A 144179-nucleotide genomic window follows, 5' to 3' on the forward strand; every position below is an offset into this window, starting at 1 on the left:
GCATTAGGCATCTGCTCAGGATTTTTAAACAATTCCCATGATTTACGAAGCAGACTCCATCTGCAGATTAAGAAGTGTTTAAAGCATTTTCATTCACTCTCACATGCCCATGGCAGAGCAGCACGTATTCCAAACCCTAGCAATACTCGGGAAAGCATTGGAAGATATTCACAAAGTTAGGCACCTATGTCAGACCTATTGCAATTCTCATCTCCCTCCACCCAGATCTGTTTCAACCAGTGAGACAGACTTTCTTGCAGTTTAACATGAGTCAGATGCATCTAAGCCCAGGGTGCCTTTCTTTATCCTCTGCCCATTGTTCTCCATTGACACACCAAACTCATCACTATAGTGTCTAAGTACATGAAATATTTTTCAAACTTGCTGCTGTCCAGCATTACTTTGGTGAGGGGTGGAGAGGATAAATCAAACAGAAAGCCCTTTGTAAGCCTTCTTTGGCTTCTCTTGCCATGCACCATAGGGCCACTACTCTGCAGTGAGATCAACCATCATAATTTTCACTGCTATGGGGTCAAACCATTGGTACCCTGACCCAACAGACCAATTTGCATCCCGCGATCCGTGCAAAGTACCAATTTAACATGGTCCCGTGCCCTTTGTCAGTACACAGTCATTGCAGCTCAGAGGTCCAGTCAGTAATGTACCATCATGCCATGACACTGTGCTGCTTATCTGAAGGGGACCCATGCTCTCCTTCCTGTGGGGCAATACATACAGAGCACCTGGGCCTCGAGCCAGAAGCCCATTACCCCATAGGCCAACCATGGGGCAAATCCAACTCATGGACCAAATCCAATCTCTGTCCATCCAGCAAGTTTTCCCCTCAGAAGTCAGGATAGGCTGCTCACACAGCAAATGCAAGAGCACTTTCCCCAAACCATTCTCAGCAACCTCCAGGGAGTGAGCAGAGACGGTGTCCCTTCAGCAGCAAAGCAGCTCCCTGCAGTGGATCTGATGGACACGCTACAGGGTAAGTAATTAAACTACTTCCTCTAGCTGAGGGGAGGCTGGTGGCATATTGCTGTCAGGGGAGAGCACAACAGTGATCCTCTCAGTCTCTGCTGCTGAGATGACTTTGACTCCAAGTTGGGAAATAACATTTCTGCAACAACCAAACAAAAATGCATTGATGTCCCTGCAGATGGGCTGGTCTGTGAATGCCTCCCACTGATTCCCTGGGCTACTCAGGAGCTCTACAGCCTTCTTTTTAATGCTTCCTCTTTTCAAGGTAAAATTAGTATTTCTTCACTCTGTGGTTCTTTAGCCCACTTTGTTACTGGCAATGCCAGTACACACTGAAATAAAGACAGAGCTTGGGCCCAGCATTATCCTTTCAAGTGGTCCACAGGTCTTGGGCCATGGATCCTCAGACAAGTTATGAAAATGAGCCAAAACCAGAGTGAGAAACCAGTATAACTCCCTTGGGAGTGGAGAAAAAGTACATATGAAAAAGAACACTCTACTGACTGCAGAACTGGGCAATATGGGGATACTGCAGACACTCCTAGTGACTTCACTGGAGCTATATTAAATATCCACAGCTAAAAATCTACTTTCTGCCTAAAGCCCCATTTTCAGTTACAGACTGTAACAAGGGGCTTGAGGTCCGTGGTATAAAAGGGTATATTATCTCTTCCTCTAAGCAATATGTTGCTTTTCAATTTCCTCAAGTGTCCCCTTACTTGGCGGTAACAACCCATGCCCTCCTCTTCTTTTCTCCGGTTGTACCTAGCTGTAGCTTCACTGACTTCCAAAGGCAAACAGGGATGGACAAATGCAGCCACTCACAAGAACAAGAAGGAAAATGTTTTCCTAGTCTCCCCGACAACAGGCATATCAAAAAGACAAATCTCTCTGAGTGTTTCTCCATATGCTCTCCATCTCCATGTGTCCTGCAAGTCCGTGTTCACCACAGTCTGTGTGATATATACCTGCAGCAGGAGAAGAGGTCCTACCTTCTCGATAAAAACAAATGGCAAGCTTGTATACACAGAGGCTTGAGTCTCTGCTGCCAGGACACTGGTCAGCCCCAGGGAAACACAAGAATTCCCTATCCTGGCTTTCTGCATGCCAAAAATCCCACAATTTTCAACAAAGGAAGATCAAGGGTGTTAACCCCAATGCCCCAGCTAACTTAACCCAAACCTTGTTCACGGTACCCACATTTGGAGAAAGAGGCCTCTCTTCCTTGACTCTAAATGGCCACCCAGCATAAGTATCTCCCCATAATAATTCATGAACAGGCTTCAAATGGTGCAGGCTTGGAAGTGGAGATTGGCTCAGACATGATTATCCTTTTCACCAGCCTAAGTTAGAAGTGCAGACAATAGACACACAGAGCAATAGATGCACTCTGACCTTGATGTTTCAGACCACCAGGCTGTTAAACAAGAGGCAGGACCCCTGTGGTCATGGGAATCTCCAGCATGTGTTTAAAACTGTAACACTATATTTATTGGTGAACTTTGCCTAAGCTATCTTTAACATTTTTCAGGTGCATGAAAAACCATCTCAAGCCAAGCCAACCATTACCCTTTCTTGTTGACATTTCTGCCATTCAAACAGGTCTGTATAGTTCTTTAGTATAATGGATTTACAGAGCGCACTTGTGAATTTGCATTCTACTTGCAAAATTTTATCCACTCTGTATACATTCAGACATACACACAAGCATAAGGTGAGGAAGAGAAAGAGATAACTCTTCATAACAGCTTTTAAATGACCAGTTAACGGCAGCTACTGCCTGCAATTTTTCACGAAGCCCCCTGCTCCTTTAGTTTGGTTGATAAATAAAAACTTGCTAATGAGCCTTCTCATACTATAAACAGGGAAATCTATGCCCTATTGAAGACAACAGTTTTTGGCCCAGAGCTCCACTTCCTAGGTGTTCTGCTTAAAAACAGCAAAGTGGTTTCTGATGGCTGGGAGCAACTGAATTGTTGAGTCACGAGCTACAGAGAATTCATTTAGGTAGCCAGCTTTGCCAGGCTTAGTTCACTCTCTGTACAGTTCCTCCTCTACACATCAGAACAGGACTCAAAGTGGATATCAAACAAATTTGTTTTGAAGGGCCAGTCTTCCACGAAGATGGAAGTCCTGATGTCTGACTTCTATATGAGCTAGCAGATTTGTGCAAAGAAGCGAGAACATCCATTAAAATCACCTAATTGACCAATTTGCCAAGTTATTTGTCTTTAAAATGAGACATTTAACATGTCCTGCTATAGGCTGATGAATTTTAGTAGTGGAGAATAAACACAGTCCTAAAAAATAAAATCCATATCCAGATAATGCAGCTGGTAGTTAATGATTACAATATGTGACACTTCAAATATACCAAGTCGATGACATTTAGCTGATTTGTCTTCCCTATTTTTTGCTAAGCAGGTTAGCAAAAGAAGAAAAACGGTTGATCTACTAACAAGTCTAACACAACCTTGAAATAAATTACATTCAAAAGCTAGAAGCCTGACTCAGTTTAATAGTTAAATCATTTATTCCTAGGCTAAAAAAAAAAATAAAAAATTTTTAAAAAATCCTGCCCTGAAGTCATGATCAGCATGATCCTCTATTTGAAGTCTTGCAAAATGTTCAAGGAACAGCCCTTGTGATTTGGCCAAAAGGAAACAACACACTCAGCGGCTCTATGCAGGCCACAGAAAATGGAGACTCCCAGTATGAGAATATTAAATTATTATGGCTTTTGCAACAGGGGGCACAATTGTTAGTGGCCCCCTTCCTCTGATGGCCAAGCTATGTTCCTCCCTGCAGTGAGCATTCATTGTCATACCTAATATTTGCATGCTTTGATAATAACAAGATTGTCAAGATAATAGCAGGGAAGTTTCAGTAGAAACTCAAATTTCAAAAGCCAGCTGTGCATGGCCCCAGTCGCTTTTTCTAAGAAGATGCCTTCAAAAAGTAAAATTAAGCCTTGCTCATGAGAAAAAAAGAAATTATTCCCCTTCCCAAAAAGAAGAAGAAGAAAGGAAAGAAGGGGTATTGGACAAAAGAAGGATGAAAACCACTTCCTGGAGAAATTATTTTTACATGAGTTTAAACTTCTTTTTGTTCCCAAAAGCATTTTGGTCAGTGCAAGCAAATAATACTGCAATCAGAAAAGCAAGTCTTAAATCAGAGAATAATTACCTTTGTGAGCTTTATTGATTGCACTGATCTAGCTGAAAGAGTTTGGGGGCTTTTCTCTCTCATCCACCTTTTTGCATGACATAACCATTCAACAGCTCAAATGAGGTGGGACATAATGTGATTTTTGGAAAGAATGGTACTATTGTTGAAGTCCACAAAATCTGTATTTCTTAGGGTTTTGGCAAACTTGCTCCTTTGTCCACACAAAATAATGGCTTAAAAAAGAAAGGAAAAAGAAAAAAGTCCGCTCCCCCTCCCCTTTTGCCCTTTATCCCTATTTCAGACTATGTCATCCTGAGTTATCAAGGCTGAGGGACTTTTAAACACTCGTGAAAAGACCCTGCAAGGGTAAATGTCGTGGGCTGAGCCCTCATCAGACAAGAAGCCAAACATCTTTCCTGTACTTCAGGAGGGCTACCAACCAACCTACAGCAGCTGAAGGACTGTGCTGTGGCTAGCATTAGGCAGTCTTCATGCATCTTTTTAGTGCTTTTTCCTCACTTTGGCCTTGTTTTACACTTTAAATAGCTTTCTTTTTAAAGTCATCTGAATTAAAGTATTTTTCCCAGTGCCATACACTCCTCTCCAGTTCAGTTGAGACATAGAAATTAGATATTTGCTTCTGGGTTCAGCAACTTTATTTCTGTGAATAGATTGCACTGAGATGCACTGGTCTGTAGTAATGTCAGCCCCAAAGCCCTTTTCACCCAACAGAGGGAGAGAGAGGATCAGAGTCAAAAACAGCCTTCCACTAGGATACCAAGCGATGAAAAACCATCTCAAGCCAAGCCAGTCACCACCCTCTCTTTTTGACATTTCTGCCATTCAAGCAGGTCTGCGTAGTTCTTGAGCATGACTAAATTCACAGAGCACACTTCACACAGTCCGAAATGCAGGTGACTGAATCCCACGATATTTTAGGTCATTTGTACTGAGCAGGGAGCACTCATGATGAGATCTGTATTCTGACTGTTTGTAGGGAAGAGAAGATCAACTTCAACTCTTGGGTCTGCCAGCAGAGATTCATTCACTGAGTCCTCTCAGATTTTTTTCCTACTGTATAGCGGAACACAGACTACCACACAAGTGTCCATAGCCTGCTCCATTCTTTGCACATGTTTCAACCTTCAAATAGCTGATGGGCTGACTTTCCTGGGAGGTTTTGGACACCACATGGCTTTATAACTTTCTGGCCCTTGTAGGCTGCCAGATTCAAAAGCAGCTAGAATGTATGCACAGACACCTACCTTTTTTTCACATTAAATGGGGATGTGTCTTTTCCCTGGCTTGTGCCCTGTAGAGTTATTTATACAGCAAGAGTGAAATGAGCATAAATTACCAACACGTGAAATGCCTTCACGGACTCATGTTTGCAGTGCACTGCCATCTGAGCAGGAATAATCACAGAAGATGCAGCACACAACAACAGTTAAAGCACACAGGATTGCCTAGGCAGAGCTGGAGCCTCAGGTAAGACCCACTGGAAAGACATTTCCTCCAAGGTAACAGTTCCCCGCAGCAGCCAGGAAGCTGCTGAGGGAGTGGCAATCTGTAGAAGACATCAACAACAATGAGCAGAGGTATTAGCTAACTTGATACTCCTAAGATAAATAAATGCTAAAATAAGAATGGCAAGTCATACCCTCACTTCTGCCAGTACTGCCTTCTTCAGAGAGGTTTGAAGAGCAGATCACAGTGCTAATAATTCATCATTTCCTCCCACTGATCAATCCGGACAATGGTATCCCAGCACCATCTTCCCTGTTAGAAGACAACAAAACGACAACAAAAACATTTTTTAAGTGCTTTCCAGTACACCCTATAATTCTAGCAGGGTAGAGGCAGACATATCTAAGCAAACTGTCTCAGTAACACAGCCTCGCTACTCCAAAAAGCGCTAATCCCAGGCAATTGGTTAGCTGCACACTCATCTGCTTCTGCCTTTGTCACTTCCATGTTTTGGCCTGCAAGCGAATTTTGGTGTGCCATACATAAAACCATTTCTTTGTTTCATCTTGTGCTAAATTACCCATTTGCAGCAAAAGAAATCAGAAGAATGTCCAAAGAATACATATTTGCAATAGCAATTGCCCCACTGCAGCAATAACCTCTTTCGCTAAGTCAAACTGAGGTACAGCTCCAAAGCGCTTGGATTAAGGAGTTTACAGAAGGCAAATGTATTGCATATATTTATAAACATACATGCATACACATACAAACAAACATATATACATGCTGTGAAAGAAAATAAATGTTCCAGAGTAGTAAGCTTACTTGCAATGGGCAATTAAGCATCTAACAGCACACACCGATTAAAGGGAGATCTCTGTGGCCTGAAAACGTTATTATATCTGTATTATACCTTCTCCCATTGTTTGGATTCTCTAGAGGTCCATCAGTGTAAAAGACAGCAGAAAAGCAGGTCTCTCTAATTAAAGTTCATATTTAAAACAGTGAAACTTGTCAAAATTTAACTTGTTATATTTTGCATAAACAGGACTACTTGATTTGCTGGTTTCCTTGCAGGTGAGAAAGCACTCAGCACATACTCATTATCACGGTACCAGCTCTTGGGGAAAAAAATTAATAAACAAAAAAAGAATCAGAAGCATCTTCAGTGTCAGATGGGATCCCTGCCCTCCCGTAGGAGGCAAATGGAAAACCGGCATCAACAACCAGTACTGGAGGCAGCACTCTCAGCTGAAGTCAAGAGAGTAGAAACAGCTTGAACTCCCTGACAACTTTATTTCTCTCCCTCTCTCGCTGGGCCTGTGCTCCTGCCCTTTAGCTTTGAATTCCTGATGTGCCACTCGCTTGCCCTTTAGGAGTTAACAAGTTGACATCATCGCGCCTTTCAGAAGAAAATCTGTCAGGAGAGCAGGAAGAAGAAATCAAAGGGGTAGAAAGCAAGAAACAAGCCCCAATTTTTAGTCCAAAGCACAGGACTTATAGAGCATATAGGATCTGATGGCTTTCCTGGCTCTTTTTCCCCCTTGGACAAGCAAGGGAGCACGCGTTTTGCTGGGAGCTGCTCAGTCTGAAAGGCCAATGTTACAACTCCTGCCCGCAACACAAGTTTATCCTCAAGCTAGCTGATCTGTTCCTTTGAGAGGGGCAGTATGGGACAGAGAAGGAGAGGGGGAAGGGGGGGAAGCTTTTCTTTACACTTGTGCTGTTCTGAATGTGGACCATCTGTGCCCCCAGCTGGAGTGCTGGAGATGGTCTGGCACTTGAACCACACCATATTTACAGATCTAAACACAAATGGCTACTGCCTGATTGTTTCATGATTCATTAGTCAGACAAGCTCTCCTCTCCCGCCAGCACAGCTGTTACAGAGTAAACCTTTGTCACTTAATAGGCCTGATTATTACTTTCCATCAAAGGTATTGATCTGTGTCATCTCTACTTAAGGGAAAAGGGGAGAAGCGAAAAGGGGACCAAAATGTGTCGGGAAAACAAGAAAGGGGGGGGTGGAAAAATTAAAAAACAATGACATTTGTACGGTGACTAGAGGCACCGGTCAATACGTTTAATCTCTCCTGGATGTACTGTATTCATGTATTCATTTACCACAGTGACTAGGTTACTCATGGAGATGAAACGTCTCACATGATGTGGCATTCCTTGCACTGCACCAGACTGCTGCAGTCACACAATATGGCCATGCATATAATTGGTCGGCCAAATACACAATGTGAATTGACAAATAGTATTCAAAAAAATAGAAATCAATTAAGTCATGCAGCAGAAGGTAAAAATACAGGTTCATTTCTAAAAGGCATGAGATTAGATGAAGAGATGGATAGTGAGACTTCAGAGAATGAACCCAGGGTTAAGCCCTTGTCCACCCAAGTCAGCGGTGTTACCCCAGCTTACACCAGTGGAGGAGCTGGCCCTTTTTGTTTAGCAAATGAGCTCAGGATAGGATGTGGTCTGTTACATAATTGTGATGCAGAGAGTATTTACCACAGCTTGAGAGCTTCTCGTTGCTCCAGTAGCCGCCTGACAAGCTGCCATTGCAGCAATTGCAGTGTTATTGCAAATTCACTCACTCCATTGGCGGGGTGATGTTTGCAACATCCAGATTGAGAGTTTCATTGCCTCTCTGACTCACAACATAGTTATTAGTAGCATTATTGCTTCCCTGCTTTATCTGAGGTGGTACCTGGTACCCACTGTTCCAGTGACCAGGTGGACAGTTCAGAGCCACAGATATGGCTCTGGTGGCAGGCTTGGCTGTGGCAGTGAGGAGCAAGCTCTCGAGGAAAGATGGTGTCACTCTTTCCATTTTCCTTACGTTTAAGGCCTCATGTCTGCTGAAGTCAAATCCCAAAGCCCTTGTCCAGTCCTCTTTGAGACTAAACAGCAGTGAAGATCTGGGAACTATGGGAGAGAAAAGGAGCCACAGCAGAGACCGCTTGGCTTGCACCTGTAGCAGCACAACAGTGTCACTACTCAGGCTACTGGAATCAAAGAAGAATGAAAGCTGTAAGTGCATCTTCAGGGCCAAATAGGACATATAAAAATAGCATGAATGTGCTAAATGCTGTGTTCAGTTCTCTCCCAGTTGGGGAACTGTTTGGGGAGCAGCCCCAAAATCACTGCTGCTCAGCTATTCCAGAACATGTTCTTTCTGGGTGAAATCCACTCCCCTTGTTCCAAGACTCAATAGCTTTAGGACAGGGCAAGGATTCATCTTTTTAGCCCTTTTGGGCCACAGAAGTCCAGAACCCAAACTCGTTCCTACACAGTATAGTAAGTCCTTGGTTTTATCAGCATGCACACCTGCAATGTATTCCAAGTAGAGAGCAAGGTCTAACACCAAACAAGCTATTACTGGATGGGATGTAGTTTCCATGTGAGAACAGAAAAAAACCCAAATGCATAGGCCACTGGTAAATACTCAGCAAATGGGATCTTCTTGTTTTCCTCATGCAGCTTGTTTGTGTGCAGTCCTTCAAGGACTGCCTTAATTTTCCCCACCTTGCAACAAACTCGTTTTCCCCCCACCAATACCTCTCAAGAGCAGTCTATAAATACAATGAACTTTTCCTCAAACCAAGACTTGTGGAATTAACTCAGTAAGATGTTACAGAGGGAATACCAGACATTTAAGGTAAAGCACTGTTGAGAGAATGAAGGAGAAAGAGTGGGAACCTACATCATCAGTGTGGAAGACCTGCTCAAAGCACTTGGTTTTCACCTGAGGTTAGCCTGCCTCCACAGCTATACCTGCCACGTCCAGCCAAAGTTTGTAGAGCACAAAGACAGATGCCAGCCCAGTGTGTCAGTGGACAGGGAAGAGATTGACACTCTCGTGAGAGAAGCATGCAGGCCTGTGTGCAGCTATGACATGGAATATTCTTTTACAGTCCAGCTTCCACCCGAAGCTCTGAAACAGACCAAAATACACATGCTTTTCTGACTAAATCTGCACCCCTAAGGAAAGCTGTCCCCTCCACCCTAGTATTTCCCCACTCAGATCCGATTTCTGCTCCCTCACTCCCACATCCCAAGGCATATGCATTTTCACCGGATGGAAAGAAAAATCAGAAGACTGCAGCACATGACACCAAGCAAGAGTTGTGGCACACACAATCCATGGGGAAGTGTTGCTTGGCAATACTGCGTGTGCTCAGCTTCCCGCCAAGGGACCGGCATTGTCTCTGTGCCAGGAAATCAGCCATTCAGCTAACAGGCAAAGCAGCGGCCACAGAAGACGGAGAAGCAGAAGGGAGCCGTCAAACCCAAGAGACATGCTTGCTCTCTTCTCCTCATGCACTACAACAAATAGCAGGGGGGTAGGGGTGGGTGCGGGGCGCGAGGAACCGGACAGATGCTGTAAATTTTAGCTCAACCCATTTATCTTTCTAATGCTTCAAGGAAGAAAACTGCTTAATCAGTAGTTAGAGAAACCAAAATCAACTGAGACGATATATTAGAGCTTAGGTTTGAGCAAAAACCCTCCCATTTATGAGCTATCTTGGAATGGAAAAGGGTGACATTTTGTCACTGAATCAATTAGAAGTAGGCTGAGTAAAACAGTCAGGAACAGGCTAATCTTGCAGTAGGCAGGTCTTTGCCATTATCGATGCTTAATTTTCTTCCCTTGGGGACAATGTTTGATTCTGGTAGTTGGTGACAAGACTAAAGCAAGAAGCCAGCAAGAGAGAGGAAAGACATGCAAAAAAAAGAAGAAAAAAAAAAAAAAGAAGAAAAAAATCCACTCAAGTAGCTCTTGAATAAAACCTTAGCTTTTCAATTTGCCAAGAGTACAGTTTTATTATCAGACCATAGAAATGGATTATCCTTGGGATGGAAATGCTGCTCATCAGCTCCACTATGCTTTTTAACAAGGTGCTGCTAAGACTTGCCAGACATTTTTTCTTTCTACTCTCACTGATGCAAATCAGGAGTAACCGCACATAAGCCGAACATAACACATGCTATCAGTTTAGCCCAGTACGACCCCAGATAGATAGCATTAACCAGCAACATCTCTTCAACTTCACAGAGAAATTCAGATAGAAACCTTTTTCCTGTAATACATAACAGAACCTAGCCCAACACCATTATGTATCTTTCTTCCTAAATCAACAGGCACTAATGGCCCAGATGGATTTCCCACCTATTTTCAACACCAAGTTCCTCCCTTCCCCTGTTGTTTAAAATAAACCCCTCTGACATCCTTGACAGGCACAGGAGTCCTAAGGCACTGATGACACAAACTACCTATATGCCAAAAGTACCGGTCTGACTTTTCTGAGAGAAAGACACTCAATTGCACTATTTTTCTCTCACTTGTGCCTCTGTTGCTGTGCTCAAAGCAAAGCTGAATTAATTCACACCTACATAAAGCAGCGGTTTAACGCCGTCAGATTCAATGGTGTCAAGTGACAGAGCTCGGCTGAATCCAAAGGACCGGCTTTGCCCAGGTATTTCCTGGAGGGAAGACCTTCCCTTTAGGAAACAGTACAATGCTTGCAGCATCACTGAACACCTACGAGCCATCATCTGCAGTTTTGGAAGGACTTAGTGGACATCCCAAGAGAGCTTTCCAGAGGGCTGCTTTACTAACTAGAGAGTTCTTCTGAGCAGCTGTGGTGAAAGGCAGGGGCAGACACAGGCTGTCTCTCACACAGGTAGGGAAGGCAGCTGCCTGGGGCAGCAAAAGTGTCTCATGACACTGGGTTGCACAGTGGCTGCAGCCTGAAGAAAGGGGCCAACCGTTCTCAACTTGCCTCAGGCCACAGATGCCCTCATGCCAGATCTGAACTGGACTGATTGCCATAAAATTGTTTGTGGCTAGTGATGAGAGGGTAAAGCAGGAGCAAAACGTTCTTATTTCACCTTCCGATCTTGGCTGTGGCAAAAGGATGGCGAGGCTGAAGCAACATCTGGCCAAGTCCATCCCCAGATTTTCCATATAAATATATATGTTGCAGCTGGTATAAATTGCAGCAGACCTGTGTCAGGTTCCTTCTGCGAGCCTTGTGAAGTACTGCGCCTTGCAACTGAACTGTATCATCAGCTGAAGACATCTTCCCTGGTAGGGGAGGCAGGGAAAGGAAAAAAGAAAAAAAGAAAAAGCTTCAGGTCAAACGATTGATTACGGTTTTGAATTACAGGGGGCTATTGATTTTTCATTAAACACCATGTACTGCTGTAAAGCGGAAAAAAAGTAATTCATTGATCAGAGCTGTGGGCCATGTTCACTTATTGGCTTCCTGCCACATCCCATTATTCCCAGTTCTAAATGTATATTGAAGTCAGTTCATTCTAATCATTGCCTCCTGTCATCAGAAATGTCTCTCAGTAACTATTAGTTTAATCACCCCTTTCTTACAATGGTAATGAGTGATAATATCCAGCATTATGGCAGATTCATGAATATTATTCATTGTATTACAGCATTGCATTTCACAATGCTACAGTTAAGGGTCTGTCAGCATTTCCATTACAAAGCCCTCAGGCCTGGGACTTTATAAATCACTCCTAAAAATTTGCTACTGGCAGAAATACAGAGTGGAGGGTGTCTCAGTTCTGAAGAGAATATTATTGGAACTGCTCTCTGCAAAATCTTTCTGGCCACAGTTTAGATGCATTGAGTGAGTGCTGGAAAGGGGAGAAAAAAGGGGGAGAAAGAAGAGGAACTTTGCCAGCTCAAGCTGCTTTTTCCAATTGATTAAAATGCCATCATTTCGAAAACAGGATGATTTTGCTGTTACATTGGACAGCAATTCAGGAGACAGGCATTCTCTTCCTAAAGCTGACACACGCAGACAGCACTACCATACTATCCTGCCGATAGTGACACTTCAAATTTAAGAATGTCTTATGTGAAACCTTTTGACTTCCACAGTATGCTTTTCTCTGTACTGGTTGATGGTTTCTATGTTTGATAACCTGCATTTTGAGAAAGCGGCTTGCTGTAGGGCCAAGTGTTGAAATTCTCAGATTTTATGTAGCAACTGCTTAGGTAAAACCTCGGCCTGGGGACAATGGCAGGTACAGATTTAGAAAAATGTTTGTATCCAAGTCCAGAATGCAGCCTGTAGGTTTAGAGGGAAACCAGTCAGATTTGGAGTTTACACCCACACCTATTGGAAACTTTTGTTTCCAGTGACAAGCCATAAAGTTGTCACTGGAACTATATGCCCTAAAACTGACAGCAGGCTCTGACCCATTATTTTTAAAACTTTCAGCTGATTAAGATTTGCTGAGGTGAACAGTGCTTTTACATTATCATCAAGCAAGAGGAGGAAAAGCAGATATTGCAGGATCCAAAACTGTGCTATGATGATAGAAGCAAACAAATAAAGCAAACAAAATTGACTCCCAACTGCTTCCACAGTACAGAACCACGGCTAAAACATATAATGGTGACCATAAAGACTATTTTTATAAAAACACCCAGATCATCTTTTTTAAATGCTACCTTCTGCACTCAAAAAAAAAAAAAAAAAAAAAAGCTGTATATTAAATGGTCGTGCATTCTTAGGCTACTTGAGGACTTTTTATACTTGTCAACTTCATCCTAGTTTTCCAGAAGCCAAAAGTGTCTCTGATACTCAAGAGCATATACTTTAACTTTCTACTGGCTGTTTGAAATCAATTCTCTGGAAGGAGAGAGTAAACTTACCATGTTCTGTGGGGAGCTCAAAACAGGCAACAGAACAAACCACATACATGAACATGCGTACAGAGTAATAAATATAAGACATATTAAGTTACTTCAGTATGTGAAAGCATTTAGAAAAGAAAGATCCATTACATGAGAAAATACAGAAAGAAAACAGATGAGTACCAAACCATAATTTAGCCTTACACTAATTAGGTAGAATTAATATCAGATAGACCCTCTCCCAGCATCCATACACTGATGGTGGTGTCAATTATGAATTTTATCTGGCACTGTGTAGGTATGCTCCAAGCCATTGAGTCCAGTCTCAAACTCATACAGTGCTGGAAGAATTTACAGGCAGCTCATCTCAACTCCCTGCACAAGAGTGTGCTGTTAGACACAGGCCAAATTTTGCCTTTATTGCTAAAACTGTAGCTGCTTGCTTTCATTGTTTAGTCCAGAAGTGCAAGTGCTACCCTTCCCATCAGCATTTCATCACCACCATGTCCATCATCAACATTCCCTGTTGGTGTGAACAACAGTCACAACAAGTGGTATCCACTGCTGCACCTACCCCAGGTAAGGGTTTCTCAGGGACGGACTCAGAAGGGGCAGGCCAGGCAGAGTGAAAAGGACTGAAGAGTGCCACGTGGCCCTCTCAAGAAGAAAGGGGTCCCTGTGAATGAAAACATTTTGCATGAGACACCCAAGGGAGATCTCTTTTTCAGCAGGGGTCTTTGGGCAAGTTCCAGCTACAGGCAGAAAAACAATAATTCATTTACTTACCCGTGTTTTCTTGCATGAAGTGTCTTTTGCAATGTGTTCCAATACATTGCCTCTCCCTGAAGCCAATCTCCTGCTGAAGCTCTTCACAGTTTGTTGCGAAGGAGAAGATGAAGCCTGCTAATTTCTGCTTTGGAGTTCGGAGCCTGTACTTGAGAGGTCAAGTGGGGCTCAGAGTGACCATCTGGACAGAAAAGAAACACCAAATCCCAGACATAAACTTGCTTTTGTATAATGGGGCTCTGCAGAGATAGAAAGAAGGGTCCCATACACAATGCAGCCACAGAGGTGGTGGCCAATGTAAATAAACTCTAGTGAGGAAAAGAGCCAATGTGTGGGTTATAATGTGTGGAAATAAGGTAGAGGATGAATGCGGGGCTGGCAGTAGTCAGCCTAAAGGCATCAGAGGAAGCACACGGGGAGCTCTCAATTCTCAAAGGGTGCTGCAAGGATAAATAACTCTTTTCCTTACCAGACACATGCACAAAAGAGCAGCTTATCCATGTCAGGTAGTTATATGGCTCCTATTATCAAGTAAGCACTTTGCAATCTTTGCTGTGTTTATTGTCACAACACACTGATGAGGGAGGAAAACACAATTCTTGCAGACGGGAGCAGGTTTGCCTGAGTACATTTTGAGCATGGCAGGGAAAACAGCATCGGTGAAGCCAAAGAGAGTAGGACCCAGACTGTCAAAGACACTTCTGCCTCTATATCCCACCAAAAAGCACTTGGAAATCAACATGCAAATACGTCTGAGGATTTTGACCTAAGTGACTAACCCAAGCTCACACAAGAAGTCTGCAGCAGAGCGGGAGACTTACCTCCAATGTTCTCAGGGAAACCTTACTTTCATTCCTACTAATACAAATACACTCACCATGGACAGAAGCACCCTGCATTTGTATGACACACACCTAGCCTTACAAAAAGTTAGAGAGATAGATCAAAGCTGTTATCTTGGCTGCCTGAGCATTCCTCATCTCCCAGAAAACCCCATGCCTGCAGAAGCCAGGTCATTTAAAATGGATTGGTTGATGCTATTAAATCTACACCCTAGGAATGAAGCCCTTACTGGCAAGACCTGTTTTTTCCTCTAATGTCCTTACCTTGTGCCAAATAAACGGTGTTGATGTCACATCATTTGCAAAGGACAGAAATCCTCTGCAGAGCTGCAACAAACAGCCCTTCTCCCATGCCAGTATGTAGCACACATCTTGGGGTAATAAAGCCTTCATTTCATGCTTCAGCACACCTGATCTAAGGCTCGGATTCAGCAATGTATTCAATGACAGCTCGGATTCAACAACAGCTCCCACCTAGCTTCACTATGAATGCCCCCCTATGTTATTCACATTTTTAACTTTTAACCCAGTTTCCCAGGGGAAAAAGAAAACAAAAAACATTCAGACTCTGTACCTTCCACTTCTCCAATAACTTTTGCACATACTGGTCTACAGTAACCAAATCTGAAAGAGCACTGACACACTTTAAGACAGTTAAGCTCCTGCAAGTGTCACGAAAGTAGGTGGCTGGTTGGAGACAACAAACATTTTACTTCAACAGCAATTTATACCACACCTTCAGAGCTGACCCCTTCTCTGACTCTCTCAAGCTAGCTGTTTCTTGCCAAGTGTCTCGTCATCAGTTCATGCGATTGGTCTATTGTAGTTCAAGAGGATGCAGAGCACCATGAAATATGTGTGTGCTTGTCAAAAGCATAGCCTAAATACTTACAGTGTTGTAAATATAAAGTAAACAGCTGCTGTACCTTACAGTTCAAGGTAAGACAGAATAGCTGGCATAAATTGTACCAGCGTGCTATCAACATAAAACAACAGGGCACAATATATTACTGCGAGCCCCAAGCACTTCACATCTGTCTTGACGCCATCGTAAGTTTGACACCCATCAGTTCAAAAGATAAAATACAGCTTGCAAAGAGAATCGTTTTGGCCCTGCATCAGAGAGCTCATCCCTACAATGGGGCAGGAAGACAGTACTCTCTGTTCAGGCAGCATTAAAGGATTCAGGCAATGAAGCACGAGGCAAATATGCTGATCTGTTCTACAAGAAAATACCTGTCAAGATAAGTCTCAGTTCAGCTGGGTGCTTATGCTGGCGTATAACCTCAAGCACCAATTTGAAGAGAGCTGCTTGCAATCTTCAAGTTATGCACATACTTAAGCTGTATCCATATACTAGGGCATGCTAAAACAGGACTTACCAGACTCTACTTTGCCATAGCATTTCAAACAGACTAAATGATATTCCTTGTCTGAGCCAGCCTGGGACCCAGTCTTCACCACAAATTTCACCTTGCCCATTACCAACTCCACTGATTTAAAAACATCACCTCCCCCCCCACTCCTGATGGGAAGGCTGCTTACTTCTGAACAACAGAAGGCTTGATTAGATTATCCATTATTTTTAAACCATCAAATACATGCAATCATCAAATAGGGTACAATACTGAAGGCTCATGTGACAATCGGACACTGAAAATGAGTGATACAAGCCATAGTCAATATCCGCTCTCCCGACCAAAGCCTTTTCTGATCTTAGCACTGCTTGGAAGGGAAGATAAAAATAAGTCACTCCTTATATAAAGTTCTGAATTTTTATGTGGTTTTGACCTGACAGAAACCCTTGGCTTTCAGCTATTCCTCACTTTAAAACCCCAAAACTTTTTGTCTGTCCTGCTGTGACAAAATCCTTCTTCTCAGGTTTAACTCAAGGTACCTGTGTGATTCTGTAGAGGTCACTGCTGGCATCTGCACACAGAGCAAGAGATGATCCTGGAAAAACAGGATGGGAGTCAAACACACATTCATCTTCCCTTGCAACATGTACCTGGGCAGAGCACTTGCTTGTGTCTGGGAGCCAGGAAGGACTTTGGGATCCCTGGGTTCGGAAGGACCCCACAGGACTGCATGTCTTCTTCAAGTTAAAGCTTCAGGGCCTTGTGGAATATCAATCTAGACTGGTTCACAGAATTCAGGTTGTACGTTAGCAGAGCACATCATCACAGGCCCAGTCTCAAGCACGTAAGCCATCACACTAAAATCTGGCACGCGTCTAAGCAGCTGGCTGAATCATGACCTGAGATAACAAGAACTGGAGAACAAGTTGTGACTGCGGCCACAACTTCTCCACGTTCATTCCACAATGGCACCATCTATTCTGGACACCATTAGGAGGGTTATTGATTTTCACAGATAATGCCAGTTGCCTTACTCAGATTCAAACCTTCAGACACAGACTTAGCCCTAGGGAACAAATAGAGTAGACGCAGAGCAGAGCCAGGCACAGCAGGCATTTGTGACTGTTAGTGAGCACTGAATATTGCCAATCATTATAAAACACAGGAAAATAGCAAGCGAGGCTTTAGCCAGTTTAGATAATCCTGCAGGGAATACTACCAATAGAAACTAATACATATGCAAGCAATAGCAAGCTGCCTGGGAAACTGAGCATTTTGCCTTTGGTGTCAGATAAAACGTAACAGTTAAATTGCCTTTGGTCCAGCATTAAGTGTATTATTTAACATACATAATTCCCCAAAAGATTGTTCCTGAATATCTACACAGATCTTATCCTCTCTTGTTCAGAGTTTTAGCACAGGAGGGCAACATTATGCTTGTCATCTGAATTAAGAGCGACTGGTTTTGCTTGCCTGGAAACAGTCCAGATTTCTCCCTAAGTACCTGGGAGCAGAATTTGCCCATGTGGAGACATCTCCAGCCTGGATGGTGATGGCAGCCACTTGTGATCTCTTAGGAATACTCAGAGTTTCTCTATTTAACCATCCTGTGTTGTACTGTTGTACCTGCATTGTCCTAGACCTGCTCGCTCACCCGCTCTTGCTGTTGGTGTAAGTCAATTTGTCTCTTTCCGCAATCCTTTCCTCCTCTCCTAGGAGGGCTGTATCGCTCTCCACTGTGCGATCCTGCTGCATATGTTTGTAAAACACTGATGTCCCAGAGAAAGGGAAAGGGTGAGGGCCCACAGGCAACATAATAGCATTGCTATGCCAAGAACAAAGCATCCCAAATGGGGGTGGTCGGCAGTACAAGTGGCTATCAGAAAGTCAGTGCAAAATTCAAGAGGCTGAGTACTTTCAATTACAATTCAAATGTGCCATTTAGTTCATCATGTTTATTTAGGCATTAAAAGCTATTTTCCAAGCACATGTCTGTCACATTTAGACACAATGGGCTAGCCTGTAATTAGGAAGTATATGACCTCACTGGCTTTAATTGGGAGAAGCCTGCATCCAATCCGTTTACCAGATGATAGAAGGCAACTGGCATTAGAAGGGAAGTTCGGTGTCAGCTGGTAGAATGTGCACACTACCTGCTATAATGGCCCCCAATTCATCATCACCCCCTCTACCATTAGGACTTTGTCAATGGTTTGCTCATCAATTTGTTTGTGTACCAACACAAGAGATCAGGAGACAGATACTGCATCATAGAGAATTATCACAGACCAGGGGAAAAAAAAAAAAAAAGGAAAAAGAACCAGGAATGGCAATTTCTGCTTTGGCAAGTGAGCAGGGCAGGCACAGGGCCAAAGTCAGGTTTAGCCTAAGGGGCTATAACTCTGCTAACTTTACACCTGCTTATGTTATGCCAGAATTTGGCCCATACTACCCACCAGGGTATGCTGTAGCTTAATGCACAAGAAAAAAAAAAAAAAAAGACCGAAAGACCCCAGCAAAAGGCAATAATAAGGAAAAGTCCATTTGTTATAGGAAAATGCAGTGAAGAACTCCAAATTCTGCGATATGTATCCTGCTGCACAGAAAGTAAAATTTTGGCCTAGTTAAGAGCCTACAGACACATTTCTCTACCTCCACTGCACTGCTCCTGACTGCTGGACAAGCCACATAACTGTGACCCATTCCAGGCACAGATTCTCAGAGACAAATACAGGCTCAGAGACAAACACAGACCATCACCCTCCAAAGGGATCTATGCTCAGGCCCAAGAAGTCCTGTCAACTGATTTTTTCAAAACAGGGAGGAGAGACGGGAAAAGCTATTTTGTGTACAAACTACACATAAAATTATTGTTGCTTTTTTTTTTTTTTTAATTTACTGTGATAGCAACAGAACCTGAAGCTCTGCTTCACTAAGACCTGGACAAGCTCAAGAGACAGGGACAAAGAATGTGCAAAACAAGCATTAGAGAGAAGAGAGGCTCATGTTCACTTCATCACCAAGAATCTCTGTATGTTAAAATCACATGCTCTATGTTCTGGGGCTGGCTTGTCAGCTCCATTTGCTGGTAGAAGGATACAAGGATTTCCACACCTTAAAAACAGGTCCCAGGTCAGTCACTGCATTTATTTCTGTTGGCTATACTGCTTCAGCTCATGAAAAAATAATCTCCACTCCCTTCACCATAAGCAGCCTCTCCCTTCAGCTAACAATATCATATCACCAGGAAAGAAGCAGAAAAAGTGAAAATTCTGAATTTTCATGCCTCAGGAATTTCCAATATTTAAAAAAAAAATTAAAAATATATATATATAAATAGTCAGATAGACAGATAAATAGACAGACAGATAGATGATGGCTTTTTACCTTGATTTGGGATAAACAGCTAAGATCTCAGAACATTTTCCAGAACAAAATACTTGATTCATTTTCCAGAACAAAATACTTGATTCCATTTTTTATCAAAGTAACATGTTGTAAACCATGGAATAAACGCACAAACCAAACATATTTCAGTTGCTCCCCACAGAAGTTGCCATGAGTCAGATAGAGACTCCTTCCATTGTTAAGAATGTGACTTTATGCCAGCCCTAACAGGACCACGTACACATCTAAACAACCTTAAAAACCCAGAACAGCTCTGCTGTGTGAGCTGGGACGTTCCTCCACAAAAGCGACCTGGGGGAAGCAGAAGAGATAAGAATGGGAGATAGAGCCAGCTACAATAAAACTCGCATTGATGCTCCTCTGCATGAAGTGAATTGTATAAATGTCTGATAGTCATATATGGGTTTTTTCAGCCTCAGACATTAAGCATTGAAGCCCTGTGAAGACGTAAATGACGTGATAGAAGTTCTATGGCATTCCCAGTCCAGCTCCTATTTCTGTTGAGCATCCTCCAAGGGGCTAGGACATTTTAAACTGTACACCAGCCAAAACATTCTCACTTGTAAAACCAGCCAAAGATCAAGTATGTTCTCCTTTCTTTTACACAGCTTTCTGGTACAGCCTCAGTAATTCCACCTTTCACTCTTTTCATGGGTTCAGACCCTCTATCCCAGCCAGACTTTCGTTTTGAAGAAATTGTCATAATTCCACTGACCATACCTGCACAGGATTTACTTCACAGAAGGAATACTTCTGAGATGCTGATCAAATGTTATCAGGCCAGGGGAAACATTAAATGCCTAATGTAGTTATTCCGATACTTCAATCTCTTGCTCTGCATAGTTTGGGTAGCCCTTCAGCTCAATTGCAAGACCCAGCCTTCAACAGAGATTTTTCAAGGGAGGGCAGAATATTTACAAAGATATTTTTGCTTCTGCTCAATTAGGCATAAAGGCTGACATATATGAACCATTAGCACTGTTTCTTAAAAAAAAATAATTGCCATAAGTGATATGCATCTGCTACTGATCACTAAGTGATCCACTAGAAGCTACTTGTGGTGAACTCAAGCACAATGACATAATAGATTCACAGAGATATGGGATAATCATGCTTTGCCATTACTTGGGAGTACAGTGTCCAAATGGGTGAGCTAGTAGAAAGAAATCGCTAGATCCTGATAGGAACATCCTGTAAAAGGACAACTGCATTTCCAGCAGATTTCCACCTTTTTTTTAATCTCTGTCAAACCTGCTAACTGCTTTACTGAGGCAACAGAGAACGTAAGCAAAATGAGACAAATATTCAGGCACAAGGAAATGCACCAGGTAGGTAGAAATAAAGGACAAAGCCACCCAGTTCTGCCATGTAACTAGTCTGACTTCTGTTCTTCGCACAATTAATGAGCTCTAACACCGAGAAACTAGCCTCCTAAGAGACAGCCAAAGCATGCACTAGCTGTAGCAAGGCCTCTTGCTTCCTTTCATTCACAGTTCACTCCTTCATGCCTATGCTAAAACAACCTACTTCTCCCCGTGGTTTCTGTTGATTTCTGTCAGCTCTTGGCCTGCTCTGGCATCCCAGCTCATCAGGTACATCCCATGCTCCTGTCCCAGTCACCCATGGGGTCTGTCTGAAAGACCTGACAAAGAGGGAGAGCCAAACTGGTTGCTACAGTGTGGCTGATTTGTATTCAGAGCACAACTGGGGGACAGACCCCAGCCTCCAGCCACAGCTTTAGGATATAAAGCTGGGCCAATGCAGGAGAGAGAAGCTGCCTGCTTATTGTTTCCAGAAGACATAAAACATGATTCCCAATGTATGCTCCCACTAAAGAGGAGCAGGGGCGGGGGGGGGGGGGGGGGGAGGGAATTAATAGCCATTGAGCATATCGTGTACTAGATTAATGGGTTAAATAAGTAACCAAAAAAAAAAAAGCATGCAGAGCAAACAGTGGAGGCTTATTACATTAGTTGCATAAGAAAAAGGGAGCAGGCGATGGGCCTTGAGGGCCCCCAGAGCAATTAAGCCTCCTCGCTGTTTTCGGATAGGCAGGGCTGGCCACGGCTGTGACTTGTGTGCAAGCCCGCGGACATGGCAAGCTCCTCTCCGGAAGCGGCTTGCTGCTGCTGCTGCCGCTGCTCTGACTCCGAGGCATCGCACGCGAAAGCTGTCAGCACAAGAGCCAGTTGTTTGAAAGCAGGAGCTGGTGCTGGTGGAGGGGGCGGGTATGGCAGTGGCTGGGCCACGTAGTGCACAAACAGGTGCCCACAGGCTGGGGGAACCCCCAAGAGAGTGAGGGGGGGATGTCAGTTGCGGGAAACAGAGTGCCTGGCATTGCACATGGCTAAAGAGTAGAAGAGAACACCATTTCTTTAAACTCATCTTGCATTCAGCCAGCTGCATATAAATTTCCCTCTATCTCATCAAGCTCTCACTGTTTGGCCTCCTCTGACTGATATTGGCTCATCATACTTAATCTAGGGTGAAATTTCCTCGTCTGAGCTAAATTACTCGCAGCCATCAAGGGAAACGATATTTATTTTTCGTGGGGCTAATGACCTGTCCCCCGGACCCACCCACTGATGGTTATTTACTAGGGCCCAGATGCTTGGGCTCAAAATGAGTGCTAATGTCAGCGGGGGCCATTTCTCATTCAGGTCTCTGATTGAATTGGAGCGATCCCATTGACATTGACTCTGTGACTTTTAAGGCCATTACCCTCAGCAAGAGATGAACCTCTCATCATTGCTCCAACACTGACAGCTGATTAGCGACAAATTACAAGTGGGAAGAACCTAAGACTTTCTTGGGTGAGGGAGGGGCAGGGGGAGGAAGAAGAGGAGGGATTCGGAGGAGGTAAGGAGAAAGCACAGAGTCGGGGAAGGTGGAGTGAGTAGAACAGAAGAAGGAAAGAGTGGGAGGGGAAAGCAATACCCTGAAGCTGATGTAGCCTGTTGGCATTGGTACTGCTCTACAGGCTTTCACCAAACACAGAACAGGGCCCAAAGCCAAAGGTTGGAGGGAGCGGTGAAGACACATACCAATGGCAGGGAGCTTGAATCAGAGCAGGGCTGGAAGGAAGAACCTCCACTTCGAGTCAGTGGGTGAAGAACGGACAGCAGGGCCAAACCACAGCTGGGCGGTCAAAGTGCCATCCGGGGCGGCCAGGCAGACAGCTTGGCAGCTGTGTGCTGGCTCTCTCAGGAATCGCTCGTCCTGAGAAGACAGAAAAATCTCCAGGAAAGCAAAAAGCTGCTGCTGTGAACTGGCAGGTGTTGAGTACAGCTCTGCCACCAGCTCTCACTGTGCACCCTCCGTCAGTCCCCTCACCTCACTGCCTCTGTTTCCCTACTAGGAGGCTGGGTGATCAGGAGTGACACTGATGCAGACAGCATCTCCTCATGGCCATCAGTCACCACTGGCTGACACACAGAACACTTGCTAAGCTGAGCCAAAAGCTGCCTGACAACCCTGCTACACATTTCAGTCACAACCCTTGCGTTTTCAGTGTTCTTAGTTAATAGACAAGTAACAAACATAACCAAAGGCACTGTCATCATGACATTTCACCAAGCACAGCGGTACCCGAGTTTCTCTTTTCACCACTACTATATTACTTAAGGATAAAGCTTTGAATGACTCTGAGGCACAATCAGTTTTGTTTCTGACCACAGAAATGTAGCCACTTGTGCTGTCAAACATGGGAGCCAGACAGTAACATGCACCAGCTTTCTGGACCAGCTCCTGCAAGAGACTGAAGAGTGGGTGTTATTTTAAAGCTGCCACAGAAAAATTTCATACCTTAAAGAAAATGCTACCTGCTGTGGATACAGTTCTTCTTATCTGGATGATTTGTGAGGTGGACTATGCTCCCTGAAGTAAAAGGGAATATTTTTAGTGACACAATTAATATAAATAGAGCCATCCTGAAAGGCATTACAAGGAGGCTTGTTGCTCTGCAGTCCTGCATAAGCAAGCTCAGAGACTCTTTACAGCTCACAAAACACCAGGCCCATTTAAAAGAAAAAGTGGCATGAAATACAAATGGAGAAAATGCTTGCAAGGCTGAACTGCTGCGGTCACAACCGCCCTCCTCTGAAATAAAAACTGGCTTTGGATACTTGGGCAAACAAATGCAGTATGCCTAAGTACAGTCTCGGCATGCCATGTAGGCACCTGAGCTGTGATTTCTGTTAGTCAGGACCTAAAAATCCAAATGGAACTTCAACAGCACTCATGGGTGATTGAATCTCAACCCCCTCTGAAGAAAAGTTGTTCTGAGGAAACCCGAGCCTGTGGCCAAACCTCCTCTTGCTGCTTCTTTACAGCTGCATTTGACAAGTGTCTGCCCACTATTTCTGAGGAAAACCAGCAAAAGCAGCTCCACTTCTCTCCCCTCTCCCACCCTTCCACCTTCCTCTCCACATCATTTCTTTTATGATCTCAGGAGTTCACTAGGAAAGATATCACATATTCAGACACCCTAAAAGCCTCTCGGGGACTTGGCAACAATGAATGTATTGGACTAGCTGTACAACTCACTGTGTTTTATGGCCTGCTTAGAAAAACTGTGATCTCATTTATGCTGATGTAAGTCTAGAGCTAATCCATTCAAGTAGATTTAGACACCCCACTACAGAGCTGATGAGTCTGCTATGAGGTCTGGCTATAGTTTTCAAGCTGACACCTACTTTGATGCAGCAACTAACTTAACAACCTTAGACAGCGCTCTTGTCATGTTACAAGCCTTGTCCCACCTTCTCTCCTGCCCATTTAACACTCGATGGGTTCCACAGGACTCAATGCAGGTTGTCTTTTTTCACCTGAGCATAAGCCGTTATATGCATACCAGCATGAAAGACGTACTAAGGGATGAATGTCCATCCTCTTGCCAGTCCAGGTCTGATCCTCATGGGAAGTTCCCTGGAGCACTGCCCAGGTTTTAAAAGATCCTGGTAGCAGAATTTCCACCTGAGAGACCGCTCCATGAGCTCATCACCCTTACTGAGGTTCTCCTCATATAGGGAGCTTGTACTCTAGCAGCTAACTTTCTATTACTCAATTCCTATCTACCCATACTAGCCCATCAGTGTGCAGGAAAGCGACCTGCCCCTTCAGCACTGTCAAACCTGTTTTGAGAGAAAGCACTGCCAAACCACCACCTCCCAGCACTGCACACCTGTGTAAGGTTCTTCCCTCTCCTGGAGCAGGACAGCATGTACCTGGAACACTCACTAGAAATAAAAATTTTCTGCGGAAAACAGACTGGGTTTAATGAGCTGTTTCTGAAGTGAAAGCAAAAAAAGATTAACTGGTATCCAATAGGTCAGAATATTCAACTGATCTGGGGTTACATCTTCCATCTTCAGACAGTCTCTCTCCAAGAATGGGACAGAAACAGTATCTTTTCTCCTCAGAATTAATTTCACCAACGAATGCAGGGTTGGGGAGGCTTTGTCATCTTTTAGAACAGAAAAGAAATCCTAGTAATTGAAGCAAATCTAGCTGTCACTTGGCCAAGCAAAACACAATCCATTCACTAACTGCAGCATCACAACACTTGGTAATCAAACTATATCTCAGAGCATACAAATATTGTAAAAGATCTTGCATCATCCCTTAAAAAACCAAACACAAATAATAAGGAAAAGAAGAGATTTCTTGCAACACGTTCTGAAAAAGCAAAATTAAGCTTGCTAGTCTTAGGAGGCTTGAGCTAAGCTGACAGGTAAGAGCAGCTCCGATTTCCGGCTGCTGAGCAGCAGCGGGAAAGAAAAGCTGAGAGTGCTGGAGTGCCTGTGCAAGCTGCACAGTTGCTGGGGTGGGCCTGTAAGACCACACATCCAAACAGGCTAATGTTCCCCTCACCAGCCTGATTGGTCAATTTCGATGACATATTTTGGGCATCTCTGCTTACTCAGTGACTGCAACTTGTACACCGTCCACAAATCCCCATCTGCATCTACAGATGGCCCACTTTTTTTTTTTTCTTCCTTTCTCCATTGTGTTTAACAGCTCTTCGAGGTTGCAGAAAAGAGAGGCAGAGATGCGTGTTTGCTGTATTCTGCTACAGAAGCCAGGTAGACATTAAATTCAACAACAGTAAGGAAAACCCAAATTCCAAATCTGCAATACTGTCCACTCTGTGCTGTCAAAAACCTGTTTCTCCAGTTCAAGCTTGCACACAAAGCACAACCTAACAGCAGCATTTAAACACTGCCGTACATCTGTTGTAGGACAAACCAAAAAAAAATCCTGCAGAGTTTTTAACTCTATGATCTTTATTTTAACTTTACTGTTTAATATACTTTATCCCAGACTTTGTAAAATATTTTCTTTCTCTGCACCTTATGAGGAATGGTAAGATTTACCCAAACCTGGGAATACTTTACAAAGCCTGGAAGATCTGGTGAAATGCCACAAGGAAATCGAGCTCCAGTTTTATCTGTGCTGCAAAATTTCTACCTGTCTTTTCACATTTCCCCATTCCTAACTCTCTGTTTTCTTCTTCACTATTAAATAGTGACACACAGAAGATGGAAAAGACCTGTTTCACCACTCATGCAGTTTCATTTTGCTTAAGCTCTAGTGAAAATGGACCAAAAGCAGGGGAAACAAGTTAAATAGAGAAGATAAAAGAAACCTTTTCTGCATACATATATACTCACACATCAACTGCTTCTTACAAACTGCTGCTTCTGAAAGGAGGAGTTAATTTACCTGTATGTTAGCATTTAATGCTGGTCTGTTAGTGCTGTCAACCACACTATTCTCAAGACCAAGGGCTTTTACCTAGAAATTTATTTGCTGCTATTTTTCATTGTTATTATTACAGTTAACTGCAAAGAAAACAAATGATTCAGAGCCTAACCATGCTCCAGTTCTGTGAAGAAATAGACATTTTAACAGAGGCAAAGGAAAGTCTTGTCCTCCCTCAATTTTCAGTGGGGCTCCTGTATTAGCTTTACACAGGGGGGAGCCTGTGTAAAGCCAAGCATGTGAGCAGGCATACAGAGGACCATGACCTCTGAACTTGTTAGGATTTTTCTACAATGCCTGGGACTGCAGCACCTAAATGCTTCAGCATCAGGGAAGTAGCACCAGGCAGGACACAAATAATTTTTTTTTCTTTACAAACTAATTCCACATCCTGTGTCTCTGCTCAGAGGCACCGAGCCCTGTGAAGAGTCACGCTTCAGGAGAGAAGTACCCCCTGCAGTCCTGACCCCACCTAGCCATCGCGGGGACACCTTTTGTAAGACCACATGAGTGATGCACACTACCCCATCACTTTTCAGCTTAGCAGGTAAGGCTATGCCACGTATTTTGTTTCCCAGCAGTTTCAGCAATGCATTTTCCAGGACCAGCCCTGCCTTGCTATACGCTTACTCCTCTTTCACTCCGGAGCAGGCTGAATTTGCAATGATCTCCATGCATACTTCTTATTGCAGGGTGCCACCATCACTACTGAGCTACATTTTTCAAGTGGCTTTCATGTACTGCATTACTTTAAACTACAAATATATCTTTTCCTTCATCTTTTGTGTGTGTGTGTGTGTATACTGGGAAGCCCTGCAGTTGTAGATGCCTACCTTGAGCACCCTTAGTGAGATTTAATTTACATTAGTCCAACTCTGAAAACACATTTCATGTGATATTTTGCCAGCTGGGCCCAAAACTATTAGTACATTTTTAAAATGCAGACCATTTTGTTTTTAATCACACACTTCTATTTTGAGTTGGGTGCACTGTAATCCATGGAGTTCTGTAATTTTCCACTTCATTTATTTTGGATTTAATGAGCTAGTAATAATGTATATTTCCAGCTGAAATGGCTGTCTGAAATGTGGAGCAGAAAGTCACAAAAGTGAAGAACTTGGGGAGGGAACATTGCTGCCTGAAGTTTTATGGAAATAAAATTAAGCAACATTAAGACATGGAAGATTCAAAAGAAATCTGCCAGATATCAGAGTGAAAGCCGTGCTTAAGTGTTTAAGTACTAATTGCTATGCTAGGCTGGACCATTGAAGAAGTCTTGATGTACCTCAGTACAGCATCAATTACAGCTATGATTTCTAATAGCAGAGGGGAAATCCCCTCTTCATTAAAGCCTTTGGCCCAACTCCCATTGAAATCAGCCCAGGAAGACTCGGATGACGAGTCTCCAAAGTTAGGCTCCTATCTTTCACTGGGGCAGCTAGGCAAGGGGGTTGGTTTTTGAAAGCTCTGAGCAACCAGCAGCTCTGATAAACACTTGAAAATTAGGCCACTTAATTAGACGTAAAAATATGGGGTACCATTTTATACCTTAAAGTGTACTTTTTCATGGCTTGAAGATACAAACTGCTTTTCCTCTGCTCTAGGAAAGCAGCTATTTGATTGTAAGCAAAAACAACCAGAAGTTTCACATGTTAAATGCATGTTTATGTCTAGTGTGTGTTCTTCTGCTCCCTCTGGGCATGTACAATTGACAGTATCATGTCATTATACCACTGAAATCCTTTTTGGCTTGCCAAAGATGGCAAGGATTAGATAGCTACAAAGTAGCTTTGCTTCATGTGAAAATACATGGGGTTTTCATCTTGTTTAATTTTAAAATAACCAAAGTTGCAACTTCTTGTATAGCACCTTCTTAAATACTATAATAGGTACAAAATCAACTCAGCGCTCTATTCTTCATCAGTCCCACTGAGTGCCAGAAAAGAGGGAGTATTTACAGCAGCTATGTTAGACAACCACGTTCACTGATAGCACACACAAGCCAAATTTTGTTTTTCAGCATGGCTACTCCAGCAAGGATCTACCCTGGTCGGTTCTGTGTCATGTAGATCTCAAGAGGAAACTTGGCAAAAACCCCAGTCTCTCTCTTTAATAGTGAAACTGCTTTTAAAGATGATGTTTAAAATATTAGTTTAAATGCTACATTCACAGTCCTGCTCTGCAAACTGTAAACAAAAGCTGATTAGCCAAAGACATTTTCTCCTGTAATTAGATTCACTCCTCAGTTTAAAAAAAAAAAAAAAAAAAATCAAACCAAAAAAAAACTTCATAATGAAAAAAAGTCATGTCATGTATTTTCACTGCTCTACACAGAGTGCTATGAATAATGTGGCTGTGCTAATTGGTACCCATTAGGGTACTGAATCAGAATTCCAATGCCCCAAACAGACTGCCTTTTCCTGATAATTATAATGCTAGGAAGCGACCCTCCAACAATTTTGAGGCTAATCACAGAGAATCCTGTATATAGTGTAAGGTTGCATTATTCAAAAAGGTAATGAAATTCCAGGAAACATCAGATGCAGCAGGTACATGAAGATAATTTTGTTTTTATAACCAATTTCAGTCAGATAAATACTAGAATCCTTTCCAATTTTCCCCCCATGAAACTAAAGTGTCACTGAGATTTACAGCCCCCTCAAGTTCTCTTTTCAGAGGAACATTCATTTACATAAACAGATAATCCCAGATAAAAATTTCCATTAGACAAAGGTGAAATGGATCAATTTTCTCTGCCAAGACAAATCTTAAATCTTGAACAGATAGGGTCATTATTACACCAGGCCCATTTCAGAAATAATGTATTAAAAAAAAAAATCAGCCGATAGCAGCCATTTCCAGCTTTCCAATTATCTTTAAGAAAAGCTTATTCTGTGGACAATAAAGCACATTACTGCACAATATGATACAGTCCATAAAGATCACAATGTTTTATGAAAGGTTAAAGAAAGCTCAGCACATTTAGGGGAATGTCATAACCCACAAAGTCTTTCAAGACTTAACTGAATCCATGCGCAGGCTGTGCAAATATTGTGCTACGGTTTGCAGTGCTCCCCTCCTGGTATCTAAACAGTGCACTAAGAAGCATATGCCACCCTGGTTTCACCCTGGAAATCGGGTATTCGCATGCCATAAAACGGAAGGTAAAGGAGGCGCTTGCACAGCTCTTCTTCCTCCAGGGAGGAAGTGAACTCACCCATCCCTACTTTATATGCTAGGGAGGAAGAGACAGTTGCTTATGAATACTTACCGAACCACAGGGTCCCTCTGCCCTTGTCTTCAAGATCGAATGGCTCTCCTCAACCCACAGGGATGTCTGACCACACAAAGAAACATGCGAGGAGGTCACTGTCCCTCTTGCCCAGCACATTGCCCCTTCCCTCTCCACCTCCACCCCGAAGCCAGTTTCGGCATTAACGCAGCAGAAGCAAAAGCCCAGCCTCTCCTCCCCATCACTGCCTGCTCGCTCCCCACCACTGGCATCCCGTGCTCCCCACCAGCCACTCTAGCCCGAGCCCTCTGCAACGCCAGAGCAGAGCAACCAGCTCTTCAGCTCTTCCCCTGGCACAAAGCTCCAGAGGGGGAACAGAGCGAGGCCCAGCAGCCGGGGCAGGAATACCCTCCTGTGGCAGAGAGGCCACACAAGTTTGTCAGGCCCCTGGGAATGGACTTTATGAGGGGTGACAGCAGCAAGGAGAAAGTGCTAGAAATCACTGCCCAATAGACACAGCCATCAAAGCAAAACCAAGCAGCAACTTCCCTGACTCATTTTTTCATCTAAAAGGAATCAGATTTATTTGCCATTTAACTAACTGTTCCTTACAGACATTGCCTGAGGAACAAGGAGAGGAATGATATGGGACTGAGTGAAACCTGGCTAGAAATAAGATCCCATCATAAAAGATAACCTGTATGAAGGCTTTATGCTGGTCAGTGGCAAATCCAATCCTATAGAGTGCTAACCCTTCTCATGACTTAAGGTGATAAGGCTGCATGAATCCCTGGGAGAGCTCTAAAGACCACAGTGCTATAGTTCTGTGGATGTGCCGCCACTAGCTCTGAAATACAAGAAACGGGAATTACCTGAAAAACAACGTGAAACCAACAGGCGCATCCAAACACATTTTTCCAAAGTCTTCCCCTGTACCACAGTGTAAGGCAAAGTTAACTTCATTCCTTTATTAAGGGCAGCATAAGAACATTGGGTGAACTGAAGAGTCTTCTCCTGAGTGGGGACCCAATTCAGTGACTTGTTCTCTCCCATCTTTTAATGGGGTTGTCTTCATGCTCTTGTGGTTAGTCTCTTGGACTGAAAGCCCAGTGACACAGAGGCTGCTGTTTGCTATTCGCCCTCACAGCAGCTAGCACTCAGGATGCCTGGTTTCTTTTCTGTCTGGTCATCACCACAGTAGAAAATGCCAAAACTAGGGAGTAACAGCAACTCATTCACCTTTGGAAGGGAGGCCACCACCCATCTAAATACAGTAAAGATGTGAATCTGCACAAGAAAATGTCAAACTTCTCTTCAATGCTCTTCTGGTTTAGCTTCTTTCAGAATTTTTTTGAGACATTGACCTAAAGGTCAGTTTCTTCACATGAGCATGATCATGTCAAGCAACTGCTATAACAGAGACTGGTCATGGTGTTCCCTCTGGGACCCCATTCCCCAAAGCTGTTATTCAGTGCTTGTTTATTTGAACCCCTCAGATAGAAAGTGACGTGTTGTGAGAAGTTGCCCCATTCATCAGGGGAAATATGGAGCAGTATGAGTCTTCAGAACAGCTAACTTGTTCTGTAAAAACTGATAAAGAGCAAACATTTGTACTTGTGAAAATAAGATCTCTTTACTCAGTCTAGGTATGTACAGAGACATACAATGTCTGGGTGTAAAACAGAGACATACCAAATCTGAAAAGAAAAATCTAACTGTCTGGAATACGTAAAACAAATCACTGTGTGACCAGTAATGAAAAGTTTCTTCCTGCATTGCCAGAAATGCAAGTACCTTTTACTGACACCAGAAGAAAAACCTGACATTATGCAACTACACTATTATACTGTACAATATAGCTATATATACAATATAGCTATATATCCAGTTCATTAGTTAGCGGACAGCACTGATGTTGAACGAAACTATGAACGCTATAAAAGATTAACACTGCTGTGAAATTAATTCTGGCCAGATTTTTCAAACAACACTTGTGCTTCTCTTCCTGTCCTATAGAAACCACTGCACAGAACTCATTGCAGAGGAGGGACTTGGGTTGCCCAAAGAGGGCTCACTGGATCATCTTCAACTCGAGATTTGGTCCCACGTGCTTCTAAATAAAACAAGATAACTGTTGTAACACTGCCAAAAAAACTCAAGCATGCTTTTCCTATGAAACAATATAACTGTGGTAGACCAAGCTGCAGTCTGATCTGCCTCATTGTGCAACATTTCAGCTGAATTTTGATTGGTTGAAGATGTAGAAATCACATGAAAAGAAAAATAATTTTGATTTTCAAAAGTGTCAGGCAACGTGATTAAAGCTGTCAGGTGCAAATATCAGCATGGCTGGAATAAACAGATACTTGCAGTTCACTAGAAGACAGTACATGCCTGTCTTCATAATTTTAGAAAACTGCTTTCATTTTGAGCCAAGAAAATCTTCCAAGCAGAGCCATACTTCCTTTAACTGTTATCAGAAACTTTTTAAATGTGTGGAAATACTTACTATTGCAATCGCTGGCGTATCAGTCATAACATCTAATGATGTGGAGATTGTTGCCTTATAAAATTCACAGCTGGGTAGCTACATGGCTCAAGGCTAAAACCTATTTTAAAATCCAGTGTTTTAGGAGGCAGGATGTTTATTAAAACATTTTTCCCATTAAAAATATATGACATATCATCGGTCATTCCATGTGATGCAGTGCCAGCCCTTTTTTAGGCAGTCCACTTGGGATGACTGCTAAAAACTTGGCAAGCCTGTTTGATAAGTCCACATCCTAATAATTTACTAGTCCATCCAAAAAAAAAAAAAAAAAAAAAAATCAACCAAAAAAAAACCCCCAAGAGAAACAAGAGAGAAGGAAAAACAAAAGCATTCCAGCAGCCTGAAAGAAACTCACCAGTGCCCCTCACGCAGCATCCCCAGAAACTTGCTCTCACATACAGCCACAGTTGGTCTTTTCACTCTGACAGTCAGAGATTGACGTTCAAAAAGGAGATAATTGCTTGATCTCCTTGTGTCAGAAGTTACATTAAAATAATAATGAGGCTGCAGGGGGGGGGTTGGGGGGGGGGTTGGGGGGGTAATTTTTTTTTTTTGGAAATGTGGTGGAGAGAGAAATGCTAATAAATATTCTTTCAGCAATTCCACAGGTATTTGGCATCTGCTTCCATGAGCTGATGCATGTCTTAACTTGGAGAACACAACAATGAATGCTATGAGGCTAAACAAAAAAAAAATCAAAATCCCTGTCTCTTCTACCATTCACCCATCTGCATTGACAGCCTTTGGTATTTCACAGGAAGAATTCCAGTTTTCATGGGTGAAGCTCTGTCTTTCAAACAAGTACTCCCACTGAAGTCCGCAGGATTACCAAGGGAATAACTGACCACTAAGGTGAGCGACCGACTTTACCATCTGATCCTACCCTAGAAACAGCTAGTATGTCTGCAACCATTTGAGAAAATTATCTGAAAAACTCTGACATAAAGTTAAGATGGCTTGGATACAGAGAAATGGATACGCAGTCTGAGCCATCTATTCTCCCAGGTTATTTGCTGCTCCTGCTGCAACTCCCTCTCACTCTGGAATGAGCTGAGAAACACCGCAGCCATTCACAGCTGCGTGCAGGCAATGTTTCAGTCGGGCTTTTCCCTCATGCAGCAGCACGGCCAACAAGGCCAGGCAGAAACTAAGAGGTCTCACTCCCAGGACCACTGACACGGCTTCTGGATACCAAAGGGCAGCTCAGGGGTGTGAGAATGAGTGCAGACTGGACTACCTGAATACAAGCAGGATGGCGGGTCCCCAGATCAGAGGTGGCAGCCGTTTTGTGTTTGGTCTTTGCCCTGTCATGCCTAGCCAGACTACTCACTGTTGGTAGAGTTATCCGCTCCTCCTACTTGATACGCACAAGCAGAGAACAGACAGAACTAACTCAACAGCTGTTAAAATGGCTTTCCTACTGCAGCAGAGGTTTCCTCTGGGAAGTCCAACACAAATATGTCCAGGCGACCCAAGAAAGCACAGCCCATCCAGTAGGTCTTTGGTTTTAAAAGACCCCAGCTGAACCTCTGTTTTGGACGAACTCTTCAGGAAAAAGAACACATTTTATACTCGAAAAAAAAGGTCACCATTGCTAACAACCAGGAAAATAACCCTGACCTCATTGCGCATCCCCTTGTATGACAAAGCATGGATACTGTTATTTGTACTTATACTGTACAAATGTTCCCAAAATGTCAGCCTTTCCTAATGATACTAAAGTGATTGAAAATTAAAGTGCAGTTCTGGGCAGGGAAGCGACTCTATTAAAAAGAGAGAGACAGAGAGAGAGACACTGGCCATTGCCCATAGCTGTTCCTAGCTGTCTTCCAAGTTCTATATATTAACTAAGCTTATGTACAAAAGCCATTTTTTTAACTACTGTCAGCACTGCAGAGTCAATACAGCAGCAATAGAGCAAGCTGTTCTGCCTCATGCCTCATCAACATTTCTCACACTCTGTATCAAAGCATGAACATTAGCAAATTCAGCTGCCCTTCAAACTTCCAGTGCCAGTCAGGAGAAAAAGCATCTGTGGCTGTTCAACTCCTTGCAAGGCTGCCGAAAAAATTCCTGGCTTGCCAGAAATACCCATAATAGCCAAGCCGATTGTTCTCTATGACAAGTGGCTGTAGTACAAGCAAGAGAGCTGTTGAGCTCTGCTCACTTCCTATCACGCCGCAATATCCATGCTGCACTCCAATTACCACTCAAAATCCCTCCCTGGCAGCACAGATCAGCGGGTTAGCTGTAAGCTTTCATAACTCCCTCACATCATTCAGCATGTCTACGAGAATCAGAAGATGTTAGAAGGGGAAGAGGCACACTTCAAATGTTTGTAAGATCACTTCCTAGTGACACAGCAGAAGCTGACAAAATAGTAGCTCTAGTGGTATGTAAAAAGCTTTCAATCCACCAGTCACTCGGAAGGCAGGAATACTGTCAGAAGGCATCCATCAGTTTTGCAGACTGTAGGAAAACATGAAACAGAATAAAGATGGGCTTTGGGCAAGAGTAACAGAACTCTAACTCCTTATGGTTTAATGTGGACAGCATGAATAGGGAGTTAAACCACCATCTCATTTTAGCCCAGTGCGGCATCGCAAGAAGAGACTGCATTATCTTTATTCCAAGGTTATGGAAAAAGGAGCAGAAGCATAACAGAATTCTCAGGGTTGGTCAAATTCAAGAGCTCTGCAGCTGCTTTTGGGATACGCTGATGAGTCTTGTATGTCCCACAAGATACGGTATGAAGCATGGTTTGTGAACCAAAGGACATGGCAAGGAAGATGCAACTGGAGAACAACAGAGAAAAATTCTAACAAATGCTTCTAAGATTGTGAAACGATCTTGTATGGACCTTGCTTAATGTTTGATAACTAAAAAAAATTAATGAATACATTAGCTTAAATATGTGGAATTAACTGATAAAACAGTCAAATAAATAAAAAAGGGATGATTAGGCAGGAAAGAAGGCTACCAACCCTGTTCCGTCTCTTCTCCACAGAGGATTTTTAGTCCAAGTAATTGCTGAAAAGGATTCTAGAGCTCCCAGTCTCACATTGAGATGGGACTGAGGCATCTACCAGCATAAAAAGTAGACAAATAAAAGACATTACAAAATAATATATTAAAAACAGTTGCAGGATTTTGCTAGTTATACTGTACTTCATTCTTCACTGACTTCCCAGTGCTTCCTAATACACTGTCTCCGGCACACATCTTTGCACTTAAAGGTCTCAATGAGGCTAGACAGACAAGGATGAGAGAGGGAAGGTGAACTGTATGTCTTCAGAAGATCATGGGATTCTAATTTTAGTAATCAAGATAACTGAGGAAAACCTAAAATCTCCTAAGACAAACTAACTTGCAAGGGGAAAAACCCAATCCTCGCAGATAGGCAACAATATCCACAGTGCAGTCAGCAAAACGAGACAATGGTTTCCTCCCCATTTCCCAGATCTTTCCATCCCAAAGCATTTTTGGAGGCAAGGCAAACCTTTATTTTGACATCTCCAGTTCTCAAACTATATCACTGCTACTTAGCAGAGATTTTGGCATTTTGCAACACAGTCGGAAAAAAAAAAAATCATGATTTGCATGCACTCATCTTGGCAGATGAAGAAAAAACAAGACAAAAGTAAGTGCAGCGAGATGATCCCAAATGGCAAGTACTCAGGACTCGTTTGGGATTAAAGCAGCACTTCACAGATCAAATTTAAGAGCACATTAAAAGTTTGGAAGGGATTTTGGAAAAGGTCAAATCGACTTAGGCATACAAATCCTCATCAGGACAAAATGAGAACATGTGTCTCCTGTCACATTTACAATAACATTTAAATACCTATAGAGGTCAGTCAGCAACAGTATGGATTTACAACAAAAGTGTTGGAAAGGCCACCTAATCCCCCCGATACCAGGGAAACATTGCAAGTCTCTGCACATCCCAAAACATGCTTAAACATCACTGAAAATCCAGCCTCTTTCATGCACTACAGAGAAGCTACTCAAGAAATTACAATTGTGTAAACCACAACTGTAGGACTACTTTACAGAAAGGCTATTTTGACTTTTAACAATGTCTTAGAAACATGATCCCCTTTTGGGAAATCTGATGTCAGACTTTGACCAGGTGAGGGGAGACTCAGACTTTCCCAGGAATGGTCTGATTCTTACTTTAGCAAAGTCAGAAACCTACACGGTTGTCCAAGAGTGAAATTACCGTATCGACCAAAGCTGTCCACAATTCCTGGAGTTTCACCCTCATTGTAAATAAATCAACTAAACTCACCACAACTAGAAAAACAAAACCTCTGTGGTCAAAATAGTTTGTCTCAAAATGCCTTCTGTCATGGCATGAATTCCAGCTGTGATAAAATTTTATAGACAAGCTGGAGTTAGAGGGACCTTCAAATATGAAAAAAAAACCCCAACCAAACCCTATGTTCCTAAAATTCAGGACTCCACACAAAGGAGTTCATTTTTTTCCCTACCAATTTCACTGGGAGCAGGATGTTGTGCTAGGAAACACCATCCCACATGATTAAGAAGCTTTCAAACAGTTTCTTTCTTTCGCTGAAAATTCCCTAATTTCTTAAAAAAATTCCTTTGTTGTCCCCTCACCACTTTCACCTTCAGAATATCTCCAGAAAAAAAGCCATTTGTCAATTAATTCCAGTTCTTTAGGTTCCGGACTCTATTATGCTGCACAATTGTTCATGTGCGTCTGCTTTAATACAGAGGGAAAAGATGCTGCTGAATTGGAAAAAAAAAACAGTAGGCTGGGTAGAAGAGGTGCCTTCTTCCATTGTGTGCACAGTGCATTTTTGCTGACTGTAAGCTCTCACATGGCAGGAAAAAGCCCAAATGCCATCCTTGCTCTTGCTATTGGCAGCTGTTCTCTTATCACCAAAGAGAATTTATCGCACCACTGACAGATGCTGAGATTCAGAAGCTGGAGCTGAAAGCCAAAGGGATTGAATCAGAAAACAAAAACGCCAAAAAAGAGGAAAAAAAAAGGAAGAGCCCTACCAAAACAAGTCACTTCACTGCACACATCGCACATGCATCTCTCCATGGGGAGAGGAAAGAGAGCCTGAACCCCCACGACAGATGTCAGACGGTTTTGTTTTGGGCACTCCTGGAAGCCGCTCAGGCTCTATACCGAGGAGCACACTACAGGAAACCACAGAGAACTTCACTACAAAAATCCTAGCAGGGACAGGGCGAGGAAGAAAGATGTATCTTCAGGGAAGAGGACACTGAAATACAGCTTTCTTAGTATTAAGGTCACTCTAATCATCAAACACAAGGTACTTGTGTTCCTAATGCTCTCTCATGAAGCGAGTTGGTGGATTGGGGGTGTCCCAGGATTTCTACTCTTACACACACACACTCTTCCAAAGACTCTGGGACTTCCACAAAACTATGAACCTTATTTGCTTATATGGAACTCCACCATATATCAACGTCCAGTAGTTAATTTCTCAGATGCTCTGGCTACTTCCAAGAAAGGATGAGACAGGTTCTATCTGTTTTACATGACAAGGGACTTTAAATATCTCTATGTCTTGATGTAACTCTCAGTAAACATGTAGAGTATACACGGCCCTTTGCAAGCTTTCTTTGTAGGTTGATACAGAACCAAAAGTGCTTTATGCACATAAATAAATACATGGTCTCTGTGGTCATAAACCAATGCCTATATTTTATTCACAGGCTTTGCATTGAAACGTACTCCTGAACACGGTATTCTGAAATATAACTCCTTTTTCCCATCCCCAGGGAAAACACAATTGTTTTTAATCACAGGCAAAGACAATCTGAGCTATACACCGGCACAGCTGTAAGCACAATGTGACGGAAGACACGCCACGCCATACTTTTGACCAACATTCTCAAATGTATTTTCTCAACTAAGGTCAGATTGATAACAGATGTCATTCCTGGGCACTAAACTGTCTTTTCTGGAAAACTCGGTGCAATCTGCATTCTCCCACGGCAGCAGATTCCAACAGTGGGAAAAGGAGTCCCAGGGCACCTCCCATCTCCTTGCTTGCAACACACATATGAAAAGCCAAATCCCTGCAACCACAAATCGGGAGGTGTTTTGCCGGGCACTTCCGAAGAAGAGGATCACCGAGCCACAGCTACTTCAGGAGTAGCGGCACTGACCTGATGTGCAAGTGCTACCGGTCTGCGAGGACGGGGGGTGCCGGGCCGAGGACCCCCCCCGCCGCGGCCTGGGTGCTGTGTTAATTAGCAGGGGGATGAGGAGGCCCCTCCTGGGCGCAGGCCGGCAGTGGGTAGCGCAGTGTCAGGCTGACACCTGGAGGGAGAACCGCGCATGAGCCCGGGGAGGGGAGGAGAGGGGAGGGATGCTCGCACACCACAGCGTGTCCCCGCCTTCGGGGAGGTCCCCGCGGCCTCCCGCCCTCCGCCCGGCTGGGGAACTAGCTTTCGCTTGTCCAGCCGGAGCTGTTCTGGCACCGACCTGCGAGAAACAGAAAAAGCAAGGGGGCGTCGGGGGTGGTGGTGGTGTGTGTGTGAAAGGTTTCAATGTCTCAAAAAACAGCACCGAGAATATTTTCACCCTTTCAACTTCAAAATTGAACTTTTTTTTTTTTTTTTTGGCTCCCATTTTGTCATGAGCATTTGAGATATTTTGTTTGGATCATTCTTCTTCCAAGTCATTTGCCCCCTGTTGCTCCCTGAAAAAAACTCAGCAGAATGGAGCAGGGCATTAAAAGATCCTGTCGGTATTACAGAGCAAATACCAGTTAGTTCAAATAAACTTGTTCTTCCCTAGGTTTCCCTCAAATAGCAGGCTAAACAGCGGTTACAGGGTTATAGGTCATGCGCCTGATCAGGGCATTGCACAGGGACACTGCTGACAATAGGAGAATGGAACTCAGCAGGGCGCAGTTAGGGCTAACAAGAAACAGTTTAGCTCACTTGTGATCTCCTCAGACATCTCCCCAGGAGAGCCTTCCCTACCTTTGTCTGCACAGGTGATTTCAGTTTCAACAGAAAAGTATGGAACCTCTAAGGTACATTCATCTTTACTCCCAGTTAAGCTTATCTGCCAAAAATTAGGGATACAGTATAGGAATTAGGGCAAGCTACTTACTCAAGAAGGTCAATTTAGGTCAAAGCTATCTTGCACAGATGGCTAATTTCAATCACTTACGCATACAACACAATTGTTCAATAAGCTCAAAATAAATAGTGTAAGTAATTAATTTAAAGCTGTCCTAATTGTTTCTCAATTTTCCCTATTAATTTAACCTATAACACTTCTCCTATCAAAGCTTCAAAGCTTTAACTTAACAGCCAATTAAAGCTTCTTTTATAATAAAAAAAAAGTGCTGTCAGCTCCGATTCCTTCTGACTGAACTCTTTGAAGCACTTGGGATTTCATTTAAATTGCACAGGGCTTAGAAACAAAGTGTTTTTTCCAGGTATGATGTTCTCAGTGAGCTAATGATTCAACGGACAATTAAGACTAATTAAGGTTTTAACTTGGTAGCAACTTTCTAAGCAGTATTTGGCTTGATGAAAGCAAGTCCCTACTCGAGTGAACAATGAATCTTTTCATTTATCAGTGGGAGCTGGCAGGAACCTGACTTCCCCAGCTCAGTTTCACCAGGGCAGCGAGAGGCTCCTCAGGATAGTTGGAGTTTGCTCACCTGAATTAACGTGGCAGCTATATTCTTACTCCTTTACATATATGTGACTGAATAAACATGTATTATCTCCCTCATTGTCCAAGTGAGCACTGCAAAGAGAAAAACCAGTGGGACACTTGTTAGGAAAAAGATTGCCACCATGGAAATACCGTTCTTGTTAGCTTGGCCTCACTAGCCTGGTTCAGAGATTTTAGCTTCCAAGGGCACTAGGTCGACCAAAATAGGACATTTTCCTCTTTTTAGCACAGCTGATACAGGTCAGCTGGGAACTAAACTGTTCTTCCACCACCAGACAGAAACATCGACAGCTTCTGAATTATTTCCCTTTTGAGCAAGCTACCAGATAACACCTTTGTGGCTTCCTAAGGTTTTATTTCTAATAGACTCTAGTATCTGAATTCTTGGTCCTCCTGTGACATGTGAAATTCACCAAGCCATCACCCAAGTATCAGCCAACTTAGGTCTTAGCACTGCACCGCCCTGCAAGGCGTTCTATTACACCATGCTTCCCTGGGTACCTTAAGGCCACTGCTGTCTGCAGAAGGGGTATCCTGTGCTCCCTCCTCCTGATTACAGCCAGCAGCACAATCTGGATCTCTCCCCTTCTGTCAGAAGAACTATGTCTAAGGATCTTCTTTCAGAATGTATTTTCTCTGTGTATTTTTCCTAAATTATTCTTATTAATTTCATTAATAGCAAGCTCAGGTGAAGGGAAGAAATAGAAACAGAGAAGCCCTATGGAAAGTAAGACAGAAACTAAGTAAAATAGGAATGAACCATTCAGAGACATGTGCCAGGTACATCCCAGAAAGGGGAAAACATGAGGAAGTTTCTTAAAGTTAAGCCTGCTGAATTATTACTATGAACAGGATTCCTCCGTGTAACTCTCCAAAGTCCTGTGGTATATGCGGGAGAAAAAGACAGCCAGCACATGGAACAGCTGAGAAGGAGGGAGAAGGCATAAGGAAGTGTCATCAGGTCTGCAGAGGCAGGAGGAATATGGTTTTTAGAGCCCTGACATTAAGAAATCTCAGTGAATGATTCATAAGTAGAAATATTCAAGAGCTGCTGTTGACCAAAACCAACTTAATTTGAGTAACCAAATGGTGTAACATGGAAATCTGGGGGTGATGTAGCACAGCTGGTCATATTGCAACATCTAGGATTTGAACACCTGGTCTTTACTGTCATTCTTGATTTCAAACGCCCATCACCCTGCATCTTTTACTTCACAATACAAATCTCTCTGCCGTGGGAAAAGCTTTCATACTTGTCATGTCTTTTTGGAGAAAAGCTCTCACATTTTGTTTAATGAAACAAAAGACCTTCGAAGAATTCTGCATGGCACATTACTGGAGGGGAGGGGCAGATGAATGAGGATTACCATTCAGCACACTTGTCAACTTTGAAAAGGAGAGCCAGATACCTAGTGAATTACTTTTTAATTAGGAAAAATGTTTAAAAACAACTGGCAAACAACCCACAACTTTTCTTATTTAGGCAAAGCAAATCCTTTGCAAGAGTCTTCCTCACTTCATAAAGTACACAGAAAAAAAACGGCTAATAATAATGACCTCAATTAACCAGATTGCTTTTGCAAGGTGCAAGTACAATTCCCATAAGCAATGATAATCCTCAGCACTTTTTAACTTCACAGCTGTTTCTGGCCTGTATTTTAGAAAGGTTTGCAATCGTCAGGTCTACCTGAAAGAAATGGCTGATATTCCCAAAGAAACATCTTTCTCCAGCAGCTTCTCAGGGATGTGCACCATTTCCTTCCAGACAAAATTCTCTACCTTGACAGTAATGTAACATTTTATTGCGTGTCGTGAGCTGTAAATGGATAATCAGTGATACCCACACTGATGACTGCCAAGCAGTGCCGTGTTTCGAACCACATCCAGCCCGTCGGGGGTGCCTGCGGACATCCCACAAAAGCGCCACGCAGCAGCCTTTCACCCCAAGTGGAAATCTCCGTTTTTTGAGGCGGGTTTCCTTCAGAAGGCTTCGAGAAAACAAACGCGCCAGCACCTCACCCACCTCCGGCCGCACAGGCGCGCCTGCCCGCAGCCGCCCGACCCTTCCGCCCGCAGCAGGGCAGCCCATCGCTGTCGCGCCCCGCCGCCGCGACTCCCGCCCGCCGCTGCCCTCAGGCTGAGGGCTAACGGCCGCCTCGCGCGCGGCGGGGAAGGGCGCCCCCGCGCGCCCGCAGCCGCCGCGTGCCGCCGCCCCCGCGCAGGCGCCGGCGATGAGAAGGCGCCGCGCGGTGACGCCATCACCTCGCGTCGCGGCCGCTCCCGCTTCCCTCCGCGCCCTCACGGCCGGGCCCCGGGAGGTGGCCCCGGGAGTCCCGCGCGGGCGATGCGGGCGATCCCCTCGGGTGGCGGCCCGTAAGGGGGGGTGGCGGCGGGGCCGTCCGATGCGGCGGCGCGGCGCTGGGGCGGCGCGGCGGGCAGGATGCACCAGAAGCTGCTGCGGAGCGCTCACTACATCGAGCTGGGGAGCTACCAGTACTGGCCCGTGCTGGTGCCCCGCGGCATCCGCCTCTACACCTACGAGCAGATCCCCGTCTTCCTGAAGGACAACCCCTACATCACCGACGGCTACCGGGCCTACCTGCCCTCCCGCCTTTGCCTCAAGAGGTGAGGGCAGCCCCCGCCGCCCGGCCCCGGGCCCGGCGGGCCGAGCCCCGGCTCACCCTCCCGCCCCACCCCCCGCCCCGTTGTGTCTCCTCGCAGCCTCTTCATCCTCTCCAACGAGACGGTCAACATCTGGAGCCACCTGCTCGGCTTCGTCCTCTTCTTCACGCTGGGCATCTACGACCTGACGGCCGTCCTGCCGGCGGCTGGCGCCTCCCGAGAGGACTTCGTCATCTGCTCCGTCTGCCTCTTCTGCTTCCAGGTAGGGGCTGGGTGCCGGCCCCGCCATGGGTGCCCAAGCCCCGGCTGGGGAGCTTACTCAAAGGAGCACCTTCTTTGAGAAGGGAGAGCGGTAAAGCCCACTTGCAGCACTTCCACGTGCAGTGGTGCCAGTTAGGACGGTAGAGCAAGATGGACTAAGGTCAGACCTGGGAAAGAATGTTTTAAATTGCATTGCTCTTAAAGACAGCTGACTAGCTCTGTGGGTGAGTTGGGTTTGACCCATTTAATATATGGAATAAACCAGGGAGGACTGAACATAGCTGGCAGAGGAGAGAGTCTGTGAAAAACAAGTAACTGTCCAAGGCTGTACTTCACAGCTTCAGCTGAGCGTTGGGGTTTGGTAGTGTCTGATGGGGCCCCCAGGCAACAGCAATTACTGCTGCAAAGGGTCACCCACCAGAACATGAAAAACAGCCATGGCCTGCTGCTGGTCTGGAATGGCAATCAGGCTTGTATTCTAACTTTTTACCTGCTCTAAGCAACAGCTCCCATGTCAAATGAAATCTGTTCTCAACAGCAGACTTCATGTGTCTCTAAAAAAGTGTGAAGAGCTGAAGATCACTGTATTCCCTGAAGAGAACAGGATGCCTTTGCGTGGCTAGGAGTGGGGAAGACCCCCTTGCTGGCTTGGAAAGCACTGCTGTTGCGCTCTTCCCTACTCCTGTTGAGGGTTGCAGAGAAACACAAACATTTGTCAGGGAAAAAAATCTGATGCCAGCCTAGAAGCAAATAAGCAGCCTGTGCGTCAGAGGAGTTAAATTTCTTGTGTGTTCCCACAGTAACATGACATGGGTGCCAGGCAGTCAGGGCAGATTTGGGCTTTGGTTTCTGCTTGTGGGAGTTTGGCCAAGCAGAATTCATCATCCCACTGTAGTCGTGCAGACACGGCCCTGCTCCCTTGCATACTGTCGCCACACTTGGCCTCAGGGTCTAGGCCTAGGCCTCAATGGCCCAATTTTCTTAGCTGGGCAACTTGGGGTTATCACATCTTGCAAACTTTTCTGTTCTTCCATCAGCAAGAGAAACTTACTTTAGTTTCTGTTGACTACTGGCCAGAATCATAATTGCCTACACCAAATTGCACTGCAAAACATGTAACAGGTCAATTGCATGCTCTGAGCTTCAGAGTTTAAGCTTGCTCTACTCCCTGTTAATTTTTAAGAAATTAATGTGTCCTTGTTTGAACATTTGTATAGGTCTGTATGCTTTGCTCAGTAGGATATCATCTTTTCTGTTGTCACCGCTCAGAGAAGACCAGCCGACGATGGATGGCATTAGATTATGCAGGAATTTCCATTGGTATCCTGGGCTGCTATGTGTCAGGAGTGTTTTATGCATTTTATTGCAATAACGTAAGTTTGAAGCACTTGTTCATGTAATGTTTAGTTCCTGTGGTCCCGTTGTCGCTTCCACACTGCAGGAAGGGGGTTCCTTGCAGGGTGTCCAAATAGAACGTTAGTTGGGAGCCAGGGAAGGAGACTCAAACAAGTTCCTTCTGACAGCAGTAGAACTGTGCTTGCTGAAGTGATAGGCAAGTTGAGGTTTTCCTTTCAAGCTGTGAATCACACAAGCCTCAAGAAAACATTGGAATTTATATGAAGGCAGGGTAAACTTTACAGATCCTACTTTTGTCAAATGCATGAGGGTGATTATGGGATGTGTCCCCATCACAAGTAATTCAAACATCCTTTCCCACTAGGTAGTTACAGAGGCAGAAATAAGCTTATTTTCTCTTCATCTAATAGACGACAAGTAAAATTAGTTCCCTTCAAAGGCCTAGATTACATCTGTGCCTGCAACAGATGCAGAGATCAGGTAGTTGAACAAGTCTGCTGAGGCAGAGCTATGTTTAAAATGTTTGGTAAAGGCCCTGCTTGGAATAAATGATGATCTACCAGGTGTACCCGAGCAGTAGAGTCCCTTCCCCTCACTGTCATTTGATAAATACAAGTCCATTCATTCAAACCCCATCGTTTGTGCTCGCAGCAGTGACAGGAGATTTGATATATCATTACATTTAGTAATGTAAACTTTCTACCCAGAGTTTACTTTTACACATGATGAGAAAACCCACAAACTTGCTTTTGTTTTTTTTTTCCTCAGTACTGGCGTCAGGTATATTTAATCACTGTGCTGGCAATGATCTTGGCAGTATTTTTTGCTCAGATTCATCCCAGTTACCTCACGCAACAGTGGCACAGACTGCGCTCCATAATCTTTTGCTCAGTGTCTGGATATGGAATTATTCCCACCATCCACTGGGTTTGGCTCAACGGCGGCATTGGTGCATCTATTGTACAGGTAAAAGAAAAAAATGAGCAAATAAGATTCCTTTTTGCTTTTCACTTGCCATCTTCCTTCAGTCCTCTTACACTTCAGGAAATGAGGGGGAAGCAGCAGGAATTAAAATTTCTTTAAGCACAGAATTCTTTTGGATGATACGGTCTAAATGCAAACACTTAGAAATTGAGAAGTAAACAGGTTGAGTAGATTAAATCTGCTTTACTGCTTTAAAAGTGCACCAAGAGAAGGAAAACTGGATCCAAGTGTGACTGAGGGATAGAGGAGCCTGTGTGGGTGGGCCGCACCCTGGCTTACCCCAGGGCGAGGGACAGGAGCAGAGGAGCTGAGCCGGCTGGTGAGTGGGAAGCAGTCTGTCAGGCTGCACGAGTGCTCTGGGCTCTCCACCTCCACAGCTCAGGAGGAGGGAGGGGAAGCAGAACACACTGATGGGATGATTATTTGCTTCCTCTTCTGTTCCCTGGGTTGGCAGCAAAAATCAGTATTTGCCTACTCAGCCCTCTCTCTCTTATGCAGCCCTCATTTAACATGGCTGTGAAGTTACTGCACTATTTTCCTGTTCTTGTTTTACCACTTAGAATTATGCTCTGAAAAACAAGCAGCACAGTACAGCTGAAGACAGTAAAGTACACCCCACTATAAAAAGCCCAGAAGTCATGGCAATTACCCAGGGACCCAACTGTGCTGAAGAAAACATTTCCTTTTCATAGCGAGCAGTTACTGTGCACATTCTTACACTGGCCCTGATGGAGGACTGTCACCTGGGGTGGTGGTTTAGCCCAGTCCAGAGCTGCTGTTGAATGTGGAAGAGCAACCTTTATGGCCACTTAATGCTGGCTTAAAAATCAGATAAACAGTCGTCTTCCCCTCACATCTTCCCCCATTTAGTTTCTCCTGTACAGCAGAATGGTATGTATGGTATGCATTTTGTTTCCATACTTCAGAAAAACATCCACTTCTGATAACAAAATTTTCTGTTAAGGAAAACAGAACACAACTCGTGAATGGGTTGCTTGATTATCTACCATCCAGTATCTGGTATTCCTGGGGCCTTAGGTCCTAGCGACTGCAGTCTCAACTGGTAAATGACATTCTGCACTGAAGCCTCACTTTTCCTGGCTGTTCTGTGTCAGATTGGTGTACTGGAAGATGTCAATTTACTGACAGATTTCACATCTGCTGCAGGCTGCACAGAAACACAAAGTAGCTTGTATATTGAAGCAGAGAGGTGGTAATAAACCAAGTTTTTTTCCCCATTGAGATTTTCCCAAACTTTGGCATTTGCTTCGCTGTTGGATTTTGTCCATACATAACATAGGCAGTGCAGTAAGATTCAGTTTTGTCATGCCTTTTTCTTTTATATCTTTAGGGACTTTATTTTTTTCTTTCTATTTTTACCTTCTAACAGAATAGGAGAGCTTCCTTTTCTTTTGCAGGAGTTTGCTCCACGTGTAGTTGTCATGTACTTCATCGCTGCTGTAGCTTTTCTCTTCTATATTTCCAAAGTTCCAGAAAGATACTTCCCAGGTAGGACATTCTCTTCTGGGTGTTTTTTCTGCAGTTAAGCTTCCTGCAGTGTCACAGTCCTTGCTCTGACTCCTGAACTTCCTGTGAGGGAACAGGTTGACCATGTTCTACATCAAGTATTCTCATATAGAGTAAAATGTGGCGTGTATTTGCATCAAAAGAAGGCAGACAACTTCTCATCAAGTTTGTTAAAGAACTTTCACTGCCTTCCAGTGAGTGGAGCGTGTAGTTGAGTTTTGGAGACTGACTGATTGCTAATTGCATTGCATGAGTTACTGTGAAGTTTAACAATTTAACCACTTGCCCTTTTTCTTCCCCACAGGACAGTTGAACTACCTCGGCTCGAGTCACCAAGTCTGGCATATCCTCGCCGTGGTGATGCTGTATTGGTGGCATCAGTCCACAGTGTACATCATGCAATATCGACACAGCAAGCCCTGTCCTGAGTATAGCCCAGACTTGTGAGTGAAGGTAGAGCAGTCTTCATACTCGTGGGAATAGGATATTCTAACAAGTATAGGGTTAAATAATCCTGGTTTTAACTTGTCACAAGTTTCAGTCAGCCTCCCTAATTAACTTCCCCAAAGGAAATGCTGATTGGTGTAATACTTGCTTGGAGATGTGATCTTGCTGCCAGGCAGGCTGCTCCTCCATCCTACTGGATGGCAGGAGGCTCCAGGAAGCTGCAGTGCCCTTGAGCAGAGTTTCAGAGCAGGCTGGACAGAGGTCTGCCAGTTCCCTTTCAGCTGTTTCACAATTTTAATAGCCTCAAGCCATCATTAGTATTTGTTCCTAAGTAGCCTTTTCCTCAGGCTTTTGTCAGGTTTTCAGCCTAGTAAGCATTGATCTGGATTTTTTGGAAATCAGGTTAAGAGTTGATCTTTTCATATGCATGGTAAGTGACTAAACTTGTTTCCCACTGTATTTCAGAGGGACTTCAATAAAATTTCTGACTTTGAGGCTCTGGACCTTACCTAATGAGCTGAGCTATGAAGATACACACTGAGGCAGTTCCTTTTCTGACTTCTGGACTGTTACCTGCTGGCTGGGCCAGTGTATTATTAGGAGTTTTGAAAAACCAACAGCATTGCCTAGGATCTGACATCAATTTCCTGTTCTGCAATCAAGTCCAAAACAGGTCTTCCTGGAGTGGGACAATGGAAAGGTGGGCTGTAAGACTCAGCAGTCGGATCACAGCAGTATTTTTTTTGCTTGGTAAACATGAACAACAGAAGTAATTACCCTTGCTGAGCTAACAGGCCCATATACCAGGTTTTCAGGTTTTGTTCAAGAGCGTAGTTGAGAAAGTGCTCCTGACAGCGTGCTTGTGAAACCATGGTAACTGTGGGACCTGGTCTTGGATCTAAATCGCAGTGGTACAGTGTGTTGCATCCTTCAGCGTCCTTGTCTGAATGATGTGCTTACGCTTCAGCATCAGTATGGTAACGTACGAAATTTAATTCAGAGGACTCTTGTACTTTTCTGAACAAGCTCTTTTTCTGGAAGATGAGATCACATGTCATCCACCGTAGCTATATCTTCATTTCAGATCTTAACAAATTGCCTCCCCCAGTATGGGTAGTGCCATCACTTCAAGAAACTTCTCTAGACCTTGGTAATTTGGAATTAGTATTCTAAAGTATTTCAGGAGTAGCACTAAGCCTGGATGTTCATATTTGTTACTATCTTGCAATCAGTAGAGTTGCTAATGATTTTTTTAAAGTTACATTTGTTTAACAGGATGGAATAACACACCCCAAGTAGTGAACCCACTGGGGATTCAAATCACTGAACTCTGGCCTTTTAACGTGTCATGCATTGTACTGTACTTGCAGACTTTGTTACTGAAAAAGACTTATTGCCATAAGCTCCATAAGCTTTCCCCAGGTAAAAGGTTGCCTTGGGTTTTAGAATCTGTCTTGGAACCATCTCTTATAAACTCAATACTTGGGAGACATAAAATACACAGGTTATTGGATAGCTGTAGCTCAGCATGATTAACCTCAATGGGTGCCAGTTTTTCAAACAGGATTGGAATTATTTGGATTTTTGGGTTAGAATCAACGTTTTTAAGTGACTTCTGGATAGCATCTGTGCTTTTGTTTACAGTTCAGTTGAGCAGTGGTAGCAAATGCTGTCGCTTCACACGATCAAGTGTTAGTCAGCATTAGCCATTTGGAGATTCCTCTGCTTGCTTCAAGATGCTGTAACAACTTAATCCCAAGCGGTTAAAGTTTGGGACCAGAGCTGTTGCAGGACACAATCGCATCAGCATGGCTAGTGTAGGAAAGCAGCAGATACCTACTTTTTAACTGTTTCTGCTGTGACTACAGGCAGAAATGTTCAGTTCTGGATTAAAAACTGTCCTAGCTGACCTCGCTACACCTCCCCTTGTTACCTGCAGCGTGGCCTTCGATAGTATCCCTGCATCTTCTCCCATATCCTGTGACCATCTGCCAACTGCCAGCTTAATGCACACTGATAGGGGCCTTGTAAGGTGTCAAACACTTTATCTTACCCCTGCGGCTAAGGAGGGGACAGCACTGCCCAGCAGCGGGGACAGAGACCTTAGGCAACCGTGCCAAAAGCTGTTTAACAGTCGCGAAGCCCTTAACGAACTGTCGGCCCTGCCAGTGCTCTGCCCTTGCCTCTTGCCTCTGGGGGAGGGTTTTCCCTTGCTGGGGTTTACCTTATGCAGAGAGGGAGAGGCTGGCTTAGTGCAGTGTGCTTCACGGGGCAGGCAGGCTGCTGTCAGGTCCCCTCAGCGCTGCTGCTGCCTCCCCGGGCTACACATGCCCAGCTGCCCCCGCCTTTCTCGGCAGGGTGTGCCAAGGACATGCGGAATATCGGTGGAAACTTACTGTCAGGCACCTGAGCACTCATCGGGGATGGAGAAGGCAGGATACTGCCTTCTCTGCTGCTATGTTGGAGAGTAATGCTAACTGTCTGTTAAGTTCAGGGGGTTGGGTTTGGTTTTTTTATTTTTCAACTCCAGAAACAAGGCAAGAACTGACTGCATTTAAGATTCAACTCCCAGACCTTTGAGCCTTTCAGTGTAAACACTGAAATTTTTAATTTTTTTTTTTAAACTTGACAGCCAAGCAAGTTTCAAGTGCACTGATTACTACTACTGAAGCCTGATAAGGAACCTGCAAGTATAAAAGCCTGTTTCCAGTGTTATGTGAACAATAATATTTGAAGAATGTGTGTTTGTGTATTGAAAGCATACTGACTTTATAGTTTGCTAATGTATTTTTTTTATGTAAACTCTCAACTACTGTAGCAGTTTTCACTGGAGAAGGAAACTGACTGCAAAGCTGTGCATTTTTATTACCCTGACAAAATTTATCAAGCTGCATGATGGTCTTTTATGTACATACTGAACCTGTAAATAAATTTCAGTTCATTGGATGTTTACTTGGAGTAACATCATTCTTGCATCTCACATAGCAAAACGACAGATGTGAATTGCTCAACCACACAACTTCTGTCACCTCCCTGGGGTTTTAAATACACAGGGAGACTGTCTTAAATTATCAAGGCACAGCAGGGACAGGGCAGGGCAGGTGTTCAAACTGCACTACACCAGTAGTGTGTGCAGTGTAGTCTACTAGGGGTACTTAGGGAGTGTCTATTTGTCTTTTTGGAGGAGCGTCTCTAGATCGAGCTGCTGATGAACTCAGCTTTGCAACCTACCACCTTTAGATCAAGATAGTTTCCAAGCAGGGCCCTGTTTGTATCTTAAGAGCTCTGGCCCTTTGCTGTGCCCTAAGCAAAAGGAGGAAAGGTTCATCCTGACTCTGCTTCAACAGAAACAACAGTTCTCCCTCCCACCTCAACTTTGTAAATGTGCTTTTGCCCTAACAGGAGAAGTTCAACTGCACACAAAAAAGTGATGAGAAATCAAGTGCTAGCAGTCACACTTCAAAAAAAACATAGCCAGAACATTTTTTAACTGCTTTTGTAACTGCAGGGGCTGCAAAGAAACCAACCCTCTATCAGAGATGGCACAGGCAGAAAAGCTGTGACTGCACGTACGTCCTGCCTACACAGGCAGCCTGCAGCAGGCAGCTGCACCAGCAGCAGGGGTGACTTTGCGCCCTCTATTACCAGCGCCTGTTCTCATCCCGTCCTGCAGCACACGGCCAGCACTCACAGAACATTTATTACCAGTAACTCTCAGGACCGTGCCCCAGGTCCTCTTCCACTTGCACTCTGCCACGCCTTTAAACCACGAGCAGCGTGCAGACTGACCGACCTCATTATCCATGAAAAACTAACTGTTTAAAGCAAGAATTTAACAGACACAGTTGTTCATTTAAGCTGAAGCCTCCAGTTAAACTGTGTTTCCTTGTAACAAAATTAGACTGAAACAGGTAGTAGGCATGAGAGAGAACAGCCTGGACATGAACTACTATTTAGTAACTGAGTCCTGCTGCCACTCTGACTATTTTCATTCTTACTTCAGCTTACCGAAGAGTAAAATCAGTACAAGCAGCATTCAAAAAAAACTGCTCTGGGAGACAGTTGCCAGAAGGGGGTCAAATCACATGAAAATTATGTCTAAAAGATTAGGTGCAGAACTAAGTCCACAGAGGTAGCATTGCAGACTGTACTTAACATTTTGGCTGTAGAAAAGGGACCAAGCGTCAGTTACCACCTAGGAATTGGAACGCATCCTTTCGAAACTTCTGCAGGAAGGCCCTAAAGAGGAATACTGAACTTAAGAAATTAAAAATAGTACATGATCAACAGGTTTTGAACAAGTTGGACAAAGACAACTGGGCAGCAAATACAAGTATTTTAAAACATTTTCAAGAGTGTGATAGGTCTACAGCCACAAAATACAATCAGCAGAAGCAGCACTGCTTATAGTGAGTAAATTAAAGCCTAAATGTGAATACTTCATAATGCAATGTTTAAAGAGATCTACAAAGTCACTGTTATCACATTTGTTTATTTAACAACTGCAAGTATTTTATGACGTACATCAGTTTCACAAAAAAGTTAAAAGTTCTCTGTTTAGTGGTACACAAAAAAGCTTTAGAAACTTGAAGTCTAACAAGAAATGGAAGTGTAGTTCAGGAAAGTGCACTTAAAAGCTGAATGCCAGCAATTTTAACATAGTTTTTATGCTCTTTAATGTTATGTGATGCCTTAGTCACAAATTGAGCTATACACACAATTTCCTTGATTTTCCTTTCGAAATAAGCACTATGGAAAAGTAACGCAGCAGCCACCCTTTGCCCTTCTTTATTCTTTTGCAGCTTTCATTCATATTCACTCCCTCAAGTCACATGAAAGTGATTGTGGCTGCTGTGTTACTAGAAACACAGCAACTCCAAGAGATACATGATGTGTGCGAGCATGTGTATATTTTATATATACTTTTCATATATAAAAATACACGATATAGTATAAAAAACTCCAGATAAACTCTTATTCTCACAGTAGCAAATATATCAACTTATTTTCACAGTACTTGGTTTTACTAACTGGGACACCCAGAATGATTAAAAGTTATCTCCTCCAAAGGTGGTATCCACAGATCCCTCATTACACAGGTCAGCCAAAGCAAATGCAGACATCTCAAGGCCGTTTGAGAGTCTGCAGAGAAACACAAGTATCTTACTTTTCTTTTAATGTCTGCAACCGTTAAGGGCTTCTTAGTACCTTTGGACAGAATCTCTCTCTCAAGCAGCTGATTCTAAAAGGCCTGTGGTTCAGTCATTCAACATGCTGAAAGCTGTAAAAATCAATCGACATTTTCAGTGGGAAAGGAAGTGTCAGCTCCTTACCTTGCCATTATCGTCTTCACAGACAGTATGATATGTGTCTAGTGCAACAAGGTCTTTCCCACATTTCAGGTAAGGTCATGATACACTCCGTGGCAAGCACACACACGAGCACGCACACACACCAAATGAAGGCAAAAGGCTGTCACGTTCCCCAGCAGTACCGTATTTCGTCTCTGTTGAACAGTAGATCTTAGCTGAAATTAAACCCAAACTTGGGTTTAGTTGTGTACAAACAATATATACCACGCAAAGACAGCTTGGTGAGGCATACTAATCTCTTTTCAGTCACAAGAAAGGATAAAATAATTTTAACTCTAGAAAGAAAAAAGTTACATTTATGCAAAAAACTGTTTCACAACTAGAATACAAAGAACAAGGTTTATTAAGGCCATTAGAAAGTAAATATTATCAGCCGTAACTCATATGCAGCCAGAGGCATTATGCCACTTATAGAGTATCTTGGGTTTACAGCTTGCTTTTATCTCAGGTCTCAGCTTCTGTGTACAATCTCACTCCAGCTTTCCTGTACTGTAATATAAACCACTTATGGACCCTCTGCCAAAAGCCAAATCAACCTGCCACACAAAGAAAACCTGTAGCGCTCCTCAGCCTGAAGTCTCGGGGTAAACAGGCAAAAACCAAACACGCTTCCCCCCTATTCTTAATTTACCTGAATATTTAGGCCCACACTAAGTCTGCTGATGCACAGCCTTTTCCCTCCGTTTGGAGCTGAGCCCTTGTCCCATACACGTTGTTAACCCTTTCCTCTGGCACCAAACAGCCGAGCAAGTCCTGAAGTTGCTTTTCCAGCAGGGAAAGCAGCACCTGCGTGGCTTCGGTGAGGCTAGCCACATTTAAGACCATGGGTCAGTTGCCTGTTGTTTTATTTTCATTTTGTTTCCACCCACCTGCCCCATTTGTCATGTCATATTCTGTTCCAACAGCTCTTTAGGCAGGTAAGTAACAGTTCAGAAGGATACTGTAGGAAGGCAGCTCACAAGCACGCGGAGGAAAAAAAAAAAAAACAGTTAACCTGAGTATCAGAAAATGCTACACAACTTGGCGTGCGCTTCTTACAGCCTTTGGCACAAAAAACCAGGTGAGAACAGTAGTAATAAAGCCTAGGAAAATCCTGTGCAAATAGAGTTGAAACATTTCTACTCATAACCTCCTAAAAGCTTAATTTCTAAGCCTGAAAAAGGCATATTTAACCAAGCACAGCTGTAATATTTCACTTTCACACTGCGAGAAAAATGAAAACAAGGAAGATAAAGGTAATGACAGTGTACATATATGTATGTGTTACTTTCAAATTCCAGGACCAGTGGAAGCAATCTCACATATATCTGAGGGAGCCTTTTATCAAACCAACCCCCAAAGGAGTCAAGTGACTTGTTTTTAATGCGTTGTTTTCAACAGATATTGTAATGGATCCAGCCCCACCATCACAAGTCTTAGGATGACTGTATAACCATCAGGAAATTTGGAAAAAAACCAAAGCACAACCCTAAATATTTCACTTTACCTCCTGTGAAAGGGGGGGGAGACACAACCACAAACGCCTAAGTCCTCCATATAAAAACATCCAATTATCTACTCTTCAGCATTCAGCAGAGCAGGATACAAAGTTGAGACAAGCAGAGGAACTACCTCTTTCCACTTCCTCTCTACAACTGCCACGGAAAAAAGGCAGATTGGACCGTCCCGAGTCATACTTGCTCTGCAGACAGTGTACACGGCTTGGCACAAGTTGCGAGGCAGTCGAGAAGCCGTCCTGCCTACACACAGCACATACTTCTGCAACACAGTAAGGAAATCTTGTCCTCAACGAGTCTGTTCACATCACCTTCCCATCACCTACCGGCACCGCGCGCTCCCAAGCACCTGATGTCTCAGAGGTACTGTGCAGCAGGACAGCAGTCCTGCCCGTAAGGCTTCGTGGTGTGAAATGCAGTTTACTGGCAGAGTAGCAATCAGCTTCGGCAAGCTACCTACTGCTTACTGCTTCTGTTCTGGAACAAATCCGGGTTCAGAGAAGTTTCTTCAAAGCTCAGTGCATTTAGCAAAACTTTCTTATAAAATACACTTAAGTACAATAATAGATTCATCAGAACTTAAAGGAACATTAGGTTACAGTCATTTCATAAAATTATTGTTTTAAAAAACAACAGGTCTGAAAGAATACATGTTTTCTTCGCAATAAAAATCCAAGAGGAAACGAAAAGGTATTTTCAGACACAAATCCCAATTTGTAATCAAATAAATCTGATGGTTGCATCTCAGAGTCAACTGTACAAATCATCTGAAATACTCCACATGTGCCAAAGGATTTCTTTGTGTAAACCAGCCTCTCTTCCCAGCGTACTGAGTAGTCTTCAAAGTGCTGCAAACACTGGCTGCATCCCTGCTGGTTTACTCCCTTACATTCAGGCTTTTCATCTCGCAAACCACTATATTCTCTGTATCTTTAGTTTTAACGCTCTACTTCCAGTTTGCTATTTTACATTAATGGCACTTACTGTAAAAAAAAAAAAAACCAAACAAAAAAAAAAACCCAACCAAAAAACCTTGAACTTTTAGGCACATAAAAAAAAAAAATCTGCTTTTCATCTCTGCAGCTGCATAGACATCTACTGGGTCTCAAGCCATAGCCGTGCTCTGGAATTGTGGGTGACAGCCCCTTGAGGACTTGGCTTCTTGATTTTTACGATTAATAAAGGTAGTTTTCACCTAGGAAGCATCGACTTGACTATTTCCAGCAGATCAGTCTGGGTATTAGTACATTTTGGTTCTTAGGTCTACTGCAACTGAGACATGAAGAACCAGCACAGTTCTATTAGCCTACCTGTAGGTAAGGAAAATGTCTTTCATGTGATCTCTGACCGTCCCTCTCCCTCCATCTCAGCACATCACAGAGGACTGAAAAGGCAACACAAAAGTGCAGAATGACAGTATGTTTCTGGGCCCAAAGTCAGTGGCAGACAATGATTCATATCTGATTTTTCTTTCTGGGAGGCACGTGTCATAACAAAATGATGCTCCCTGTTTTTTTTTTTCTATTTTTCTCAAAAAAACCCCAATAAAAATTTGCCATCACTCTAAATGTCATCGTGCAAGCTGGCCATGCCTTCTTGAACTTGAACAAACTGTACAGTCCAGGTCCCTGTCAATTCAACCAGATAAATTACTCCACTAATTAAAATCTCTATCAAGTAAGTCAGAGGGGTGGAGGGGGGGAACCCATTTGAAGCATTTACTGTTTGGAAGGAAACGGAGCTGCTCCAAAGGGATCTAACTCTAGTGTCTGTTGCTGCTGGCTCTGCGCACTCTGCACAACCAGTTCTGTGAAGGGTACTGCACCAAAGTCATCTGTTTTCAGCCCGTCACCACCGTGAATGGCTCCATGCAAGGAGCTCTGCCTAGGTCTACCAGCCACTACTACTGTGCCATGATCCCCGCGGTTGTCACCAAACCCTTGATGCTGGGGATGCCGCATCAAGTCCGGTGGGTGGAAGGGTTTGGCTCCAAAAGGATCCAGCAGACTCTCATCTGTCTGCAGAGGGTTGGTTCGATCTTTGCTGTCAGTCAACGCAACGCTTATGTTCTCTTTGGAGTCCGAGATAGTCAGGAACTCATTGCTGCTCTGTGAGTCCCTGCGGCCTGCTTTTTTGTGCCTGCGGGCTCTCTCTGGGGTGCGGTAGCTCGGTTTCAATGCCTTCTTCGTGGTGGTTGGGGTACCATGGTGGCGCTTTCCGTTGTTCTTTGAGACCTCCTGTTTCATGCGCCTTTGGCGGGAAGAAAGTTTCTGCAGGTTACGCTGCTGCTTCACCTTCTGTTGCTGCTGGTGACTCCCCGTGATCTCTTCAAAAGGAACCAGCCCAAACAGGTCTTCTTTACTCCCACCAGTCTTGGGGAGAAGGGAAGGCTGAAATGGCGTGCAGCCAAAAATATCAACACTCCGTGGAGAGGTGGGGGAGAGCAGAGGGTCAGTTCCTGCCACCTGGCCATCTTGCTGAGACACCTTTTTGCTGAAAGGGGCTTTTGTGAAAACATCGAAGTCATCCTGCTCTTGACTGATGCCAGGAAAAGCCATCTGAGAAGAGACATCTTTGTCCATCTTCTCTCTTGCCTGAGGCTGCAGAGTAAAAAAGGGCACTGCCCCAAACACATCAAATTCTTGGTCAGGTTTCACCTTGGTTACAGTATTTGGCACCTCAGACAAGGTCGTATGCATTGAACTGGGTTCTTTGATTTCACTGCTGCCCACACCATCTCTGAACCTACTGGTCAGGAGCCCTTCCACAGATTTTTGCTTGGTACGATCAGAATCGGAGTCAGAACTTTGCTTCTCTTCCTCCTCTTCCTCTACCTCTTCCTCAGAATCCATGAGGAGAGGTCGGTGGCCTAAATTCTCTGGTTCTGTATCATTGTCATCATTGAAGTCTCCATTCTCTCCCTGCAAGACTTCTTCATCCTCCTGTTCTTCTTCCTCCTCACTGCTCTTGGGAGAAGGAGGATCAGATTCAAAATCACTCTCTGACTCATCACCACCTTTTGTCACTTGTCCCTCTGCAGTTTTCCTCCCTGGCCGGGGATCTCTAAAAGCATGGCTCAGTTTTCCAGCCTTGGTTGGGGTCCCTAAGTTATTTCCTTGATTGCTGGCCGAGTTATCCACTTGTTTTCCAGGGGAACCTGCAGGTCCGAAGAAAAATGCAAAATAAAACTTGAAATACATTCTTAAAGTCAACACTTATTCCATACATACCAAGAGTTGATGCAAAGGTATGCTTTGCACTTAATGAGGGCAATGAGCTAAAAATCATATCTAATATTTCAAACAACACTCAAAATTGATTAATAGTCAGACCTTCTAGCTTTAGTCCTCAAGCCCAAGATGTCTGGAAATGCAATACTAGTATTTTTTGGGGATGAAGGAGGGACCAATGGACACAGGTGATCTCCAGAGCCAGCTTTTCAAACACACTCATTACGCGGGCATTCCTCTCCAGGGAAACAGGAGCCAGTGTGCTTGAAAGATTTTAATTAATTTTTTCTTTTAAAAACAGACTACGTATTTCTTGAAGTGCTTCTGCTTTGATAGTTTGTCAGCTTATTGCTCTAGTAATGAAAACAATCAGCATCGGCAAAAGAAAAGTACTTGGCAATTTCAGATAATTCACTTCAGATCTCAGGTACCATTTTACAGCAACAACAGACCTCAAAGGGCTCTGCTCTGCTGGGCTACCAACCACTTTGCTGTGCAGTTTCTGTATACCAGAAAGCACATGCACCTTGTTGACAAACACATCCCTTCAGGTGCCTTTTGAAGAGGTTCTCCAAGACTGACCCACTGTACTAAGGTTTTTACCACACAGATACATGTGGCAATACTGACATATTCAACATAGGTTCAAAACAGAAATGAGTGCATGACACCCTGTTAGTCCCCAGCCTTTCCACTCCCAAGCTTTCATAGCATGAGACAATCCTACACAACATCCCCAAGATAATTAGGTTCCTCTAAGGTCTATGAAAATCAGGGACTGAGCAAGAGAGAAGCTTGTTCCTGTCCAAGCTGCAGGGAAGGTTATATGAGGTCATGATCTGTCTGTCCTGCCCTCACAGGCACCAGCTCCTTACACAAGCTGAAGAAGTGGGACTTGGAGCCTGCCAATAGCCACAACAGATAGGGGGTTTGGGGGTTTTTGCCTCCCTAGTGTGTTTTGATGCATACAAAGGGAAACAGACAAGACAGCAGTCCCTATGGGGAGATCACAAAGTAATCGGCTAACATAACTATACAGAAATAGAGAAGCAGGGAGAAGGATGTTAATTGCTGGCTTTTCCAATATGTGAGTTGGTTTGAGATACTCCCTCCCTCCACCCAGTCAGCGCCAAAACTGTAATTTGGACTCATAAATCCCACTGAGAATTAAGCTTGATTGTCACTGGCATTTGGGCATTCGAAAAGGTCTCCCCAGGTACCCCCCCCCCCGCCTCCTCCCCCATGGTTTCAACAGAAACAGCTTCTCTACATCAGGGCGTTCCCCACCAATAATGCCAACGAAGCACCAACTGCAATAGCAACATGGAAGAGCTTTTAATTTTTTATTTTTTTTTTGAAAGTAATACTTGCCCTGGTGTGTCAAACCTATGCTTAGAGAACGTTGTCTTCTCTAGTGACACTGAAACTTCACATTCAGCCCCTTCTAACCTCCAGTGTAGCAATTCAGGCAGAAAAAAGCTACTGCTTTAACTTAAGTTTGAGGAGAAGTGTTTTCTTGTTTGTTTCTAAAATAGGATCAGTCAGCTCAGTTTCTCCACAGGAAGGAAATTTATTCATTTTACTCTGACACCTTCATTCTCACTATTTACTATCTGACAACTAGAGCTAAGAGAACAATTCACTGATGACTCTTTCATGGGGTGGTTGGCTTAGAAATACTGGGAGCAGTAAAAACTTTGCATCAGTAAACAAAACAGATGGCAAGTGCAGGCAGACCAGATAAACCAGCACAGTGCCATTGGTATGGCACAGAGACTTACACAAAACAAGTTTCTCCCTATGTCGGAGCCCTGCTGCTGCACAGAGATGTTTTCAGGAGCGTAACTGACTGCTGGATTTCTATTTGAAGAGAATGAGTAGGAGGAAAAGCAAAACACTTGCTCTCAGCTCAAGAAAGCGTATTTACTAGAGATGTCCTTTTCTCTAGGACAAAGATCACACAGTAGCCATGCTGCTTTAAGAATGTATAATTGAATATGTAACTCTAATACAGCAATGATAATTCACCTCTTTGCAGACATAGAGCAACTACCGAAAATGTGTGTGCAATACTCTGAAGTGACACTATATTACAGTCACTCCAGGCTGATACTAGGTGGGTACTAACCTTCAGATGGGGACTAGAACAATGGCAAGGCCAACTGTGTTTATGCTTGCACCAGCAAGGACTTGGACTGACAACCAGTTTTTGCTTGCCTAACGGCCAACACCAAGTTCACTTTAACCCAGCGAGGAACACCCAGGTACCCGCCTTCACTCCTGAGATACTGTGCAACACACAGAGAACAGCCCAAGTGCTGTGTACATGTCTGACACACACCTGGGGGCAGGGGTTGGTCCTCATTAAAGCAGTTAATAATGGGCTTTATTGACAGTACTGTGCTAGACTGCTGACCCTCTCACCTAACCAAAACTAATACCTTGCATGTACAGTTGTATTAAAAAATTGCTGAAATTTAATTGACTCAATGTGTTCAGCAGGATTGAAAAGGCTGGAGATGAATGTGTGAATCAGTTAATTCTTTTGAAAAAAATCTTCATCCAGAACCCAGCCCGTGATTCTCTTGTTCTTACAATATACAAAGTAATTTCTCAGGTAGTGTCTTCTCTCACAAGGAAATCAGCATGTAACTAACAGGCAGAGTCACATTTTGTCTTTCTGTGCTGCAGTTTAGACCAGAATATGAAGTTTTACATTTTACAAAAACAGTTTCTCCTTTTTTAAAAGGAATTACTAGCAGATTTCTTCATACAGTAGCCATTTTGCTCTTTTACAATTACATTTAAAAGAACAATAAAAATTCTGCAGCAATATATTTTATGTATGGATTTAAAAACAAGATGATAAGAATGACTAAAAACATCAGGTGATTAGGGCTTTGAGCTGTTTCTTCTCTGCTTCTGGTGTCAGACTGCTTCTTATCTACTGTAATTTTAAATACTACATATTTGCTTTACCCACTAAATTAGAATCTGGATTATTTGGCTGCTTACTTTAGATTTCCCAAAGGTACAGCCTTCACATTGCACTGTGTAACCCCCTATCTTCCAAATCCTGATGTTTCCAATATTTACTGAAGCACTAATGTCAACACAAATGCAATTAGATTTAAAAGGAGAAGAAAAAGAAAATATTTCTAGGTTAGATGTTAACACCACTTACACAACAAAAAACCCAAACCTTTTATGTACATCAATGTCCACATGAGTTTATACTCCCAAGGAACAACTATACTTTTGTCAGTAATTTACATATGCAGAAAACAATTTATAATTTTTTTTAAAAGACAAAAACTGAACCACAGTATATCTAATATACCTGACTTCCCAGAAGGTTTAAATATTATTTGTTAGTTGCTGCCACAGTCACACTCACTGGAAAACAAACTGCAAAGGACACCAACAAGACAAAAAATTCCAACCTCTACCAACAGCTGCTGACTTGCTGAACAAGTAATTTAGCCACATGACGTTTAGTGCTCTGTAGCAAACCTCTCTGGACAGAACATAGATCAAACAGGACTTGACAATACATGGCAAAACACTTAAAGCACTTTCTCAAACCATACTCAATGTATTAGTATTGACATACAAGCCATTCCAACATCTCTTAATACACCCACCTATAACTGTTATTTGGGCTGACAATACACAGCAAATGATTTGGGGAATCAGTCATCCAGACAACCTAGTTTTTAAGGAGTCTGTATTAGCATCCTAAATTTCGTTTCTCTAGTCCAAAAACTACCATCTCTAGAAAAACTGGGATGAAGTCTGGAACAATTCATCGAGTGACCCCACTTGCTATAAATTTGGGTTCTATAGTGAACACAGAGAGCACCTGCTCGCTACATATGAAGCTATGTGTTTTCACATACTTGGAGCTCTGAACCACTCTTCGAAGAAATGCTGAGCACGTTACTCATTGACAGAGACATGGAAGGTGCTGGAATAGCTAGTGAGATTATCAAAGCTTTGAAGTACTTGGTCATTTTCACAATACTTTCCACACAGCAATCTGTCTCGGCACTAGTTAGTTTTGTGGCCTCTTGTTCCAAGAGCAATGGGGGCAATGGGGCTAAGCCATCGCACACTGAATGGAGCACACACCACCTTTTTTGAATAAGGGCAAGAATGAAGCAGCACACTGGACAAGGAAGCTTGAGCCTCTGCATTTGTAAATGTCTGTCCCTGCACATGAGAAAATATTTTCTTAGATATATCTATTCTGAGGCCATTTAAAGATTGAGCAAGTGTATTTCTTTTCCCAGCTGTACCATCACTGCACCAGGCAATTAACTGCCTATTAGCTCATCAGCTTCAAACCCCTCATTTCACTACAAATTATTTCTGAACAGGGTTTCTGAATTTCTAGCTCTTTAGCCCTGAGATTCCTCCTTATGCACCACCTCCTTGACAGTTATGAATATTACTTATCACAGCAGGAAAATTATATTCCTGTATTGTGTACAGACTCAAAACTATCAGAAAGACAATGAGTTTTGCAGTGATTCGAAACTGACAAGCTACAGTAGCAGCTCAGTATTATTCAAATTTCAGGCCCAGCATGTACAACCCTACATGCACAACTTCAACAGGAAAGCAAGTGGCACCCATCAGATGACGCTGGGAGCAGCAACTGCTCCTGCTACATAGCTTTGAAGAAAGCACTTTTATTTCTGAGGTATTTCAAGAGTGGTGACCTCACTGCTCCCACATTTGTATTTTTCAGGAAAGAGCAAGTACCTTTCTTTATTCTTCAGTTTGTGTTGACGTGTTGTAAATGAACAGAGCCATCTGCTCCAAGCAGACCCAAGGTACTAAACACTCTGTAGTCTAACACAGCCAAATCTCATGGAAGAAACCATCTCTGCATGCTCCTTCCCAGCTGCAGTCTTTGGTTTTGTCCCAATAACAGGGAGAAAATTGCAGCAGACTGGTGTTAAAACCAAACATTTTAAACCCATGACAGGAATATTTTGTTTTGGTTTTCTGCACTACAATTCCCCCTCTTTCACTCCTAAAGAAGTTTGCAAACTAAATAAATACAAAGAGCACTACAAATAGAAACTTAATGCCCCAAAAGGGAAAATTCTCTGGTTAATGACAATTTAATGCTCTGGCCAAATAGATTTCAAAAATGAAGTGTTCTGTCATGTTGATTTCATGCAATCTTCTCAACTTAAACTGCTGCAGAGACTGTTCAGATATTTATATTTATAAAAAAAAATGCTGCAAAATGTTGAGTAACATCTGTTTGCAATGTACTGTTCAGATTACTAGACTTCTAATCAGGTTTGCATCTTGTAGGAGACAATTGTTCTTCACTCAAATGCAAGCCAGGTGGAACATCTTTAATCATATAAGAAGATCCCAATCTTCAAGTACATTTTCTATTCTGATGTTCTTTTTCGAGATATCCGATTAGAAGAGGATGAATTCCCTCTAACAACTGCAATAATTACATGCCTTCTGCTAGTTCATCATTTTAGGGTATTGCGGGGGTGGCAAAAGAGCGGGGCATAAGGGCTTTAAGCTTTCTTTGAATTGGTAACATACTGCCACCATCATTTCAGAACAATTTGCCACATGTCAGGCCCAAGGATTACCGGCATGCTGCAACTAAATCTGCACTACTTCTTTGACAGCAGCCAGAGCAGCAGCTGCTGAATATTGTAATGAGGATTTACACTGCTTACCACCTTTATTTTCAAGAACAAAAATGGGAGAACACCACACTTCTGCCTGGCATCTATTGCTTAGATATTTTTTCAAATAGTTAGTCTACAGGTTGAAACATGTTATTAAAAAAAAGTGAAAGGTGACTGTGATTGCTCTAAGATTTGACAAAAAAACAACCCCACACTGCATTGTTTTGGAGAGAAAAAGCACACCACCGGAACAGCCCATAGATATCATTTATTCTTGTGATGTGTAAGTTCAAGTTACTTTGGAAGCGTTATCTAGAAAGGCTAAAGTCAAAAGATTATCTTGATACAGGGAAAGATTCTGAACCTGCATTCAGCAATACCTGAAACCATAGCTAAGGACAGGTTATGGAGTAACATAAGCAGTATTTTGAGTGATTACAAACACTGGTATGAACTTATTTTAATTGCCAAGTTACCTAAATCTGGAGCACCGTACAACAGCCATAACAAGTTGTGGGTCTGGGCATCTTTTAACAAACAATTAAAGAACATCAATTGCCAAAGAAACATGAACTGATGGCATGAGCTGTTTTAGAGGAAGCTGGCTCAAGTCTTTGTTTTTCCTGTTCTCATGTTTGTAACTTCTTGCTGAATTGTACTGAGTTGTGTTTCACTTAAAGCTCCAGACTGCACAGTAGTCCAAGGGCTCCAAAGCCATGGTACAGAAACTTGCAGCGTTCTGAAACCTTGTTAGAAGCAGTATACACGAGTAACCAAATGAACGGTCATCACCCACATTTCTTCATGCCAGAAAAATGCACTTTTCTGCTGTAACATGGTGAATGCTAATAACCAGCTATTGCAGCAGAGTCCTTTCAGGGACATATTGTCTCCAAGTCTCCAGATGCTTTCCGTTGTACTGCTATCTTGCACACAGCTGGCTGGTTTTCAGTCAGATCCATACAGCTGTGACTAGCAAGTTACATACCACACTGGAAAATTGCTTTTATTCCAAGTCAGACACCTATAATGATCATTTAAAGACACTACCAAGTCTTTGAGCAAGTCAAAAGGAAACAGCTACAGAACTGAACTTGCTTTTATACCCAGTCTGCACACAGTGAACATGCATGCAGTGACTGGGAAGGGGTTACCTATGTATATTAGAAAAAACAAGTGACTTGATCAAGCAGCACCATGTCTACAGCACAGATGATGAGCTTTACAAACATTCAGTAGAACAGTTAAACACATGACCTGAACTAGAGCCTTATCCCAATAAGACAAGCCAGAAGGCAGCTCACTCAGATTCTTCACAGGAGTAAAATACCTAGCAGACTGCTTCAGGTCAGCACTTGCAAAGAAATTCCAGTCAAGGTTTCCCAACATCTACACTTCTCACACAGTCCACCTGCATCATTTTGAGAGTTACCTCAAATCTTTTATTACTTCTCTGAATTCCAGTAGCCAAGGAAAGCAAAAGGCAATCTAGCCCAGTTTAATCCCAGGAAGAATTAGTGTAAACAAAAATAGGATGGCAAAAGGCTACTGAGTACGACTCAACAGCAAACTAATATATTCATGACATTTCCTTCTTATAATTTGAAGACAGCAGAAAACGTGTGTCTCAGTTTCTGAAACGCTCAACTTGATGTTAACAAAAGCATGTTACAACACAAGCCAGTTAACACACACTTGAATCAAGAGCTTCCGTTCCAAAACGCTGACCACAGGAGCCAGTTTTTCCACTGTCGCCATCTCATCCAGTGTTTCAGGCATCCAAGAACCAGGATCTGTTTGCCACTGTAGGTGCCTTCCTAAATGCCCCATTACTGGCTATTGAACTATGCTTTCTTCTCTCTTTTTCATGAGAAGTTTGCAATGTTAGTTTTGTTTCTATCAGATTGAGCATTGGAATTATTTATCAAGCCAATTTTCTTTTCCATCCATCTCAAGTTCTAAGCCATTACTATTTTCCACAAACGTTTAGGCATAGTGTGTATAGCAAGTTTACACACAGTACTTGTGAAAACACTTTTAATAGGATATACACCAAGTGTGAGTAACACTAAGTGCTTCTACACTGTTTTCCTATTAACTATAAGAACCCAGTAATATGTTAGTGCATTTCACACCACTATTTGCCCTCTGCATAGCATGTCAAGTGACATACATGTTGTTGCTGGCTCTCCATTCCCACCCGAGAATAAGCACAGAAGCTCTGACATATAAGCAGCCTTAGTCCATCCAGTTCCAGGTTCTCCTTCCCAGTGATCCTTGCAGCAGCAGTGGCTTGAAACGCACTCTCAGCTCCACAGGGAAAATCCCAAGGGCTCACAACTCACAGTACCCCACAGTCCTTTCCAGCGATGATAAAAGGTTTCAAATTTCAACCTCTGCATCTTCCTTGCATCACCTTCCCAGACACATGTAAATGTACCTGATAGCACATTTTGCTGGACTACCAGAACTTTATGTTAAGTCAAAAGATGATACATGACCTTCAGCTTCTTGCTGCTATCTCACATCAGATGATAGAAATTAGTTAGACATTTACAAGTGCTGATTTCAGCAGAGAACCCTTAAGCAAAAGCTGAAACAAAAGCAATATTCTGGGTGACTCTACTCAGCTACAGTCCATATACAACAACATTTACTAACCTAAGACCTGAGTCACACAGGTTAAAAAAAAAAAAAGGCAGAAAAAGACCACAGTTTCAGCTCAAAGGTTGATAATACAGAACACATCTTCAATAGGAACTGTCACTTTTTAAGGAAGTAAAATTTTCTTTTTTTATTTCTTTGAAATAGTCTGTATTGGTAATATCAACATTTCATCTCATCATAACTTAAGAAGTCAAAATTCTGTTGTCAGAAACCTGGGTGAATAATAACAACACCCTCCATATTTACACTGTAGAATGTTACAATAAGGAAGTGAAACTCCTGCTCTAACTAGATTGAGACAGTATCTCACCCAAACGCTGGAACTGCGCTCAGGGTATTAAACTCTGTTCCACTTTCTAGTCAGTCATCTTCCCTTTGATGCCCTGAGTAAGGTAGACATGTGGTTTACTTCTGTTAAATCTTTAACAATCACAAGGAACAAACCAGAAAGAACATATTACACAGAAATATTAAGTACAGGAGTAAATCAAAGTTAGGGACATCTGTCAAGTTTGTCCTAGAAAGCTCACAACTAGAAATAAAATATGTCTAAGTCAACACCATTCTCCTTTTCTGAGTTATCTTACACCACCTCATTTCAAGACATATCCAAGAACAATTCATGGGGAAAACAAAACAGTTTTTAAAAGATAGATTTTCAGATTTAAAGACTTATCATATCAGATTTGTTTGCTAAGTGTAAATTACTGTTCATACAGAATTAAAAATACCTTCGTTAAATCAAGCCAGTATGTACACTTGTTTAAATTCCAGTTGTGAGTCAGTACAAAAAAGCTATTGAAAAACATACTATTTTTTTCCAATGGAACAGGCAACAGTTCACAGCCAACTCAATATTTCTCAAGCAGTCTGGTTTTTCAGCCATGACTGATTTTTTTTTTTTTTTAAAGAAGGCATCTCTCCTTGTTTTTTATGTTTTTTAGTATTTCAAGAATGAAAGCTGGGATTCAAAGTAACAAAAACAAAACATATGACATAATACAGTGAGGCCATTAATTACAATCTAAGCTATATTATAACTATCTGAAAAACAGCAATAAACAAATACATTTCTAAGATCTATAAGGTGAGGAAAGAAAAAAAAATCCCTAGACACATGGGTATGAATACTCAAGAGACTAAGCACCTGACAGTCACCATCTGAGATTAAATATATGTATTACTGTTCATTTTGTATATGAATTTAGGCTCACCTACAAAACAAAGCAACCTTTTTAATGAAGACTCTAGGGTAAATCCTTCCAAACTGCCACCTATGGAGCAAACATTTCTTCACTGAAGAATTGCTTTCACATTATATTGAACTACTGAATATTAACAGGATGACAGAAGATAAACTTGCCCTTTCTGAATGAGCAGAACAAAAAGAGAAACTGAGAACACACTAATAGACCAAGCAGAATTAATTTAAGTCTAACATCAGAAGCAGACATGGATGCAGAGGTGTTTTTACAAATTGCCTTGCAGAATACAACAGCGTTATCCTGTTCACTCTTCACCACATATAGTACAAGAGCACTTGTGTGTGTAAACCAGCCCAATTAGACAATCTTCAGGAACGCGAGATGAAAGCAAAAGGTTGACCCCAAGTGACTTATTTTAAGGCACATTATCTGAGCTTTTATACTTCTGTAAGAATACTTTTTAAAAGTCATATTAAGGCACCTTTATCACACAAGCACTCTCAACAAAACTTAGGTAGGTGCCTGTGTGACTCCATAAGTAACTGAAGCTCTTTTTACCATTTAATTATCAGGTAGGCTTTACTTTGCTACAGGTACCAAAAAAAATATTAAAGTGATGATCAAACAAACATTAAAACTGGTGATTAAGTTGCAGGATGATGCAGTTTCACATTCACAGTCGGTGTTCACATACAATGTTATTTTTACTTCCATCCAAGGTAAAAAATAGCCAAAGTCAAACTGAAACACAATAACGAATCCCCCCCCTCCCCTCCAAATGTACAGATAATGTAAGATATTTTGTTTGTTTTCACTCAATTCGCACCAAAACTATTCATAAAATGCGGCAGAAGCTTGAAGTCTTAACTTGGCTGGAGAACTGAACTAAAGAAACAGCATGAGTTGGAAGCAGACTACAGGGAAGTAGCAAAATTTGGTCTTAGCAAGTAATTTGCCTTTAGCAAAAGCGTTTCTGGTTCTGCCTAAGTGATTCACGCTGCACTAGTCCAATGTATTTGCACTGCAAACACTACACAGTCTGTACACTGTACAAGTACCAGGAACTGGATGCAGAAGTATTTTTTAATATGAGGTAATCAACATATTAACAAATCTCTTCAACCCATTTACTGTCATGAGGCAGCCAACACCTTTATCATTCCTTTGGTCATTTAACTGATGTACATACTTCAACAGATAGAGATATGTACATATGTATACGTATGTATACATATATATATGAGGTAGTGATGTTACAGATGTAACTTGCCTGGGTGAGAAATGAAAGGAACAGAACCAAACGGATCTTCAGGAGGATTTTTCTGTGGAGCAGAATGGGGCTCCACATTCTTATCTGAAGATGCTCTCCTGTCCACCAGCCTGTCTGTAAAAAACAAAATGAAACAGAACAAAAAATAAAATAAAATAAAAATGGCAGGTCTTATGCCTATGCAAAGATATCTACTGTACAGGGTGAGGAAGGAATATACTCTCGATTAGGGGTTTTTAGATGTTTTAAAGATATCCTATATCCTGAATTCACACTCCTTGATCATTCAAGAAAATTCACTTGCACAAACATATTGTTAATACCCCTGTCCCACCAAAAGCAGTATGTATGTGGTGATGGAATGCTTTAAATGAGGATTGCTCTTACATATTATATGTAGCCTATGCGCTCTGTAATAGAAACTACTTGTCCTCTGTGCTCTAGAGGTTTTGAAGTCAGAATCACTATGCTTATTCAAGTCACAAAATCATTCATTTTATCCAAGTCTTGTCCAGCCTTTGCCACAAAAAGAGAAAAGTTGACAATCACAGCAAAATAGCTAGGAGTACTTTTTATTAAACATGTAACACCTGTTAGTACTCAAAAATAAAAATTTGAGTGTCGCATAACATAGAGAAATGTAGTGTCTGTTTGGTATGGTCTTCAACCCTTAGGAGACTGATTTTTTAAAGAATTTTTTTTTCTTTCAGAAGACACATAAAAAGGCTTTTAACACAGTCACAAATTCAAAGCACTAGGAAAGGTAAATACAATTTTTTCTGTCTAAGCTCTTATTCTAACCCTGCTGCCTACTCAAGATTCAGACCATCCAGCCCAACCACCACACTGCAACTCAGGAGGGTCCAAGCAAGGCCCATCAGCCACTTAACAATACCATGGTGACAAGGCATTCCACTTGCAGCTAACATCCTACATCCTCTGTGCAGAAGACACAGCATTTTGTTTTCCCTCTTTTCCACAGCAAACAGCTGCTCTTCCAAAAATTTGCAGCACCACTTTCTTGACAATTTGTAGAGATGCAGCTGAACTCTGCTCTAATTACATACCAAGCTACCTGCACATTTTCTATTCAGTCCTGCAATGCAGCAGCCAGGAGGCTTTGCTAAAACAACCACCAGGGACTAGACAGCAAGCTAATCTACTTCAGACAGATGCATATTAACTCTGTGTACAAAGCCCAAGAGTTTTGAAATTACATGCCAGTTTTCACAGACAAGTGTTCTGTTCGTATTCAAGTGTCCATAATGTGATTTGTCTGACTCTTACCTACCGTTAGAAATACAAGTGGGAGTTGTTCTATTACAGACAACCCCCACTTAAAATATCATCCCAACTGGGGATTCCTGGTGCAGAAGACTAAGTAGTTGCTCTCACCTCAACATACACATATTGAAATAGGCAGAGACTAACCAACCCAAACAAAATTATCCTACAGTGACACAGCCATGCAGAAGATGCACAAAGACTAGCAGCTGTATGTTTTATATTATCGGCTTTGAGCCTTGAAGACAAACAACTGCCAAGCATCACATCTAACAGCAGTACTTATTTCTGTTTCTGAGCAGTCATATCCACATGGCTTTCTCTCCTCAGGTTCTGGGTTTTGGTTTCAGGGGGGTTATGGGTTGGGGTTTTTTTGCTTTGTGGGTTTTTTTTGTCGGTTGTTTGGGGGGTGGTGGTGGTGGTGGTGTTACTTCGTTCATTTTGGGGGGAGTGGTTTGAGTTTTGTCTTGGAAGAAATGTATGTGACCTTCATCTTGCATCTTTACAAATGCAGACTGAGGGATGCTTTTGTTCTATTATCCCTAGTGTCTCGCCTCCAGAGGAAAACCAGTTGACAGCTACACAAGCAATCAAACTCTAGAGCAATTTTTCAGGGTGCAACAACTTGAACTATCCTTTGGAGAGTCCCTGCAAATGCTGGCATGAAAGACTACGCAAGTTCAAGCCCCTAGATGATGATCAGATCTCCCAACTTGAGCAGCAGGGCTAGGGATAGAAGAAAACAAAATGGATTGAAATGTTAAGCATGCAAGAAAGATTAGGGAAAGTGAGTAAATACAAGGTTTTAACTCCTCCATGGCACCTAGGCATACACGTACTGGGATACATCTCCCTGGAAAATAGAGTTTAAAATTTGTCAGTTCATCAAATCTAAGGCTATTTATTTGAAAAGGACGAGCCATTTTTCCAGTCTTCTGAAGCACACAATTTGTCCACCTTGTAACACAATCCACTTCTCTTTATCAGAGAATGTTTGAGAAAAAAAAGAAACAGTGATGGTTTCTCCAGCTTCACACAAGCAGAAGTAGATTCAGTGGGACTGTCAGTACTAGACATTATTGTGCTTCAGATTCGACTTCCTTAAAATAAAGATCCAAGGTTTTTTACCAGCAGTGAATAATCATACAAATATGCAGCCCAGACTGCTGCAAGAGACACGATCACATGCCACGTGGTACAGTGGCCCCTTCCATAGAAAAGTGCAGTTATTTAAAACTACAAACAAGGAATCCATCTTTTTCCATTCAATTGACAGGCCCAAGATCACTCAGGAGACAGCTCTCTTGGGACTTGTTGAAGTACGAGAAACACTTGTGCACAAAACCTGGGAAGAACCACAGCTCTTTCCTGCACAGGTGGTCTAGGTAGTTCCTTCATACTGTACATGCTGCAAAGGTGATGGGCAGAGAGCTTCATAGGCTTTGCACCCACAGGTGTATCTGTTGCAGCACCGAGATGATTCTGGGCCTAACAAGAACCTTGTGCAATTCAGTGTGAAGGCTGTGCTGGTAATTTTTCCCGGTGAGAAAGCAGACCCATCTTGGCTCCCAGTTCTGCAGAGATTAAGTGGTTACAGGAGCTCTTTGTAAGAAATCCATTTCTTCACAAATTTGTCAGAACCTCAGCATCACCTGTGCTTCAGGACCAACATTAACACCCATGATGACAGCCACAACAGAAAAACAGTGTACACAAGAACTAGGAACTCCATCCTGTAACTTCATATCAAAGTTCTCCACAAAAGTGTTCACAGTTCAGAAATTTTCATTCAGTTGCACATTACATTTTACTGCATCTGTAATCTTTTTACTATGAAAACTTTCACAAAGCATAAACAAGCTATTCTGTTCTATGAGTTAGCTTCCTCTTCAAAGGAAAAGTGATTAATCGTCATAGCAGTACCCATCACTACATGCACTATGACATTAAGCTACTAAATGCATGAAACCGAACAGTAACGTTAACCTGACAAATTATGATGACATCTCGATCCACTAACAAAGGCTGTGTATATTTAATTACTCATGTATTACTGTCATGAACATAACAGCTTTAAAAATATTTGACAGATTTAAAAAAAATTTTTGATTTATGTATAAAGCATCAGCTCAACAATACAAAACAGGCTTCTGGAAATGGAAAAAAAAGGATCAATGTTTTGAATGCTACTCAGCACCACACAACTTGACAAAAAGACAAACTTACACAACACTGTACACAAGTTATCAAGTACGAGACAGCAACTGGGTTTAGTAACAGAAAATGTAACTATCAAAGCTGTATCTTCAATTCTCCTTCCTCTAGATGGCAAAATGATTCACAGTAAATTCAAAAATTGAGCACAAAAATTATTTAGCAGTAAACAGTTTTCTCTCATAAGAAATAACCTACGTCTGAAGAGAATTAAGCCTTGACCCTTAAGATGTATCTGAGGAAATTCCAGGCAGTATTATACAGTTAAAGACAATTTTATAGGTATAAGCCTTAATGGTACAATAAATCTCACAATTTCTCATTAATCCATTTAAGTTTGAGAAAGTATCGGTAGACAAAATTAAGTATAAATACTGGAGTCAAATCAGAAATGAAGGCATTAACAGTGCAAGGTAAGTTCATACGATCTTTGGAAGTTGAAAGGTTTTTGAAGTCTTTGATATACATATCTATGTGTAGGCAGAAACACACATACACTGAGATTAAAACTAGCTCCCCCTCCACTGGACCTCTTCACAGAAATTAAGTCAAAAGCCTAAAAAAGCTGTAGCTGCATCTCATTATGTATAAACAAGCCTGCCCTCTAGTGTACTGATCGGTCAAGCTAGTAAATTTATTTTTATGTTTTCTGTATTCAAGTGACTAAAATCCCCTAACACTGGTTATTACTAAGCAAAACTGTGCTGTTATGTTTATTTTTCTGATACAGCATATGAAGCTTGTTATCACCTCCAGCTCTCCGGTGCACTGAATTATCTTTACTAAGAGATGAGCCGAAAACATGCTTAAGTAGATTTACTCTTTAAAAACCCCAAAACTATTTTCACATGTATAGTATAAAAACTTGATAATGGAATTATAGTAGTAGTTAACTGTTCGTGCTGCTAGAGATTTAGAGACAGCAGTTAGCAGCATTTAGCTCCAAGTTATTCAAGCCTTTACTAAGTCTGTTTGCATGCAATTCAGCATTTTCACAGAAAAGAGCTATCAAGCATTGGAACAGGCTGCCCAAGGAAGTGGTTGAGTCACCATTCCTGGAGGTATTTAAAATATGTGTAGACCTGACACTTAGGGACATGGCTTACTGGTAGACTTGGTACTGACAAGTTAATGATTGGATTCAATCTTAAAGCTTCTTTCAACATAAGTAATTCTACGATTTTTCTATTTCTCCAGCTTGCTATAACCAGCCTATTGAACTACTCCAGACAAGCATATTTCTTGTACAGCATTTTCCAGCTTTTTTGTAAAGCCACTTGAAATATGTCCTTGGTTAATATCATCTTCTGTACTTATATGTGTTCAAAACATGTGGTTTAACCAAAAAAAAAAATATCTCATAAAATTTACTATAACTACAGTCAGCAGTCCAGAAGTCAGTTAAAGATTCTGGAAACAGGTAATGTGCTGAACTTTTGGTTTAAAAGCTAGCCTTCTCCAGATTCAAGAGTGTATTATTTCAGAAGACTTCTAAGCCTTCAATTGGAAGCAGCATACCTGAAGATATTCCATTCTACTACTAAATAATTTCAAATTCTAAACTTGGATTCAGAAAGAATGCTTATTTTTCAGCTGATATTTTATCCATTTTCCTCAGCTAGCAGTAAATCATTTTACTCCAAAATGTGTGCAGGCTACATCCACATCTCAAAAGTAAGAGTCTTACGTGATCAACACAAGATACAAGTGAAAACAATCAACTAGAGTTTCACAAAAAAACTCCAACCAGTCACTTTCCTTAAGGATTAACATGTTATGCGCACATCTTGTTCAGCTACATTTAAGGACACAGAAATCCAAGAAGAAAAAAGACTTAACTGAAGGCACAGTATTTTTTTTTCAATTACTTGAAATTCAACTTTACTGCATTTTTAATTGCAAGGAACTTGCTGATACTCAGCCAAGTATATACAATCTGTTTTTTAACATTGTCACATCTTACAAGTCTCACTAATAAATCTGATCTTGACAAAACCAGTTTTAGGAAGAGCATCTCATGAGCATGCGTTAAGCAATTAAGACGAGGAAGTAATTTCAAGTAAAAACCATTGAGATAACTGACTTGAAGAGGAAAAAGTTTATTCAACTATTGCCATATCAGAACAACGAAGCAGCCCTTACATGTAGCCACTCATCAGAAAGGACATTACAAAACATTAACATAATGTAATAGATCAATTTTCTTTCAGGCATTTTCAAAGGACAAATCAGACCCACAGACTCTTCTGCTCTGGTGTGCAAGAAAAAAGCTGGAAAGGAACAAAGCAAGCAGCCAAACTTTTCTTCCTATCTGACAATATACCTCTGCTATTCAGAGCTTCTTGACGATCAAGGTGACACAAGCAGTATTCAAGAGCTAAGTTATTACCATTTCTGCAGTATTTGAGCCCATAAGTACCAATTTTAGACAGTGAGTTCCTATTGCACACATTTTCAAAAAGAGAAAGGAAAATAAAGAAGACAGGCCCAACTCTGCCCTCAAATGCTCAGAAAGAATTTTCTGTACACAGACTGCATGGCCCTTCCACAGGACAGGTGTTGGAACTGCTGAGCAACTACAGAGCCCTTATTTACTGTGAAGCAAAATAAGCCTTCAAGCGTCCCTTACTTGATCTTAGCAGGTCAAATTCTCTGTCCAACAGCTCCTCCTCTGTCAACTTGGAAAAATTGTCCTCTCCAAATGGGTTCCAGCCTGACATATCAGGTGGGTTATTGATGCTCTGCTTTGGGTAACTGGCAATTGCTTCAGCATCCAGAATACCTGGCCTGTAAAGTAAGTTCATGGAAGTAAATAGAAACATTACAAGATTGTTTATCAGGGTGAAAAATCTTTAACAGGCTTCATTAGGCAAAATACTACATACAAATAACATGCATGCATTAACAGCTCATCCCAAAAGCATCCGAAAGCTAACTTAAGGGAAAACGGATCACTTGAAATATGTGGTTTGATCACATGATTTCTTTATGCAATCCTTGGACTTTCATTATTCAACTTATTAATTGTAGCCAAAGCACAGAATCCTTCATCAAGTTGACATGCAAGGGCAAAAACTCTATTTCACTCTATGGTCATTTCTATATTGCTGTAGGAGACTGACTTGTTTTTCTCAAAAAAAGCCTGTTTGGTTTTCATCAGTTCTCTTTATTTTCAAATTATTTTTTCTTGGCAGACACATTAAGTGCCTTTGAATTCTACATCCATCCAACTGATAGAAATAACTGAACCAGTTGACATAACAGCTTCTGCTTGGATTAGTCTTATCTACACAAAGAAACCTTTGACCAGATGTGGTTTTCCTTTCATGCAAGTTTAGCAAATTACGCCTACTACTTCTCTGTTTGTCTGAAGCAGACTAGAAAAGCAGCAATCAGCAAGTTACAGTGTGCTAACTGGTTCTCTCTCTATGCCCAGCCAGGCTCTGCAGGCCACACCTGCAGCCCAGCTTCATGTGGAACCATCTCTTCAAGACAAGAGAAAGGAGAAGGGGCTTCTTCCTATCAGCTTGGGTCCTATCATCCCAAAGACTACTGGCTCTTTCCACTGAAAGAAGGACAACATGCGATACAACGCAATGCATTTAATATGTCAAGGGAAAAGAAACTCATCGCCCCCTCCTTTAATATAAGAAGTATTAAGTATACAAGAAGTATATTTTTTGTTTACACGATCAATCTCATGTATTGCAAACCATTGCTAATTCAGAGTCATTGACTCAAAGCTAACCAGCAGGACCAAAATCTTCAGCCAAACACACGGAAGAGAAACTGGAAATGTATATATTTACTTCCAGACTGGAATGATTCCTTTCAGAAATTATTTGTGACAGAAGTACTCTGGCAATAGACCTGCCTGAAGTACAGCTGGTAAATCTCAGATATGGGCACAGAAGTGCAGGATGACACTCTGCTAGGGATTAGACTACCTAATTGGCAAGATGAAGCCAAACTGGTCATGGTGATAATATTACATCAATCCAGCCCACAGCAGGGAATATTTTGGTTTTTACACTTTCAACACACTGTAACCTAGAAGAGACTGACAGCAGCACCTGAAACATGTAGCCACACTATTAACTGAAAGCCTGTGTCAAGACTGACTGCACCAAAGACTCAGCATTTCGACAATTGCAAAGCACTTATCTTTCAATATAGTATAGTAGGAACCTATACAAATACATAACCTAGCTTCTAACATTAGTGAAACTGGACAAATCTGTGATTTTTTAGTTTTTAAACAGAAAAGAAAGGTTTTCTATTCCACACACAGTTTTTCATAAGAATTATTGGAAAAGTCATTATTTATTACACCTTATTAAGCAAGGGTAAGTCCACAGCCCTCTGCAAAGGGATTATACCTCTGATGAGGTATACTCTATCAAATAACATACTTAAGTCAGACCTCTGATCAATAGACACAAGAGTTAGAAGCCCTAGCAAATAAATACCAACTATAAGGCCTCTCTTAAAGAGTGTTTAAGGTGACTTTCACATGCCCATAACCTTGCTCAACATTGGCTACTAACCATCTTAAGCAAAGTCAGTTCCTGGAATAAATCCATGAACAAGCAAAAGAGGAAGACAGGGGTTCTTTAAGAAGTTGTACCAGGCTCATCCTAAAATATTCTTTACTACTAAACAGCAACTATCCAACTGCTTCAACTAATACCTTACTACTGAAGCAGGTAATTTCTGAGGAAAGGATTCAGTAGTGCTCATCACAATTAGCAATGTAAGCAATAAGTAACCCTTGGGTACATCTGTGTCAGAATACTTGCCTGCTTGCAGGGTAGGGACAATCTGCCACTGTTCCAGCATGCACTGGAAGTGACCCAGGGTAGGAGATTAAGGCTGGTGAGAAGTCTTGTGGAGAAGTGATATATTCAGGAGACTGCGCCTGTTGCGACCGCTGTTGCTGCTGAGCCAGCATCTGCTGCTGTAGGAGAGCGTGCTGATATTGCTGCACCTAAGAAAGAGAATGATCATGTTACCAAGTCATCTGAGTCAGCATTAATCTTTTCTGCTAAGTAACAATACCAGCCTTGCAGTCAAACGCACTAACCACCACCACACTCCAGAAAAGCTTGGTAGCTTCAGCAGAAGCAAGAAGACAGACCTGTCCACTATACAGGTGAAAAAAACCTGCCCTAACAGGTCAGTAATACCATTTTTCCCTTCCAACACATTATCCCTTAGCTTTTTGTAATTACTGCAAACTAAGCATATGCTACTGCAGCACTAAAAAGTTAGTTTTCATCATACCTTATTCTTAATTATTCATAATCAAAATTCATAATTGCTCCCGACTTTTGAAAAAACAGATTATGCAGTTTGCTTTCTTGCTTTTAAAGTAGGAATTTCAAGTCACAATGCCTTGTATCACTTAGTAGTCTAACATACATTTGTTGCTGTGGTCACTTGGAAGCCTTAAGCACCAAGTATGTTTCAAACTACTATATACCTACTTCATGAAGTTTAGGATATATCCCATCTGATTAATACAGAAGTGCAACTCCAGATAAGCTTCTGCAACCAAGATTGGGTTAACTTTTTTTTCCCCAACTGAGTATCATTTTAGATGCTGAACTCCACGCTATTTACCACATCCACACCTCATTACACCTACTCACAAATTCATCTTATTGCATCTTCATAACAGACTTACAAACACAGCACGTATTTTAAGATTTTACTGTCTATGTTCCATTCTTGACATACCATAGCAGGATACTGAGATTGGGAAGGTTGCTGCTGGTACACAGACTGCATCAACAGCTGCTGTTGGACCATCTGCTGGTGCATTGCTTGTTGATACTATAGTTGAAAAGAAGAAAATAGCTTTAAGAAGTCGTGATCTCCCCTTTAGGAATATCCAGATATTTAGAAACAGCATCAATTAAAATATGACTTCTGTGACTCAACAGCATTTTTCACTTAAGACATCACATAACCAAGAATCACCTTGCAATTCAGTCACAGCATTTTAATGACTCTGTGTTTAGAAGCTTTTCCGTTTTTTCCCCCCAATTAATACCAGCCTGTTTAACAAAAAATTAAACTACATACTCAGCACTGCCTTTTCTGAGGCTGGCCAATTAACATCCCAACTTCTGTAGTTTTCACCAGTGCTGAGTCACTTTGGAAAATAATTCAGCTGTGCTTTAAAGAATAACATGTCTCAAAATGGGAAAAAAAGAAGAATAGCAATACGTGCCTTGGACAGGATCTGAACATTCTTGTCTGACCTAGCTGCTCTTCCGTTATGTTTACAGTAATTTATGCTGCACAACTTAAGTGATTATACTTGACAGTATGCAAGCTGGACAGCGTTAGAATACATGTCATGCACGAAAAATCTGCGTGGACAGAACAATTACCAAAACAGTTCTTTGCTGACCAAGAAAAATCAAAGAAAGCAAAACTGGCAAAAAATGCTACTGAGATGGTGTAGGTACAACCATCTACTGCAAGCATAGCATCATCACCTAGATAATTCCTAACATATATCTTAAGCACATTTACACGCAAAACCTTTGTTTGGGCCACATGGTGGTGATTCAAAGCAAGATGGGATTCACTGTCAAACTAAAAAAACAAGATAGCACAAAGAAGGCAGCTTTCTAGGGTAAGCATTACAGTGCCTATGAAGAGACAAAGTTAAAAAGAAGGGGCAGGAGCCATGATCCTTTTATCCTAGCGGGAAAAAGAACAGGCCACAACAGCAGAAATGTTTAATTAGCACATGATTCCAAGTGTTATTAACAGGCATAACATGTGTCTCTTAGAAACCTAACAGATTCAACTTGTACCTGCTGAATGTAAGCATCCTGAACTGTAGGTTGCTGCTGCTGGTGATGTAAATGGTGTAGCTGCTGTAGTCTCCAGTCCCCTTGCTGCAGCTGCTGCAGAACTCTGTTCTGCTGCGGGGGGTGCTGGTTGGTCCCTTGGGACTGTAACATTTCTTGTCCATTCCCTGGGCGCATGGTTCCTGTGATAGTCAGACAACACCATTGACATACTGATCTCTAAAGTTTAGCTAGAGCACTCCCTGGCAGTTAAGATCTTTATTTAACACTTCAAGGTGAAACAGTTTATTAATTTCCCTTCCCAGTCTGACAACTAGTAGAGCTGGTAGATACGGTAGATACTAAGTTCTCTTCTCCAAAAATACTTACGTGCCTGTCAAGGCACAATTTCTACTTACAAGATGTGGGAAGCTTCATTTGGTCTCACAACAGAGGAAGCTGGGTTCAAGATTTCTGCTTTACTTACACTTAAGTTGTACCTTCTACTGTCTCAAACCCTAACCCTCAAAACATACAGTTTTCTATGCATACAACACGTTCGATGGTTTTTTTTAAGGGAACTATTGGCTCACTTGTCAAATTCCCTAAACAGAACACCTGATTGATTTTGCCATTCAATTGTTTTTGCAGCCTTTTAAGTAAGCAGTTACTAACATAAATCAATCTCTTCTTGCGTGCTGTATTTATATTCTGAAGTGCCCAGGAATGATCTGTTACTTGTCATAACAGGAAAAGCTTTCCAAGTTGGATGTTATCTGGATCCTGCCTAGTAAAAGTTGTTTACACCTGGGACACATTCTCAGCAGCCTTTTGATCAGAGCCTTTCCTAATACCATCCCTGAAGCTACTCTTCCTGTACTGTAACATCACACAGTTCAACTAGGAAAGTACTGGAGATGTAAATGAAAACTATTTAAGTGAATATTTACTGGAGCCATAACTCTTTTTTAAAGGAGATGAAGAAAAACTCAAAGGATTTATCTAAAACCCATTTCACTCGATTGAGCTTCCCTCAATTACTCCTGTTACCCCTCTATTGCACCCACAGTTCAATGTGAAATGCATCCATCAATCATTAGCAAAGTGAACTTTTTGCATGGTTCCAGCCTACAAATAATACCAACATATTGTTGATATCTCATGACTTATTGAGGCACAGGGAAAATATTTCTCCTACTACCATGAAAGCAGTTTGTTACAGAAGACCTCAGTATTTTTCATGAATTATTTGAAAGTCAAAACTGAGCATGAGCCTCTCTCGCAACCCACAGTGGGAAAGTTCGTGCAAAATCAGTGTTAAGCACCAAAAATACCTTCACTTCTCAACAAATTGCATTTAGTTTTTGTGGCACCTGGTCAAACTTATTTGCACATTTAGAATCTTTCAGAAAGGATGAAGATTCAGGTTTTAGCATATAAAAAAGAAGATGAATTTGAGTTTTAAATGTTATCCCTACTAGAGCAAGAAGGAAGAGACAGACAATATTCATTCTTCATTTATTTTGATCCATCCTTAGACTTTGTTAAGTTACCTTTTTGCCCACGATTACCAAATTCACCAGGAACTTGTACTTTGACTGGAGTTGCTGAGCTCTGGATCGTCAGCACACTAGAAGTGGCAGTACTTGAATTGGCCTTTGGTCTTTGTCGTGGTGCAATTGAGGTTTCTGTTGGTCCAACAGTATCTGTTATTCTGAAATGACAAGTATTCCCACAGAAGAGTCATGTTAAAAAAGGACTTTCTTCTTCAAATTAGACGCAGTATATCTCTTAATAGCTCAATTATGTCTTAACCACAGGCTGCTCTACTTCTGAATTTGATTGTAATACCTTAAAATTTGCTTCCTAAATTCCACTCCCCACCCATCACAGCCATACAATATACAATTGCTGCAGAACACCATTAAGAAGGAGCTATGCAATAGCCTTATTCCCAAGGAGACCATGGAACTACATGAAATCTCTCTGTAAAAGCTTTCCTCACTTCACACTAGTGAGTGAAAGTTATGTCTAGCGCTTGAGTCAGCAATCCTATGACTAGAGGTATGATAACTGTTCATACTTAAAGGAAATAAGATTAAGAAAAATCTTATCTGTAAATCAACTCATTTCTACCTTTTGTTAGAGATTTTAGCCTCTAGCAGTTATAACATCCATAAACTGCTCAAAAGATTTGCGTCTTTCCTGAAGTACTTCAGAGATGTGTAATAGTCTGCTGGGTTAATAAAGATGTTCAAAACCCAAGTACTTGTACTTGAGAGCTTTAATGCCATTATCAGGTTACAGTATATGCATTTTTTTAAAGCTGTCCGATTGCTTAAAAACACTAATTCACCATCTGAGCCATCAGTATGTAACACCTCATATTAATTCCTACCATATTATATTAAGACACCATCTGCCTTAACCTGCTGTAATTTACAGCCATCAGGAAAATATTATCTAGGAAGAACTATGAACCTTGCTTGGCACTAGATTTAGTTGGAGTTTAAAAGATTATTCCATAGATACTCTACACCTGCTGTACATTACCAACTGACAGCAGAGCCAGCAAAACCAACCACGTCCAGGCCATGACATTACCTTAAAATGGTACATACATATCTACATAGCTCAAATGCAGCTTAGATGAGCCCATTCATTTGCTTCTCATTCACAATAGACTAAGGAAGTCAGAGTTGAAATAGAACTCATAGTTATAACTAAATATAAGAGTACCTAAGTCACACATGATGGTAGATCCAAAACCCAAACAACTTCCATTAAACAAAGAATAGAAGTGTAAAGGATTCTTCCAGCACTAACATCAAGCATACACATCATAGCAGATGTAAAAAAGCATGAATAGGAATTCCTGATGTTAATAAAAACAAAAACAAAAGTACAAAAAAAGGAATAATTTAGTATAAAAAACAGAGGTTTTGAAAGAACAAAATCTATTTACTTTCAATCAAATTTGATTTGTATATTTAAATAAAATTCCTAAGAACAGTTTATGTGTACCATATTATCCTCACCTACCACTGAAATCTTTTATTTCAAAATTCACTTATCACACTAAGTGAAAATAAGACAGATCAGACAGCTAGCACTTATTTATTCCACGACAAAACAGGCTCTCATTTTCCCTCCATGGATTCTCAATACAATGAAAAAAAGCAATGGAGTGGAAACCAAAGAGAGACCTGAAGCTCTCAGAATTGCTGTTTGTGTGTTCTAATGACCTCTGCTAGTAAGATAATTTTTCATTTATTAACAAGCATATGAAAACAAGTTTCAGACAAACATGGAGCTTAACAATATTAGCAAAAAAAAAGTAAAGCCACATCCACTGCTCACCTTGCTTTTATTTGGCTTTTTCTAGCAGCTGCCTCACTAGCTGTCATGGGTTCAGGAAGAGTTGAAGGGACAGGAGAATTCTTGGGAAAAATAAATTTGAATAAATTAAAAACCCAAAATCCTGGAATAAAAAAAATCATTACATATTCAAAACGAACACTTGGGTTCAAGTTTTTCATGTTACAAGGCTTCATGCAGAACTCATACAGCTGCAGATTAAAAGTGTTTCAATTTAACAGTATCTCTCTGTTCTCTTACCAGTTGCAAAAGTAAAATAAAAACATTACTGGTCTGACTGTTTTGTCAACAACTTCGCTTCATTCACACACTACCAACTACCAACAATAAAGTAAAACATTTTCTCCAAATGTTTTCTTGTAACTGCACAGAACAGAGACTTATTTTAGCCTCAAGTTTAAGGACTAAATCAAAGTCTAACCTTTGGATAAAACAACAGTAGTTTTTTTGTCCACTCAGCTCTTACACCCCAACATAAATTCCAGAAAAACATGCCATATCTAAGCTTCTACGGTTCTTCAACTTAACCCCATCTCAGACCAATTCCTGAATAAATTACATTTCACCTAAACCACACTGAACCAAGGAAAACAGCAGTTTTGGGGGAGGGAGAAGGACGATTATCTCATTACACATGCACTGCCTCCTTACATAAACAACACAAATTACATTTGGTCACAAATAGTAGAGAAAGTCAATTATCAAATACCGCTTCTGAAGACTTTCATCAGTACTGGAATTAGCCAAGTCTTAGAAAGAGATAGACAGACACACTTCCGACTTTACCTTGAAAATGTAAACTGCTGTCAAAGACCATATACTGCACTGAGCCAGCCTCTCTTCTAACCTACAACAGTCATTCTTATTCTCAGGAAACTTCAAGAGGGAGGGTCAGGGGTGTCCACGTGCACATTTTTGTGCTGCTTTTCTTTTAAGGCAGCCATGGGAGCTAGAGGGACAAGCACTACCAAAGGAAATCAACAGCAACAGAAACCAGGGCATACACTGTTGCTTTTACTGCAGTTTTAACACGTCAGTGGAAAAAACATACACACCAAACAGCTTCACTTTGTAAGAATACTCCAGGCCCTTCTACTTTTCTAGGTCTGTCACAGGGCAAAGGGCCAAGTAAACAGGCAATTCCTATCTGCAAGGGCAGGGAGAAAAATCAAACAGACACATTTTCAAGTCACCTGAGTGAGATGATACTACTCCTCCAATGAGTAACATAGTAAATTCCCAAATTATGTTATGTCAAGTTATGCTTGTGTTTCAGGATAAAGTCTTTGAGGGAAAGTACAGTTATCGCACCTCCTATTCACACACTGCAACAGCGTAATGCAAAACCATTCAAAGCACTTGAAATTTAGCCTTTACCTAGTAAGTACTTCAAGGTTTTCTGATTTACTTAAGTTGCCAAAAAGCAGCACTCACATTTACTGAGCACCTCCTTCTACAAGGATCAATAATAAAGGAATTCAAAGGGATCTCACTAAGTTTATTCATCTGTCTCTGAAGGCAGTTTACTATAATTGACATTAGTGCCAAAATGAATTTTGAGACTGATTTTTCCTGATGCTTGAGATTCACTTTAAAATACTGAACATTATTCATGTGCCCTCAAATTCTATTGCACAATAATTAGATCTGTGAATGAGATGATCTTTGAGAGTTCAGACTTTCAAACAAAGTTCAAACTCACATGGAAAGTAAGGATAAGAATGCAGGCTAACCAAGGCACTATTGTTTGCCTTCCAGTTCACTGCAGTCCTTCCAGTGGATTAACATAATTGTTAAGGATGATTAAGAAAAAGGGTTTATCCAGAACATAAATGCTCTTCACACTACAGTGACAACATTAAACCTTCTATTGTCAAACAAGTTTAAGTTCTGTAGTATATTTCACATTAATTGTATTAGACACAAGAGATTAGTAATGGTTAAAACCATAAGTCAGGTATTGAGGCAGTATCCATGTAATTCATAGAGCTATGCCTCAAAATTAAAAAATATTTTGTTTAGAGAGCTAATGGTGCACATACGCAACAGCAGCTTAAAGTGTACTCTGCTCTATGTTTTAAATATAAGAGCAAGGTTTATTAAGAAATTGATATAATCTCTCAGGTGATTTGATAGCCTTCTCTCAATGCTACCTACAATATACACTAAAAATATGGAAAAAATTAACTACTTACATTAATATTAGACACTGGACAATCCTTTTTGGCAAATTTAAAGGCAAAGGAAGATACTTGAAAGATATCGGGCCTCTGTTCTTGATCTGGTTCAAGCATATATCCTGCAGAAATTGATAAAACCAAATTATCACTGTTGGAAATCAAAAAGCCTGTTGAGACAGCATGCCACCAGCAAGAAGAAATTCAGCAGTTCTGCCACATGAGTTTACCCCAGAAGGAGTAATTTTAATTATTATGTTGATTTTTTGGATATTTTAAATACTTTTTGTCAAGTCAAATTGTTTTTAGGGTCAAATACAGTTGCAGGAGATGTATGCTGTTTGATATTTTGACAGTTGTGGAAAGGGCAGCTACACTGATGTAGTGATTAGTAACTTGAGAAACAACATAAAACCAACTCACAGTACTAGAATCTTCTAAAGCTAATACAAAATTCACTGTAGCTAACAAGTTTCACAGATTGATGTAACTGCATCTGGTTAAAGTTCTACATCATCTTTTGCCTTGCAGGTTTAGTTGGCTATGCACATTTTTGTGTATTTAAAAAAAAAAAAATAGTCCCACGATAGAAGGACTTATTCCTGATAAGACACAAGAATTTCTGATGTCCCTTTCAAACATTACGTTCCCAAATTAGAAGATTTGGTGTTTTTCAAATAAAAGTTACTTTAGATTATTTACAGTATGACACAGAGGACAATCAGAAACCTTTCTTAAGTGACTGGAGAATCTAAATAAACAGTGAAAGATATTTTCTAAACAAGCCAAGCCTCCAAAAATATGTTCAGCTACAAAGAAAACAAACAACTTAAACTTAAGTTCTCAATTTTGATGAAAAAATTGCACTACATTTCCAAAATTGTCCAGTAGTACAGCCAATCTTAAACAAGATTTTGTAAAAAATCTTGAAGTATTTTTTAAAAAATAAATATAATTTTAGATAGATCTTAGAATTTTAGTCAAAGGCATTATTTCATGGCCAATGTAGTTTATAGCAAGTTTTATTTTTAACGGGTTTTACAAAACAGAGCAGATTTAAACTTGCAGTGACAGCACCATTAAGTGGAAACCGAATATATGAAGTGACAACTCCTGCCACTTGATTCTAAAATGTTAGATTTATGAAGTGGAGAATGTTCAGCTTGTCACTCCCCACCCCCCACCTTGTAAAAGAGCTGAGACGAAGCCAGAAGTCCCTGAAATACCTTTTATGACCAGCTGCAGCTTTTTTTGGCTTCCATTCCAAATGGAAAGAAGGGAAGTTTACATTATGAGATTCTTCCCCACCCACACATATTCCATGCCAGTAATGCTCATCTTGGCACAGCAGTTCATTGAATCTTAATAAATCAGCATTCATACTTATAAGGAGACAGGATTAAAACCTGTACTCTTCTAAAAGTAGCACTGTGACACAGAGAAAAGTATTTAATCACTTCAAAATTAATCTCATTTTGGCACTTATTAAGTATGTGCAGAAGGCAAACGCTTACCATGGTAACTGCTATTTCTCAATTACGAATGTGTGCTCAAAAAAGTGGTTTGGATTTGGTATTTCCTATTATACAAAAGCATAAACTATGTGGTCAACACATTCATAACTTAAAAATAAATTATATGAGCTCTATTCAAACTTTCTGAATTTTTCATATTCTGTTGGTCATACTCTGTCAAGTTAACCTGCTCAAAGTTTAAAACTAAGACAAGTGAAAATACTCATTATTCCTGTAAATATTAGATCCTGTATCTTTGTACCTGTATAACAGAATAAACGCTAGCCTCAGAGCTTGCTGTTTTCCTTCATACTCTTTGTGCTTTCAAAACTTTGTCAGAGTTCACAGAATCATAGAATCATCTAGGCTGGAAAAGACCTTGAAGATCATCCAGTTCAACCATTAACCTAACATAGACAGTTCCCAACTACACCATATCCTTAAGTGCTATGTCATCCCGACTCTTAAACACCTCCAGGGATGGGGACTCCACCACCTCCCTGGGCAGCCCATTCCAACACCTAACAACCCGTTCTGTAAAGAAACGCTTCCTAATATCCAGTCTAAACCTTCCCTGGCGCAACTTGAGGCCATTCCCTCTTGTCCTATCGCTTATTACTTGGTTAAAGAGACTCATCCCCAGCTCTCTGCAACCTCCTTTCAGGTAGTCGTAGTGGGCGATGAGGTCTCCCCTCAGCCTCCTCTTCTCCAGACTAAACAACCCCAGTTTCCTCAGCCGCTCCTCGTACGACATGTGCTCCAGACCCTTCACCAGCTTCGTTGCCCTTCTCTGGACACGCTCGAGTAATTCAATGTCCTTTTTGTAGTGAGGGGCCCAAAACTGAACACAGGAATCGAGGTGCGGCCTCACCAGTGCCGAGTACAGGGGTAAGATCCCTTCCCTGTCCCTGCCGGCCACGCTATTTCTGATACAAGTTCATGTCCAACACTTTGGGTTACACAAACTTGATCAGATTTTTGTTCTGTTATAAACCACAAAACTACTATCAAATTCTCCCCAGTGCAATTAATCTCAGTACAGTTATGTTTCTACACTAAACCTGCACTTCAAATTCATCTAAGCACAACTGGCCAACTTAGAAAATGCTGTTAACAGTCTGACATTCCATAGGAAATATACACTTAAGAGCAAAAAGAAACTATGAATAAATTAAGAGCTACTCTTTTCATTCCCCTTACCCCTCTGTGGGGTGTCACCCAAGAAAAAAAAAAAGAAAAATCATCCATGCCTCCCAAAGAAACAAAAAGTTCTTTTAACTTCACCAAAGGTCTTCTGAGTTGAGAGGAACAATTTAATCTGGCTAAATAAGACTAAATTTAAACAATTTATTCTTTCTAGTGTTTTACTCCGTTTCAATTCAGAGGTTATCAAACCCATTAAATGCCCAGAATACAGCAGCTGATTTTAACATGTCACCTGTGCAGGAGAAAGACTTGTCTGTACTTCATCCACCTGGCTCACTTCTAGCACCATTTCAAAGAAGCTTCCTCTCAGTTTCTGAAATTCCTCTCTGGGCTGGCACCTCAGTTCCGTACCCTGTGGTGCAGTCCTCCATTGAACAAATGGATAAGCAAGCCTCCTTTCAAGGGCACAAGCAGGAGTTGCAAGACAGATGGTAGCCAGGAGCAACTCCCACTGTTCACTCAAGAACCCAGCCAGTCTACACCACCCATCCAAGCACTCGCCTACATTAGCAGGATCTTCTGTGTTTTATTTGATTTACAAGGCAAAAGAATTGCCATGCTGCCCGGATACTTACGTATCAAACAGTGTATACTATGAGAGTATCGAGAATTGTCTGGAATGGTAAAGCTTCCATCACAAATAGCAACTTGACTTTCTCCAAAGGGAAGTGAGAAGAAACAAAGTTTATACAGCAAGCAGCCAAGTGCCTGCAAAAAAACACATACAGGCACTGTAAAGGGATGAGAATAAGCCTTTTACACAATAAAGCAGCACCAACAAGAAACAAATTGCATCCTAGCTACAGCTGATGCTTACACTGTTATGTAGAAGCTGCATTATGAAACACTGTGTTGATGTGACAAGCTGATATATAAAGCAGCTCTAAAAAGGCTTTCTTTCCCACTGACTCCTATATTAGGCAACAAACTACCAAAATCAGAGCATACCCAAGGGCTGCATTCACATTGTTGTATCACCCAGAGATACCGCTAGCGTTTCTGTTGAATTTAGTCTTCATTTACCTCACACTACTCAATAAAAACACCTTTCCTTATCATGCCACCAACAGGTTTCCACGAGAAATCACTGGTGACTATCAAGTAGCAACCTGAGCAGACAAAATGGAAAAAAATTCTAAATCATGTCCTCCTTATCTCAAAACAATCATCACACATGGCATTCATTTTATTTACAGAAGACACAACTACCAAAGATACCTGTACCATATTCTGCATTGTACAGCTGCATGTTATATTTCTCTTTCAAAGAATTACTTTTTCAGTTAGTCAATGATGCTTTTAACTTCCCACCACCACCACCACCTCAATTCCATATTTCATAGTACCTGATTTTTTGCTTACCCAGATATCTGCCTTGGTAGTAATTGGTTTTCCTCCATAAAGATTGATCATCTCAGGAGCTCTGTATGATAGTGTTGTATACCTAGCAGTATATAATTAGAAGAGGACAAGAGATGTAAAGTGTGCCTCAGAACTGAAAGTGTGTTTCCCTGCATCTGCCATGCACACACCATTCACACCCAAGTTTCAGATATGCACCTGGAATTGTCTTAAGCAATGCAAGTCATTTATTGCATTTGCAGCATCACAGAGTATCTGGAGTAGCACCCAAAAATTATCATACACAATAATAAATATTAGCTAAAATTTGCTTTTAATGTTATTTCCCCAGCACATGTACTTTTGCAAGAGTCACTTGGCTTAAATAGTGCAATGGCCATTCACTTGAAAGATGAAAGGTAAGAGTCCTGCAGGAGTATCCACTATCACATACTGAAATATACAGAATGTGGACTTCAAAAGACTAACATCTCAAAATAATTACTATACTGATAGTTAAAATATTTTTCAGAGCTAGAAAAAAAAACTGTATAATTTTAAAACTTGATAACAAGTAGTCTGTATTTATTCCTATGCAGCAGTTACCCTGAAGGGGCAAAACCACACTAGTACATATTTTTCAGGAGTGTGCCTGTAATAAAAGTTAAAATATTTTTCTGATCAGTCTTAGGATAATGAATATGAACCTTACTCTATAAATAAGATTCTATGTAAACCCATTTCAGCATTTATATCAGTTCTTTCTCTCTCATACCATTAGCTGTATTAAAATAGAACAAATTCAAAATATCAAACTTCTGAAATGGCCAGTAGCCATACATATGTTTTTCAACAACTGAATTTCAAAACAGCATGCCTTTTTCCAACAGTTCTATTCTTAAGAGTCTCAGTTTTACAAAAACAATCTGTGAATAAATGGAAGAAATCTATGTTACCAAATATTTTCACTGTTTTACTATATTTATGTCAACATTAGTTCAAATTCAACCATTAATTCCAATTCATATTAATATAAGATACACACACACTGCACAATAATACTTGGAAGTTTCCTAGCAGCACAATCATTGTTTACCATAGCCACTTAAAACTGAACTTACTTTTTAATTTCTTCTTCAACCACATTAACACCATCTTTTTGAGGATTCAGATATTTGTTAGTGGCACTGCCAAAATCACAGAGAACATAGTTCCCATTATCGTTTAACAATATGTTCTCCACCTTGAAAGGAAATCAACACACAGAAACATTAGATGAAAATAATAGCGTTTATTTCCAAGTGAGTTACTACCCATTCTCACACACAAACAGGAAAGTTTTCTGAAAAATCAATTGATAGAGTTGGCATTAGCAGTAAGTGATGTCTTACAGTTTAGTTTCTCTGTTTACAGCTCCACCAACAGCAAGTGCTCCCTTAACTAGAAGTCAGTCAGTGAAATACCTCCTATATTCTCAATCCTTTTTAAGTAGGCCATTGATTTTAACCTAGATGTTCCTTTTTATGAAATTCATACCTTTAGATCCCGGTGAACTATAGGTGTTTTGCACTGGTGCAACCGGGCAACAGCTTCACAGGTATCACAAAATATTCTCATTACTTCTGACTCAGTAAAGCCTGTCTGCAGACGCTGATTCATCTGATTCACAACTTGCCCAGCTAAAGGAACAACAAGGTAAGAATTACTAAAAAAGAAAATGAAATAATTATCATGTACAGAGACTTATTTATATGCAAAAAGTCCACAAATAAGATGCAAGAAAGTCTTCCACAGTTGCTGTATTTAAATAAAACAAATCTGTTTTTCCAAATGTGTGCTCTTGTATCATCCTAGATAGAAAAATTACTGTCTCAAGTGAGGAAAAAAAAGTCCCTATGACTGAAACCTGTTTGGGACAAATTGTCACAAACATAAAGAAGCACCCATCACACAAAGATGTTACCTCAAAAGTGTCTCTTGCATTTAGATCCATAGCCAAAACCCTGTCAGTCAACCAAGTTCAATTTAATTCATAGTCTAGACACCATCTCTCTGTCTTTCTGGGAGATAAAGGGAAAAAAAAAAGGGGGGGGGAGCCCTGAATCCACCCTTCAAGACAGACCTTACTTAACCTCTTCATAGGTTTCTTTCTAAGATTGAGCATCATTATTTCCCTGTTTCTTGAGGTAATTTTACCAGGTAAGACTGGGCTCTTCCCACCACAATGCTCACTTAACACTAAGAGATGAAGCAAGACTCAATATCTGCAGGGCCTTGGTGGGCATTCCATTGAAACAAGAATGCTTTGAAAAAGAAAAGCCTAGCATTGTCAAGTCATCTGACAGTTGACATCCACATGGCTATTGACCATTATAATTAAAGAAAGAGTGCTACCAACAGGGAGTCAGAAGCAAGCTCCCACAAGGATACAGAAATTCTCCCATACCAGCAGGGTAGAGGGTCAAAAATGTGGCCATTAGTTTTCAAGTTCTCCTTATTCCCTTCCCCAAAACACACATCAAGATTGTCTTTGTGTCCTTATGGTAGAGATTGCACAAGCTGTAATGTTTACTGCTTCTACTGCAAATAAAACCAACATAAACCTCCACTGAAAGCATCTTCAAGCATTACAGACAATGGGGTGGGTTTTCTTTCTAGTCTAGAAATACTTACTTTGTACTTATAGCACTTACTCTAATATCATCACCTATTTGGGTTAACCACCATCTCATATTATGAGGTCAGTGGCCAGTTACCCTAAATTTTGATGAACTTCAAAAGTTAAACTCAATGGCAAGTTTATTCCAATGCATATTGGTAAAGAAAAAAAAAAACAACTAGAAACTACCTGTTTTTACATATTGTTTGAAACAAAGTTACATTATAAAGCAGGACCACAAGACTGTTATTTTTATGGCCAGCATTATCAACACTAACTATGATATGCTCATTTATAACAAGTCACCTGTCAGATAAAAGTAAAGCATCTCTAACATTGTTACCTAAAACAAAAATAGCAAGAGGGAGAATAGCAGTGAAAAGTTTGCCAATCTTTCCTATCCAATTACATTCCAGCTACATGTTGATTAGCACAAACAGGAGAACACTTTCACTTATACAAATAATTTCCCTGTTTCTAATCATACTTAATTACAAAGCCATGTGAAACTGACTTTTACATTTTCTCAGTGTTCAACAGCTCAGTGCCTAAGTAACAACACAAACAGAAAAGCAAAAAGAGCTAATTAGATTCCAGCTGTAAGATATATAGGTTAACCTTTTATATTAAGGGAACAATTCTAACTAAAAATCCCAGGTGATCAGCACAAACATTTTCCCTGCATTTACTCTGAAAATCTAAGAGTTGACTCTTACCTCGACAGTACTCCATGAGAATGAGTACCTCCCAAACATTATCACTTATAGTGTTAACAGCACAATCCAAATAGCTCACAATATTCTTGTGCCCAGATAACTCTTTCTGAAAAAAAAAAATGCACACTGCACTTCAGCATAGAAATATGTAAACAAAAGATAGTACAAGTGTTCAGACAACCATTTAAGATTTCAAGTTAGCCTCTGTCCCACATCCACTACTCTTGAGAAAGCAACCACAAACACAGAACATAAGCTTCTTGCTGCCAGCAATGCTAGAGTGACTGCTACGTATCAAACACAACGCAATTACTATTCAGAAAAAAACATTTACGTGTTTCTTGTTGGACAGCGCAAACACATGTGAACTGTTGCATTCTAAAACAATGTTGTGAAGCAGTAATAGCTAGAGCCTTTATGTGCAGGAGATACAGAAGGATCAAGCTACTCATGCCCATCCTAAGCTAAACTGAAAATCTGTCTCTCACAGTTATTAAAAAAAGATAGCTGGAAAAAAAGCCACAACTGCTGTAGTCTGAACTATTACAAAGTTTTAACACACGAGCAACTGAAGGTGTCCCCAAAGGAAAAAAAAAAACCACAACCCAACTTTCAAGAGCCATTTTAATATGCAGAATTAAGCAATGCTTATTTCACATATGACAACTATACAAGTGTTGTCATCTGTACTACAGAGTTTCTGCCTATAAGATAACTTAATCTTAACATAAAAGTGCCTCATATCAGATAATTAAATAGGTTCTGCTATGATTAGAACACATGTAAGCTAGAAGTGTATGGAAATAAATAGTCTTCATAGGTATCTGCTGGAAGGCAATACAACACATTTTCTCTTGTCTAATCAGCAACTAGGGTTGTTTATTTTCTTAATTTTTTTTTTTTTGACCTGTCAAGAAATCATAAACCCAAGTGTGTCTGACTAAACCTTCTAGTTTCTCCTTACTTGCTAGTCATCTGCTGAAAAACAATAGAAACTATGATGATGTAGGGGAGTTCAGCTACATATGTACCAGTTACCTCAACACTAGACTAACAACTTCAAGAAGGTTCTTATACCTACTCAGGATGACAATACTTGGGGAAGCCATCAGCAGCATCATTCAGCTAACAGAGCTGTGGCACACAGAGGCCTTGAGAATTTGAGTTACCACTGCAGAACTGGAAGAAATTACTTTCACTTGGGAGCCAGATGTACTGACCAAATTGGCCATGCTATCAAATAACTGCTTTAGAAGTTTATTACACACCAACCCTATTATGCACCAACTCAGTTTATTACACACCAACTCAGCATTAGTTTCTGAAACTAATGGTGCAAAATCAGGACTGCAAGGTCAAAAGAAAATTGTCACTGAAGAGATATTTCATGTACATTACAAATTAATACATTCTTCAGTTACAAATAATGGGCTTCTTACCATAATTGTGATTTCTCTCTTGCATATGTTGAGATCCGGCACATTATTAACATACATTCGTTTCAGTGCACAACGTATCCCACCATGGGTACGTACCAGAAACACAGTTGAGAAGCCACCTGGAAAAAACAATTACAAGAAAATGAAGCTACTTGAGTTTTTGTTATTCCTCTAGCCAGCATCACTACACACTAAGAAATGAATAAGAAAGTCTATGTCAGTCATGAAGTGAGGGAGTAATCAACACTTAAAAAGTTGAATATTTGCTATCTCAGTCTATTTCATATAGGTGAAGTATTCTTCACAAAAACATAAGGATCCTACTATTTTGTTACAATATTAAATAAACATGTTTTAAAGCATTTTCACATTCAAATAAACTTATAAAGCCTAGTGCGAACACTATGTATTCAGGTGTCAACCCTGAAGTACTTTCAGTCATCCAAAAACCTGAACAAAGTGACAGTATTCTCCAGACCTTCATAATTTCTAAGTCTCCCAGTTCTTGATAAAGGTTAATATTAATTCCATACACCTACATTTTAAAATGTAAAAATTAAAATACTAAGAAAAGAGAAAGTCTTGAGGGATACTGAATTAGTCATGCAACTTTTCAGCATCACCTAAAGACAGGTAGAACATCCCTGCAGCCACAGACAGTGCAAGCAATCAGCTCTGATGTTTTTATTTAAACGCATACTAAATACAGAGTTAAGAATGAAACACCTTCCCACAATTAGTCCCATCAGAAGTCCAACAGCAGCATGAACTGCGAGCCACATACTCGAACCCACCTCCCAGGTTCCCAAAATGAGGTTTTTCTTCTCTTCACTAGTAGAGAATAATCATGCAGACAGGAGTTATACACAGAAGCAAAGTGAAACAACCTACACAAGAAGTACTTCCAAACACTCAGGCAAATGAAAAACAACACTCTCTTGTTTTATCTGTCTTCTGATAGTCTTAACTACTGCTCAAGGCCTCAAGCAAATTATATTAGCATCACCTCAAGGTTCACATGCACAACCTTCCCACAGTTTTAAGAAATCTGCCACATAGAAGAGCTCACATAAATCCATACTTTCCTTAATTGATTGCTGTCTGATGGTAAGCCAACTATTACCATGGGAACTCTCAACTAGTGCAAACACTCAGGTATACAATCAGGACAAATATGTAAATTAGAACGATTAACTACTCTGATAATCAGGCAGCCAATTGAAATGCATGTGTTTCATGCTTCCTGATATGATCTGCAAGCAGCATTTATTAAGTATAATACACCTTCTTTGATACAAGCCTCATGTGCTTGAACAAATGTTCATGTAACAATTTACAACTGAAGAAGCTAAGTTTTATCAGGAAACTTTCCTGAAGATTAAATATCGATTATTTTTTAACTTAATTCCTCATGAAGCTAAATGAGATGCTACGCTGTCAAAACAGAATTACTGCCAACTTCAAAACAAAAGCCTAAATTCTGCAAAATTATTATACTCAACCTAGTTTACATAGGGCCTTCCCAAAACATTAACAGGACACCAGCTTTTAAGCTACTCAAGTTGTAATGCCAAGTTCCAGCTGAGGCTGAAATGATCCTATAGGGCTCCTCTAATACCAGCCTGGGAAACTGCATTAAGAGTGATGTGTAGACCTTCGTTAGTGGAAGAATTTTTGTACTACCCTCTCAATAAAGGCACCTCTTTAAGCACCAATACTTGACCAAAAAATACAAAGCAGTACTCGGGTAAAGCACAGAAGTCTAACAATTAGGAGACAAAAATACCCTCTTGGCTTTTTAACCAGTTTTATAGCCTTAAAATTCTCTGTGACTAGCAGGAGAACAAGAACAAAATGCCTCATTTCAAGTTTCCCCAACAACTGTTTTTATGTAACCAGAGCAGACATGACTGGGTAAAGACAATCAATCATTAGATAGTGGGGAAAAAAAAAAATCTAAATACTCAGACAACTGCTGCTCTTGCCATTAGGTGGCAATATTAACCAATACTCGAACCCTGGAAGAGCCACAAAAGCAGACCTATTTTGGCAGTAAGTAGGTATGTGACCTTCAATGGTTTTCCATTAATAAATACCACTGCTATAAAAATCCTTTCAAAGGACCAAGTGGCATAACTGTGAAAAAAAAATGAATAAGTATATAAATATTTACAGGAAAATTAATAGTCACCAATCTACTGGGAATCTTGATCCAGTGAAACCCTGAATAATTAAACTTTAAAGCTTTTCAGTTGTTTCTGATGTTAAACTTCTCACTGAAAGCACCAAAGCAAGCAATAATCAGTGCTGTAAACATTCATGAAAACTCTTACTAAACATTGCTATCCAGGGTCAGGGGAAGGAGTTGAGTACATATATGGCCTTGTCCTATACAGAAACACCACCAGAAATGAACAGTTGTTTTGCCCAGAGATTGCTGAACAGAACTACACTTCCACATATTTGTCAGCATAGGAGCTGTCATTTCACCAACATTTTCAGAAGCTAAAAAAAAAGTCTTCTGTTATCTCCACTCAGTCTTCCGTAATACAATGCATCCAAAAAAAGCTTAAAACAAAACTGTCATAAGCTATGACACATAAAGGAAGTTCCAGATATTAAGCCACCAACTTCTCTACACACTTCCATTCACAGAATCATCTAGGTTGGAAAAGACCTTGAAGATCATCCAGTCCAACCATTAACCCAACACTGACAGTTCCCAACTACACCATATCCCTCAGCGCTATGTCAACCCGACTCTTAAACACCTCCAGGGATGGGGACGCCACCACTTCCCTGGGCAGCCCATTCCAACGCCTAACAACCCGTTCTGTAAAGAAATGCTTCCTAATATCCAGTCTAAACCTTCTCTGGCGCAACTTGAGGCCATTCCCTCTTGTCCTATCACTTGTTACTTCGTTAAAGAGACTCATCCCCAGCTCTCTGCAACCTCCTTTCAGGTAGTCGTAGTGGGCGATGAGGTCTCCCCTCAGCCTCCTCTTCTCCAGACTCATCAACCCCAGTTCCCTCAGCCGCTCCTCGTACGACATGTGCTCCAGACCCTGCACCAGCTTCGTTGCCCTTCTCTGGACACGCTCGAGTAATTCAATGTCCTTTTTGTAGTGAGGGGCCCAAAACTGAACACAGGAATCGAGGTGCGGCCTCACCAGTGCCGAGTACAGGGGTAAGATCACTTCCCTGTCCCTGCTGGCCACCCTATTTGTGATACAAGCCAGGATACCATTGGCCTTCTTGGCCACCTGGGCACACTGCTGGCTCATGTTCAGCTGGCTGTCAATCAACACCCCCAGGTCCCTCTCTGACTGGCAGCTCTCCAGCCACTCCTCCCCAAGCCTGTAGCGCTGCTGGGGGTTGTTGTGGCCCAAGTGCAGCACCTGGCATTTGGCCTTATTGAAACTCCTACAGTTGGCCTTAGCCCATCGCTCCAGCCTGTCCAGGGGTCTCTGCAGAGCCTCCCTACCCTCGAGCAGATCAACACTCCCACCCAACTTGGTGTCATCTGCAAACTTACTGAGGGTGCACTCGATCCCCTCATCTAGATCATCAATAAAGATGTTAAACAGGAGCGGCCCCAAAACTGAGCCCTGGGGGACACCACTCGTGACCGGCCACCAACCGGATTTAACTCCATTCACCACCACTCTTAGGGCCCGGCCATCCAGCCAGTTTTTTACCCAGCAAAGCGTACGTCCATCCAAGCCACGAGCAGCCAGTTTCGCCAGGAAAATGCTGTGGGAAACTATGTCAAAGGTGTTACAGAAGTCAAGGTAGACAACATCCACAGGCTTTCCCTCATCCAATAAGTGAGTCGCCCTGTCGTAGAAGGAGATCAGGTTTGTCAAGCAGGATCTGCCTTTCATAAACCCATGCTGACTGGGCCTGATTCTTTACCACCCATCACAACAATTCTGGTTGCCTTCTTAAATTCCTGATACAGTCAAGTCACAACTCCCCCACAGCACCCCACAAGTACCTCCCCATCTTCCCACAGACAGGAAGTGCTGCAGTTGGGCCCTGGACAGGTATGCAGGCACTGACTAGCACATATTCTTCACTTATTGGGCAGCAAGCAATAGCTTTGCCAACTTTGAGGCCTTTCCATCAAAAAGTAGCATAACTTTGGGTGGTCTTATTTATGAGAGCATCAAAATTTACAGCACCTTTGTTTAAAAATTGACAGAATGGGCACAAGCGACCAGGTGTAATAACCCTAGCAAACTGCATACGTGCTCAGGCTGTCAACAGGTTTGGCAATACAATTCTATGAACCTCACCACCCTTAGCTACTTCATTATTTCAGTGTAGCAAGTCCTTTAGCTTACTTGTCAGTAAATAATTTTAGATACCATCTAAAAATTGCCACTAACATATTCAAGACAACCGTACATAAGGCTACCAGGCATAGGCAGAGAACATAACATCACAGTCCCATTTTTCCCACCTTTGTTCCACATCCTCACGAACCAACTCAAATGTAAATTGAAAGGCCACAGAAAGAGCAACTATGGAAACCACGCGGCTGGTAACACAGTCAGCACTCCAGACCTGAGCATGGGACTGACTGCACTTCTGAGGAGACTCACATGCAAAGCAAAGCACACAAAAAAAAGGTACCTTTTCACATGGTGACAGCAGCACTGCATTTAGCCAGCCTGTGTTGGCCTACAATAACTTTGCAAGAACATCCCACAGCGTTGCTAAGTGTGAATCAGCGAGGCACCACATCTGTGGGCCTCACAACCAAGACTCATCTCTGTTACACTCTGACCTTGCCACAGAGAGCCATCAGGATGCTATTTTCCTCTCATAACACAGACATACTTCTAATTGTGTGTGGTACAGTTCGAAATAAATTATCTCTATACCCTTCTACAGAGTTGAGATTTTTGTACTGGTTTTAGCTGGAATAGAGTTGAATGTCTTCACAGTAGTTTGTATGGGGCTATGTTTTGGATTTGTGCTGGAAATAGCCTTGATAACACACTGATGTTTTAGTTACTGCTGAACGCTGCTTATAGAACACCAAGGCTTTGCCTGCTCCTCACACTACCCCGCCAGCCAGGAGGCTGAGGGTGCACAGAAAGCTGGGAGGGGACACAGCCAGGACAGCTGACCCTAAATCACCAAAGGGATATTCCAGACCATATGACACAGTGCTCAACAATAAAAGCTGGGGGAAGAAGGAGGAAGCGAGGGACATTGAGAGTGATGGCGTTTGTCTTCCCAAGTATCCGTTATGCATGATAGAGCCCTGCTTTCCTGGAGATGGCTGAACAACTGCCTGCCCATGGGAAGTGGTGAATAGATTCTTTGGTTTTTGCTTTGCTCGCATGCACAGCCTTTGCTTTACCTATTAAAATGTCTCCATCCCAGCCCACAAGTGTTCTCACTTTTGCTCTTTCAATTGTCTTCCCCATCCCACTGGGGGTGAGGGACCAAGCAGCTGTGTGGAGCTGAGTTGCCATCCAGGCTTAAACTACAAAAGTCTCAGTCTTTTTTTTTTCCATTGAACTCATTCAAGACTTAAGTACTCAAAAGTTACACAGGACAGTCACATTGCATAAATCACTTTTCCTCAAAATACTTGCTAAAAAGCCTTTCTATAGCATTTATGGTTATATAAATCAGTAGATACTTAGCAGAATTAAAACCCCTGAAGCTTTGACAGATAAACTCATTACAAAGCTCAGCAAGTTGAAATTCACACCTCTTTACCTTGAACGTCATTTCTTTCATCTTAATCATCCGCTTTTGAGACCTTATTAACAAGCTGACTAGCAATGTTTTATTTGTTGTTTGTTTTGGGTTTTTTAAACAAAATTCTACATCAGCCACATTTTCTAGTCTGGTTTTTTTCCTATGTATATTTAAGGTCAACCTTGAAAAATTTCACAGGCCTTGACTTTCTATTTACGCTTTACCATGTTACATTCCTGAAACTCCAATTAAGAAACAGCATAGCTGTCAGAATTCAAAATATCCTATTTGCTTACTCAGGTAGAACAAAATTAGGCTGGAGAATCTTCCAGTGCCTTTACCATCTTTCAGACTGCTGACAACCATTTTTTGAAGACAGACTAGAAGAATATCAACAAAGGTATTCTGAACAAAGTTACGTGTATTTTAGATACACAGTAAGATTTTTTTAATATACCATTAAGAAACACCAAATGTTCCTCCAGCTGATGAACTACTCACCACATACTCAAGTCTCAGACAAACAGAACAGAAATTCATGAGCAGGATTTTATCTGTATAGGAATATGCAATAACCACTACCCATACCTGTAAATGCCAAACCAGCTACTACAGTCACGCTCAAAACCAGCAAGTTCTAAAAGCTTCTCTACAAATGGATTAAAACCTGGCTATTAAAGAGAGGTGGCCAAGTTTTAACATCCATTTCCATTTAGATACAAATAAATACTCAAAAAAAGTTTTTATAAAGCTAATAGTTATATAAAAGTGTATTTTCAGATACAGTAGTCACACCCAGTTTTCCTGTACATTTCAGAAACCTGAAATGAATGAAAAAATACATGTGGGAAGCAACAGGTACTAGTTGTTCTTTTGTACCTGCACAATCTAGACTTCTTCAACAACCAAATATAATCTTGCTTTTAAAAAGTGCAGTTTTTGAAAAAACTAACCCTTGGGGCTGTAAGGCCAACATGACTGCCTCCATTATGGCACAGTTTCAGAACTGGCTTTACGTTTATTATGTAAAGTTGTTCTTAATAAAGCTGAATAACCTAAAGAATACTTTATTTCTAATTTGAATCCAGTTCACAAGTTAGGCTCTCAGCTTCCTATGACCTTAGCCAACGAGATGGCCTTGTGTCCCTCTCTCCGCAAAGCTGGATAAACAGGTTGACGTGCAAATTATTTTCCAGTGACCCATCTACCCATGCATATGCTGCTAACCCTTCCCCCCCCCACCCCTTTGCATTAAGATGGTTACCTGTCCACACACTAATATTCTTTAAAATATCAGATCGGGATTTCAGATAATCTAACATACAACAATAATTTAGGTGTATTTGTCAGTATCCTGAATAAACTTCTGCCTTTAGCAAGACGTTCACTGCAATCTTACTCCGCATCACTTGATGCCTGGTTCACTTTGTACATGTCTGCTCTCTGTTAATTCTAGAGCCAAAAGTCATCTAAACATCTCATTTAGCTTTGAAGATCAGGCTGACATGCAGCCAGAGATGCGTTCCTTCTGAAGTTATACACCTCCTGAAAATGCATAGCATTCTGAGTGCTACAGTTGGCAAGCCCAATGCACAAGCATGAACCATTTTATGGACTATGAGTCCACTCAAAATACAGACTAAGACCAGTCCCTCTCAAACTAGTAGCATGAATGCCCTGCAGATAGGCTCCAAGCAATGTGAAGAAATAAAAACCTGCTTGCAAGTCCATAATGAAAGACAGCAGTAAAGTCTCATTAAATGTTTCAAGTGCATGCTCTTTACTAGAAAAAAGACAACTCTGACCTCTAGCTTTATGAGGTGCCCAGACACCAAAGAAGACAGTGTCCAAAAGAACAGGACACTTAAGAAAATCAGGAAAGTAGTAGTCCTTCTCCACGAGAAAAGCATGACCTCATGAAAAAACAGCTCTTAATACCCACATGCACTTCTGTATAGAGCACTGGGAAAGGCCATTTTTCAGTAAGTCTTAACCACCAAGTCAATGTGCTATTTTATTAGGAATTTGGAGTAAACTCGTTCATCTGCAACTGCAGCAGAAAGCTGTGTCAAGAGCTGCTTCTTGCTCAGTTTTGATCACATCTTCACATAGTATATAATAAACAGTGCATTCATGGAGCTCAGAGTACTTCTGTGATCCTGATACACTGCTATCATGCCACACAGCCCCCTCTTCCATCCTGCTGCTCAGTTTCATCTCTCGTGTTACACTGCTACAACGCCCATAACATTGTCATCCTATTAGGATAATTACAGGGCACTTCTTGAAATTATCAGAAACTCCCTCCTTCCCACAATGAAGGAAGTCCTCTCTTCACAGAGTCACTGCCTTAGTCAGTACAGATGTTGTATTGCAAGCACATTTATGGGAGCAACAGTGTAAAAGCATACATACGCAAGAAACTTTAGTTTTGCATTGAGAACACTGTTTAGTTCTTCAAGATAACAAGATTTATATCTATTTGTGACAGTGAAACCTTTAAAAACACACAAACTCAAACATTTGAACATTTTTGATCAGACTCCAAACAGGGTGTGATTGTTGAGAAGCTACATACTAAGAGAAACTTACAATGCAGTTTTCAAGCCTGATGAATGGCACTCAGTTTTTATCAAAACCTCTGCAGGGTAAGGAAGCCACTGAGCACAATTCCGCCTTTCCATTCCTGAAGCACCTCTGCATAAGGTGATGGGACATCCCATTCATACAGGTATCAGTTTTCCAGCAATGTGACAAGAATTCCTGCAACAGCTGGTACATACCTCATGTTTTATGCTAGGCTTCCAGAGCATGGGTGGAAGGTCATCCAGTTTCATCGTCCCAGTACACTGTCACCACTTTATTTGCTCCTATTCACAGCCAGCCCTGAGCTCATCAAGAGTATTCCAGTTACCAGGAAGGTGCCGAACATCAGTTGTTCCACCACCCTTGCTGTATGGCTACCAACTGAAGCCGGAACACCTGTGGGTGCTCACTAGCCGGAAAGCCCTGTAAAGCAGCCTTCCTGCCAAATAAAGGCAGTATTAAATTACACTAACCATATTTATTCACATTTAAATTTTCATATATTTATCTACATGGTCTTGTGTGTGTATATGTGCGTCTATTTTTAGTAAAGCATATTCCACAAGTCTCAGTCATAAACACAAGGCTCTAAGACACAGCTCCATCTGGAAGAGCAGTTGACAGATGTTGCCTGCAAGCTCAAGAGCTCATCATTCCCAAAATCAAGAGCAGAAATAGCTCCCTACTTTTAAAATAATCCATTTCTATACACATGCATTTTGGAGTTCAATATTTCTCTGCTTTATTTAAGCTTGCAGACAAGGCATTCCAAGGGACATACCACCGTTGCTTTTCCCACTGCCCACACAAATTCCCACTGTGTAACAATCTGAATATCAGGGCTAGCTTAGACAAGCAGCACTGCTTTATTCAAACCAGCATCTGATCTTAAGGCAGTGCTGAGAAAACAGCAGCTGTGAACTGCATACCAACAGGACATTACAGTACACCCCATAAAAAGCAGGTCTGCTATGCACACCTATCTGCCAATTGGACTGTGAGCCCTGCCGATGAGCAGGCACTCTCACTTTTTATTTCTCTGAGCACCAACTGCAGTCCACCTTTGCAAGAAGCTTTGACATAAGCACCTGAGACTACTTATGACATCCAAGACACTTCAAGTTACTAAGGTGCTCTGAGAAAGATGAATTAAGGTCTGTTATAGACTCCTGTGAACAGTTTTCTTGTTTAGTAATACCTATGCACCAGACATGCCCAGGTGCCAAACTGGGAAAAAAAAATTAACCTGGTGTTCTGTGCTGGGTTTGCATGGTGGGGTTTTTGGTAGCAGGGGAGGGGGCTACAGTGGTGGCCCCTGTGAGAAGCTTCTTGAAGCTCCCCCAGCTCCAAGTCAGACCCAACTCTGACCAAGGCCAAGCCAAATAGCAGCACTGGCTGTGCCTCTGTGATAACATATTTAAGAAGGGGAACCTGAGAGGGGGTTGGGACGTGGGAGGAGAAGTTACAAGGACACCTGTATGAACACCGAGGTCAGTGGAAGGAAGGAGAAGGAAGGGGCGGGGGGGAGGTGCACCAGAGCAGAGAGCGCCCCCCCCTATATCCCATGGTGGGAGGGCAAGCCACCCTCCTGCCACCATGAAGGTCACAGACAGAGCAGAGGCTGACCTGCAGCCTGCATAGGACCCCACACTAGAGAAGGTGGCTGCACTTTAAAGGAGAACGGACTCTGAGGGGAGAAGCAGTCCCCACTGTTGTAGTTTGGCACTGGGAGGACTGCAATGTGCAGGGGTGACTCACACTGGGGCTGCGTGGCAATGGCTGCAGCCTGTGGGAAGAACTCACACCAGAGAAAGTTCATGGAGTACTGTCTCCTGCGAGAGGGATGCCACGTTGAACAGGGGGAAGAATGCAGAAGAGTGCTTCCTCCCCACCTTGGAGGGAACAGTATCGAACTGACTGTACCCACCATCTCCTGCCCTTGTGCCACTGGGGGGAGGAGGTAGAGGTATCAGGAACGAAACTGAGCCCAGGAAGAAGGGAGGGGTGGGGGGAGTTTTTTCTAAGATATGGTAACACTTCTTACTGTCCCATTCTGTCTGTTAAGTGGTGGTGGTGTTAGTGTTTTGAATTAAAGGTATGTTCTTTTTCTTCCCCTAACGAGCCTGCCTTTTGCCTGTGACCAATGGGGGAGCCACCTCTCCCTGTCCTTATCTCAATTCCTAAGCCTTTTGATTCATTTTCTCCTTCCCAGCACTGGAGGGGGAAGGGGTAAATGAACAGCTGCATGGCACTCAGTTGCCCTCTGGGCTCAAACCACATGTTCTTAATGGAAAAGAGAGAATCCATTATGTTGGGAAGGAGAACATACAAATGCCAAATGCACAAATCACTTCATTTTTTAGCTATTTAAAAATAATTAGATCAACCGATAGTGTGTGCAGCTATAACCAAAACCCCCAGACACCAGTGATGCAAATAGGTACCAGTATTTTTATCATGAAGCAGTAGTAAAGCTTTAATCCCGAAATTCACATACTTAGAGACTTCAACATGTCAACTATACTTTCTCTTAACACAAAAGATCCCAAAAGCTTGCTACAGTGCAAAAAAGTAACTCTATGCAAATTTAAGTGCTACACAACATGTTACAGGAAACTGCCCAGAAATGACAGGAAATCCCCTCACATCAAGACAGGCAACAGCTATGACAGACGAGGGGGTGGAATACAGAGGAACATTAAAATTATCAGTCCCCAATTGGCATCTTTTTCTTCTTTTAAAAGCCAAGAAGTATTCCTCACAGTAGTGAAGTTACCATTCATCAAAAAGTCTTAACAGGAATTTGTAGACATCACTTCTGACAATGCTTTCATTCCCTCCTGACCTGTGAGCACCAGCAGGGAAGCCTGAAATAGTCAACAGATAGACATTTCTGCAAGTTCTGAAAAAAAAATAACAAGCATCTGATACACCTTATAATTAATACATCTTATGCACCCAAGATAAAACATTGTATTTCTTAGTGTAAAACTGATCCCTTTATCCCATTCTCTTGTTAGAAGAAACATGAAAAACCTCTCTCTACATTTCAATTTTGAATCAAGCTGCCTGACAATTAATCACAACCACTGTACTGCTTTCATATATTACATTATCAGCTCCTCTTGCTATTCACTGAAAAAAAAAAATCTAACACATTTACCTCTACAACTGTATTCAACAGATTCCTCTAAGTCAATACCCACCTTCTCTCAATAAGGAAGAGAGCACAGAACATAACTAGTAGACCACCAACAGTTCAATTAATTTATTGTGAATATCAAAATGTTAACCTCTTTTCACCTCCAGATTCTGATTACTTGAGAGTATTAAATGGGTCCATTATCCATACTAACAGAAACAAAAAGTAGGAAATTATAGTAAAATTGGGCAACAAGTCACAATCCACTGGGCTTCATTCACAAAGTCAGCTCTTGAAGTTCTAGGGCTAGGCTGTCGTGCAGACACTTGCTACCTGAGTTATTAAAAACACAAGTTAAACGTAACAGAGAGGGAAGGGTACTGTAGTTTTTCCTAACAAATAATTAAAGACTGAAGTTCAAAAAACACAATTTATATTTCCAAAGCCACGAAACACTTGTCAAGAGTGACAGCTGTTTGCAGGAGCAAGCAAGATTTTTCTGCAAGAGACAGAGCTTCACATCACTGATGCTTCCCTTTCCAAACAGTAAGACCCAAAACCAAACAGGAACTCACATAACAGAACCTACCAATCAACCTGAATACTGTATTTTTTTGGTCACAGTCAAGACTGTTGACTACACATTTACATAAGGGATTATGCTGTGTAATACAGGCCAGAACAGGTAATTCAATTCCATTTCACTGTGCCATTAAACCTCTAGTCTCTCAAACTTTAGTATGCTAGACATATCGTGGTACTTAAGACATATAACCAAGGTGATGCCTTTAGGCAGGATGTGCTTCCTGCCCAACGTTTCACAAGAAAGCTTCTCAACTTGTCCAAGTTGACACGGTAAGACACCTTTAACAAGCATCTGCTAGTGGAGTTAAGAAAAAAAAAAAACACAAACAAATGAAAAAACAAAACAAAAACCCTGAAAAAACCACACACAACAGCAGTTGTATCTTCAACATGTGGAAAGATTTTTCCACCCATCACTCCTGACTTTGCTCATTTACTGAATTCAGCTCGAGCTGTAGTTTACTCTGAACTGAAAACAGAGGCAGTTTGAAAAACAGGGCGATGACATTATCTGTAAATATAGACTAGACAGGCAAATGAAGTTACTCATTCTACAATACTGAGGCTATGATATGATCAACAGAACCCATGAATTCAATTCGTTTTATAGATTGATTTCAAGTGTCATTTGTTAAGCATTTTTCAACCACTTGATTTTTAACTCCAATATAATAAACAAGTTTCAAAATAAAATACAGTTACAGAATGGTTAAATCAGTGGGTACAGATACATTATGTAACTAATACACAACCACCACAACTTTTTTGGAACTGAACTCCATTGTCATACTGAATGGTTATCACCCAATTAAAAAAACCACACACACATCTTTTCTTTAACTAACTCTTATACGCTCTGTAGTTTGTCTTTCATTTCCCTTAAAATCACTATTTTAATTGTGATTTAAATATGCAAGCATAAGAATCCAAAGCAGAGAAAGTGAGAGAATGAATCTATAACCTTACACATGAATAACCCACTGAGTATCACAAAGCTGCCATGGCCCAGAAACAAGTCAAAGCATAAGGTTCCCAGCTTCAGCAAAATGGCTAGTTCTATGGCATCTTGGAGAAGTGCCACCTTTCGTTGCAACAAACAAAAGAGTCACCAGGCCATGCAGAGATAAACCAAGCAATTCATAATGCTAGAAGCATTTCAGACTAAGGCAGATGTCACAGAAAAATTCTCTGGTTTCCTATTTTTCTAAGGCATCATACACATACTAAATTAGCAAGTTGAAACACACATCTCTTCACTGGCAGAAACAGTCTATATAGTCTTACATCTTCACATCCGAGTACAATCACCAGTGAACTCACTGATCATTGTTCATAGACGAGCATGACCAAAACTGGATTAACTGGCTGGAATTAGTTAAGAGTATCTGACATGAATATTTTGGGCAATCAGTATAAGGATTTTCATTATCTCACCTCATCTTCTTTAGCTGTCTGCAAATACTTGCATATGTTTAAACTCTGAGCATACTGAAGGAGCAGATATAGACCTATCTGGCATATGAACAACAGGGAACCAATAAACTTTCTTTAGAGCAAAATATCTGAGACTCAACCTATTAATACCAGTAAATAGAATTAAAAAATATTTTAGGTAATATTATTTCCTTGGCATCTGCATAGGGGCAGGCAGTTCTTAAAACTGTATCTGGTACACGTTGAATGCATTTGAATACTTCAATCTGCATACAAAACATCTCTTTATTAAAACTGCTACGTGACTTATTTTACATCACTTCTATGCTTCGGATTTATTCAGTAATACTACTTTCAAACTGCACACTGTGACATCTGACTATTTAAAAGGAAACACTGAAACTTCCAAACAGTATAAGCAGCTTGATCATTTTACATAAACAAGCTATGATGCAACAACAACAGGATTCTGTATCAGTGTCGAGATTATCAAAATCATTTACTACCTCTCATTCATGCACTGTGTTTCAAGGCATAGTCAGTCAACAGTGATAACTCTGAACAAAGCAGTTATTCGTTAAATGGACCAGTCCAGAAGCCCACTTGTTTTTGGGTTAGTCTCAAAAACCAGAAACGTTAGGACTCATCTACCACCTAAATCCAAGATGGCCTTCAACAAAAACTCTTACAAATGCAGCTATATAGTTCAGTGTCAGCTTAACAGAACAGCAAGTCAAAAGGAAGTAGTAAAAGAGTTCCGTTTGATAGAGATAACCAAATATTTCAAGAAAGCACAAAGCTGGGAAGGTAATACTGTAAGTTCAAATCAAGATTGGAGGAACCTGGAAGACTTCTGCATGACTAAACCAAATTAGAGGTAGCACATGATGTTTTCTTCTGATGAGTTTTTATGATTACACTGCTTTTAGACTACCATAGCAATATAAACTTTCTTTTCTATCTTCAGAATGCCTAAAGAATCTGTGGAGAGCTCATTCTGAGAGCAAATAATCCTCCTTCTGCTTTCATAAATTCTCATTAAATAAAAGCCAAGTGATACTACATAAGTGCTAACATCTAAACTCAACTCAAGGTGAAGGTCTCAACTCTACAGACACAGACCATGCTACTGAGCTCTAGAGAGTGATAGCAGGGCTTCCAAGGACGCAATTACTTCATTTTCTTTTTTCCCCCTAAAAGTTTATTTTCCTGGACATCATGCAAAAACAGAACCCATCTCATGTCTAACTGACACAAATTTCATTCACCCTTCCTATTCTTGTCTCACAACACACATGCTATATTCAAGTGAAGTCCTTATATATGTGTCAGCAGAGTAGTTAAATGCCTTATATTCTTTTATGATCTATTTGCTCTGTATCCAAGACATCAAGTTCAAAACCAAAGCACTAAGAGGAATCACCTCCTCCTGTGTTTACACCGCTGCAATCCTAAAGAGCACCTGGCTATGTCAGAGTTCTTAAACAGCACAGACCAAACTCATGCACATTTAGCAGTTAGATGAAGATTACCTTCAAGGTTTGCTTGTCCACAGTGTGTCTCTCCAAAGAAACACCGCTTTCATATCATTTCATGCAAGTAATTTAGTAATTATGCAAAATAAAAGAAAAAGAAATTGTTGCTAAACAATTTTAAGTTAAAGCACATTCAGTTTTTCAACCTATAAGAATTACAAAACATAAGAACATGACATTAATCACTTTTAAAACTATTTTGTGTTTTGTAAGAGAAGTGGCAAAATGCTGCAGTAACAACTCATTGAAACTGCTACTGAAAGATGAGATGCACAGATACAAGTCACAGTCAAATAAATTAAAAAAATTAGAAGCAAAATGAGTCAGTACAACAGAACAGGAATTAAACCAAGAATTGGACCATTGCTCTGTATTAGTACATAACTCTTAGAGACTTTCACAGTAAAGTTTTGAGGCACCACAGGAACAAATTCATCCATTAAAATAATGTGCAAGCTTGGAAGGAAGCCCAACATATACATTATTCCACATAAAATTTCCTCGAGTCCTGGAATATCAGAATTCCTTTCATAGTTTTGTATATGGCAATCAAGGCATAGTGTATTACAGAAGCGATGAGGAAGAAACCATCACAGAGCCAGGATGTTCCAAACTCTACCCCTATCTCTTGTACAGACTTGTATGACTTGGGGCAAATCCCTCCATACTCCTTTGTTTCTCCATCTGCAGAACTATGACTGTCCTTAAAGGGATATAGAGTTCTTCAGATCAAGACCAGCTTTGACACCTCTTGAAGAGCAAGACAAAAAATGCTAAGAGGTGTTAACTCTCACATGAGTCTACATAATAATTTCTTCAGTATTTTTACCACTTGCATCAGAAGTCGCAAGGCAGACCTAAAAAGAATCAAGGTTAAGACTATCATACCATTACAGAGAGAACACTCCAAGTTAGCCAGCTTGCAGTTTCACAACAAACTTAATACAACACCCATGTTCATGTTGTTCAAGAACAAAGCAGCATCTCTTTTGCCACTCAAACCAAAAGAAATATTCCCCATCTAATTACAACAGACCCCTAGAATCAAGTAATTTTTTTTTTATTTTTGGTTGTTTGCCTGGACTATTCTGTGCATTCTCCTCCACCATTCTTCCGCTCACAGACCCAGTTTCACAACTGACCCCACCCATATCCAAGACATCCCACTGCTACTAGTAAAAAGTAACTAACCTAGACAAGTGTGAGCAAGGAATGCATGAATCAGAGAAGACAAAGAGAAAGGTTCCTGCCTTCTCAACCAGCATTCAAACACTCAAGAGACTGAAATCTATTCCAAAACAACTAGGAAAGCAGAAGAGGAACTCGTCTTCCTTCCTTGTCAGCAGCTAGACAATGATGAAGAAAAAAACCCAGAAACTAGCCCTTCAAGAGGACTGGTGTTTCATATTCACTGCCTAACTTCTTAAGCTGGAGAGGAAAACACAGGAGAAGCCATTTCTACTGCAGCAGAACAACAGACTAGGGATGATGTGACCTGCATCAGTGTACTGCTGCTTAGCATCACTGGGATCTGCAAACTAGCCTCAGACTTTCAGCTTAAGGTATTAGAAATAGGCAAATACTCCCAACCTTTCAGAAAGCAGCTGTTCATCTAATATACTAACAGCCTTTAAGCTAAACCTATAAAAACACATGAGGAAAAACTTCCATTACAAAACAGATGCCTGCAAATCTAACAGTTTCTTAGAAAAAGGACAGCATCTCAAGCAAGTAAGTTACAATTAGGTGACTGATCACATCTGTGTTCCTGGTTAGTCCCAAATGCACAACAAAGTTTGTTTACTAGAACCACCTGCTATCTGACCCTCTTACACTCTGCATTTTGGCAGGCATAGAGCATTCATAGTGTCCATTAACACAACTCTGCTTACAAACAGCAACTCATTCGTCTGTGGTAACCTACTTATCTAGACTATTATTGAGGCAAAAAATATCCACAAGTAAAATATAGCCCAAGGTTAAGAAATTACAGTTTTGAGAATGAAGACTTAAAAAGAACACTGAAAACCAAAACAACACCAGAGCAAAGAAGCACAATTGAAAGGATTAACACACTTGTCCCCTGAACCTGAGGTGAAATCTATTTAGCAAGAAGCATGACATTCAGAGAGCATGTGTGCACACATTTACAGCTAAAACAGACAAAACAAACATCTACAGCTAGAAAGCTGTCTAACTTCACACAGTTAACATGTATATATTAAAGTATGCTCATTCTTCCCAGATGTGAAAGGAAAGTAAGCCTGTCATTACGCTGCTCCATAGAGACCAAGTCTCATCTCTGGCATTAACTTCAGTTCACCATGCAGAGAAGAACTGTACAAATACTTCCATATGGGTAACATACTAGTTAATGACTGACAGCTCTGATATTACACTAACAAAAGCTCAGAGAAATAAACACACTCTTCCCAGAATCACTGGTTTCTAGTTAATACCAGTCTGAAAATGAATTCTACTTTTATGAGCTAACAAAGTTTTTCTTTTCTATGTTGACAAGCAAAATATCTAATAAAAAAAGACAAAAATAAACTTCCAGTTGAACCAACAAAACACAAACACCCAAAATAAGATCCTGCACAGCTTGTTTTAAAGCCAGACCAAGTCTCTCACAGACAAAGCTAATATATCCTCTATTACTACATGCTGCCTTACCCCTTGGGGGTGTCCAGGAGCTTCACAGTAAAAACACCTGCACATGTACACCCCTTTTATGACTACTGTAACATTAACATACTTTATCAAAAAACATCCACAATAAAGCAAGTAGATGGCACATATATTCGTTATGTCTGTCATTTGTCAAAATTTGGCAAAGGAAAGATGGCTTGAGTTTGTGCATCATATTAACATGATACTGCTACCAATCAAGTTGCTGCTTCTATATAACCATCTGACTCTTGGCCACTATCCCAAAAGCTTAGCTCAGAATTACTAGATTCCAAAGTACCTGCTCTGTATTTAACTACTTCCGGGCACACAAGACTTAAAATTGATAACTTTCTTGAAGAAGAATGGACCATTACATGCAGTTCACAGAGGCATAATATTACATGTTCATGTATATTGCAATGCAGAAAGAAGTGTCCTTAGGGGATGCAAAGACCAATAATTTGACAATCAAAGAGCATTAGACCACGTGTCCAGAAGAGCTGAACTTGGCCTTTGCTGTACAATAGATACCTTTGTCAGCCTACAGATGTTTCCTAACCTGTTAATTTCTCCATTGATACAAAAGAGGTACACAACAGCTCTGGAAAGTACAGCGAGAATGACTGTTCTCCCAAAGTATGACCAAAGTTCAGTCGGTACACTAGGTATCTGACTAACAAAACCGACCTTAAAGCATTCACTTTGTGCGCTACATTACATGAAAAGATTTTTTACCTACATATTGATGTAAGACTAGAATCACATGCAAATACCCCAACTGCTTCCTGGTTTTTCTTTTTCAGAATGCAGCTATGTTCTGTAACAGGCAAAACAATGCTCTTGTTTCAAGTTGTTAGCTGCCTTCATTATGCTTGAACAGCCCAAAGATAAATCCCAAGCACTACAGCAAAGGCTCCCTATCTTTCATTACCCAGAAATCAAAACTTGGGGTTCAGCATCTCACCACCTCCCATTCTGAAGCTACACTTGAAGCAAGGCAGCCATACCTATTATTGGGACTGTGCAAGAGCTTTGCAACTATTAAATGATACTTTTAACCAAAATGAAAATCAGTAAGTTTCAAGTACTCACACTGCTTTTTTTTCCCCCCCTTTTTCTTTTGAACTCGAACAAACCATTTCTGCTACTCAAATATTAGCAATGCAAAACTGTAACAGAGTAATAGACTTGACCTTTACAGTCACATGCAAACATAGATTCAGTAATATTACACTCTAAGGAGAAAAAAAAAATTGACATGACCAATTTCAACTCAAATTCCACAAGTTATCTTCCCAGCCAACCTTCCAGCTCATAGTCCACCTGAAAAACTGAACTAGACTCCAACTGAAAATAAAACCTTAGCTACTGCAAGGAGCAGCAAGTCACATGCTATATAACCACTAAACTAATAAAGAAAACCAATAATGAACATGCCAGCTTGCCATGTGTGAGACTGTCATGCCACAGTCATGACAGCAGTGACCCTGCACCAGCTATATTCATAACACCTGACACGAAAAACAGGCTCTCCCACTGTACAATCAGAATCTCAGTTAGAAAGTCCGTCCACACCACATTTAAACGCTTTGAAATACCAAAGCTAACAGCTCCTTTACAATGGCACTTCTCTCCATTTGCCTCTTCAGAACAAAGCACAACAAACATTTTCACAAGAGAGAAAGCAGTGTATGCTGTACAGTGGCATGATTAAGAATTTATAGCAGCTGATGGAGTTGCAAATCCCCAAGATAACTTTCATATGTTGATTTTTAGGTCTTTAGAGTAGTTTCACTGAAATGGCACTTAACAAAGCATCCTAGGAGGGCAAGAAGAACCTTATGCACATCAGCAAGTTCGTCTATTTGGATTACTAACTGGACTGCTATTGCTAAGACAATAAGGCAGGAAAAAACACCCACAACAAGACTTTCAAGACTATCCTTATTTTACAACTGATTGTGAAAAACTTAATACGCCTCCTTTCTGGACAATAAGCAAGTTGACCTTTACCACAGCTGTGATGTTGATCAAATTTTCAAACCCCAATTCTTCCCTTCAACAATTAATTGAAGGAAAACCTCCAGGAAAAGACACTTGCACTAAAAATTTAAGCAGCATGAGAATCTAGAAAACTCACAGCACAAAAATCTCAAAAAACAGGACTCGGATTCCTCTCCATTAAGGTGGTAGTTTTCTTAGGCCTTGACTGGACCGGTATGAAAATAAAAAGTAATACTTGCAAATACTGCACACTCAGCTCAAGTAGGACAGTAGAGCTTGCAAGGAGCTCATTCATTCACTAGTTTGCCAGTAATTACTCCAAAAGGTTGCAGTGTGAGATAAATTATAAAAGAAAGAAGAATGAATTTCCAAAAGGGAAGATTCAAGGTTTTCACTTGCCTCCCAATTGAGAGATCCCTCTTCACAGAAAATTATGCTTTAGCCATCATATTAAACAAATGAAGCAAACATTCTGTGCTATACAAATATTAACTAATTAACTTAAAAGCAATCACCACTTCAGTGGCTTGTTCCCTGCCTCTCTAGTCCTGGATATAAGGTCACTTAGAAAAACAACAGCTTACTAAGATATAGTGCCAGAAGACTCAACACCACACAGCTCCAAACTCACTATTTTATCAGCTAGAACAGTAAAAAAAAAAAAACAGTATAACCACTATCACACAACTTCTTTCCACATATACTAGGGCAAAGGAAATAGAGAAAGTTACAGCACAAGAGCAGTAATGTGTCATGTTTAACCCCTCCTATCCAAAGTTTCAAGACACAGAAAAGCTCAAGAGCAGCCTATTGCCTTTTCTAAACACAGCAACATGATCAACCACTACTTTACATCCAGTTGGGGTACTTCTGGGAGCAAGTTGCACAGGGTATTACCCAGTTTCTTCCATGTAAGTCTCTAGCATCTCACCTCCGCTTTCATAAGCGAGGCACTTGCTGGTGGAAGGGTTATAATGGAAAAAACTGCACTGAATTAATGACAAGAGAGTTTCACTTCCTCCAAATACAATCAGCCTAGTCCTTCCCAAAAACTAAAGTTTTCAGGGGCAAGATCATCACCCTCTTGTGCTATATTCATAGCACACTAGGATATTCCTCATCTCTAACTAGGCTTAACATCTATATCAGAGGCAAATAGTCATTATTGGATAATCCTGTGAAATCCAGTTCAGTAAAGTTCACCCACAACCTGATTAGCATTCCCAATATGTGACCAAAAAAACCCAAACCAACACAACAAAAAAACCCTCATGCTCATTTCTAGGACACTACTTCTTTTACTTCAAGGTTCTTTGCTGAAGATTACTCCAAGTCCAGTGGCACTGGCACAGTACATAAGTTTACAACTACCTGCTGACCACATAATGCTTTTATCACAAAAGAGGAGTACCCCATCACAATATGCAAGCTGCAACCCTCTTATCTGCTCCAGATGGTCTAAACTTTATGTTCAATCATCTCCCATCTTCTTTTATTAGGGGACCAAGTCCCAGCTCATTTTTTCGAAGCACTTCTAGCTTAATGAACAAGGAGAGATACAGATTTCTGACTCTTTGGTGGAATACTTCCAACCGGACAAATGTTTAGTACCTCTATAGGCTGCTCCCTCAAAGTGGGGGGGTGGAGGGTGTGTCAAGACATGGACAAACAGCAGGGGACTAGTGCCTGACATGGAGTTACCCTATTTCTCTATTGGACTAAAAATAGTCTAATTAAGAAATCAGGAAGCATCCCAGTATGGTACTAATTGTCCTGGACAACACAAGAACAACCAGCCTGAAGAACTCCTTGAAACTACAGTACTTTAAATACCAGATCAAGATATGCAGGACACTGGATGACAATTTATTAGCTGTACCACAGTAGCAAAAAACACAACACAGTACTGCTTTTTTTTTTTTTAAAAAGATGCAACAGCATATGACCCATGATTCCATTAATCAATTCTGAATAGGAAACAATGAAACCAGTATGATGATCATTTTTCCATGCCCACAAATTAGCTTCCAAACCAAGCCAGTCATGTTTGAGAGTGAAGCTTAAGAGCCCACTGCACATTTCATGTAGTCTCCTTTTTTACCTTTTTTTTTAAAAAAAGAAAACTCCACAACTGTCTCTGCTTGCTTTTATTAAAAACATACTCACATACTAAATTCCAACACAACACTTAGCATGCCCACTTTGGTCTGCTCATGGTACAAAGACAACTTCAAACCTGTAAAAACCTTTATTTACTCAATTTAAACACCCCCAAGTCCTGTCAAGCAATCAAGACAGTAAGACAACTAAGTGTCCTTCCAATGCCTACTGCTATAGTCTCCAGAAAAATTAGTTTTACTGCAGTTCTTACACTTCAGTAACTCCTTTCTGTTTAAGTCAACACAAGCAACTAAGTAGTATTATCACCATGTCAAACACAACCTTCTACCTCCTCCTTACATAAACCGAAAATGTTTTGGGAAGTTGCTAATTTTTACTTTCCTTTTCACTCTTCACAACATTAACTGTTTTCCACTGACATTTTAGATCAATTTAAAAGGATGTTTCATACTTTATCACATCCAGTTTCCTGCAATTTCTAAACTAGAATGTCTTTCAGTATTGGAGTCACCATAGCTAGAGTTCTGAGCACACCATCTGCAACTTTTAACTGAGAATTCTTCATATTTTTGTCAGATTATATCTTCCAAAACTTCAGCTGCATTGCACATACTCTTTTTGAACAAAAAGATATGAAGAGAAGGCCTTCATTCTGTTTGTGTCAGTCATTTATTCCACATACTTCCACCATCCCCTTGAAATGAGTAGGAACTCACTTTCTGCATCAAACTTAACCCAAATCGACTATTTTTTTCCCCCATCTCCGAGAAATAAACCTTAAAAACAAATACCTGCATCCACCATACTGACCACTGGGTTACGAAGGCTAAGATGGCACCAGAAGAGAGGTGTGTTTGAAACAAGAGAAACCATCTAAGAGTTTACTAAAGGCACTTTAACCTTTATACTACTTTACTAACAAAAGATGCAGTTGCTTTAGACAGCATCATACATACTTATGCAACAGAACTAATTATAATGCTACATACTTTTGCCTTTAAAACACTGCAGTACAACAATATTGTCAAAAACTACAGAGAAGTGTTTTGAGGGCAACATTTGTATCAACACATGAAATCTAGCAAAGATTCATTACTTCAGCCTAACGAGGTAGTTACAACTTGAGCCTTTTGGCATCACCACTGCCACTCGCTCTAGTTACCAGGAGCCTAAGTCCTTTGCAAAACCAAGAGCTAGCTTCCTAAGAGAACTCAGATGCAAAATTTGGAAGGGGCATATGGGGGTGTTTAACTGTTTGAATCTAACAGACATATAATGCTATTAATTCTAATACCTAGTAAAAAAGCCGATCCATACCACACCACTGCTAACAGAACATTATATAGCCGTTCTGATTAGGCTTGTTATGTTCATTATATTCATTAACTTATTAACAATGCTTTGTGACACAACCTAAAACTCTCATATGAGCCTCTTAAGGTAACTTGTAAATGGTATTACACCAGCACTGAATAACAGGAACTGCCTGGCAAGCCTAAGACCCTCAGTAAGACTGGGTTTCAGAAAACAAAAGAAGAAAAAAAATGCTTTATGCAAAGGGACTGGGGGGGGGGGGAAAGTTTGTTTCCCCTGACCCCCAAGGAGGAGGATTATTAAGCAGGGGATTTATAAAATGTTAAGTAATAATAATAGATTGAAATATGACTAATATACCATCAATAACAAACAATTACTTATTATTAATTGTTACTAAGTCAAGGGAAAACCTGCCTGTCAAGAAGTAATCCTTAGATAAAAAGCAATCTTTTCATTCATAAACTACTGCGGTCAGCTGGGAGTACCGGAGTGCCACTTGAACACTTAGTCACAGTGACTGCCCACCATCACCACAGGCACACGTCTGCTCCCCACACACGCACACTGTTAACCCAGCTGCTTCCCGACAGTCGGAGGAGTTGTAAGAGTATCCTTCCCCCAGCTCCCTCACTTCCCTACTACCTCAACCATGCCATTATGCCACCTGTTATTCTCCTCTAAGCCTTTTTGGGTCCTCCCGACTGAGTAACTCTGGTGTTGGCTTTGAAGACTGTTCCAAGATGCAGCAGTTCTACACTGCCCTGACTCTTATCAGTACTAGTCCTAGGCATCCATATTTAAGAGACCACATCAAAGCTGTAGAAAACTTTCTATTTCAGTCTCAAAAGTAAGAAAGCCAATTTGCACCACACTCAACTGTTAAAATTCATGCTCCCCCTGCCCCCAAGCCCTTAAGGGCTATGCATTTGTTTCTTCAAGCTACAGAAAGAAAAAAAAAAAAATAGTGATCTATAGCGACTCTTCGCACATTATGAGAAAGCTTTTAATAATATGCTAGACTGAACCAAGCACCATGCAATTTTTCTCCTTTCCAGTACATACGTGGTTTTTGTGCTGCCTCCACAATTTGTTCAGGAGCCTATTTCTATAATTTTTTCAAGAAGTCTCTATCCATCACCAGCCCTGCGGAAAAATGATCTTCTGTCAGACCACAACTTTGAAGGAGCTCTCAGCAAGGACCACTCATATTTTAGGCAACCAGCTCCGTCCTCATTTTCAAAAGTCAAAGACAAAATATTGCCTTCTAAATATTAACTACCAATTCCAGTATTTTACTAAAACTTTTTCCAGATAGCAATGAAAATTTAAGTACCACCTATATGTTTCTATTTTAAATAGTAATAGTATCTGCATATACTTGTTAAAACCGCATCTTAAGTCTTCATCAAGAAATGCACATAAGCAATGAAAGTTTACTAGTACATTTATGCATAAACTAATCTAAGCAATACACAGACATAAAAATGACAAAGATAAAATATTTTACCCCCAACATCCAAAGCAGTGTGTTGTAATGCTGTGAAATTCCATAACTACAAAGTATACAGGACTAGCCCTGTGCTCAATGACCTAGGAAGTGAATTACACTTTATATATTACAACATCGGCTGCCATCAACTATGAGAGATCAACACTGCACTGTTCCCCACACACAGAGTAAAACTCAAACATGGCTGTTTTGATGATGGCCCATGCCAGTATCTATTCAAGTCATACAATTAACAAAGTCTACCCAATTCTGTGGCTACCTGAATTCATGCAACTCTTCTTTAAGACCCAGTGGAGGTCCAACGGCATGAAGAGCAAGTTAAGGACAAGAGAAGTCAAACACCCTGCAACAAGGGGAGGACAGCGATCCTCTACAGCAGAAGTTGCTCGTACTGCAACTTCACTCGGGATCCTGCCAGAAGCCTACTGCATTCCAGCAAGGAAGATCGCGGGGTTTAGTTCTTGGTTTTTTCAGATTAGCTGGCAAAAACCTACTACAGGATTAAACCGCCCTGTTCGAAGGCACCGGGTACTGGCCACACCATCTCCAACCCCAACTGATCTGACCCAGTGAATCACCGGCCCCACCAGCAGGGTGCCGCTCTCAGACATCTCACATCGCTTTACTCACGACAACATGACAGGAAAATATTAAACCACCTAACGAGCCCCAGGCACCAGTCAAAACAAGAAAAAAAACAAACCAAAAAACAAAAAACAACCAAAACCCCCTTAACCGGCTTACAGTGGGTAAGCAGCTATTCAGGGACGGGAACGGCGCGCCAGCGGCTGGCAAGGGCGGGGGAGCCCGTCCCGGCGCGGGGCAGAGGGCCCCCGCCTCGCCCCACGGCCGCGCTCGGCCTCTGCCGCTCCCTCCCTGTCCCACGGGCACCTCGCACGGCCCGGTCCCGTTCCCCCACCCACCCCGTTACCTTCCGCCAGCAGCTCCTCGGGGGTGACCTGGTAGCGTCCGACGGCGAGCACCTTGCCCAAGGCGACGCCGCTCCCCCCGCCGCCCCCGCCGCCGGAGCCGACACAGGCCGTCCCGCCGCCGCCGCTCCCCTCGGACTTGGGCATCCGAGAAAACTTCTTCATGGCGAGCGGGGCCCCGCCGGGCCCGCGCGACGGGCGCCGGGCGCAGGCGGCTACCCGGCCCGGCGCAGCGCAGGGCGGCTGAGGAAGAAGCCGCCGGCCGGGCGGCGAGTCTGAGGCGAAGGGCGGCCGTTGCCCAAGGGCTGCCGGAGCGGGGAGGGGGCTGCCCCGCTTCACATGCCGGCCACGGCCCCCACCCCGCTTCTCCTCACCCGCTCGCCCGCCACCGCCGGCTCCCTACGCCCGCTCCGGGTGGGGGTGGTGGAGGTGGAGGAGGAGGACGAGGAGGAGGAGGAAGGGGGCGGGCCCAGCCCAGCCACGGCCCCGCGGCGGGGGAGGCGGGCGGGCGGGCAGGGAGGGGGGGGGGGAAAGAAGCGCGCAGCCGGGAGCCGCCGCCTCGCCAGTGTGCGGCGCCAGGGCGCATGCGCGGCCCCCGCTCCCTCAGACACCCCCGCGTTACACACGCCCCCCCCGCCGCCACCCGGCCGGAAGTGAGGTTGTCAGCCCCGGGCGAGCACGTGGAGCGGGCGCGGGGGGGAGCGAGGCGCGTCGCGCAGCGCGCGTCCCGCCACACCCCCCCTCCTCCTCGCGCCTTCCCTCGCGCCCCTGCGCGCCCGGCGACCGTTAGCGGCCCCAGCGGCCTAGCTGGCCTCGCGCCCCCGCCCTGAGTCGCCGCGGAGCGACGGGGCCCGCCGAGGGAAGCACCGGTGGGGCGAGCGGGGCCCCTCAGCCCAGGCCCCGGCCGCCGTCAGGGCGCCGACTGCTCCTCACTGAGCCAGCCGGCTGCGGGACGTGGCCTCGGGAAGGGGCCTGCGGAGCAGCGCGGGCTGGCGTGGTAAAGCACCGCGGTGGGAAAAATGGCGCTGAACGTGTGGTCGGGCCGGCGGTTGCCTGTAGACCCTCTGGGGTTTGTAGAGTGCTTCCTTCCAGCAGGGGAAATAACTGTAAAAAGCGTTGATGCCAAGTGTAAATTGCCAGTGATGGGTCTCTACACAGGCACTAAGCAGAGGTTGGGAGTTAACTGACTGAAAAGAAGTGGTAAAAGGATGGATCTGGACAGGAAAACATCAGCTGTAAATTTTCCACTGTCTGTGGACATCTTCCCTATAGACATTGACAATGCAACCCTGGGAATTTTCCAACACAAGCTTCATTTCAGCTGTGGAATTTTCAGGAAAATAAGAACCAGTTTTGAAAAACAGTTTTGGAACTGCAAGAAGCCCTGTGTCCCACAGCCCCTCACGAAAGTTTGTCAGCTTGATTGGAAAGGTACAGAGCCACAGCAGTCAGAGAGCCACTGACTGTAAGGTACATCGTTAGCACCGTGCTGCTAGATGGCAAGCACAGCTATTTAAGGCAATATTTGTCACAGTTCCCTAGAAACACCACTTGGAAAACACCCTACACTTCCAAATCATTTATCTCAAATTTCCAATTCAAATTCACATTCTGGCTGAAACCAAATTTCAAACTGTCCAAAATGCCAATGACATCCAGTTTTTGTACTTAAAACAGTGATTCTAGTCATCCAAAAATGGTGAGAGATTAGAATCATTGGAAAGCTGTTCTCCAAACATGTTCTCCTTGGGTACTCCCCCCTGTGCAAATACAAAAGAGGTGGTCGTGCATTTTTTTTTCCCCCTGCCAAATGAAATCATACAATAAAACCAAAATCGATACAGGATCTCCTGTCAATCTCTCATATGAATGAATGAAGCTGCATTTTTGGCATCTATAGCGGGAATTTAGCAACACAGCCTTTCACACCAAACACGTAGGTTTTGGATATCAATTGCAGCTATCGGTTCAGTAAAACCTCTGGAGAAGTCAGAAGCCTAAATCTTCGGGATAATGTTTCAATAATCAAATTAGTTTTGACTTAATCATATTGCTGTACTCTTAGTAACAAAATTACAATATTTCTCTATTAAAGTGACAACTTGTCATATATTCAAAGCACCAATACAGCTATTTGCATTAGTAGTCCCCTTTCCGTAGTCGTTGCCACCCTTTCAGTAATGGGAGATCAATTTTTCAGCAGCATATAGAGACTCTAAATTCAGAGTTTTCCTTAGAAGAGAAAGGTGTTTTGACTGCAGATGAAAGGAACAGAGTACTGTGAGAGGAATGGCATTTCATTAATGAGGGCATTCTTACAGTGAGATATGTCTGCGCTCCTTAGATATATGCTTTTAATTATGTCTTTGAGAAAAAGTGCAGCTGGATTAAAAGCACATAAGTTTAGTGCCAGTGAGTAATACAATTTTGCTTGTCCTCAGTAAAAATAATATATTTTCTAAAAGTCACTGCAAGAGGGTAGGATTGGCTTCTAGATTAGCTGGTTAGTTTTTATTTGTTGTGGGGATCCCTATCCCCGCCCATGAATTTTTGTTCTTTTTAAAGTAAGAGACCGAATTATTGCTTAAGTTATTTATAGGCTGGACAAAATGAGAACTCCTGTTATACTGGGATTAACACTACTAATCTCTGTATTGACATACTAGAGGATGTAGAGGTCAACTACAAGGCATCGCTAGCAAATAAGTGTATCAGTATTGCACACCGAGTTGTGGTGATAAATGTGTAGGCGGCCACAGAACTGGCTAGTCTCCCGTGAGTAATCTTGAAGAGCCATGTCGCAGCTACCTTATGATGTTCCACAACCCATTTAATTCCAAACTTGGCAACCAAATGGTCTTTTCCTGTAAGACGCCAGCATGTTGTGAGGAGGCTTCATGTTAGGGATTCCTTTTTATTAAGTATAGATCAATGAAGTTGAATAATAGAGACAATTTTGACAGACCACTTAAAAAGTATGGGCCGATCCTTCAAGCAGGTAAATGAGTGATAATTTTGAATATGTGAATAGGCCCACCAACTTGGATTTAATTCCTCACCTGAGCAGGACAACATTTTGACATTTCTAGAAGATACATTAATTTCCAGAAAGGAAGACTTGTGAGACTTCTTCCACTCAGAGTATGAAACCCAAAGTGAACCTTTCTCTCCCTTACTGAAATGAAACTTCACATTTGGTTCAGGCAGAGCAGGGATGCTTTGGTTTTCTGCATCTGGAATGTGTGCAGTAAAACCAACTGATTTAATGCAACGCATGCTTGACAGTGTGACAAACAGATGAGAAAGGTCTTTGCATTACTTTAAAAAAAAAAGAAAGCAAATTTTAGAACCTTGAAAGTACCCACAAGCACAGTTATTTTCTGGTTGATGTGAAACAGTAGATGGTCTGAAGAAAAAATCCAGCCACAAAGAACAGCAGATCAGAAGCATGAATTTTAAAGTGAAGAGAGATCAACTACAAAGGTGGAGAAGATGGAGAATCTTAATGCAGAGGCTTCACTGAAGCTGGGATATCACATTATCATTATTGGGGGGGGGTTGCTATATAATGCTTTTTTCTTAAACCTTCAACTCAATGAATCGTGAAATCATAGGAGATATTCAGCTTTCATTATCAAAAAAGTAGAGCAATAAAGGTCAGCTTCTGCTTTTTATGACTGTGGAGTCAACAGTGAACTTTCACTGCATGATAACAGGAGAGAAAACAAAAAAGTCCCAGCCACATGCTGTGTATGTCTCCATCACAGTATTGGTACGTCTTGCTTCTTCCTTTCTTTTATTGCCTGGGGTCTAGAATGCTGATACATTCTTCCTTTTTTAATAATTGTGTAATGGCAGATTTATAATGGCATATAAATTATTCCGCTTACTGTCTTTATTCAGCACATAATATGCATCTTGAAACTTCTCTCACAGTTTTACAAAAGCAAACCTCCGGATTTTTTTTTTTTTTTTAATTAAACAGTAACTATACTCCCAGTGTCAAGATAGTGAGAGTCATAACTTGTGTCAGATAATGTATTTGTGACTTTATTTCAGAGTGCTTGAAATCTGCGTCCCCTTCCTGACTCTTGGCATGCTCTTTCACCTCCCTATACAAAAAAGTTTTCCATCTATAAAGTCAGGATAAGGCACTTGAAGTATGCTGCTTTGCCTCCATATATGAAGAATTTTCCCATCTATAAAATGAGCGTAGTGATTATTTACTCCATTGTAAAATACTTTGAAGATTTATGGAGGAAAACTGTAGGTGAGGAAAACTGTAGGTGAGGAAAACTGTAGGTGAGAAAACTACTTGAAAATGAAACATCAGATATTTCACATGTGCTTAGAGTTTGAAACGTGATGATTTAATCCTCTTTAAACTGCTGAATAGCTCACATGCCTTTACCTTGATGACTGTTTCTTAAGCATTTCTCTCCTTATATCCCGCCCTACTCATAACTGTTTCCTCTGTACAATACATAAATTGGTTTTAAATCAATCCCATGAGAATAAAACAGCTTCCTGCAAAAATGTTAAATATCACTTAAGGAAAGTAGTTAGTAAGGCAAAATAGAAGTCAAAAACTTTCTTTGTGTAAGTCTTGTTTTGGAAATGTCTCTTGCTGTTTCTGGACAAATGCTTTTCATTCTCATTACCCAAGCAGAGCATTAGAAATGAAAGAAAAAAATTTTCTAATTTTCTAGAAATATGTTCTTTACATATTAAAACTTTTTTTTAAAAAAGTATCACTTCACTGTTTTTCTCCTTCAGTTAAAACACACAGATCTGTGTCTTTGTAATACAGACTCTCAAGTGTAATTACTGCAATTAGTGCAGTAAGATTTTTTTGTCCTTATACGGTTATGTGAGGGTTATTTCCTATTTTGTAATAATTCAGTTAGTGTGAACAAAGCACTGCCAGAGAGAAGGTTTTCCCAATAAGCACTTTTAATTCTTTTTCCCCTCTTATCGCCTCATTGTTGCATGTTTGTTTTCCTTCTGGTCCCCTGGGAGCCGTGAGAAACATCATTTTACACAGAGAAATAGCTACACAATCTTCCTATCTTAGTAAATACCGTGTCTTAATTTCATACTGCTGACCCTGATGGAGTCTGTTTTAGACACAGTTACTAGAACCAGACAAAATGTTTATGATGAGCTAAAAGCTAAGAAAACCCCAGGAGACAACTGGTTTGGGTTTGGTTTTGCTTTTTTCTAAGATCAAGTCATATCCCATCTCCACATCTCAGAGCCAGTAGTAGTAATGAAAGACTTTTTTTTGTTTGCTTAATTATATATACAACATAGCAGAAAGATTTTGGTATGTTGTGAAACATGTTGGCATGGAAAATATGTTGACGTGGGGGGAAAAAAAAAAAGCAAAAGACTAAAATCACTTGGTGCAGAGGGATGGCACAAATCAGCTAGAAAGCAAGTGCATTCTCTGACGTCTCCTCTGGTTTTGAATATCTGAGCAGCAGTAGAGGCTTTGCATTGACCTTGTGAACAGAGACAAATTTTCATTCGTTTCAGTTTCTGTCAGCTATTCTAATCAGGAAAAAACACAAGGAACTGTGGAAAGCAACTAAGTCACAGCTTTCTGACATTAAAATGGAAACACACTGAGGAGAGGGCTGGTAAAAATATTTAAGGTACAAATAGCTGACATCAGCGTTGGTGACACCCAGTGGAACTCTCATTGACACTGAGATCAAGAGTCTTTTATTGCAATGCGAGATTCGGTCATTTGTACTACAGCCGGTGTTGGGACCAAACAAAATATCAGTTTCTTATTGATACGACAACACCTGTCTGGTTCGAAACAGCAATGGAAAGTGGGGAAAACATAAAGGCAGATGTAAGAGTCCTCGGTAGAAACCCTAGAGGAAGGAATAGGAAAGAGGTTATAATGGGCTCAGAACTGTTTGCATCTTGACCTGGTAAATTGCTTCACATTAATAATAATCTGCTTCCTTTCTGGAGAATAACAGTCTCCTGTGTTTGTCCTGATGACCAGGACTCGGCTTCATTTGATAGGGTAACATATTCCTGTTCACTTTGTAAGAGTGTTCTTAGATCCATACGTGACCTCTTGAGGTTGAACTCTTCCCTGCCTTCTATTGTCCAGGTTTCTGGTTATTCCCAGCTCACCAGCAGTCTGGTTGATTTCATTCTCTCTTATAAACAAAACCTGATTTCATCCTTGCTTTAACAACTAACTTTTGCTGTCCTAAAGATATCTAAGAAGTTTCTCTTACAGGAATGAAGCGTGGTTTGTGAAGCCTTTTGAAGGAATGCCACCATCCTAACTTATTTAATTAATAAGTTGAAAAGGTTATGCATGTGACTAAAACACGTGGCCTTTCTCAGCAGTGCTTAAACCGTGGTACACAGTTTATAAAGAGCCTGATGATGTTCCACAGTGATCTGGCTGGTAACACAATGTTCCCCTTCCAGAAAGCTAAACTTTGTGACAAGAAAACTAAAATGCCCGAATTCCAACACTAATGCTACCCTCCTGCTTCTACAACTACTATTGAGATAAAAAGGGCAAAATGTGAAGGTCAGGCACAAGTGGCAAGTCTGAATGATATCCTAATTTCAGCAGTATACAAATTAGAATATAGCATTCTTCATTTAAGTACCTTTGAGATGTAAATACATTATTTTATAGTGAAAAAAAAAAATCCAAGCATCACCAAAAACCCCCAGAGGCATTGATATGCCCCAAAATTACTTGTAGCAGTAAAAAGTCATTGCAAAACCACAGCCATTGAGGTTCAAGAAATCATTTTATTTCAAATTGTTTTCTTTTTACCCTATTCACAGATATAGTTTTTACTATTATAGTTGTTTGATAAAATGAGCAATGGACTTTTTTCCCCCATGTATTTTTTGAGTCTTAGAGAACTGCAAAAATATCCCTGGTCATCCGTCCTTATGCTAAAAATACTTACTTCTTTATATAGTCTTATAAGCTTGAAGGGAGGGGAAAAAATCCTTGGAACAGAGAGCCTGGGAAGAAAGAATGTCTTTTGGGTCACAACTGAACAGTCTTTGTGCTGATGCACATTAAAACATTGAAAAGGTATAACTACCATAACTACAGATGTCATTGCTGCTGACTTGTATCTTTAAAAGCCCACTTATAAATACAGTTATGTTGCTTATAAATTGTTTAATTTTGCAAACAGGTTATTTCCACCCACAAGCTGTTAGCTGAAAGTACATTTCACATACTATGGAGGTATGATCTCTACTTTTAGTTTTGTTTGGTTTGAAAAATCATTAAGACTTTTGCAAGTTTTTTAGTCAATAGCATTTGCATCCAGGCTAAGGAAAGGGAAGAATTTTATCTGCCGCTAGCATAGTTGAAGTTACCTGCCACAACAGAAGTATTGGGAAAGATGGAGAAAAGAGAATTGCTGCAAGATTATGCCAGATCTAAGTAGGTACAGAAATATTGTAATAATTGTTCATAATTTTGCAATAGCCTTTCCTAGGCTGTCCATTGTTCCACTATGCAAAAAGACGGAGGCAGAGCTATTGCATAGCCTAATTAATGACTGTCATTTCATGCTCTGCAGCCCAACTGCATATTACATAAGATAGATAAGTCTTTGGCACGAGATGGGAATAACTTTCTGTTCTGGAAAGCAGAGAAGATTATTAGGGGAAGAACTATATTGTAGCTGTTTTTGAAGAATATGTTGAAAGTAGTTGTAAATCTAGAAGAGTGAAGTGTATTGAATGTGATCACAAAACAATTACATTCACCATGTAAAGAAAGGAGTAGTAGTGGCAAAGCACAGGTGAGGGACTTCAGAAAACCTCATTAAGTATCACGATATTTATGGATGGAACCTTGGGGTAGTAAGGCAAGGAATAAAGGAGCTCAGAACACCTGATGACTTCTGAAAGGTACATGACAGACTTGGCAGCAGAATGATGCAGTAGAAAGATGGGCAGCTTAGTAAGGAAATTATACAAAAATCTGAGATAAAAACATTTTAAAGGATTTTATAAATATGTGGAAGAACTCAGGACTACCATTGTCTGTTTGACTGTGAACTGGGGCACTGTAGTAGTCTCCCCTGGAATGGATTTTATTCGAGATCACTGGATCGCCTGAATGGCAGAAGAATTTACACCTCTGAACTGTTTTGATGACTCAATACCTGAGAGGAACTGAAAGTAATTTGGAAGGGAGAATCCAGAATCAGAGGGATCTTTAGAAATGGAGAAATGGTCTGAAAATAACCTGATAAGATTCAATAAATACAAATGCAATAGCTAAGGGCAAGAGCAAAAAAAATTAGAAGTATCTGACAAGGCAGCAGGTCTGTCAAAAAGGGTCTGAGGGCTACAGCGGCTCACAGTCTGAACAAAAATCTGCAATAGAGAAACAAAGGCAAAATTCAGTCCAACACATACTGAAAGAAATTACATTTACAGGACATGAAGGTAACTAAGCTGCTGAGACTTCATCTGAAGTACCACATCCCATTTTGGGTCTCCCACATTAAGTTATTTTACATCAATTAGTTCAGAGAAATGCAGCAAATACAAGAAATTTAGAAAAGATATCCTCTGAAGAAAGGTTAAACAAGAGGAATCTCTGGAGAAGAGGAGAAAAGAGTGAGATAATTTTCTGTAATGGAAAAATTGTTAATTACAAGAAGTTGGTCAATGTTTCTCAATATTTACTACTAGGAAGACAAGAATAATTTGTCTTAATTTACAGGGGAGAAAATTAAAGCAGACAGTGGGAAAACCTTTGCTATAATTAGGGTAAGGAACCAATAGAAGAAAACTTATTAAATGCAGTACCCCTATCAAAAAGGTTGTAGAAGCTTTAAAATTTTCAGCGCTTCATTTTGGTTTTTTTAAAGGATAAATAGACAAGTATCAGTTCAGAAAAAATTAAAGTTGAGTTGTAGATGCACAGGATATTCCTTAATGCATGGTGATAGAAGTAGTTCTCAACTCTATTTCTATGTAGGCATTCAGGACAAAGAAACACTAATTCAATCCAATGTAATGTGACATGTAACAAAGATGTCACATAACTTAAGAATCAATCGTTCCAGCCTGCAATGTGCTGGCTGCTTTCATTTACTCTCATGTTCCTCTATGCTTGCTTGGAATGGGTCTTCAAACCACTGTAATGTTGACTTTACTGAGGAAATTATTCCAATTTTTACTGAGAAGTCAGTAAAGTAGCATAGGTTAGCTTTTGAAACTAGCTTTAACAGCAGAAGGAAAAATGACTCATGTGGCAGAAATACCAACATAGTCCCATAAAGATTTGTGACAAGATATGTTTGGAAGGAGGGACTGTGAGCTAAACCCAGCAAAAGCATAAAACATTTTTCAAGTTCGCTTTTTAAGCTGGCTAGGAAGTTGAAAGATGATTGAAACAATCTGACAAGCTTTTAGGACATACATTCTTTTCAGAGCATGCATTGGCTTTCGAATGCCAATAAAATTGTGTAATCCATTAAAAAAATCCTTTCTGCATTTTTTCCCTTGTTTTCTCTTTGCTCACAATTGCAATAACAATTTCTCTGCGGGATCTTGGCCCATCACTTCCTTCCAGCCTTTTACTAGTCTCTACAAAATGCTTACACCTAGTCATGATTGTTTAATTGAAGTGTCACCAAATAATAGTAACGCTTTTAATCTTTACAAAGGGTGATGAATTAAGACTTTCAGCATCCTTGAGAGGAGATGAGTAAAAGCAATCCAGCAAACTGTGAACAAAACCTGGACACTGCCCACATAAACATGGTTATTGCTGACAAGAGCAGAAAGAAACAAAAAGGCATGAGCACTTTAGACTGCAATCACCAGAGCCTGGCTCTCTAGCAGCAAGTGATTCATCACTCATGAGCAATTCCTACTCACCTCTAGACCTTCAAACAGACCAGGCACAGGTTTTTAGCATTTAAGTTCTACTTTTCTTTTTTTGTCCCCTAAATCTTACAGGCAGAATTGTTAAAAGCTGCTTAGCATTATGACCGTTTCTGTGATACCACTCTTCCTGCTTCATGAAGGTGCTATATCATGTCTAGTCCTTTCTGTCCGCAGTTAAAAGGCTGTGAACTTCTGACCATTCATGAAAACACGGGATCAGACAAGAAGATGCCAACCAGTCCAGGATGTTAGTCACAATTATCGTATGTAATTTTATGCTCCAGCTAGGACATAAAGGAAATGCTGTATCTTCTACACTGAGTTTAGTAATCCCAATGGCAAAAGTAGCTTCCACCAGGCTACAACTCTTCTTCTCATCAACACAAACGAGGAGCTGGTGCACAGGAAAATGAAGCTGATTCAGTGTCGACTCTGATCCTACACATGTAACATCAGAGAAGAATTGACATGGAGAGGCGATTAGGAGAGAAAGGATCAAGGACTGGCACAGCTGCTTATCCTGTGGGAGCAAAGGGAAACTCTTGACTTCTGCTTGGTCTTTCATTTTGATTTTAGGGACAGCCCAACTATGCACTGTGCTGAGTCCAGGTTTGACAGTAAGATTCAACAATGATAAAAACGCATTACACATTAGCTGATATTTCAAACATTTGCCACTGCCTATAGTTATTGAATTCAGGGGCTCACATTCACTCCAGTGTAGCAGCACTGGTTTAGATGTGATCTTAATTAAATCACTACAGTGTGCACACTGCTCAAGCAGTTTCTCAACTGATTTAATTAAATCAATCAAGGCAAAGTCTTTATTCAAACTCTTACTCAAGTACTTCGTCTGTGATCAAAGAGATCATTTCCCCCTGTTCCCTGTGAATAGTGGATATATCTGGAGAGTAGTGGCATTCATGTTTATTTGTTGCTATCCTGCCCTATATCAAACTCAAATATCTAGAAAACAAATCAAATCTAAGGCAACTATGTCTGTAGGTAATATCTGTTAGCATTACTGTAAGAAACCCCAGCAAAAGACTATGTGAGGAAAGTTAGTAAAGATTGGACTGGGCAGTGTTGACTCTGATATTGGTACAGGGATATTTATTTAGCATGCTCTGTACTTGTATTCCAAAAATAAGGTAGCCAGTTAAACCCAAAAGCAGACACTTTAAACTGCTTCTGGAAAAACATATAAATATACAACAGCAGATATACATAAATATACATGGAAATAATATTATGTATGTATATAATACTGGACTAACCTGTAGAACTCTTTGCCACTAAGGTTATGGAGATTATTAAGATCTTAGGTATATGCAAAGGAGGCATCTATTTTGATAATGAGGAGAGTCACAATTACCTCAAGCAGCTTGATAAATTATTCAATCATTAATGAGACGCTAATAACTTTAGTGCTTCATTCCAGGTAATGGGAAAAGTGTCTTTGTTATTTCCATATATATTGTTTACTTTCTCCTTTTTAGTATCTGGTGTGGTTCACTTTCAAAGTCTAGATGAATCAGTGTCAGTTACCAAAATATACTTCAAACAACAATATATTCTGGTATGGTTGTATAAATATTCTGATTTACCTAAACAGCTCATCTATCTGCAGAACACTTACCTGTGTATGCTAGAATTTTAAAACAGTAATAAGATGTAAACATTTTTCCAAAAAATGGACATTTATTTAAAGGCAAAACTTGTTGGAGGGATTTGTCTTCTATTGAGGGAAACGCTGTTAGTGTTTTCTTAGCTTTCTTACATTAGGTACAGTTTGAGAAATGAGAAAAAATTTCACAGTTGTGCTTCATTTAGTTTGGATTCATTGATTCAGTAAGTATCATTTCCAAAAGCATGTGCAAGCCCCACTGTCCACACAAAGCTTTTCAGTTACTAACTCTGAGTTATCCAGAAATGAAAAACACAGACTGTGACGTAGGAAGGCAGAACCTTCCTACATATCCTCCAGTTTGTCTCCATCACCAGGAGGTGCTTACTGACAGTTGTTCTATGCTTAAATATCTGTGGTGAAATAACAAGTCTATTAGTTAAAGACCATAAGGGAAACATTGCTAAAGCACAAAGGGCAGTTGAGCACATCTTCCCTCATGTGACTTTGACACCTACTTTATTAAAATGGACAACTGTCCAGAGCTAAGATATGAACAACTTTTCAGCCTTAATTGTGGTTTTTCTGAGTCTGCTAACACGGTTCAGCTGTAATGGTCTTTTTGCATGGAACACATGAAGTCACATGGCTTGTAAGTGCAGGCAACAGCATAGGAAATCACTATTGCTACAATCATCACTTCTTCAATTTCTTGTTTGTACCACGATTAACACTAGACACTCAAATGTAGCATTTGGTGCATTGCATTGTGAAAGTTCCCTTTTTCTAATATATATTAAGCTGGGAATATATTATTCCTTAGATAAGGCATGGAAATCTCTAGTTGGACTTCTGTCAACCTTAGCTGCTGCTGAAAAAATTACTTCTGCTTCCATTTGTGAACAATATGCTTTCATACATAAAGTGCTTTAGGACATGGAAGAATACAAAGCCTAGATTGTCTTAGCATAAGTTTGCTACTGAAGGCACCTGTGTGTACCAGAAAAGCACATTATGATGCACTTTTTTTAACAACTGTGTGACAAAAGTCACAGCTTCATGATATGACTTCTGAGTAGTCTACAGAAATGAGATCCAGTCCTTAATTCCTGCAGAACCCATTCATGAAGGCTAAATAAATAAAGTGGGATGTTTTGTACATTTTAGATATTGATACAGAGATTTGCAAGTTGCCTCTTTTTCCAAAGAAGAAGAAATAAATTCTTTCTTTTAGTGCTTTGTAAGTCTGGTATAACAGAAAATTAGGTATGAGGAGCTAACTTGCCATTTGTGCAATGATATGAACTCAGCTTTTTGAGAAAGGGGAGAACATAATACAAGTCATCAACTTAAACATTTCCGTATCCATGGTGAACATGTGTACATGTTTAGGACAGAAGTCAATAACAGCATACACTAAAAACCTGCATGACAGAAGACAATTGAGGACAGCTAACTGCAGCACAGGTTTTCTTCTTTTTCTTCCCAACTATGTCTGAGGTTCAAAGCTACATTCTATTATCAAATAAAATCATTGCTCATTGTAAATGAGGTAAGTTGCATAACTTGGACACAAATGAACCCATAAATGTGGTTTTGCTATTCAGAAACACTAATGCTGCTAGCCAATGACAGAAGACCAAGAGCGGTTACACTGTTTTCTGCAAAAGCTCAGAAAGAAGTGTTTGCCCACAAGTTTCATCATAGGCTCTTACTGCAACACCAACCTGGTGTTTGTATTCATCAGCATCATTTAGGCACAGAAAAGAGAGCAAGTGTATCCTTCAGTGTCAGCTTAAACCGTTTCTGGAGTGCAGCTTATCCTCTGGTGTGTCTTGTCAGCTCTGATGTTTGCATACATCTGCAGATATTGAAATATTCTGATACACAAATGCTAAGCCTGGGCATTCTGAAAAGCACCAAAGGAGACAGAACCGCAGTGATGACTGAAAAACAAATGGAACGGTGGGGGCCTTCCCCACCCCGAGGACCAGAGCACATACTACACCCATCCATCCCAACGAGGCTGATTTCACATGGTCATCCCACCCTCCCTGTGTCCCTGTGACAGTAGAAGGAGAACTCAGCATCTAACATTGAGTTAGCAGCAAATTGTCTTTATATTAGCATCCTAGAGTTAAAGCTTATGAGAAGGTAAAAATCATTCTACAAAGAGTACCAGCCTGATAAACAATCTCCACAATACTCTAATCTGATGGGAGCATGAAACTTCTGCTGAGTTGTGTTCTACAGTTCTTCCCCGAACGTGCTTTTTCTCTGAAAAAATGCATGTGCGGCATCATTAAAGCAGGATACAAGCTTGCCTGTCATTGATGAAGTAGATAAAGGATGGCTTGATGTTCTTTGAAGTACAGAACACACAGCATATCTAAGAGTATAGAATAAATTGCCCAATATATTCTAGATGAGAAATAATATGTCACATTATTAAAGACACACTAATGCACAAAAGAACAGGCTTACAGTGGCAGACTCAAGTTGGCATTATCATTTCTTAGGCTTTTCCTCCCCAGGTGGCATATATAATTGTATTATTGCTGCAGGACCCAGTGGGAATTTCACTGTTGACTATCGTAATTCCCAGAGTAAATATCTGTAATGAATCTTTTTTTTGTTATTTTTTCAGAAGAGGTTGAGCTTGAGCCATCCTTACCCTGAAACTCAGTGATCTTTATCATTTAGCTCAACAATAGCTTGTCTAAGTGTCTGCTTTTAATTGATAGAAAGTTAAAAGAAGGCTTCAAGTCTGCATAAGGCAGGCAAATGTGCAGCATTATTTTAAGACAGAAATTACTACTTGACCTCCTGTGAACCATTTATACTTTGAACAATGAAGACTGATGTCTCTGGTGTCTCTCTCGGCTAGTATCAACACACAAGCTAGCTTCTGTTACACTGGTTTTTGCTTCCATTATTGCTATCCTAGTAACAAGCAAAGCTCCCTTTGCCCAGCCAAGCTTAGAATGATTAAAGCAGGCAGTGGATTTCAAACTGCTTCTCTTCTTCCACTGCCTGCTCAAGTGGAGAATTAAGCCATGTTCACAAATAAAATTCCAGCCATTTGTTTTGTATCCTCATACACCAGTCAATGTTAGGCAACAACAGAAGAAAAAAATGCACAAACAATAAAACAAAAGTACAAAGAACAGCTTAATACTACAGTAAGCAATTTAAACAGCTGTCTTGGTTTATCCTTCCCACAGGACAGTGTTTTCTTCATTCCCCAGCAAGCATCTCTTCCAAAAAGAAAAGTAAACCTTTGTTAGCGCCTACCAATTGGACAGAGCTGGATAAAGTTGGCAAAGATTTTCTTCATTTGTTTCCCATTTAAAATATAAGGAAGGCTTTATTTGCCTTTTACGCTTCTGTGAGATTTGTGTTTATGTAAGTTCATGCCTTCAATTTGCAGAAATTAATTCTGTACAGACACTATATCTATATGGAGACTTGCTACTATTTGCAGACTTAAGGATTCTTAGTATCTTTAAAAAAAATTTTCCCACAATGTAAATGGCAAAGAAAATATCAGACTCCATAAGAGAAATAATTGAGGTTAAAAAAAATTAGATGCCCCTTCTCTCCTCATTCCCCAAATATAGGAAATACAAAATGCTCAGGTTTCCACAAATATTACATTAGCTCTATCATTCAAATAGGAAGAGTTCTTTTAACAAATAAGGGGGGAATGAAATACTCTGTATGTACATGTACAAACCCTACCCTTTCTATATTCCAATCAGTCTTAGAGGTAGAGTCCAGTTTGTTGTTAACTTGTCCAACATCCTCTGCTTAGTTTTCACAGTATCACAGAATCATCTAGGTTGGAAAAGACCTTGAAGATCATCCAGTCCAACCATTAACCTAACACTGACAGTTCCCAACTACATCATGTCCCTAAGCGCTATGTCAACCCGACTCTTAAACACCTCCAGGGATGGGGACGCCACCACTGCCCTGGGCAGCCCATTCCAATGCCTGACAACCTGTTCTGTAAAGAAATACTTCCTAATATCCAGTCTAAACCTTCCCTGGCGCAATTTGAGGCCATTCCCTCTTGTCCTATCACTTGTTACTTCGTTAAAGAGACTCATCCCCAGCTCTCTGCAACCTCCTTTCAGGTAGTTGTAGAGGGCTATGAGGTCTCCCCTCAGCCTCCTCTTGTCCAGACTAAACAACCCCAGTTCCCTCAGCCGCTCCTCGTACGACATGTGCTCCAGACCCTGCACCAGCTTCGTTGCCCTTCTCTGGACACGCTCGAGTAATTCAATGTCCTTTTTGTAGTGAGGGGCCCAAAACTGAACACAGGAATCGAGGCGCAGCCTCACCAGTGCCGAGTACAGGGGTAAGATCACTTCCCTGTCCCTGCTGGCCACCCTATTTCTGATGCAAGCCAGGATACCATTGGCCTTCTTGGCCACCTGGGCACACTGCTGGCTCATGTTCAGCTGGCTGTCAATCAACACCCCCAGGTCCCTCTCTGACTGGCAGCTCTCCAGCCACTCCTCCCCAAGCCTGTAGCGCTGCTGGGGGTTGTTGTGGCCCAAGTGCAGCACCCAGCATTTGGCCTTATTGAAACTCCTACAGTTGGCCTTAGCCCATCGCTCCAGCCTGTCCAGGGGTCTCTGCAGAGCCTCCCTACCCTCGAGCAGATCAACACTCCCACCCAACTTGGTGTCATCTGCAAACTTACTGAGGGTGCACTCGATCCCCTCATCTAGATCATCAATAAAGATGTTAAACAGGAGCGGCCCCAAAACCAAGCCCTGGGGGACACCACTCGTGACCGGCCGCCAACTGGATTTAACTCCGTTCACCACAACTCTTAGGGCCCGGCCATCCAGCCAGTTTTTTACCCAGCAAAGCGTACGTCCATCCAAGCCACGAGCAGCCAGTTTCGCCAGGAAAATGCTGTGGGAAACTATGTCAAAGGTGTTACAGAAGTCAAGGTAGACAACATCCACAGGCTTTCCCTCATCCAATAAGTGAGTCGCCCTGTCGTAGAAGGAGATCAGGTTTGTCAAGCAGGATCTGCCTTTCATAAACCCATGCTGACTGGGCCTGATCATCTGATTGTCCCGCATGTGTTGTAAGATGGTACTCAGGATGAGCTGCTCCATCAGCTTCCCGGGCACCGAAGTCAAGCTGACAGGCCTGTAATTTCCTGGATCATCCTTCTGACCCTTCTTATATATGGGTGTCACATTGGCCAATTTCCAATCTGTCGGGACCTCCCCGGTCAGCCAGGACTGCTGGTAAATGATGGAAAGAGGCTTGGCGAGCACCCCAGCCAGCTCCTTCAGCACCCTCGGGTGTATCCCATCCAGTCCCATAGACTTGTGTGTGTCTATGTGATGCAGTAGGTCACTGACTATCTCCTCTTGGAATGTGGGGGGGTCGTTCTCCCAGTCTCTATCATCTGACTGAGAAGGCTGGATTCCCTCAATACAACTAGTCTTGTTATTAAAGACTGAGGCAAAGAAGGCATTAAGTACCTCAGCCTTTTCCTCATCACTTGTTACCATGTTTCCTCCTGCGTCTTTTCCCTCTCCTCCAACTTGTATCATGCAATGTTTGCCCTTGTTTGGTGAACTCTTTTGAAGATGGAGCATAACTTCTCATCTTGGGAAAGCACACAGCTCCTTGAGTTATTCTGTAAATGAATGTATGAAGACAGCAGCCCCGCAGTTGAAAGTAAAGATCATGGGGTTATCAGAACTAGTAATTCTACAACTTAGTCTTAGTTCTTCTAAGAATTCAGTCCAAGTTACTTGCACTAAAAATGTGGGATAAAACAAAGAAACAAGGGGGGAAGGGTGCTCATACTGCACTGTCTCAGAGGGACGATATGGCTGCTGTCTGGCTTTGCAGTGCTTTGAGGAAACCAGCACTCAGGGGAAGATAGGGAAGAGCAGTCCCTATGCATTTGAGGGCACTGGAAGTGACAAAGGAAGACAGAGGAGCCACCTCCCAGCCAAAGCATGCTGCCATGTGAGCCTGAAGCCTAGATCCTACTTTAGGGTTGATACTGCTTTTTGACACAAGCAACAAATCCAGTTGACCTCCTCCTAGGAGAACAGTATTAAGACACCCAGAGATACCTGAGTACCTTCCCTGTGGCAGGTCTCTTCCATCCCATTGATGGCATGCTGTTACTGCAAACCTCAGAACACCACTGGCACGGGTTTTACAGGCATTTTCCACCTATCTCTAATGAAGATAATTAAATCCCCACACTGCCGTAGACCAGCATGAGGCTGTAAAATACAGCTATGTATGGTTGCACCAGCAGTGTATCATCTACCTGCTTATTTCCAAATTTGATATCAACATACAAATCCTGCTTCCACTTCTGACTCTTGAGGCACAGCTTTCTGCATGTCTTGTCAGTGAACTCCATCTGTGAGAGCAATACTGAAGTTGTACTTCTGAGACACTCTGCATGCTGATGCAAGCCTGAACACGATTCCCTAGACTCAGGCTGCGTGGAGAGGGAGCAACCATGTTACAAAACATGCCTGCAGATAAATTCTTGTAGTATGTTGATTTTCATGCAAAACAGTTTTCTTAAAAAAAGTTGACAGTAGGGCAATAGCAGGTTTGTCCACCCACTGTGCCCAAAAGCATGCTGGTACAGTTGCTTCTGGAAGACCCCACTGCACTGAAATGCAGCAGGCTTTCAGCAGGGCACATAAAAAGGGACAGAGGCGAGAACTGGCTCACTCCCTATACAGATGAGGTACTCCAACTGGATATAAGATGACCAAATATCTTTAGTTTAGTCTGTAACTTCCCATGAGTTATGTTGCCCCACTAATTTCCAGTGCTTCTGTTTCTTTAGAAACTCACCATGAGGAAGGCATGTATTTTGCACAAGATCGAGTCTCAATGAAGCTATTACAAAATTATTAAGAAGTGAGTTTACTTAGCCTACACAGATCTCTCTAAATAGATATTTCCCAAAATAACCAGATTTCAAAGGCTTTTGAAAAAATGCATACATAGAAGTTGTTTATTCCCAAAGAGATGAACCAAACCGTTCTCTGCACTCTAAAGTCCTTTCCAGAACTGGATTCCTTTCATGCTGCCTTTTCATCTAAACACATTTGTTTCATTTTAAGTGGTGTGTTTTGATGTGCATGTCTCTTGGACCTCATCTACCTCAGCCTCAGCAAGAGTATCAGTGTCCCTTATGGGATAGCATCATGAAATATTTTATATGCTATGACAAGTAATCTCTTCTGTAATATTTTGGTCCAACATTCTCTGGGCTATTTAATCTCAGCTTTTTAAAAATGTAGTGTCCTGTAAAAGGAAACTGTATTAGAGGGAAAGCAATAAATGCTTCATTCAGTGTGCTTGGCCAAAATAGCTCACTGAGTCTTGGAATGAAAAGACCCTTGTCCATAACAACACAGACACAATTACAAGCACAGACAGGATGGTTTTGCCTAGAAGGGGAAAATGCCTTGTAGCATTAAGGAGGAGGGGTGAAATCTCTCAATGGGTAGGACAATCAGTTTGATAATAATTAGGACACTTATAATGGCAAGCGGAGAGAGATGGGAGGTCAGAAGTGCAAAAAAGGGACAGCAAAGTGAAGTTCCTATTTTTCTAAGGAAACCACTTCCTCTTGTTCCCTTCCTGTCTCCCTTAGAATATTTAGGATAACTCATCCCAGAAGCATTCCAAGGAGAAAATCCCATCAATTATGACTCTCTCCTCCTCCTTCTCAGCTGTACCTTCTTGAATGTTATAACACTTGATTCAACCCTTTTCGATGTCATCCTTCTCTTCAGTTGTTTGCATGTTACTCTTCTTCCTTAGTGCTCTCATAGATTTTGCACTTTGCCTTCCACTTCTCTGGTCTTAATCTGCAGTTCCCCTTTAACTCTTCATAACTTCTCACTCCCAAGGGATTCATGTTGCAGAGGGCAGCAGCAAAACCAAACTGAGGTGCACCTTAGAAGCAGAAGCCACAGGACTTGGACAATGATTTGCTACAGTATCAGATCCCACAGAAGTTCTGAGAGGGATCCTACAAAGACTTGATCTGTTAATGGGGGTCAGTCAAGCATGGTGCCTTTTTTTATTTGCCATCAGTTAATGACTCCCCAGGCCAATTAAAATTGTCCCACAAGGTTCAAATCAGCATGAACACTGTCTTGCAGAACTGCAGTAGCACCACAGACCTCAGAAAGGAATCTTGACTGAGGCTAAGCACTTCATCATGTTCACTTCTTTCTTCCCTGAAAGTAACTGAGAATTTGGTCTCAACAAGAAGGACCATAGAAGCAGCAGTCATGTCTAAAACAAACATTTTATTCTGATAATTAAGTTACCAAAAAAAGTATTTTGGTAGGGCTATAAATGCAGAGTAGTTGTCAAATGTAGGGAATGTTGCTCTGCACGTCTACAATGCGGTAACTGTTCCTGAAAGGATCTTTCAGATGTCACAGAATTTCTGTCCCTTCAGGGAGTGCTGCTTTCAGTTCCTCCCTTGATCACAAGTTCTCTGACAGGACTGCATTGGGGAAAAAATTGTTATTTGCAAGCTCTTTTCAGGCTATACTCTTTTCATGCTCACGATCACTAGACTTCTGTGAAAAATACAGGCTGCAGAGACAAGACTTACATATTCACCCCACTTTGCAATACACAGGAAATTTAAGGTAGAGAAGTGCATAGTGTAGGGAACCGTGAATGGGACTAACAGTGAGGAGACCCAGGTGCTCGTTCTGCTTCTGCAGACAACCTGCAGTGCCAGGAGACTAACAAGTCTGTGATCTGGCTGCCTATGCTGAAAAAAAAAATATTTATCCATCAGTGTACTTCACCACCATGAAATCTGCAAATATAAAGAAGAGTCATGTGTTTTTAGGAGGAAGAGATGACCTCCCATCTCTTGCCACAGGAACAGAATCTCTGAAGACAATTTGCTCTCATAGTCCTCTGCTTTTTGAGAGCAATAGGATGTGATGTGTTCCAAGGCAAAGTGCTTTCTGAAGAGGCTGTTGCATGCTTTCCAGATGGGCTGTGCATTATCTCTCCATACTGTTAGGGTACGCTTAAACAGCACTGCCAGCAACAGGAAGTTGCTGATGTGGTTGTTCACATGTTTTAAGACGCCTTAAGGTGAGTTGCCAGATTTTCAAACAGAGGTTTTTTTGTTTTGCATGCCAAATATTTCTTAAAGAAAACATACTCTATTTTCTCTTGTCTGTGGTATCACTCCTTTGCCCCTACTGGCATGGAAATTATGTTCCAGTCACATTGCAGAGTAAGAGAAAACAATTTTTGCTTTTTTCCCTGGAAGGGGTACCAACTAAAACAAAAAAATAGCTGGTTAAATTACATCTTCATATTGAACACACTTCATATAAAAATCTTTGTCCGTTGATATTGCTGTCAACTTTCAGATAGATAATTATCTGTAGCAATGCCAGAAGCACTCACCGTTGTTTTCAAATGGAAGGTTGTCATGGCACATGCCAACATTATGTCTTACACCACTGTCTAGACATGGCCAAAATTATTCTCAGCCTTTACTGACACTGTTATGGGAACAGAAATAAGTCCGTAATATAGCTTTTCAACCCACCCAACACAGTGCAAAGGAATTTCTTTAATCTGAAATAAAAATGAACCCAGACAACAGAAACATATTACCATCTTGGCCTACTAATGCAAAGCACAATTATTTTTGCCTTCACATGTCAAAATGAAAAATGTGCAGCTTAGCTATTTTATATTGTAAATAAGAAATTTGTTCAAGACTGAAAAATGCAAAAAGCCACAGACAGTTCCTCAGGGAAAGAGCATCTCATCCTCCCCTCCCCAAAAGCCAAAACCAGTAGAAATTTACTCACTTAAGGAAAAATACATCAACTCATATACATCTGCTTAGTCTGAAATGTCAGGTCTAAAGCATGTGATCTTTTTTCTTATTCCTTTTTTAATTCTCACCATGTGTATTGTCCAGTCTCAGAACTGTGAGGCACAGAGTATAAATACAGTATACCAAGCTCTGATTTCCCAGCTCAGTCTGTGCTTAAAACTACAGGGTCAAGTAGACATTTCCAAACTACAATTTAAGCTTAACAGTACAAAAATTGCCAAAGGCAATAACATTTTAAGCTATAGCTCTCTCTGGCTTTCCCATCCTGGATTTAATTCTCACATTGTGAAATACCATCCTTTACCTAGGCTAGTTCAACTATCCGGGTAATTGCACTGTGAACTCAGCTGCTGAACATAGCTGACAGACATTCCTAACCCAGGAACCTCCACATGAGAAGCTGCGGCACCTTAACCACCTCCAGAATAGGCTTATGCACATGCCTGTCGCATAGACAAGACAAAGCAAAACACCTCTTTTCTTTGGTAGGACCAGGTTTTTCTCCCAGGGAACCACAGAGCCCATAGTTTGGTATACAAGCTACATTTGTTTTAAAATTATACTGGAAATGCTGTGAAAGAAAAAAATAATCTTTGAATTATTATTTTTTAAATAACCCCTTTCTGTTATCCCCTGATGTAAATAACCTAATAGTGATGCACAACATAATCCACCTCTGTCTTCTCCTCTGTCTTTTTCACCCTACTTGCTTCCCTTTAGCTTACATCACTTTTCTTCCCCTGCAGCAGCACCTCTTCCTGATCAAGCCATCTCCCACCTGATTGTGCAGTTAAAGAAAACTTAACTAGGACATAACAAAAATTGTGTTGCCACTACCTTCCTGGCTTAATTTGTGTTTTAAAACCCCTGGTTTTCCCTGTGCCCACTTGCAGTGTTTTGCAAGGTGCAGTGGCAAAAGCTCTCCATTTCTTTGTACAGCACTCAGCACAGGGCCCATTTTGTAGTTAGTGTAGCTGCAATTAAGAGGAGGAAAAAAACCCCAGTTTCTTCATGCTGGAGATGAGCAAAACAATTATCCACTGGAAAGCATATTTTGCCTGTTAGTGGTTGGTCTTTGTGTCATACCAGTTCCCGTCTACTTGACAAAGCAACCATGCTGAAAATGATGATATGGTTATACAGCCCAGGCTTTAGCACAGTTCACAGCACCTAGGAACAAACTATAAACATGGCTCAATTCCCTACAAGACGCCAAAAAAAAAGATAGGTTTTAATGTTCTTCTCTTTTTAAATATGACATAAAGCATTGTCACCAGAGTTCTATCACCCATATAATTTAACTCTAGCCAGAAAAATTACATTAAATCCCCCCAAAAGTCAAGAGTTGCTTTAAGACTGTTCATTAATATTTGATATATTTAATCAAACATACATGGTATATTTGAACTAAAAATTTGGCTATGCTTTAATTTGTCTTGAATTGCCTTTGGGGTTTTTCCTTTCCTCTGGTCTCAGTTTACTTGTGTGTGTGTGTGTACAAACACACACGTGTATATCAACACACAGAGAAAAGGAACATTTCTTACATAACAAGGTGACCACAAAAGCTCAAACAAACTAATACAGCAAACCACACAATATCATGTGCTCAGACTCAGACTATAAATCTCCAAGCAGCGTATGATATACTCGGATTACTGGGACACAGGACTAAGTTTACCTGGTCTCTGCTGCTAATTCACTGGATGACTCTGGAAAAAATCCCTTTCTTGCACAAAGACACTGACTGCCTCTTTGTAAAATGAAAGTGATACATATCTCTCAAGTCCCATTTACTGACTTCAGTAGGAGTTGCACTTGATAACGACTTGAATAAGTACAGGATCCATCCCTGTATTAGCCTGTATTAGATGACTTGTGTATCACACATGTTACTCTCAGTCATCAGCTGCTCAAAACAGCTCTTTTGAAACCTTGGAGTTTCCCTTTAAGATCTGATGAGATCTGTGTCATTCAACAGCTCATTTTACTTCCTCAGCATTTTCTCACTTCCGCATTGTACGTACTGGCAGTCATGATCAGATTGTTTCAAAATACTGCCCTTCTGTACACAGGAAAGCTTTAAGCACCAGGTCTGATCTCAAACCAGCACTGAGCCAGCAAAACATCACTCAAGTCAATAGTTACTCTGGATTGCTATTAGGATAAAAGGGGTGAAAAGCTGATCCAAACTCATTTGCAAAAAGTATGAACAACATTCTGCAAATTATTGAAGTCTGTCACTTTTTAAGACAAGAGATCCTGCTGTCAAGACAATTGAATAGCATTATGCAAACTCTGTCAGTGTCAGCATCAGAAATCTAGAGAAGCTCTCACTGATCATGGAATTACACCAGCAGTGTAAGGAGCATATACCTTAAAAAACCCAAATCAATCTAAAAAATCTTTCTAAGGGACATTAAGCTTTTGTTTTTCACCATTCCCCACACTCACTCAGTGAAGTACTAGATTGTTCTCTATCACAGAAAATTGCTGCTTCACTTTTGCCAAAGCAGCAAGAGCTCAGTTCTCTCCTCCTGCAGTTCCATTCTCAATTTCAGAGGAGTTGTGCCTACTTTACACCAGTCTAAACGAGAAGAGAATCAGACATTCCATCTTCAGTGCTTTTGTTTCAAAGATAAATGACTGTGTTTTGCTGCTTTCCCCATGGCTTATTTCAGAGATCTGCTGCCAATTCAGACTGGCTCAGTGTCAAGACTTGACACACAGCAAAAACAGTCGAAAAATAGCAACGTTCCATCTGATCAGCTAATTTGGAAGTTTTGTGGACTCAGAGCTGTGACAGTTGGGAAGGTAGCAGACCCACAGCACTTTTAGATACCTGTTTCTATTAGAGCGCTTTGCAAAAGTTTACTCCAGGAGTTTTGGACAGGAAGCAGATGACTTGAGAGGCTTAAACATTGAAAGGAAAGAAAGGGGGAAGGGAGAGAGAAAAAGCTAATTGCTATAGAACACGTGCAAATGTAAATGTGTAGCCAAGCAGGACACATCAATGCATCACATTTGGACAGAAGATAAACTGAAGGTCAGCTAGAGCAGTGCTGCAAAGACAAACTGATGACATGCAATTAAAGTCTCTTTTGTAAAGAATGGTCTAGATCCAGTGTTTGATCCCCTGCAAGGATTCACAATTTTTTTATAACTTTTCACAAGAAAAAAAAGATTTCCTTCCTGCCTTAGCTTCAAGACTGAAAGAAGTAGGGCCAGATAATTTCCTTTGTGGCTTTTTCTACTCGTCTGTCAGAAAGAAACATATCCATAAACACTTCATACATTTCACCTCCATCAGTAATCAAGTCCACATTGGTGAAAAAAAGACACCATTTCCATGGGGAAATTTTATTTTATATCAACTCCAGAGTGGACAATCAGATTCACATCTTAAAGCAGTTTGCTCGTGGTGTACTGTTTTGGAAGCAAGTTTTAAGTTAGAGCAACTACTTTATCAGAAATAAGTCACAGAACTACAACACGTGGGAGGCAAAAGTGTTCAGTCCCAGTCAGAAACACGTCAGCTGTTCATGTCATGTTGTAACGTGCATAACTCATTAAAAAACTATTTAGGCCATGGACTTTAGCTTCAGTCTAACACCTGCTTCCATAGAAAATCATATCATAAGTTCCCTATGCAATTTTGAGTGGAAGCTTCACTCTGCGGAGTGAGTCTGTATATGAAGTTATCTGTTTATTTTTTTCTTTTCTGTGAGTATTTAGAGCCACTGACTAATCAAAATGAAAGTCTCCTATTTCTCCTCTTGAAGCTGAAGAGCAAATATAGTAACAGCAGTGAGACTTTTTTCATCTCACACTGTCAAGGATTGAGTTGCAGTACTGTTACTCACAGCATGCAGAATTTTATTCCACTGTCATCTCACCTGTAAGAGATGTTAATTAATTCAGAAAGTATCTTGGGTTTTTTTCTCTTCAGGATGTGTACGAGAACACCCAGCTGAAATGTCAGCTTCCACATTTCAACATTGACAGTTAAAAAAACAAAGAAAACTTTTTGCTTGTCAGCTGCTGGAGTTTGCTTGAGGAAGACACACAGGGAAGTGCTCAATGCTTTGATTCCACATGGGGTGTCCCCCCTCTGTTTTTTTTTTAAAATGTCTCTTTTAGAACTAGGACTGCATTTCAAAATCTTCTAACATAAGTGCCTGACTAAAAATAGGCTTTTTGAGAAACTGTTCAATAAAGCACAGTGCAAAAGTCCCACTGTGAATAAGAAAATGAACATGATAGGGTCTTAGGCTTGTTTTGACAGAGACATTCTTTGGCCACCCCAGCTGCCCGTCAGCTTGGAAATGGCATCGAAATCCTTCTCTTCAAGGGACAGCTGGAAGCAACTGTGGG

At 41.2% G+C, this 144179-nt stretch overlaps 2 protein-coding genes across 2 annotated transcripts; one reads left to right on the plus strand and one right to left on the minus strand.

The window, feature by feature from the left end:
• Positions 1–42219: 42219 nt before the first annotated feature.
• Positions 42220–50090, plus strand: PAQR3 (progestin and adipoQ receptor family member 3). Its single transcript, XM_074823339.1, has 7 exons — positions 42220–42566; positions 42663–42825; positions 44042–44197; positions 44949–45146; positions 46583–46673; positions 46996–47144; positions 47604–50090. The coding sequence occupies exons 1-6, from the start codon at positions 42382–42384 to the stop codon at positions 47136–47138; spliced, it is 936 nt and encodes a 311-aa protein (XP_074679440.1). The 5' UTR covers positions 42220–42381; the 3' UTR covers positions 47139–47144; positions 47604–50090.
• A 1520-nt stretch (positions 50091–51610) lies between these two features.
• BMP2K (BMP2 inducible kinase) lies at positions 51611–118803 on the minus strand. The gene is made up of 16 exons (XM_074823340.1): positions 118344–118803; positions 92785–92903; positions 91346–91451; positions 89507–89649; positions 89092–89213; positions 87992–88073; positions 87205–87337; positions 83928–84031; positions 81715–81794; positions 79908–80068; positions 78379–78557; positions 77288–77383; positions 76348–76535; positions 74178–74335; positions 68051–68164; positions 51611–57163 (listed from the first exon to the last, which is right to left on the minus strand). The coding sequence occupies exons 1-16, from the start codon at positions 118504–118506 to the stop codon at positions 55725–55727; spliced, it is 3387 nt and encodes a 1128-aa protein (XP_074679441.1). The 5' UTR covers positions 118507–118803; the 3' UTR covers positions 51611–55724.
• Positions 118804–144179: the final 25376 nt, after the last annotated feature.

The sequence above is a fragment of the Strix aluco genome, chromosome 4 (assembly GCF_031877795.1).
Source record: "Strix aluco isolate bStrAlu1 chromosome 4, bStrAlu1.hap1, whole genome shotgun sequence".
Lineage (NCBI taxonomy): Eukaryota > Metazoa > Chordata > Aves > Strigiformes > Strigidae > Strix > Strix aluco.

Coding starts and splice junctions, on each gene's coding strand:
- PAQR3 (XM_074823339.1), top strand. CDS start 42,382: ATGCACCAGAAGCTGCTGCGGAGCGCTCACTACATCGAGCTGGGGAGC. Junction 45,147..46,582: donor TTGGTGCATCTATTGTACAG/GTAAAAGAAAAA, acceptor TTTCTTTTGCAG/GAGTTTGCTCCACGTGTAGT. Junction 46,674..46,995: donor TCCAGAAAGATACTTCCCAG/GTAGGACATTCT, acceptor TCTTCCCCACAG/GACAGTTGAACTACCTCGGC.
- BMP2K (XM_074823340.1), bottom strand. CDS start 118,506: ATGAAGAAGTTTTCTCGGATGCCCAAGTCCGAGGGGAGCGGCGGCGGC. Junction 92,904..118,343: donor CGAGGAGCTGCTGGCGGAAG/GTAACGGGGTGG, acceptor TGTTTTTTCCAG/GTGGCTTCTCAACTGTGTTT. Junction 91,452..92,784: donor AGAGAGAAATCACAATTATG/GTAAGAAGCCCA, acceptor TTTTTTTTTCAG/AAAGAGTTATCTGGGCACAA.